Here is a 112,876-nt window from a genome sequence, read left to right on the forward strand (position 1 = left end):
ATATTGTTGACAAAACTTTTATAAATGGGATATTTTTTTTTCCAAAATACATTGTATTTCATTAACTGTCTGGGGAAAAAAGTTAATCGGTATTCTAAAACTAAAAATTAATCTTAAGAAATTTTACAAAATAGAATTGAAAGAAGGCCAAGGTTTTGTCAAAAGGACCTTGCGATTTTATAGCCCATCTGTAACTGAAATTTATGAATAGTCACGCGACTCTGAGTCATGAATGTGCACGTTCAGGGACTTACATAAGCGATTGCTACCAATGTTAGGAATCATAACTGCTCTGATGAAAGTTTCAGGCGCACAGTCCCAAATCACGCTGAGCACAATTGACTGACTTGGTTTCAAGCCGGACTTCGATCGCAACCGACAGCTCTTGGTCCACCTCTGCCGATTGTCATCATGTCTCCTGTTACCGCCTGTCTGCTGGCCCTGCTGACGGTGGGGTTCCTGGTGGTCGAGCACAACGCCCAGCGCATCCAAGAGGTAGAAGCTGACGTCATGGCGGTGGAAGAAGCCGAACGTGGCACGAGTGGTAATGTATCGCTAAACCCAGTAATTTGTAGTCCTGCATCTTAAGTAGAATATCGGGGGGGGGGGGTTCAATAGTATAGAACAAGATTCCACACAATGTCTACAAGCAGCGTCTGAAGAGCCCAATAGAATTGTGGGCCCATTTTAAATCCCTTCTCTTTTCTGGGAGGGGATGGATTTCGAAATGTGGCAATTTCAAAACGTCAGGGGTAGGGTCTTTTTTTTTTACGCCTACCAGGGCACAGGAAAAACACTTTGGAATCAGACAAATGTGATTAATATCCTATTTGCATTTAGATGTGTGGGTGTAATTCTCACTCAGCTCAGGATGTTTTTTAGTAAAACATGCTTAACTTCTGATAGCATGGATCAATTTGAATAATTCCCTTTTTTCAGATATAAATGAAGACATACTTCATTTCTGTATTAAATTAAATTGCTTTTCAGAAAACCAAAATTATTAATCCAGGTTACTTCCTTTTAGACTCCCCCTGTAATTATATATAAATCAGCGTGTGATACCAATGTAGGGTGAGGAGTCATAAGTGTTTGTTCAAAGTAGTGGGAACAAAATGTTGTATAATGGTGTCCAATCCATAATTTGTTTTCAACATCAGCTTTCATATCCTGGTGATTAATTTTGAGGTCCCATTTTGGGGGACTCTGTCTCATTATTGGCCCATGCGTTCTCTTCGTGCCGAACGTGGCACGAGTGGTAATGTATCGCTAAACCCAGTAATTTGTAGTCCTGCATCTTAAGTAGAATATCGGGGGGGGGGGGTTCAATAGTATAGAACAAGATTCCACACAATGTCTACAAGCAGCGTCTGAAGAGCCCAATAGAATCGTGGGCCCATTTTAAATCCTTTCTCTTTTCTGGGAGGGGATGGATTTCGAAATGTGGCAATTTCAAAACGTCAGGGGTAGGGTCTTTTTTTTTTTTACGCCTACCAGGGCACAGGAAAAACACTTTGGAATCAGACAAATGTGATTAATATCCTATTTGCATTTAGATGTGTGGGTGTAATTCTCACTCAGCTCAGGATGTTTTTTAGTAAAACATGCTTAACTTCTGATAGCATGGATCAATTTGAATAATTCCCTTTTTTCAGATATAAATGAAGACATACTTCATTTCTGTATTAAATTAAATTGCTTTTCAGAAAACCAAAATTATTAATCCAGGTTACTTCCTTTTAGACTCCCCCTGTAATTATATATAAATCAGCGTGTGATACCAATGTAGGGTGAGGAGTCATAAGTGTTTGTTCAAAGTAGTGGGAACAAAATGTTGTATAATGGTGTCCAATCCATAATTTGTTTTCAACATCAGCTTTCATATCCTGGTGATTAATTTTGAGGTCCCATTTTGGGGGACTCTGTCTCATTATTGGCCCATGCGTTCTCTTCGAAATGTAGGGCCTACATTAAATCCTATAATATGTAAAACCCAGGTTTAATAGGGTATCATCTTTGGGTTGAAAATTAAAGGCTCTCAAAATAATTCTGGAGCCGTGGTCATATGAAATTTGGACTCGTGTGAAATCTGAGCTCTTTTACTTAAACATTTAGTCCGAGAGCCCAGTGAGGTTTAATTAGAATATCGCGCACAAAAGGTTTGATGGTGGCAGCGAGTCGGTGGGGGTGTCCAACCTTCAAACCGTCATTCTTAAGTGTCACACCCCGTGCGTTTGGGAGGGGGCACCACCTAAAGACCCCCCAATATTGACTTTTAATTAGAATATCACGCACAAGCACGATTCCAACGCAAAAAGATAGTATTCGATTAACTTATCAATGACCAATAACTTAAGAATGAGAAATCCCGTGCATTCCATGCTTAAGAATGACCTCATTAGTGCTAATTATTCACCTTTAATTAGAATTTTGAGCACAAGAGCGAAACCTTCACTAAAAGCTAATTAACGTGACCAAAATGCAAGATCCGCAACTTCAAAATGGATTTTCCAGTGCATTTTGTGCTTAAGTTAAAGTTAAACAATTAGCCACCCGCTAATAGTCTGAGTATCACCCGTTCTACGGAGCGAGCCGTGTGCTTCAACGAGCGTCTATTACATTGACTACCCGCTAAGGCAAAAAAAAAAACAGTCTCCGGTTTCTGGTGTGCGCGCGCGTCGCCGTAGCCATGCGCGTCGGCAAAATGCGTTGGAATCGTGCTTGTGCGCGATATTCTAATTAAAAGTCAATTTTGGGGGGTCTTTAGGCGGTGCCCCCTCCCAAACGCACGGGGTGTGACACTTAAGAATGGCGGTTTTGAAGGTTGGACACCCCCACCTACTCGCTGCCACCATCAAACCTTTTGTGCACGATATTCTAAATAAACCTCACTGGGCTTAAATGGTTAAGTAAAAGAGCTCAGATTTGGGACTAATAAGTCCATGGGCCAAGACCCCAAATTCACTACCCGAGATGGCAAAATCTAGTTGCTAATTTGTTTTTTGGGGGGCTGTACATCTTTAGTTTATAACTGATATGATTATAGCCTTTTCAACGGTAGCGTATTATTTTATAAATTTTTATTTAGATTGTATTCATTTTGTTTAAGATCTATTTAATTTTTGTGTAGACATTTGGAGCATGGGTAAGCAGGCCTTAGGGCTACAGTGTTTAAGTACACTTTTGCTTACCCTGGCCGGTTTTGAATGTTATATTGTCCTTGTTTTCTGTCCCTCTTTCTCCTCTCCCCTGTCAAACTGTCCACTCTCCCTTCACTCCCCCTCGACCCATTCCTTCTCGCATCCTTTAGTCTTGTCTGGTCATACCTTTTCAATTTCCAATTTTGTTTACTTTTTGATATATCTTTGCTTTGTCATTGAACTTTTGTTCATTTGTTGGCCGAATAAATAATAAATAATAATAATAATAATAATCACCCCTTGAATGTCCAGACCCTTATAACGTAAACCCTATGGGTACCAATGGACTACATGTATACAAATATGTAATGCGTCAATAGACCAAAGATTGCTTTACCTTGAAAGACTAATCAATATGATAATTAATTTAAGTTGTTATGGCATTTTTCATAGTTGCCAATTTGATATATATTCATGAACTTCATAAAATGCACATTCATTACATTTGGAATATGTATTGCAGGGTCGTGATTTCATTAATATTCAAATGCTTTCGAATACGGCACAGAAGAGTGTAGTGACGTGCATTCATTATTTTGTGTAACTATGTATTTGTTTTCCTTGATTACTGTCCTTCATGCTTTAAGTCCACAATTTCGGCATTGAATTTGCTTTGTTTTTGTTTTGTTTTTGTTTATGTTCAAGTTTTGATATATTTTTGCTGATAGGGTTCGAAATTAGCGGTAGCCCGCTAGCCAAATGCTAGTCAAAACAGCGGCGGCCTAGTCAAACTATTCCTTAAATAGCCGGCTGGCGAGTCAAAAATTACTGGGATAGGGCAAAGATGAAATCAAACCTGTATCAATGTGTGGATACAGGGTTAAATGATAAGATCTGTTAATTGGAAACACTGACAAAATAACCTCAGAATAGGTGAGAAATCGGTTAAAAATGTGCACAAACACACGACCTCTCTTACGACCTATTTTCGTACCTAGGTCTCTATCACGACTGTTCTTTTCACATCGCGTACTTGCATGAGAACAAAAATGATGCGAAGACCTACCTATCTAGGCTCGATTGGATCACGTAAATACACAGTTAGTTTTATCAACGGTCATTTTGATATGTTTGTAAATGAAAATATATCCTTCAAGTTTGTTTACAAAAAAATTGTCCGCCAAAATATTTCATAACTTTTCATGCTTGAACGAGTGATCGAGTTCCACTAGTCCACACGGAAGTTTTCGGAAGTGAGAGGTCAATTTTTGACGCGATATTTCTCTTCACGTCATGAGATTTTTCAATTTCCATTTAATTCCGAGGCCAAGGGTCATTTTCTTAAGAACTCAATGTCACAAAACTAATTTCAAAAACTCCGACTTCGTTTGTAATAAACGGAGTCTCAGAACTCCACTGCGAAAAAAATGAATAAATACATGAATAAATACATAAATAAATAATAGCGTTCGAGGGCGCAAGACGTACATGCACATCGCTCTGGATTTTCGCTATTTTCTTTCTTTTGCAATTTGTTTATTTTGTTTTGTTAATGTTCAGGTTTTCATTGTTATTTTGCTGTATTTGTTGCGGATATTTTTTTTATGGTGACGTTTTATAAAGAAAATGATGTTTGAAATAAAAGGAGTCTCTGAACCTCCTTTCAATCAATCAGTCAATCAATCAATCAGTCGGGCAGTCAGTCAGTCAGTCAGTCAGTCAATCAATCAATCACATTTCAAATTAACCATGACAAGGCCTCAGTTTACTATGCCCAAAGGGCCTTGATGGTCAAAACGTTGTGTGAAACAGGTAGGGTACAAGACACGACAGGTAAATTTAGAGAACACCTTCCGGAGGTACGGCAGCCTATTAACGCTCGGACAGTGCACTGACAAGTTGTAAAATACGGACAAGATGAAAGTACCTGAACAGGACAGTGCAAATGTAAACCTTATCTATACATTCAGTTTCAAGTTCAATAAGTGTTATTCCATAATTCTCTTATTCTGTTTATTGCCTTCATGGCCCAGAGGCCCATTGTTGCCATTGTGTTGATAGCAAAAGGCCTATTCTGAACATTGTGTTGGTAGTGTTTTGGGGCAGACACAAAGAAAGGCCTGTATACTTTTCATGCATAGCTGAAAACCAGTGATTTATTTTAGACTGTGGTCAATACCAAGACCGAATGTTGGCCGAAAGAAGCATTTGGTCACCTTTCCCGTTTTTTGTGGGAGTCAAGAACGTATGCTAAGGGAATTTCAACTCGCCCTTTAGTGCATCATAATGATGTACTTCCTTAGTAAATGGCAAAAGAATTGTGTGCGTCTGTATATAAGAAAGTAAAGTTCTATAGCCAGATATCGGATATACCATAAATTCACTCTCACCTGTTAAGAGGTGTGGTTCTGAAGAGAACCGCAGGTGTGAAACGTCGGGAGAATTCTGTCAGCCTTTTAATATTATTATTTCTGTAAAATAAATATCGTTGTTGTGTTAACTTTGTTTGAAATGTGCAGTGTCAGACAAGATAACGCAATTGACCCAGGACATGGAGACGTGTGTAGACAACGAAGACCGGGACTGCTTTATGGCGTTTTTCGACGATAATATCCGAATTATGCGGGAGCATCAACCAGTTCAGATAGGAAAAACTGGTAAGTTTTTCGTCACTTTTACGGCAATATAGCCTTGGTCAACGCGTTCTTCGGTAAAGTGTCCGTGATAGTATCTAGCCGCTAAGTAGCCGCGCTAGGACAAGTGTTATTTAAATTTAGTGGCAAAGTGCAAGTATGTATATCATACATATCACAGAGGAACAAAGAGCTGTCCTCGACGAGGGCGCTCTATGCAAGGGGTAATTGCCGAAAACCAGGACTCACTGTCTCCTCGGTATAAAAGACGACAGCTAGTGACCTTTTGTCAAGAAATCTGAGATGTAGTCAGAGCCCATTGCAAGTCCATCGCAAGTCCATCGCAAGTCTATCGCAAGTCTATCGCAAATCGATCACAAGTCCATCGCAAGTCCATCACAAGTCCATCAGTCCGAATTCAAATCACAAGCTATACAAATCAGCTTGGACGATAATTATGCATTCCTTTCTTATACTGTTCATACACTGTGACTGGACCTGAGATCTACTTGTGAAGTGGACCGTACATGGACGCGTCTAAACTCAGTAAGAAATGTCTGTACAAGATTTTATGTTTGGTTTTTGCCCATCGCAGACGTATTTTATAAACACTGTATATTCTCAGTGTTATACGAGGACTTGCGAGAAAAAAAGTCACAAGCTTACTCAGATGGGACTCAAACCCACGACCTCCTGCTGACTAGTGCAGACGTCTTACCACTCGACCACCGAGCTTGCCGGGGTCGGCTTACGGCAAAACCCAATATGAAATCTACACCTCCTCGATGCTAATTCCATCTTATAAAACAGAAACATATGTGAAATGGGCCTGCCTCTGTATAATTATTTCAACAGAGGCCCGAAAACACACGAAGTGGATATTGCATGATTTCGACGCGACCTTGGAAATAAAGGAGATCACACCTAGTACAGACGGATCCATCGTTGTGGAGCGGCTTGAGTTGACCATGCAATTCCCCAACGGAACTTTTATCTTTAACGGGAAGTGAGTGGGCTTTGACAATGTTGAATTCATATATTAAGTAATAAGTTAATAAATTCCTTATTTTAAGTTATACTGTCTTGAGCTAATACTAAGGTCGGAGTTTTTTTAGGAAGGGGGAGGGGCGATATTAACACCTGATTCAAAGGTTATCGAAGTGCCCTTCAAAAACTGCAAAACCGTTGCTCTGTAGTAAAACCCAGCGCAACTTTTGAACACCTTTTGAACAGAACCGGTCCCGAGGAGTTTACATTGTCGGAAAGGTTTTTTTCTCCTTAATGTCAAAGTTCAGTGATAAGCAGATGCAAAACTTCAACCGACTGTCTGAGTTTTTGAGGGGGGATGCATACATAGTGAATCGGACTCAAAATGAACCAAGCGAGCCTAGTATATATATAATGTCGTATTTTTGACCTTTGCATTTTATTTTGCTAAAGAAGGAATTTTTTTGCCATTTTTGGATAGAATTTACCTTCCTCAGCCAGAAATCCATTGGTAACATCTACCATGTGGCGGCCATCTTGGATTTCAAAATGGCGTCCATTTCGGACCTAATTTGTATCAACTTCGGACCTGACTGTCACATGAAGTCCATTTTGGTGGCAAACCCCATGTTTTTGATACCAAGGAACCCACGTAAATCATTGTTGATGGGGTACTCCCAATGGATGGCAGCCATCTTGGATATTCAAAATGGCCCGCCATTTAGTATCTAATTTGTATCATAACTTCGGACCTGATTGTCATATTAAGTCCATTTTGGTGGCAAACCCTATGTTTTTGATACCAAGGAATCCAAGTAAATCATTTTTGACGGGGTACTCCAAATGGATGGCAGCCATCTTGGATATTTCAAAATGGCCGCCATTTAGTACCTAATTTGTATCATAACTTCGGACCTGATTGTCATATGAAGTCCATTTTGGCGGCAAACCCTATGTTTTTGATACCAAGGAATCCAAGTAAATCACTGTTGACGGGGTACTCCCAATGGATGGCAGCCATCTCGGATATTTCAAAATGGCCGCCATTTCGGACATAATTTGTATCATAACTTCGGACCTGATTGTCATATGAAGTCCATTCGTGGCAAACCCTATGTTTTCGATAACAAGGAACCCAAGTAAATCAAATTTGACGGAGTAGTCCCAATGGATGGCAGCCATCTTGGATACTTAAAAATAACCGCCATCTTGGATTTCATTTTAATAATAACTTATAGGCCGTGTCCGAAACGGGCTTCCAGAGCTACGGCTACGTCTATTGTCAGCGCGTCCCCGCGTATTTTCAATGGGCGCGGACCTAGACCTAGCTCTAGACAGTTGATTCGGATGCAGCCTTACGTTGCACCTGAACCTTCGTATGAAGTCCATTTTGGTGGTAAACCCCATTAATTTGATACCATGGAATCTAAAAACTACATTATTGATGAGGTATCCCCGATGGATGGCAGCCATCTTAGATATTTCAGAATGAGCGCCATTTTGCAGTTCAGTTTTTAAGGGTGCAGACCAGTAAATCGGTCCGAAATTGCCTGCGCCGGCCAAATCACGATTTGCATGCCCTCAAAATCTTCGGTATTTGGGCATGCTGTGGGCCATGAACTTGAGGGTTTGTAAAAAATATGGGTGGAAGCCGTGCACAGGACTGGGAGCTTGCAGTTCTGTGTAATTTTGATGTAATTTGGACCCTAAAAGCGCTCTATTTTGCAATGGAGTGTAGGCATCGTTTTTCAAAATGGCGATGGGCTTGAAGACTATTTTCAGGGGTGATCATCTTCAGATGGAAATTTCTTCTAAAAGTCATCAGTTGACCCCCCGAAAATTGAAAAGAAAATGAAAGATGATGAAATATGCTTTAATTTGATGTGCGTCTCGAACACCTTGGAGAGTTGTGAGTATTTTTCCCGAATTTTTGAAGTGGGAGCATTTACCATTGGGGTCTATGGAAGTTTATTTACTGGTCTGCTACCGGTAGTTTCAAAATGGCGCCTTCCATCGTTTGTTGTCAAATGTTTGCGGAGTGTTTTTTTTCAGGGGGGCGGAACCTGGGGGGGGGGGGCAGCGTTTCAAAAGGGGTCACCAATGGCGGTTCCGCAACAAATGCGCCCAAAATCTGAATAGGGCCGATGGACTGTCGTCCGATCACAGCAATTTCGAGCGAACAAGGGGGGGGGGGGTAATTTGGGGTCGGAAGGAGCAAAAACTCAATTAACGCCCGTTGGGGGCGCCCTACAGTAAGGTAGCCGCAAACAGAGGGCTTGTTTTCAGGCCAGAAATCGCAGTCAGAGATTTTTTTTCCTGCAATTTTTTGATGAAATATGAGTCATCCATCCTTCCTTGTGCCATACAAGTGGTTTGGGGAAATTTTTCAAAACCTCGCTTCTCTGTAGTTTCAAAATGGCGCCTTCCATCGTTTGTTGTCAAATGTTTGCGGAGTGTTTTTTTTTCAGGGGGGCGGAACCTGGGGGGGGGGGCAGCATTTCAAAAGGGGTCACCAATGGCGGTTCCGCAACAAATGCGCCCAAAATCTGAATAGGGCCGATGGACTGTCGTCCGATCACAGCAATTTCGAGCGAACAAGGGGGGGGGGGGCGGGGTAATTTGGGGTCGGAAGGAGCAAAAACTCAATTAACGCCCGTTGGGGGCGCCCTATAGTAAGGTAGCCGCAAACAGAGGGCTTGTTTTCAGGCCAGAAATCGCAGTCAGAGATTTTTTTTCTTGCAATTTTTTGATGAAATATGAGTCATCCATCCTTCCTCGTGCCATACAAGTGGTTTGGGGAATTTTTTCAAAACCTCGCTTCTCTATAGGGTGCAGACCAGTAAATCGGTCCGAAATTTTCTGCGCCGGCCAAATCACGATTTGCATGCCCTCAAAATCTTCGGTATTTGGGCATGCTGTGGGCCATGAACTTGAGGGTTTGTAAAAAATATGGGTGGAAGCCGTGCACAGGACTGGGAGCTTGCAGTTCTGTGTAATTTTGATGTAATTTGGACCCTAAAAGCGCTCTATTTTGCAATGGAGTGTAGGCATCGTTTTTCAAAATGGCGATGGGCTTCAGGGGTGATCATCTTCAGATGGAAATTTCTCCTAAAAGTCATCAGTTGACCCCCCGAAAATTGAAAAGAAAATGAAAGATGATGAAATATGCTTTAATTTGATGTGCGTCTCGAACACCTTGGAGAGTTGTGAGTATTTTTCCCGAATTTTTGAAGTGGGAGCATTTACCATTGGGGTCTATGGAAGTTTATTTACTGGTCTGCTACCTGTAAGGGTCTCTATAGCACGGTGACAAGTGTTGACCATTCCTGGACTGGATTGTTAATTATTGACAATAGTAGAGAGGCATAGTGACAGAATTGTGCACTTTGTGGTTAAACTTGGCATATCACGTCTTCATGCCTTGACGAGAATTTTTGAGAAATGGAGGCATTTCATATCTGACCCATGGTGACCTTTGTGAAGGGTCAATGAAGGGGAAGAATGTAAGATCCACATGCCACTTCAGCGGTTGTGTACAAAGTCTATGGAGAGTCAAGAACGTTTTTAAAGTATTTTCTTAACAAAATTGGAAATGATATATTATGAAAACAATTGATGTCAAGATGCAACATCTTCTCCCAATGAACTTTGTCTACCCTAATTGCCGCTATTTATATAATCTTCCAAATGCCACTTTTCATTACCTAAGTCTAAATAGTGAAAAAGAAGTGTTTTTTTAACAATTGTTCTATAGTGTGTAATGATTCAGACCCAAAGACAATTTTGTCATGACTTCTGATCTCCATCTCCCTGCTTTAAGAATATAAGAGGTACATTGGACAAGCATCACACTCTGTAAAAAAAGTTTAAAATGTGGTTACTCAAGTCCATCTGGATATAACAGAGTGTAATAAGAACACAATAATGAATACTGCGTGACATTTGTATATATATTCCATTGCATTCCAATTGGGGCATGTTGAGTCTGCAATTAATTAAAAAAGAAAAGAAAATTGAGTTCAGAGGTCACCTCAAAATTGTTTGTGCATGGGGTCTGAATTCAATACATGACTATGGAATAAATATGATAGATATCGACAAATAAGGTATACAAAGTTCGTTGACCTCTCCAAGGTATCAGACGTCAGATATGATGCCCTCACATCATGAAAAAAGTGGCATTTACCCGAGATATTCTTATAAATATCTAAAGATAGGTCATGACCTCTCGAAAGGTAACCAGAGGTTAAATATGAATGGTCTTACATGTATATATGAATTTTTTCTTTTCATAGCATAACATTTAGACTTAGATCGTGAACAAGTTGGGGTTTAAATAGTAAACCTTACAAATGGCTATAAATAAGGTTTACGAAGGTTATTGGACTTTCAAAGGTCACTGAAGTTCAGACATGTATTGTTCCCAAATCTGATCATTAATTGCATTGCAGGAAGACCTATGACGTAGACTTGGGACATAGGAAAGTGAAGCTTTGAAGAATAATTGTTAAAGGTTATTGACTCTCAAAGGTCACCAGAAGTCAAATACGAAATGCCTATTATGAAAATGTTATTCAAGGCATGAAAAACCAACATGCGTAGTTTAATTCATAATTGTATCACATATTGCACAATTCTTGGTATTATTGGGGCTATGCCGCTCCACTACAAGTACGTGTGAATGCTGTCTATAGTTAGCAATTAGTAAGTCCACTTCAGGTTGTTTGTATGCCTGGGTTTCTTTTTGTTCGTAAGTGGCTCTCTGCATCAACTGCATCACATGCCCAGACAACCCTGGTCCTGTCGTGGCTAGGCTAGATATGAAAGCAGAGTCACAACTTTTGGTGACTCGACTCGACTCAAGTCCCTAAGGGTAAATGACTGGACTCGAGTCACGGCGAGCAAATGAATCGACTCGACTCGAGTCCTCATCAGAAGACTCGACTTGACTAAAACGAAGGATAATTAGGCTCGAGTCTCAAAAATATAAGCAAAAGATTGCGAAAAATAATTGCAATGACGTACAGTGCAACATTTATGTTCATGCCGCTTTGCGAATACAGTTACAGCGGCCGCTTGTAATGTCCACGTGTCACAGACTCCCATACCACATCAAATCATCATTATGGAACGCACAAAATACTATCCACCGAGGAGACGGATTTTAAACACATTTTCCAATTTTTTGTTTCATCATTGGCTTTGGGCGGTTTCTTATGAAGTTCTTGGATTCAAACGCCGGCTAAATTGATGCCCTCCTTTTAAAAATTAAACAGAAACATACCGACTTTTTAAATAATCAGAAACAGTTTTGTATAATGCAATTTGGTTTTGATGTCAGCGTATCAGCGAAATAAAATCAAGACCCGAAGCCAAACCAGCTAGCCTTGATAAGATCGAAGTTTCTGTTAAGGAGAATACACGAGAAAGTGTGGATTCGTAATTTAAGAATTCACGAGGCGCGAAGCGCCGAGTGAATTCGTTAATTAAGAATCCACACTTGCGACTGTATTCTTCGACTTAAACCACTGCGTCAAAAGAAGTATTGGCATTAACAGTAAGTGGAGATGAAAAGACTTGGGATAAATGTTGCAACCTGACGCCACTTCCGCGATTGTGTACAAAGTATATGGAGAGTCAAGAATTGTTTTCAAGTAATTTTTAACAAAATTGGAAATATTTCTCAGTCCCAGATTTATGTCTTATCATCATTTTTGCAACGAATGCCCTTCATTGAGATGATATATGGAGAAAAAAAAGTGGCGTCAGGTTGCAACATTTGTCCCGGCTCCTTCCGTCGACAAATTGATAGTTCAGACGATGATTTCTTTCTAACTCAAAGTAGGTTTTGTAGTGCCGGCGGAGAATCTGACAGTGAAGATGCATTGGTAATTTCGGAAGGTAATTTTCACGCATACGGCCCTATTAATGCTCATTATAGAGAACAATTGTCTGACGTGTTCAAAGTGTGGATTCGTAATTCCGAATCCACACTTTACTAAAGATTCTTCGTTCCGAATCCACACTTTGTGACCAGCGTAACAGATTCGTAGTTCCCAATCCACACTTTTAACAATAGTGTGACGTCATAGCAATGGTTTAACTTCTTGTTAACTGTTAGTGATACTAATGACTTTCCCTCTTGTCTTTGTTATGTGGTTTTCAAATATTCGTAACTCGAATTGACTCTAGGTAAATATTTGACTCAACCCGACTCGACTCAAATTTCATAGACTGATGACTCGACTGGGCTCAACTCACTTCTTTAAAATGACTTGACTCGACTCGAGTCACAAAAATTAGTGGCTCTTTACAACTCTGATTCACACCAATTTCAGTGCTATCAGGTGCCTGAAACAAACGGTTGAACACAGTGGTTTAGACCAAGTCTGCATGGGTTGCTTCTGATCTGTGCAGTCAGGTTACAGTCAGTCCAATCATATCCTGCAGTCATTATTATCGTGCTGTTGATCATAATGAGGTAATAACACTCCAAGTATTGTTCCAAGTGGTTTGAAACATTCTTCCCAGAGAAACCTGCCTTCCATCGGGGTAACAGTGTGTAGATTCCTTGGTATCAAATTTATGGGGTTTGCCAACACAATATCCAAGATGGCTGCCATCCATTGGGAGTACTCCGTCAACAATGATTTACTTGGTATCAAAAATATGACGTTTTTCCCTTTGTTTCTTTGTTCTCTCATCCACCCTCCCCTGCATCTTTCTACACCTTTCCCACCTAATCCTCCTTTTGTGTTTCTTCTTTCAGCCCTGCATGTTTGTGTGCACCCCCATGTTAATGTATGTACCTCTGTCATTTCTGTTTTAGCCTCTGAAGAAGAACTTGCTAAGTTCGCAACGTCAGGCCACATTAATTTTTAGATTTATATATTTCAGGTCCATCCAGTCAGTAAGCAGTTTGCAGCAGTCTTACTTTTTTTCAATAACTAAAAGTTGCGGAAAAGCCTTTGTTTTTGTTCTGATTTTTTTGGCTTTTCCGAAAAGGGCGGAAAAGCCTTTCTTTTTTTCTCATTTTTGGCTTTTCCGCATAGTAGCGGAAAAACCTTTCTTTTTTCTCATTTTTGGCTTTTCCGCATAGTAGCGGAAAAGCCTTTCTTTTTGTTCTCATTTTTTCTTACTTCTTCTTCTTTTTATTCCCTGACAAATCCCTTAGACAATGTACACGTCTTTTCCTCCCCTCACTTTTGCCATTCATCTTTGTCATACATTATTCAAAGTCAGCAAAGGCTTAGTCCTTATAGCAAGGATGTGTCCCGAAGAGTGACCTCATCATGACGTCATCATGGGTCACGTGAAGTCATCATTCATGTGCATATTACTAAGTCCTATTTCTACAGAACTGTCGGTCCGATTGGGTTGAACTTGGTATGTAGGTAGACCGGGATGTGTTATAGAGGAACATTGAGGTGACGTCATGATGACGTCATCATGGTCACGTGACGTCATCCTAAAAGTGCATATTGTAAAGTTATATATCTAGAGAACTCAAAGTCCGATTGGGTTGAAACTTGGTATGTGAGCAGACTGGGATGTGTTATAGGCAACAATTTAGGTGACGTCATCATGACGTCATCGTGAGATTTTATATGATTTTTGGAAATTTGGACCTTTAAGCCATATCTCACGAACGCAACATGCAAAATTCGAAATTCTTTTGGTATTATGTTTGTTAGGTAAATAGGTATATTCTAAAAATAGTGAACACTGTGTGACGTCATTATGAGTCATCAAAAATGTGATTTTTTAAAACACATATAAGAGAATGTCTGATCGTCATGAAACTTGGTGGGTGGGTAGATAATAGTACTAGTACTCAAAATATGTGTTATAGGTAAAACTTGAAGTGACGTCATGATGACGTCATCGTGCGATTTTATATGATTTTAAAAAAGTTTTGGACCTTTCTCACCAACGCAACATGCAAAATTAAAAAATCCTTTTTGTATTATGTTTGTTAGGTAAAAGGTATATGTACACAATTTTGAAAAATGTGTGACGTCATCTTGACATCATCAAAATGAGTTTTTTTAAAACGCATATGAGGGAAAGTCCGATCGTCATGAAACTTGGTGCATAGCTAGATAATGGTACTCGTATGCAAAATCCGAAATGACGTCACCATGACGTCATCGCATGATTTTTAATGTTTTTTTTTTTTTTTAAATATTTACAATTTCATTCCGCTTCCAAAATTTAACACTTCCTTCATTGGATTGACTTAAAGCTTGGTACAAACCAAAACCACAATGCAAAAATGTGCATTGACAAGCGTTATAGAGATGACGTCATCGCAGGGCATGTAGCGCTATCATAAAGATGCATTTTTTAAAGTCTCATATTGAGAAAACTATCAGTCTGAATTGGTCAAAATTGCGTACGAAGGTAGTCCGACACGTCTGATTATGCATGTATTTCTTTTGGATATGCCTTTATTTCTTTTCGATAATTTATCTCACAGACGCTACATGCTAAATTAATAAAATATTGTACACTTTGAAACGTGGTACATGCATAGTCTGGGACGTGATATTGATTTAAAAAAAACATGATGCGGAAAAGCCCTATGTTCTGTTGCAAACAGACATAGATCTCTGGGTTTTTTTTTTTTTTTTTTTAGAGTTTGTGGGTGCACATCACAAAAACGCTGTAAATTACTGCGCGCGAGCTCATTAATATTTTGTGGTCCCACGGGTACTTTTGAATAAGAGGTCCTTGCGGCCTTGAATTGGGATTGATTGAAGACAATTTATAAACAGCAAGTATGTGTAACTTGTGGCTTCAATATCGGGCGATTTTATTCGCAAGAAAAACCCAACTTGTGGGTCTATGTCGCTTACCTGGGCCCAGGGATTGGCAACCGTTTCAGGGGTGGTTTTTGGTAAAATTGAACTGAAAATTGTCCTACAAGTCGTAATCTTTAATTTCCAGAGAAAACAAATTGACACCTTGCTCCTGAGCGTCACAAGGCGGCGCTCTTTGTGTCCAATTTTGCGTTGTTTCCTATGAGCACGTATTTTGTGAGTAGGAACCTTGTATCTAGAAAATGTTCGATACAGCCCCCACATTTGGACAAAATTAAAACACATATTTGGACAATTAAAACACATATTTTTGTTTTTCAAACACGCAAAAAGTCCCGCTGCTGCAATGATGGCGTTTTTACCATCAAAATACACCCTTTGCATCCTGAATTCAACTTTGAGGTGTTTTGTTTTCAATCTTTTTTTTTCGACAGGCTACTGTTTGTTTGGAAGAAAGTCATCAACGACTACAAGGTCTACATCGACATATCCAATGACAACTAACACGCGTACGCTGTAAATGATGGCTCTAAACATGACGGCACGGAAAGACACGGATTGAACAAAAATTCAAATTACCGGATAATTTATGAATTACTAAATTTGAACACTGAAGGTGTATTAATACAATCAAGTAATACTGTCGAAATTCGAGTTTTAAATTGGGGGTGAGGGGTCAAACATATTAAAAGTAAACCGTAAAGGGGTAAATGTTGTAATAGTCTTTTTGAACTTGAAGAGACCAAGCCATTAAAGTCCCTGTCACACTTTTGCGTATCCTAATTCCCTATGAGTTCCTTATCAAAATTTGTCAATACGCAGCCGTACGCTCAAAACGTCGAAATTTTTTGATTACTTTGACTTATGAGCGACGCAAATATAGCGTACAAGTAACGAATTCAGCGCATCCATTGCGTATGAGATGCGTATGAGTTGCGTATGCAGTGCACAACAATATTTTTCGGGCTGCGAATAGGTCAGTATGCAGTGCGCATGCCGAGCGTATTCCGGACGCACCCGACTTGTGCCGACCGCATGCTTGATGCACTTCTGAGCGTATTCCCGCTGTATTTCCGCCGCTCGCCGTCCATCGTGCGTTGCATCTGCGCTACAAGTACGCTATGTATACGTCCAATACAGGCGGCTCATATGCTGACGGGGTGCGTCACAAACACATAGCGTACTCGTAACGCACTCGACCGATGCGGGACCGATGCGCTGCGTGTTTATAACTTATGACCTGCGTAACAGCGTACGCAGCGTAGTTTTGTGCATGCCCAAAACTATCCTGCGTACTGGGCCGTACCATGCGTATATCTGCGTACATAAAACCTACACAAAACGAAAGAGATGCATATGAGGTGCGTATTGTGCGTACGACTGCGTATGAAAAAAGGTCAATGCGCAACTCATAAGGAATTAGGATACGCAGAAGTGTGACAGGGCCCTAAGCTCCGCCCACTGCGCACGTGGGTGACAACCATTGATCTCCATTACTAACAATCCGGCAGCTGGTTCGTAATGACTGCGTTGTACACGCACGCGCACGCGCGCACCACTGATTATTACCGCCCATTGGCTCGCAATCATATGGTTCCATCGCTACTCCTTGTGCAGTGGGCGTGATTTAAGTTGAAATGACGTTACACATTGAAGGCCCAATTTCATTGCTCTGCTTGTTGTTAGCGAAAAAGACCTGCTTACTGAGCGGTGAATTTCATGATTACGAAAGCATATTGCACGGTAAGCATTATTTCACGGGTTACCGAGGAATATTGGCGTCTGCGCATGCGTACATTATTTAAAACACTATGACGATCATTCGAAGCCACAGGACGTTTGCGCATCGCGTAACATATCGTTACAAGGCTGCGTGATGCAGCCTATTTTGCTAACACAAATCACAACGTAAATGCATAATAGATGTTAGTCTAAGTTTTATTAGATAATATAGACAACGGGTTAAACATGCTTCGCAAAACTAGTCATTTGTTAATTTAAATTTGAAGTTATATCATAGTTATCATAGAGGAAGGAAAATTGGGATGTTTATCAATTTTATTTCTAACTTAATTACTGCAGCTTGATTTGTTGGTGCGCCTCAATAATGCATTTGGTCTGAGTTCACTGAAGCATAACTTTAAAAACAAATCTGCGTTCATATGGGCTTGTTGTTAGATATTTTTAAACAGGCCCCAGAAACGGATAGAGGCTTTTTCAATCATTTACACATCGCATCCATTTTCGTCTTCAGCTTTTAGGTCACCCAATACTTCTTTGTATAAACGAGGTGCCACGGACCCACTTACCTAGTTTTTGCAAAAAGAACTAGCTCAGAACAAGTCCAAAACGTGATTTTTGGCTTGTTTGACAGTTCCATAATATTGTTACAGGGTGGCCCCCAAAAAACCGGAACGGCGTACTTCCGCTATATACCACGAGACTCAAACAATTAACGTATACCAATGCATATAGAATTCTGCTAAAAGAAAATGAAATAATACTATTAAAGATCGCGCGATTCCAGTCCGGTATTTTTGTTCTAGAGCCGATTTTGTGCAACAAGGAGTCATTTTGTCCCGATGAATACGAAACCGTGCCAATCAGAATTGGCATAGAGCCGTTTTTGTTGTGTAATAAACTCACATCTGTGCATCATATTTCTTCTAAAAAAGATTCTCTATCCATTGATACAGGTGGTTTGAATCGCAAGGTAGTGGTATGCCGTCCTTTGTGGGGGGGGGGGGGGGGCGGGGGGTTGAACGGGCCCTTCCTGTATATGCCCACACGTGACCAGAGGTAGCCAATCAAAAGAGTCAATTTTGTTTCTTAAACTTCGAACTCAGCCAACAGTATACAATTAATTTTGGTGAAAGGGTTAAAGTTTTGGTGAAGGGGTTAAAGTTTGGGTGAAGGGGTTAAAGTTTTGGTGAAGGGGTTAAAGTTTAATTATTAGAAGTTTATGTAATTTTATCTTTAATTTATGGTTGAAGGATTTCAAAAATGGCTTTTAAACTGTGTTGGAACAATGTCATTAGAATAAATAAATTACCTGCATGCAAAATGACGCCTTGCTGCTTCATTGCACTGTTATCATGATTGTATTTAATAACTGAAAGAGTTCAAGACTCGCCTCTGATAAATAACAACTGTTTCCTGAATTCATGCTCACGCAATTCTTTTTTCCAAAAACAATCACTCTGTTGTCAAAGAATGGATATTGACAATTAAAAAATTCAAACATGAATATCCTTTTTTCAGAAAGTGGGCATATACTTACACATACATTATTCACCTTATTAGGGTGACAGATGCCGGCCCCAATTTGATGAATACGAATCACAATTCAATAATAAAAAAAAATGCCGGGAAAACATCTTTGGGTTTCTCCTTTATTGTTAATAGGCCTACCACCTCATCGCCAAAAGAAACTTGCGATTTTAAAGGCCCAGCTGATCTGTATTTAATATGCATGACTTATTATTCACGCGACTTGGTTCATCTTCGGGGTCTAATGTTAGCGATTGCTATCTTGGTACATACCTGTAAATAGGCCTCAACCCATCCGCCGAGCTCATGAATAAATTTTTTACCCTCAAACTATTCTATATCAGAGAGTTCTGAGAGCCGTAAAATTGGGGAATTGAAGAGATATGGCAATGAACGTTCCACTGGTCTGGACTTGGGGCTTCCAATTCTGAGCATTTTGGATGCAATTGGGCTCGAAAGTGGCGCTACTTGCCATGTTGTGAACGGATCGTTTTTCAAGATAACTGGTTTCCGCTTTTGGAAAAAAGGGTCGTCTTCTTTGGTTGAGAATTTCTCGAAAATTTAATGGTAAACCTGCCAAAAGTTGACAAGAAAATGAAAGATGACATGTTGATCATCATTTTTCTGAGCAGCATAAATAACTGTGAGAGTTCTGAGTATTTCAAGAAGAATGTTAAAGTATGGGCATATGGCACTGGTGTCTATGGGAATTCTAATACAGGGGTGCATCCATCTAGGCCATGAATCATAACTGCTCTGACGAAAGTTTCAAGCGCACAGCCCAAAATCACGCTGAGCATAATAGACTGACTAATTGGTTTTTTGGTTACAGCCCGATAGTCCAAAGGCTCGAAAGTCCGAAGGTTCTTTAGTCCGAAGGGTCATTAGTCCAAAGGGTCATTAGTCCGAAGGCTCGTTAGTCCGAAGGTTCGTTAGTTCGAAGGTTCAATAGTCCGAAGGTTCGATAATCCGAAAGCTCGATAATCCGAAGGGCCAATTAGTCCGAAAAAAGAATAAGGTTAATTAATCCGAAGGTTCGATAGTCCGAATAGACGATAGGGTTTGATAGTCCGAAGTGAGAATAAGGTTCGGTAGTCCGAATTGGGCAATACGGTTCGTCAGTATGACACTTCGGACTATCGGACCTTACTGTTGATTCGGACTATCAGACCTTATTGTCGATTCGAACTATCGGACCTTATTGTTGATTCGGACCATCGGACCTTATAGTCTTTTCGAACTATCGAACCTTATTGTCAATTCGAAATAATGATCCTTCGGACAATTAGACCTTATTTTCGTGTCGGACTATTGAACCTTTGGACTGACAAAAATCAATGATTTTGTTTTACAGTTTTACACAAATAACTTAAAAAAACAGTAATAACTAAAAAAAACACCCAGTCATGCCGTGCACGAAGTAATGCGTGGTGTGATTCCTGGCGTGACCCTGAGCCCATCCACTGCGATTCAGTTGATGGGGCTTAAAGAGTTACAAGCAAAAATGGCGCTGGGAAATGTCAAGGAGGAAGTTTCACAAGGGATACGGGATGGTATCAACGTATGAAGAAGTTGCAGATTATGTTAAGGAAATTAGAGTTCGGCGCGGCTCTTCAAAGTTCAATAGCCAATATTCGCAAATTCTGTCTTGCGAACTACATAAATGTAAAGAGGGCAATTTACCAGGCAGTGACTCGATCCCAAGGACACAATAACATTCCAAGGTGCATTGCTTAATTGCCAAACGTTGCGACAATACTATTGACCATTTTGTCATCGTCATGTTTTTGTAAAACAACACTCGAAAAGTAAAGCAACTAACCGTTTATCGCTTTTTACAATAAAAAACGGTAGGCCTAATTGGTTCTCTGTGTGTGACTTTATACCGTTTGACCGTTTTAAAAAAACATGTAAACCGAGAAAACAGTCAATGGTTCATTTACTCTTTTTGTTTTTGAGGAAATCCAAAACAGTAAAACGAAATAACGGTATGTACCGGGATTATGAAGTCACCTACAACATAGTACTGAACTTTTAATTTTCTTTTTGTGATATAGTCAAAATTATCTAGTCTAGAGCAGTAGATCTGGGTACAACGCCTGACATGAATGGTCCTATTCGACAAAAATGGGTCTGATCACCCCACTCTGTAACCGTGACTTCAAGGCCGTTTGCAACAGCGTTCTTCTTATTTTGAGCACCGCAGCCATAATATTGCCCCCTTGTTCATCGATTGTTTGGCAGCAATTACCCCAACTCTGTCATCATTGATCACTACTTGGAACGTCCGCTTTTGTTCATTTTCAATGCCGGTCTATCCGGTTTCATTGGTCATTCATAAATAACCTGAGACAGTTTGCCCATTCCTATTGGTCAAGAGCCCGTCACGTGGGTGGTTTAAGCCAATGACAAGGCAGGAATTAGGCTCGGGCCCTTATCGGCGACCAGGCCCCTACCCGGTTTAGACCAGACGTAACCCATCTCGAGGCTGACTTTACTGAATGCCACGGAAAGGCTGCAGGCTGTCTTCACAAGACGCAGTTGTGCATAAACATGTTTTGGTAACGCTTCTATTGTGGGTACTTACAATTGTCAGTGCTTGTCTTTATGAGGGGGAGGGGGAGTACTAGAAGGTTTCCACAATGAAACATTTTAAACAACTCCAGAAAGGAACAACAGACGATACAAATGAAACTGAAATCCAAATTAACTGAGCCTGTTTTATTGGTCAAAATCTACGGTTAACTCAGTCTTTCACTGATCACTATTACATTTACATGTAGTAGATTTCGCGAACAATGAATTTCAAACGGTCATGGCCAAAAACCTATTTGTGTTGCTCAGTCGAGCAACAGGCAATATCAAATATCTCGGTTAATTAAAGTTCTCGCAATTATTAAAACTGCTTCGTAATACTCAATGAAGCATGCCCATTTGTTTTTCCTTCTTTATTTTTCTTTAAAGGACGCTGAAAAAAATGTGACCATGGCAACAGAATCCATTGTCAGCCGTTCATTCTATATCTATGCTGGCGTCTTATAATAACAACCATTTGCGTGGCAGAAAAACTCGCGTATTTCTGCCGCAACAACCACTTTTCATTCTATTTGACGTCAATGCTGAGACACTAGCAAAATGTACATGTACGGGGAACACATCTGATCCTCTTAAAACTCTGCCACCGATGCACTAACGAATCATCATGTACTTGTTCAAAGTATTTGGTATTGTGGCAATCACTTCGGCGATCAATGCTCAATTTAGGTCAGGTTCCTGCCACTCTCGGCTCACTGTCCAATGCTCTTGCCCGCCAGAGTGGCAATTGAGGGGAAATGAGTGTTATCGCCTCACTCCTTCTCCGCATACTTGGGATGACGCCAAGACAGCTTGCCAAGACATGGGAAGCAAGATGGCCGCTCCTCGCTCGCTCGAGGAAATGACCTTCATGGTGGAATTGGCTCAAAATGTGGACAGCAACTACTCCGCCTGGATTGCTTGCAATGACATAGAAGTTGAAGGAACCTGGGAGTGTGATGGTCAGGAAGGAGGCGAGCCCTTCTTGGTATGGGATGAGGATCAGCCAGATAATCTTGGAGGTATTCAAGATTGTGCTACATTGGCTTCAAAATATAATGACAGAATGGATGACGATTTTTGCAGTGCCCCTTACTTGGCTTTCTGTGTTCGCCAAGCTGCCTGCACTCACGGCCTGACCCAACTCCGTCACTAATGCCTCTCTACCGACACACGCGGCCGCGTTCTCAGATTGACTTGCCTCCTCGACCACAACCGGGATTTTATCACCAAGGGCGTGGCCGCCTGTGGCTCAACCTGCGTCAAGGAGCCCGGATAGCGCTCCTTCAACATCAATAAATAAAAAGAAAGGAAGCAGCTGAATCCAGAACACACCTTCAAGGCAAGGATACATATAAACACAATGGCTATTTCTGCATCAACTCTGAAGAGGACATTGCGAAGACATGAACATTGGAACAATCCCAAAAATGAAGTCTACAAATTTGATTTGAACACTAACATATACGTTTCGGTACATACTTTTGTTTTCGGGAAATGTGTGATGATTAATTCGCTTTTCCGACATTAATATAAAAAAAGTGGCGACCGAGATTTTTTTCAGTTATTAAGGTGACCCACAATCGTTTTAATTAACAACTAGACAAAAATGAATTTTAATGTAAATATTAAACTAAATGACTTTAGTCTAAAGTTTTGATATTTCAAATTCTAAGTTCCTCTGTCATTTAATACCGAATATCAAAACCAGTTGTTAAGAGATCGAAACCGCCTAATCTCAACCTTTCTAACATAAATTCACTTAAATTTTCTTGATTTCAAAAATGTAAATTAATTTCTTTCGTATATGTGACCGTGAACAAGTTGTACTTGTATTTCCGCGTCTGCTTGTGAATTCGCCTGATTTTACTCAAGGGCTTGTATTAATTGTATGTGTTACAATTTAAAGTGATAGATTCAGTCTTAACAACAAAATATCAAAACTAATACTTAGTTGTCAGATCGGTGCAGTGTTACATGAAGTGCATTGTAACACTTGCGAGGACTTTTTATATAACGTTACTTAAAAAAAAAATCAAAAATGAGCCAACAGCCGGATTTTTCTTAAACATTTAATATAAATAAAAAACATGTATGAGTATTTTTTTTTATTTCCAAGTCTGTTTTAATCTAAGTCGTGAAATATTTATGCTTGTAAACATATTTCGTGGTAGTTGAAAATTAGTATTGAAGCTAATTGTATCTTTGTTTTAGCGGCAGTGCCTTGTACATTTGCAACGCTTGTGCTTTAGTGCATACTTGAAATGCTCAAACAAGTCAAAAGTAGCAAATTTGAAGTGTTTACATATTTTAAATTTTGTGAATTCCTTAAATTCTATTTCGTGTGTTTCAATTTAATCAGTGTTATAATTCACTTTTATCGTCAATTGTGAATCACGTTTGTTAAAGATTGCATTCTTTTAAGACCCCGCACCATTAACTGTACTTGTTTTCCATCTTCTAGATTTTGTTTTAAAGGAAAGGGAAATATTCAGTGTATAATTTTTTGCTCGCACTGATTTTTAAATCACATACTCAGTAAAAAAAAAATGTCAAGGTTTATATTGATAAAAACCTTTCAACCTTACATCTTTACCCAACTGTAATCTAGGGCATTGCCGTTACACATTTTAGTCATCGCAATATTGTGAATTGTTTAACTGCCCCTTAATAATGAAAATTGTACATTTGAAGCAAACTGGGTTGTGCCAACGTATTGGACAAATTCGAACAATATTTGTAAAATGTAAAATAATGACATATCAATGCGTTTACAATGTTAAATATACGTTTTGCCCAACCACTGACTCACTTTGTTGCAATATTTTCGAATGAAATAATATTTTGTGTTAGAATTACATCGCAAAAGGTTAACACATTTTCGCATTTTCTTTGTTCTGATTATTGTAACTAGGCCTATATAGCAATATAGGGAACACAAGTCGATCTATGCAAATGGGAGATGGCGTGGTCAGGTGACCTGTCATGTGACTATTATGATAGGATGTACCGTCATAAACGGAGTTGGAATATAGACGAAAGATGGAAGCACTTATTAGAAAAAATACATTAATCCAGGGGCTTGGTGAACTGGGGGGGGGGGGCGGAGTCGTGACACATCTAAAAACATTTTTTCAGTAAACATAAGAGCTTCAGTTGGCCAACGATCCGGTGGAGATTTCCTTTCTTGGGGTAATTTGCTGTCATAAATAGCGCCACCCTGTTGTGCAATGTTGCCCAGTATTATGGCATTGAAGAGCGCCCCACACGGCACATAATGTCCAGTTGCCCTACCCCGGCGACCCGAGTGAACGTAGCAAGCAGGCACACCTTGGCGCTTCAACGATTAAGAACGAACACTAAAATATTCTTTAAATTCTGCTCCCGCCCATTACAACTGTGATTAATTAAAACTGTGATAGTAGTGCATCTATCACTTTTTTATATAAAAGATGCTTTTAACACAATACACGATAAATATAAGGCCTAAAGTCTCACCTAATTCTCATTATTTTTCATTTTCTGAAATAAATAAATGCTTTATAATTAAAGGTAAATATTTACCCATAAAGGTATCTGTGGACAGAGGGCGGTCGACGACGTCACCACAATCGCGTAATGTGAAACGATTCACCCGAAATAGTCATTTCTGTCACTGAAAGAGGGCGTAAGACATCGTACCTAAATTCATCTTGAAAAGAACACAAAAACAACTACTTCCAGCAATTTCAGCTGTCAGTTGTTCCTTCGGTAACACATTTGGCCTGCAATCTTATCTTTTTCATATCGGGGGAGATGCTAAAGATTCCAATTACAAATGGACCTTTTTATATGAGCAGGATAGGAACAATAGGCGATGATATTTGACACGAATTTCACATCAATTGTGCTTCACGGAAAGGCTGCTGTCTTCGCAAGATGAGTTGTGAATAAAAACGTTTGGGTATTTACGCTCATATTGTGGCCTACAATTAACGTTTGGATATTTACGCTCATATTTTGGCCTACAATTAACGTTTGGGTATTTACGCTCATATTGTGGCCTAAAATTAACGTTTGAGTATTTACGCTCATATAGGCGATGATATTCGACACGAATTTCACATCAATTGTGCTTCACTAAGTAGTGGTATACAACGGATTAAGTCTGCTGTCTTCGCAAGAAGCTGTCAGTTGTGGAAAAAAAAAAACATTTGGGTATTTACGATCATATTGTGGCCTACAATTAACGTTTGGGTATTTACGCTCATAGTGTGGCCTACAATTAACGTTTGGGTATTTACGCTCATAGTGTGGCCTACAATTAACGTTTGGGTATTTACGCTCATAGTGTGGCCTACAATTAACGTTTGGGTATACTTACGCTCATATTGTGGCCTACAATTAACGTTGGGGTATTTACGCACATAGTGTGGCCTACAATTAACGTTTGGGTATACTTGCGCTTATATTGTGGCCTACAATTTTCATTTCTTATTCTTTGCCATCCGGGATGGGGTGTATGGGGGTTTTAAAGGTCCAAACAAGGGTCTTTTTACAAGCAAGAAAGGGACTACAGGCGGCGATATTCAAAAGGAATAGCAAATTAATAGTGTATGTTTATAAGTTCATTATGTTATAGAGAATAGACACGGAACTGTAGATTCGTGCTAAGAATGGACGAGGCAAAGCCGAGTCCATTCTAGCACGAATCTACAGTTCCGTGTCTATTCTTTGACTTAACCTATTTCTTAAAACAACAATAGTTTATGCGAATAACATCCCTGGTTTACCACATTTGTGAATAAGTGTAGATTCGTACAATCTAGTCAACTTTGCCTGGCCCTGCGCTTGCATCTTAACAAAATCCTATTGTTAACCCTTCGGATGGGTGCACATCTTTTGTTCCATTCATCAATTACAGTACATTTTTTGTCTGCATGGTAAGTCACACACACATTCACGATCAGAAGTGTTTAGTGCGAACACACTGTCTTTCCTTACTCCCAAAGCCAAATGGAGTTCGCGCTTGTATGTTACAGCTAGGGGATAATACCGGAAAATACTTTGATGCTGTCTTTACGGGATTGATGGGAGGTGTTTAAACACCAAGCACAAGAAAAAGTTGGCAAGCAACTCATTTGTGCATAGAGCTTTTTAATTGTGGAACCACATGTCATTGGCCATCCAATCGAGAACCACATTTCTTTACCTTAATATAATGATATTTATGGAGTAGGCTACACATTGGAATATGCCCATCTCACTCACCACAGGAAATAATTTTTCTTGGAAAATACATGACATTGGATTGTATTCTGAGACGTTTATGATTGGGGAAGTTTCATTTGATTTCGTTAATTTGTCCATTCTATTTGACAGATGAGTACATATTCTTTAACCGAGGGGTATCCACTGATTGTTTTTTATAATGCAAATTTAAAGACAAAAAACCCTAAATTTAGCACTAGGAAAATTTCAGCATTAACATATAGATAATAATATAAAAATATAAAATAAGACTTAAAATAAAACAAAGGGAACTGCAAATAACATAAAGCGCAATATTTTACACTGCGCTTTAGGTTAAAATTTATAATCGCCACCGTTTATTATATCAAAAATATTAGCATGGCAAATTAAAAATCAAACGAGAACATTTTGTGTAAAAATTGAAAAAACTAAAGCAGTAGGGTATCTATTAAAATCAGGTACACGTCAAATTCTTTCGGAAAAAAACAACAAAATTCGTACAATTTTTAAAAACCATTAACATTTCTTTTCCTTTTCATTATAATGGACTGAAACTAAAAAAAAGAAGAAATTTTTAGTGCCGGAATTATACATAGAATTATACAGTGCCGGAATATACATGGAATTGTTCACAGCAAAAACTGTGGATTCTTAAAATAATCTACAGTTAGGTGTAGATTCTCAAAATAATCTACAGTAAAGTGTAGATTCGTGAAAATAATCTACACTTTTAACAATTGTGTGACGTCACCGAAATAGGTTAAGTACGGTTAACTCGATCTCTTAAAGTTTGGAACGTAAAGGTTTGATTAACAATTTATTAAGGTTATCTCGCTACGTAGCAGTAAAATGTCGCTAACACTTTAATAATGTCACAAGGTCGTGGCCAAACCCATATTTTGCTCAATCAGCAACAGGTAATGTCAAATACCTGATTAATTTCACTGGAGACTGTTATGAATTTGCAGAGAAAAACGTCTCTCTCGTGTCTCTATCGTTTGTTTTCCTCAGGCGCAAAACAGTGCTATTAAAAGACGGCAATGGATTTTGTTGCCATGGTCACACTAGTAGAGTGTCCTTCAAAAATATTTGTTTAATGAGTACGTGACTAGCCTTTAAAATGGCAGACGTCGTTATGGCGTTCTGAGTTGAATTATGGATTTTCTACGCTCTCACTACACGACAATAGAGCACTGTTACTATGGTAACCTGCTGTATGTGCTGTTGACAACACTCTGAACAATTGCTCTGATTACTTTGCCACGGCTCATCAGAGTCATCATTTCGAGAGTTTGGTTGACCCTATGCATAGCATATTATAATAGCCCTGCTTTCAAAGATACAGAAACCTTCAATAGTTCTTAGCAACTTCTTCGGTTCCTCATTCATCATGGCGTTCTGGTCCGAATTTATCGTCATCGTTGCTATCATTTCATCTATCAAGGCTGTATTTGGCTCAGGGCTCTGCCCATCTCGGCTCTCTGTCAAATGCCACTCTCGGCTTATTGTCGAGTGCTTTTGCCCGCCAGAGTGGCAATTATGGGAGAAAGCGTGCTATCGCCTCACTGAAACACCAGCTACTTGGGACGACAGCCATTTGGATTGCCGAGCCATGGGGGAAAAGATGACCGCTCCTCGCTCGCAGGAGGAATTGAATTTCATGGCGGACTTGGCGCGAAAAGTGGACAAAAGTGACTACTATGCCTTCATTGCTTGCAATGACGCAGAAGTTGAAGGAACTTGGGAGTGTGATGGTCAGGAAAAAAGCGAGCCCTTCTTGGCATGGAATGGTGGAGAACTAATGAGTGAAAACGATGAAGATTGCGCTCTTATTAGCTCAGCCAATGGCGGGATGATTGACGGTCAGTGCAGTGATCCAGACAGGGCCTTTTGCGTTCATCAGGCGGTTTGCACTCACGGCCTAGTCCAACTCCCTCACTAGTGCCTCTCTACCGACACCCACGGCCTCAGTCTCACCCAACCTGTCTCCTCGACCATAACATCCCTGATTTTCTCATCGAGGGCGTGGCCGATCGTGGCTTGACCTGCGCCAAGAGCCGAATCTCGCTCCTTCAGCATTGAAAAACTAACAAGGCAAACATTCAAGACAAGGATACATGTAAAAACACTGGTTATTTCTGTCTCCGCTCTGCAGATAGCATCGGCTAGTCATCAAAATCGTAACCATCTCAAAAATTTAGTCTACACACTTGATCTACCGATACATGGCTTTTGTATTCTGGAATTGTGTGATGATTAATTCGCTTTTCCTGCAAATAAGAAAAAAAGGCGACCGATATTTTGTTCATGTAAGAGGTAAGCCACATCGATTTAATTACCAATAAGACAAGATTTCAAATGAAATTGGAAAAAAAAGTACGAAATGACTCTTTTTTTGAAAATTAGTCTAATGTTTTTTCTTATTTAGAAATGTGGTGTTTAAAATGCTAAGCGTCTGTGTCATAACATCAATAGCAGTTCTGAGGCTATTGGAACCGCGTATTCTCAACTTTTAGAACATGGATTCATTTTCCCCCATTATTTCGTGATATAAATACGTAGATGTGTCTTTGAATAAAGTGTACTTGTGTTTCCTGTCTGCTTGTACATTCGCATGAAATTTTATTAAGAGTTTGTTTTGGTTCTATTCGTTAAATTTTAAAATACTCGTTTCAATTTTAGCAACAAAATATGAAAAACAATGCTTAAGAGTCATATCGGTGAAGTGCTACACGAAGTGCATTGTAACTCTTCGGAGGCCAATCCAACATGTTTGGTTATTTATGACAAACTTTTCATAAACAAAATGTCCATTTGATGACCGATTTTTATTGAAAATATAATTATTTAAAAGTTTCTGAACAACCAATTTTGGAACCAAGTCGGTTTCAATTTAAATTGTGAAATACATGTACTTGTGATTGTAATTATAATTCGTGATAGTTAAAAATAGGTATTGAAGCTAAGGCCAAAAAAAAATAGTCGGTCTCTGGTCAGACCGAAGTTCCGGAATTGATGCGGCGACGCGGTTTTTTTTTTAAGCTTGAATTGACAGACACGTGGGTACTATTTTGCTTTTGGTGTCCTCATTACACAGTGGTGTCCTCCATAATTTGCCTTGGTGCCCTTTATCATTTGCCTTGGTGCAATTTCCCCATTCCTTGGTGCTCCTCGGTACAAAAATTTGCGGCAATAGAGGGCGCTGTTGTAGCTTCTGTGTTAATTTGAAGGGAAAAAAAGATCGACGCGCTTGATCAAAATCGAGCACGCGCTGACCAGAGACCGAGTATTTTTATTTTGGGCCTAATTGTGTCTTTTTAAGCGGAAGTGCCTTGTAATTATTTGTAATGCTCATGTTTTAGTGCATGCTTAAAATGCTAAAACAAGTCAAATTAGTTGGGAAAAAGCGCGTCTGCATTACCATCGATGTAATCACAAATGTAAAACGGTGTTAATTCTGTCAATAAATCAATGTCATCATTCGCTTTTATCGTCAATTTGAGTCACGTTTGTTACAGATTGCATTTGCTTTTAGAAATCCGCTCCCTCTGCTACTTGGTTTGCAATGCTAGATTTGAAATTACAGGACAGGGAACATTTCGGTGTATTTTGGGCAGCACAATAAACGATTCCAAAATCGCCTTTTCAGTAAAATATTATGGATTATGCTGACAAATGGTATCAACCTTACAGCAATAGTCCACTACACATTGTAGTCATCTCAGTACTATTACATTTGTTACTGAAGATTCGAAGTCTGTTTCAATTTATATTTGTGATTGTAAATATAGTTCGTGATAATTGCAAATAATTTTTGAAGCTTATTGTTTCTGTTTTTGTAGCGGCCGTGCCTTGTACATTTGCAATGCCCAAGTTTTAGTGAACTACTTAAAATGCTGAAACAAGTCAAAATAGTAAGGAAAAGTGCCTTAACATCTATGTTCGTGTGTGATCATGCATTTTAAATATTATGTATTTAATGTCTTTTGTCAGGTTTGACTGCTTGAAAGAAATTAGTGTTATAATGCTGTTTTATCTTAAATTTAGAATCACGTTTGTTAAAGATTGGATTCGCTTTTAATGACCCGCACTCTTTGCTACTTGGTTACCATCTGTTAGAAAAATGGAAATTTCAAAGCATTTTTGGCAGCACGATCAACGAGTTCATGATATTATGCCGAAACAAATTTTAATCTTACATAAATTACCGGGGCGTTTTCTTGGTCAATGCCGCTACATGTTTCAGTCAGGTCTATGTTATTTTGTATACCCCTGCGTTTTAAAAACAAAATGTAATTTAGAAGCCATTTAGAATATTCTCAACATATTGAAGAAGTTCGAACTAAATTTGTAAAATTTAAAATCATGACACAATACGACCACATTATTGAGCAATATTATTTTTCCCAATAAAATCATGATTTGTGTCAGTTAAAGGAAACAACTCACACATGTTTTTTTTCCATTAGGATTATTGTAACTTTATAGCAATTCTAGTGTCTTATGTCAGGTGATATGTCAGGTGACAGTGATTGGATGTACCGTCTTGCAAGGTGATGGAACTAAGAAAGATGGAAGCCCTTAATAAAAAAAAAATCTTCCAGGGGCGTGGCAAACAGGAGGGGGGGGCGATGACACACCCATTTTTTCCTCAGTCAACATTTTTGAGCTTCACTCAGCAACAAGGGCGGATCCAGAACACAATTTTTTTTTGGGGGGGGGCCAAAAAAAATTTGTGTCTCTGAAATAGTGGGTCAAAAAATTACGGCGTGGGGTTCGGGGCCCGCTTAAGGGGCCCGAAATTTTTTTGGATTCTCGATGCTCTGTGGTGCGATCTGAGGCAATTTCTGACCACTTTAGCCAATGTTTTTTGAGGAAAAGATGGTGGTGTACTCATTGCTTGCCTTTATTGCGACGTCACATAAAGAAACAACAATTGGTTTCGGTTTTTTCGGGGGGGGGGCATGGCCCCCTTTGGCCCCCCCCCCCCCCGGATCCGCCCTTGCTCAGCAAACGATCAGCCGGCAAACGAGTAATATCGCATTGAAGAGCGCCCCATACGTCACATGATGTCCAGCCCTCCCAACCCGCCCTCTTGACTCGAGTCAACATCAACTTTTAAGAACGGGTAGTAATTTTTACGTCCCCACAACAATGGCCTTAAGCTCTAGTCCACAACCGCGATTTAAATATAGAAGTTGATTTTAACACAATAACTTTTGAAAGATATTTCTCATATTTATTTAACCTGACTGAACACCACCGAAAGCCTTTATTACAGCTGTCAGGATTGACTTCTGCACTTTCCAGTAATAGGTATGACTTTCTTGTCAACTGAAAGTTTTGTCTTTATCTATCTCGAGCCTTTCCCCAATAAGGTGTAGAGATTTAAGGATTTCACTGCAAGATTTGTTTTGCTAGACCCTTTGTGGGAAAGGAACAACAGGCCGCTAATTATGTCTGGATATTACGCAACCACGCCACATCATTCCCTCCTTCTATACTTCTTGATCCTTTCCAATCAACTCATTTGTTCCCTTATCTGTTTGATCTTCACCCACACTGGTCCGCTCTCACTAATCCCTCTGTTGCGTTTCGCCTTCCAACCCTGCATGCCTGTGTGCCCCCTACATGTTTGTGTCTTGTCCCTCTGTCGTTTGCCTCTGAAGAAAGCCTTGCTAATAAAGTCTGACACATCAGGCCATTTCTCAACGAATTAACTCAATCTTTAATATTAAATGAAGAGTGATGGTCCAGTATCAAATTTTAATGAAACTGTCGCCAAGCGAAGAGGCAAATATCCGTTCGCCAAGATTATATAGACTTAACTATATGTCATAATAGGTCATAGCCAAGCCCCTATTTGTGTTGTCAATCACTCAGCAGGCAATACCACATGCCTCGTAAAAGGCCTATCACACACTCATTAAAACTGTCAACATAATTCCGGATGAATTGTCAAGTGACGTTTCTAGATTATTCCAAAGATGGATGGGAACTGGGATGATGAAGCCCGACGTATAAAAGGGGGTAGCCAAGGCGTTGCAGTCAACGCTTTAAAGCAGGAAAGGCCGGAGTCAGAGAATCAAGATTTGCATTACTGAGTGATGCAGGGAAATTTAATCCCGCTATATTAACATCAAATTGTAGGGGGAAGGAGTAAAGCGACCCCTCCCATCCCCTTGAATGTACCCTCTCGTAAAGACCAGTTCCCCCTTTCCCTTAATTTGTTTGTAGAATGTGACCATAGCAACTAAATACTATCTACACATGTTTTTTTGTCAGAGAAAACTCGCATATTTTCGGCCTAGCCAGCCAGTTTTCACTCCATTCGACTTCAGTGATAAGAAAGCGAAAGGTTGTCTAAATCAGAACACATCTGATCATCTTCAAACTCTGCTACCGTAGTACCAACGAAACATCATGTACTTGATCCGAGTTTTCGGCATTGTGGCAATCACCACAGCGATCAATGCTGAATTTCGGTCAGGTTCCTGCCACTCTCGCCTCAGTATCCTGTGCTCCTGTCCACCAGAGTGGCAATTACATGTATGGGGAAAGGAGTGCTATCGCCTCACTCCATCATCGCATTCTTGGGATGACGCCAAGACAACTTGCCAAGACATGGGAGGCAAGATGGCCGCTCCTCGCTCGCTCGAGGAAATGAACTTCATGGTGGAATTGGCAAAAAAGGCGAACACTTTATACAGGGCCTGGATTGCTTGCAATGACAAAGACGTTGAAGGAACCTGGGAGTGTGACGGTCAAGAAGGAAGCGAGCCATTCTTGGTATGGGATAATGGAGAACCAAATAGTTTCGGTAATGTCGAGCAAGATTGTGTTAGAATGGCAGCAAGCTCTAATGACAGAATGGACGATGAATTGTGTGATAACGATCAACTGGCCTTTTGTGTTCGTGAAGCTGCCTGCACTTACAGCTTAACACAACTCGGTCACTAATGCCTCTCTACCGACACCCATGGCCACTTTCTCAACTCAACCTGCCTTATTGACCATAACACCCGGGAGTTAATCACCGAAGGCGCGGCCGCTCGTGGCTCCACCTGCGTCAATATCGAGAAAACTGAAGAAGGGAATATCAGCTGAAAGATATATCAGCTGAATAAAAAGAAAAACTTTCTGATACAGAAACAAACATTTATTTCTCTCTTCTCCGAAGAGTGCATCAGCTAGTCACGAACAATGAGACGATCTCGGAGATCAATGGTCTCTAAACTGAAACTTGGCTGACAATTTCAGCCATTCGGAAATTTAGCCAAGATGACAAACTTTCAGGACAAGGTTTCAAGCTTTAGAGCACTGATTATTTGTCTTTTATTATGAGTGCACCGGATTGTCATGAATACTGGAACAATCTCGGAAATTTAGTCAACAAACTTGACCAATTTATATGTATAACAATTAAAGTTGTTCGGAAATATGGGTAATTAACCACCAAGTTGTTTTTTCCACTCTTTAGCAACATTGGCCAATCAAGCAAGGTAAGCAATGATCATTCCTATCAAAATTGTGAAGGGTTGAACTAAAAAGGAGCAATACTGATTCCAATTTGAAGCACAATTAACACATGGAGTTTCTGTGTTCATATGTACCACTAATGAATACCATTTTGCGAAATCGTGGAACCTGCGCAATCGCTTATTTAGGAGCAATTTTTACTTTAAATTGACTTGATTTCGTAAGTGTATAAAACTTGTATTGGTTGGATGTGACTGTGAATGGATTGCGTTATTTTTCCGCGTCAGCTTGTCAATTCGCATGAAATTCATCAGCAGTTTGTAAAGGTTTGCTACAACTTAGAAAGCGTAAAAAATCATCAACAATAATTGTTTGTTATTACAAGCTAAAATGGTAAAATTGATTAATTACATCAGAAAAGACTGATAAACTTTTTGGTTATTGAATTATATACGTTACTTATCACATTATTTTCCTCAATGACCAATATTAATCGAATTATTTCATTATTTGCAAGCGTAACACTTCAAAAGTGTTCAAAAAGAAGTTAGTTTTACTTTGTTGCAATTTGATAAATATTTATGATTGTATGTACAACTTTTTTGATTATTGAGAACAAATATCGAAACTAAGTGTATCGTTTTTCAGCGGCAGTGCATTGCAATTTCGCAATTTAATGCCCAAGTTTTTGTGAATAATTAATGCAATGTAAAAATAATTTGTCAAAATTGTGACGAAACGTGTTTTAAGATATCGTCGGTTTGAAATATTGTAAACAAGTTATTCGATTTCCTGTAGTACTCAGTTAAATGTTTTAAATTCATGAGTGTTTGATATATTTTGGCGTCAATTTTGAATCACTTAATGATATTCATTCGCTGTTATTACTTTTAAAACAAAACAAATTCAGGTGGTGAAAAAGAAACCCAAAGCGCACTCTTTTCATACAACTGTTAAAAACAATTCACCGAGAATATTGATACATATTTGACAAGTGCGTGCATATCATTAGCTTTTTAACAACGGCAACGTCATTCCAATGGAAAAAAAATATATGTAATGAAATGTAGCCAATTCAAAGCGTGCTGCTTTTTTCATTGAGGACACTGATGTTTAAATGTCGCATTGAGAACAGGGACCGAAACTTGCATCCGTGAATATTTACAACCAAATGGACGGCGAAAGAGAACTGTAAACATCTACGAAGTTAAAGAAAAACAGTCGATTTCAGGACTACCATTTCTTCTGAAAAGAGAAATGACATTTCTGTTGCAAAAATATAATAATAAAAAGGTCAGATCACCTGAAATAACTATCTTGCAAATTCATTATTATTCCAAAAAAGTAACGATTCAGACCGTGAACAAAATGAAATATCGGCCCTGTATAATTGACCAAAACTTGGAATCCACTCTTTTTTTACTCCATTCCATTCGGGTCCCTAAGTAACACCCAAATGGACTTGAGTGCGCACTACGCGCGGATTTTTTTTTTTTTTTTTTACAGAAAGGAGTAATTTTTGTTTTCACGAAGTAACACTCGTGTACACCATGTCATGCCTAGTGTGGACATTCCTTTGTTTTCGTGTAGTTAAGAAAAACCAGTGATTTTTTTTCATTTTTCTCATATTGTGAAAACTCTTTCAACCCAATTTTTTTCTATGATTCCCTTAAGTGTTTCTCTTTATTTTGCCACAAATAAACTTAACCCAAAAATGCCTTTTAACCTGTTTTCCAAAGAGGGGAAAACCCTGTGTGGACGTGGGCAAGTCCACACAGCGTATCTGAAAACTGGTTTATGTGGACATCCTTTGCTCGGACTTCGGAAGTCCACACAGTGAATGTAATGACTGTCCACTCATTGTGCGCTGACTCGGTTATTTTCGTTTTCACGAAGTAACACTCATCTTTATTTCACCAGTTTGAAGGCTTTTTATTAACATGTTCTGTAATCCTACAAGAATACGGATTGATTACATTTCTGTCAAACGTTTTTATCCAAATAGTAATTCCGTAACAGTATTGTAACTTTGTGATTACGAAAATCGTTCGCACCAGTGTCCGACGAGCGCGCGCACACTTGCGTGTTTAATACTTCGTGAAACCAAAATTGGTCGTTAAGCTGTTTTCACGAAGTAACACTGAAGTAAACGTGGGTGTTACTTCGTGGTGTCGGTGACGATGTATATATTTATGAATATACGTTCTGCACCTTTAGCCTTCTCTATGTTTCGTGTGTAAATTATCACCAAGCATACGATTTAGGTTGTCTGAATTGTAAATATTTCAATATTGACCTTTCAATTTTTTTGAAATTTTGAATAGTTAAATTTTGTTTTCTTTATCACTGATTTCTTTAATTGATTTTAACTTGTATTATTTTCCCACTTAAAAACATAATTAATAGAAATTGATGAGGTAATTTAACAGCTTATTGCACACTCAGTTGTAGATTGAATGAATATCGTTGCTGTATAACTAATATTCGGAATTGTAAATAAATTATCGTTCGCCCTCACACCTCCCTGAACAGTTGTTATTATTTTCGCCTACAACAATCTTATCCTAAACGTCTCCCTCTTAAAAAAAAGGTAAACAAAAGAAAGTTTTAGCCCAGAAACAGGCATTTCAAAGCTTTTCACATTATCCCCTCTCTCCCCCCCCCCCACCCCCAACCCCATCCCCAAGCAAGCCAAACTTACTCCTTCCTACAATATAGGAAGGAGTATAGGCTCTGGGTCCGCCAAGTTCATGCAAAGGCAAAGTAGTAAACGTTCTTTAGGTTGTGTCTGACATTACTGTTCTCGTATGACGACGGCATCAACACCATTGAAGATTACTTCCCCTGACAGCCCCGTCTTGGAACAAGCCTCACTCCCCAAGAACCGAAGCACATCATCTCGATACTCAGCCGGGGCGCTCTGGGCAAAGTTGACCGTATGAGTCAGGAAATCAAGAAGGATGTTGCCGTCTTGAGAGAGTTGCTTAAGGGCAAAATATCGCAATGGATGCTGATAGTCTAAATCACCACTGTTGGTATGCTTATCAAGTGTTATTTCGTTTAAATTAGAATTTCGAACTAGTATGATCATCAGTATGACGTAAAGTTAAAACAAGTTTGTGGATCCACTCGGATGCTACCTTTCAAATAATAAATTGAGGTGTTTTTTTTTTAAAGCCATCCTTTTTTTAGCATTTCCATACAAAAAGAAGTACAATGTATTGGTTTATTAATATCGCCACCAATTTTCCTCTTCTGTAATCTTTTTAAAAAGCGTATGAAAAAAGCTCTGTGCATCTCGTGCGTTGCACTGTTTCCTATCATTTCTCTTCTCTTGGGTGTTTTAATACTGTGGGCTCGGGCAAATAGCGGTAGATTCTTAGCACGAATTAGTTTCGCTCTGGATGCTTCTTTCCTGATATGACTTTTTGCATATGATTTGAAAATTTCTCGTCGCATGTCTGCTGCTCGTTTCTCCTTGTAATATGCCTCGTGCTTTTCATTATTAAAGAAAATTTTTCTCCAAGACAATATGAAACAAACTAACAAACTCTGCAGTTATTGCGAATTATTGCCGGATGGTAAATTTGGCAAATTGTCAGCGTTATTGCATACTGTTCTCTTTTTGGTGCCTGACAATCATTTCGTGATTTACATTGAAGCTCTGTGATAATGATACACGGAACGGTGCACAGGTTGCACTACGCCAGTACTGATTGCCTTAGAGATATAGACCAGATATCACTCCTTGTCTGACAGTCGATGGAGAAACGTTAAAACAATTTTCTCTCTGAGATTTAAAAGAATTCGCGCCTTATCAGCTTGAAAGCCCTTGCCAACATCCAAAATGGCCACCGTTATGCGTGAATTGTTACGGTATTCGATTTCCATCATTGTTCCCATTGCATTCATGGGGATGTTGGCGTATGCTCACCCAAGTTTCGGTAGTCAACAGATGTGTGGGTTTGTCGATTATGCTTTGGCTACTCCAAGTTTGAATCAATCCATCGCAAAGACGCAGAAACTATGCTTCAATCTGTGTGTTGATCAACCCAACTGCACGTCTACTAACTACTTCTTGAAGACACGCTTGTGTGCTCTCAACAATGTCTCACACCTCGACTTGGACGGCACTCAGGGACTGAAGATGGCATCTGGCAGTTTCTTCGCTTTCCCTGAACCAACTGTAAGTACCTTTATCAATTGTTTCAACTCAAAGAATTATGATGTTGAATGGAAATGATTTCTGTGGTCGCATAAATTGACTTTAAAGGAAATTGCAGGGGAAATTCCGCTCATCTGGTTTTCATGCACCTTACTATGTTTTGCAAAACAAAATACATATGATTATGGAAATTTTTATTAGCATAAGACTGAAATATTGAATGTTCTCCCTTTTGCTACTACAAAGGAAGTGGAAAGTCATAGTAACATGGCAAAAAAGGTGTTTAAATATATTGAAGTCATATCGCATGTTTCCTTTAACACTGTCTTTTGGAACTCATGCAGGCCCTACAAATATGCAGTAACGGTGTTTTTGCAATTTATACGGCGGAGTTGTTTCTCAGTCTGGAGCAAGATTATTTTTGAGGGGACAAAATACCAGCACGTGCGAATAATGTTTGTTTCTACTCCATTTAGGTGGACTGCAGCATTATGCCTACTACATCAGCAACACAAACAAACCTGGACGTCGGCAGTGCACTGAACAAGCCGAGGTAGGCATGTTATTTTTGTATGTTCACGTTGTGATGTGGGAGAAATATCTAAAGATTTCAGTATCATCTGATTGCTTTCTAAATTTTACAATTTGTGGAATTTCTTCATTTCATCACATTGATAACGGTTACACAATTTTTTAAGAGAAATTCTGCTTGATGTTATCTTACAACTGTAAAACCTTTTTACGGGTATGTATAAAGCCTTACAAAGACTATTTTCCCAAATATTATGTTTTTGCAGTCTTTCAAATCAGCATAATTAAAAAACAACAACAGGCTTACACAGTTTCCTCGATTTTGTTTCATCACAACAGTTGCAAGGAGTTACTGGAGGCAGGCCATGTTGTGAGTGGTATCTACATAATCTCTCCTGCTGGATTCGGCCATGGTCTCCGGGTCTACTGCGATATGGAGACTGACGGCGGAGGATGGATCGTCATTCAGAGGCGTCAAGATGGCAGCGTTGACTTCTACCGCGACTGGGCTGACTACCAGGTAGGCTTCGGCAACTTGTCTGGCGAGTTCTGGATCGGGAATGACATCTTGCGCAATCTAACTGAGAAGGGAACTTGGCAACTACGGGTCAATTTAGAGGACTGGAACAATGAGAGAGTCTACGCAGAATATGGAGAATTTCAAATCTCTGGAGACAACTATCAGCTGACGGTCGGCTCATACAACGACAGCAGCACGGCAGGAGACTCACTGACGAGCAAGCACAATGGCAAGTTGTTCTCAACCAAAGACAGGGACAATGACAATTCACCGATCGGTAGCTGTGCCAAAGACGACCATGGGGCATGGTGGTATGACTGGTGTTACCAGTCGAATCTTAATGGCAAATACTATGCCCTTGCTCTAGTAGATTATCAAAGCATAAGGTGGGACACTTGGAAGGAACCTCATAAGGTCAAGATATGCAGCATGAAAATACGATCACCAAGCTAAATAATATATGTAAGAACGATCTTATATCAAATTAATATAAAAAGCTATCAATATAATGTCTCTAATCGCGATTTGCATCGCACTCAAGTTTGGAATTTTGCAAAATTTGACAAACCACACATTTAAATTAACATGGGGCATGTGAATAGATGACGGTTGCATGTACATGTATATGTTTATGGGAATCAAATCTTAAATGTTCTGCACCTTCAGCCTCTTGGTGTATATAATCCGTGTGAATTATTACCAAGAATTTAAATTGTCATTTGTGCACATTTATGTTTCAATATTCTCCTTTCAATTTTTGAAATTTTTAATTTCGATAATTATTTTTTTTACCTTTATTATGGTATCATCTATAGTTGCTTTGAACTTTTATTAATATTTTCCACTTGAAAAAGTAATGCCATTCATTTAATGGAAGATGGTGATGCAATTTAACAGCTTATTACACACTCAGTTGTTGATTAAATGGATCTTGTTGCACTGTAACCGAGATTCGGAATTGTAAATAAAAATTATCGTTCATCCTCACTTCTCCCTGACATGGTTGTTATCATTCTCACCTCAAAACAATCTTATCTTAACTTCTTCCTCTTGAAAAAAAGTAAATAGAAGAAAGTTACAGCCAGAGCACCGACGTGTCTTCAATGCGTTTCACAGCTATTAACCCCACCCATCCGCCTCCCCCTCCCCCCCCCCCAAAAAAAAAGCAAGCAAAAAGAAGTAACTCCTTCCTAAAATGCAGGAAGGAGTATAGGCTCTGGATCCGCTTCAGGCACTCATGCAGGGGCAAAGTAGTAATATTCTTTAGGTTGTGTCTATCTGGCATCACTGTTTTCGTATGATAACAGCGGCATCAAAACCATTAAAGAGTACTTCCCCTGCCGGTCCCGTCTTTGAACAAGCCTCACTCCCCAAGAACCGAAGCACATCATCTCGATTCTCGGCCGGGGCGTTCTGGGCAAAGTTGACCGTATGAGTCAGGAAATCAAGAAGGATGTTGCCGTCTTGAGTGAGTTGCTGAGGAGGATGGAAGCAGGACGAGATATCGCACTGGATGCTGATGGTCTGTATCTCCGCTATGGGTATGTTCTGGTTCCTACAGGCATGCTCGACGTCGGTGGACGTGAAGAAGTCTATTGTCATGCCTAAGGTTTGGCGGAGGTGCTGCCATAATCTTCCAAAGCCCCCTTCACCTGGATGAAATGTTCATGAAAAGAGCAAAGTTAACTGTCTTTACAATAAGCAACTTGTTAAAAAGATTTAGAATGCAATGGTTCCGAAATGAGGTATCAAGGTTGGGGTCACGTTCTCAAACAAATGTTCGAAACGTAGCTCTTCGGTGGGCTCATGCAAACGTTTTACAAAATAAAGAAAAAAGAGCTTCGTTGTGGCATTGAACCAACGATGGGATGTAGAGGATGATGTAAGAAAGTAAAAACATCGAAACCCGCATGTGTATAGACACTAATCATTGACAGGGTGTCTTTGAGAGTTTAAGTTCAACCTCAACCATAAATCCAACAATAATAGGACACCTTCCCATTTGTTTTTATCAATTCCAACGTTACGAAAGAAAGTGTAATGATATCTTATTAATGATTCAGAGAAAATGATCAAAAACTCATAGTCTGTAATCTCCTAGACCATTACTAGATGATAGTTTTGTAAAAGACATTTTCAGGTTTATTCACTGAGTTCGTAAAAGCGCTGTCACGGCTATACTACATGTATAAGGCTGAAATTTACCCATTACAGACGAGATTCCGTATATAGTGTGCACCGTAAAGGAGAAAATCCTTCCACTGCTGTCATTACCTGCCATCAACGATACGACTAGAATTCCCCCGCAGTGCAGTTTCTCGTAGAAATTTAGCGTGTGAACGGGATTATTATGAGGCGATCACCTTCTACCGAAGCCTACCGGTATAACGTGGTCTGTCAATCATAATCGTCATGCATCTCTGTGTCGAGTAAACAGCAGTGGCGTGGCCGGGGGAGGGGTGGCGGCGGGGGCACGTCCCCCCGCTTCTCCCCACTACATATTCCCAGTGCCCAAACACCCCCCCCCCCCCCCAAGAAAAAGAAATTGCCGCCTGCTAAGGAATTTTTAAAGTATCGTTTTTAGCTTATGAAACAAAAGCGGAGTGAAGTTGACTATTTTTTACTCGATTGTACTCCCCTTATTTCCCTTGACCCTACGGCTTTATTATGAAATGTGAATAAACTGGTAAGTAAACAGAGAGCACTCTACCGTCTTAAGAGATCAAGGTCCCCCCCCCCCCCGCCCGCCGCGCCGAACATCCCCCCCCCCCCCCCCCCCCCCCCGCTTTTTGAGTTTGCAGCTCCTGGACATTTGGGGAAAATTTGGTTTCAGGTCCGCCCTAGGTGCCACCCCATATTATGCTGATGCCCCCCTCCCCACTTGACAAAATCCTGGCTGCGCCACTTTTAACAGATTTGAATCATGTTATTTTGAGTACTTAATAATTAGGACGTCATTCCATGTAGAGTATCACTTCACAGTTGAAGTGAACGACGATTGGGTTATGTATTTTGAGCTGGTAGCCTATGGGCTGAGGAAACCAAGGACCTATAGCCATATACCAATGGCCCATGGGAGCCTATGGGCTAAGGAAAGCAAGTACCTACAGCCATATACCAATGGCCCATGGGAGCCTATGGGCTAAGGAAACCAAGGACCTACAGCCATATACCAATGGCCCATGGGAGCCTATGGGCTGAGGAAAGCAAGTACCTATAGCCATATACCAATGGCCCATGGGAGCCTATGGGCTAAGGAAAGCAAGGACCTATAGCCATATACCAATGGCCCATGGGAGCCTATGGGCTGAGGAAAGCAAGGACCTATAGCCATATACCAATGGCCCATGGGAGCCTATGGGCTGAGGACAGCAAGTACCTATAGCCATATACCAATGGCCCATGGGAGCCTATGGGCTAAGGAAAGCAAGTACCTATAGCCGTATACCAATGGCCCATGGGAGCCTATGGGCTAAAGAAACCAAGGACCTACAGCCATATACCAATGGCCCATGGGAGCATATGGGCTGAGGAAAGCAAGTACCTATAGCCATATACCAATGACCCATGGGAGCCTATGGGCTAAGGAAAGCAAGGACCTATAGCCATATACCAATGGCCCATGGCAGCCTATGGGCTGAGGAAACCAAGGACCTATAGCCATATACCAATGGCCCATGGGAGCCTATGGGCTGAGGAAAGTAAGGACCTATAGCCATATACCAATGGCCCATGGGTACACAATTCTTTGATAACTGGCGGGACTTCCCTGGTTTAAGACGAAATAAATGAATTAATATTATTTGAACGGCTTTTGGCCGAAGTGTTCGTCTGATGGCACTCCATCACTTTTTCTATCACGTACGGCCTCTTCAATGGCGAAAGCTTTGTTCAGGGTAACTGTCGTAGACTAAGTCTGTACAATAGCCAGCCACAATGCTTTCGCCATTGAAGGAGGCCTCAATAAGTGTACATTGATCACGTGATCGGATTCATCTGAACGTTGCTGATCCTACCTTCTCCGGGTCCCACACTAAGCACCGTCAACTCTTCATCCTCTCGTAAACCAGAACTGATTGACTCAGCCAGCGCAGGTAGATTCTCATCCACCCATTCACTTAACCTCTGAATTCTTCTACTCCCGCGATCATACAGATCAAGAGCCGTATTATAGTAGTCACCACTCTCTGACAGGGCCTGCAAATCCACAGCAGCTTGACGTGCAGTCATATTGTACAATATGGGGGAAATTTCCTAAATGGTTGAAATCGGGCTGAGCTCTATGTGCCTTTCCAGTGAACTGCAATGCTTATACAGTGTTTTCGCGAGAAAGCCTCCAGCTAGTTCCTTATAAAGTTCGCAACATACGAGCACCTACAGAGTACGGACAGAACATACTGTTTGAAAGGTCGAACCACTTCTTTTCAGAACCTCACAAAGTCACACAACAGATTTGATTTCATGCATGTGCTACTGAAAATCTAGCAACTATAGGCTAACCTTCCACCATGCAAACTTTGCAGTCACTGAATGGAGGTGTTGCACAAATTGTTCGATAACAAAGAGATAAAAGGGCAAAGTCTGGCAATTATGTGCACATTTGCCAACCCACTGAACAACCAACAGAGCTAGAAAAGCAACCAAAGCCTTGAAAGTCTGAGGTGTCTGGTCATTAGCGCTGATTAGTCTTGGTTCAAGGCGCTAGTAGACCAGAATAGATCGCGGAGCTATTCGATGTTTCTTGTGGCTTTACGCGGAATTGTCACGAGTCTTGTCGGGGGAAAGTAGCCGCATCCCTCGCTTGCGGCGGGCGAGGCGAGCCTCGTCCATCTCATATCAGAAAGGATTTCATGGACAGATAATCAAATCGAACAAACGTGTTCACTCAAATGACGCCATGTGCTTTTTTTAACATGTTCGTATCGCTCAGTTTATTCAACTTCATCGGTCGTTGGAACATATTTTTGTAGTGCTTGATTTTTCGATTAAAGGAAATCCATTTTTAAACTTCTAGCTACAAAACTTGGTAATAGACTCAAGGAAAAGTATTCACGCATGTTACAAGTGCAGTCAAGTTTGGTTCAGGTAAAAATCTTGCACTCAACTAAACAGCCTACACAAACACCCATTAATATTTAAAATACACATTCAACCTGCTTAGCTTTATATTTCATTTTAATTTGTTGATGAATTTCCAAAACACTTGATACAAGTGACATATGGAGATGTTTACTATTAACACAAGTAATAATATTTTAACAACAAAAATGGTTAGATTCTTTTTACACTTGATTATAATTAGTTTGCTTCAAATTCCAATTGTTCACAGGCCTATCGAGTCGGCGTGAAAGCCTTAGTTTTGACACTTTTCGCAACAAATATTATTAGTTAAAACTATTATACAAGCAATATGCAAATGTTCAAGGAATGTCTAAAACTAATTTTCATTAATTTTTTTTTCAGGCGTAAAATCTAAATTTTAACAGCAATATGAAAATGGATGATACCACTTTTTAAGTTCCTTTTGGGATATTAAATAACAAAAAAACCTGAATTTAAATGCGACATTCTGTGTGACATCCGGACTGGTATAACCATAATTATTCTAATTAATGCAGGAGTTTGATCGCCTTTTATTACTGGAATCAGCCTAGACTTGATTTATCACTTTATATTGGGTGCGTGCAATCGTTTTTTTCCCAAGAACAAAGAAATCCAATATGGAGTGCAATAGACTTTTTTAGACGGCCTAAGTATGTGCTAAGGGAATGTGAAACAATTTTCTTGAATACGTTCGGGAGATGTGTCCCCTCTGAATTTTAATTAAGTTAAACTCCAAACCACTTCGGCGCGAAATTTGGTAAAATTTCCTGACTGTTGTCGTAGGTTCGATGGGAAATCCATGCCCTATCCCCATAATGTTTCAACCTATAGGTCCTGAGAAGACACAGAATACCCCAATACCGATTGGTTCAGTGCATTTACAAAAATCCCCCAATAAAATGTCATCAGTCCTTGTTGCACTCATAAAAAAGTCAATTTTATGCGATGTTTTACAACGAGGTATTAACGTTATGGAACAATTGTTGTTTTACACATAAAACATGAAATTGACCAAAGTGAACAAAAACATTTTTAAGAGTGTGACGAGTCAAGGCATTTGTACATTGCACACATACAACCACATCTAATGTCAAACTAAACAAACGCAGGATGATCATGTAATAAGGCCACAAAAGAGAAGCCAAAAAGTAGCCATATTAATCACTTCTTATATTTTTCTCTTGAACAATAAAAAGAGAAATCAGATGTTACTCCCTTAGGCTCCCTGAAATGAAGCATGTTTGAGATAATTCATAAAAAGAATTGAGAAAAATGTTGGAGATAATAAGAAAACCCATCAGATCGCAATTTAAAACAAAAGATAAAAAGGCAAAAAGGTACAAAATTAAGGACATGTAAATACGACTTCTAAAAGAGTAAAATAGTAGTTCGTACACTACAAAAACTGGAGTGTTAAATTTACACCATTGGTATCTATATAGGACCATCTGGTGTTCAATTTTACTGGTGTTGTCCTATATAGATACCGAATGGTGTTAAATTAACACTACAGTTTTTGCAGTGTATAAGCGATACAATTTCGTCGCAGTTTTTTTTTTCATACTGGCGAACATGTTTACAATTGTGCATATGCCTAACTGTTCGCCAGTATGGAAAAGGCGCGGTGCAACCTGTTCGCCAGTATTTAAAAAACGCGACGAATTTTGTGACATATTAAATTAGAACTTGTCACATACTGTTTTTCCTTTTTTGTTTTGATTTTGCTTGTTTATTTGGCTTGGCTACTTGTATTGCACTACTTTGTGTTTATTCACTGAAGAATAAATAAAACCACGGTGCTCGGGCGGTTTCGGTCACTACAGTGAGTAAAAGGCAGGGCGGTTTCGGGCGCTACATTGACTATTAAAAGGTTGAAAATGTCATCTCTGTATCATGCAGGTTGGTGCACATATTGATGGAATTTTTTATTTGTTGATAAAAGCATGGAATTTGGCACACAGTCAGAGTATGTCATGGGAAAGATATTTGGCTATAGGGCCATCGCAGATTTATACTTAAAAAAAGATATAGGAAGAATAACAAGCATTTTTTTAAATTTTCGAAATGGCTGCCATTGCTTGTTATTCTACCTATATTTTGACAGAAAACGGTTTATAAACGCGCTAAACGGGTTTCGCGTATATTCAGTCCCACTCCAACATGTGCGACGATGCGTGTAGCACGGATTTCCTACGTCCAACAGAAAGAAGTTAGACGCAAGGTGCAAAGAACTGCCATTCGACCGCCACATCTAAACGTGTGCGATCTAGTTCAATTTTCATTATTTCGTTAGATGTGGTCTCATCTTGATAGTTGATGAAAGGCTCTGTAATTCCATCTTGTCCCATCTGTATGTGTCCAGTGTCGTACGTCAGCCAGAATCGGCCAGACAGATCAGCGCCACCAAACGTCTCTTTGTTCCCTGTCATGATGTTCCTTACGAATGAGCTATCTGCCAATACCTCTGTATAGAAAACCAATGCAACGGAGAAGAAATCCAAGTTTCTTCCTTTTCGATTGACTTGTTATATTTCGTTCATTTAATGACCCGAGAAATCTATTTTTTGAAATTGTACTTAACGTTTGTTTTAATTACAGTTAAACAATTAAAAATGTGTCCAATTCATCAACTTACAATGAAGTTCAGAAAATAAGATTCGTAACACATAATTATTATTATAATATTGTTTTAAAGACACCTTAATTGCTTACCAATTTGCCACAAGGGTAGAGCCATAGAGTCCAAGAGGGTAAACCTTACATCGCCCGTAGGACTAAGCATGAATTCCAGCCGTTTCAATGGTGAGTTGAAATATGTGTATGGATCTTTTGGGTATTCAGTGTTCAACGACGGAGTAACCGTGGAGAAGCCGCACGGCGTTGGTCCGTTAACGAGTGTGGTTCCGCTAACGAGTGTGGTTAAACCAGCGGGTGTGGCTCCGCCAACGGGTGTGGTTCCGCTGATCATGACGGGCGTAGTTCCGCTCACTGGTGTGGTTCCGCCAACGGGTGTGGTCCCGCTTACAGGTGTGTGTCTGACAGCAGGTGTGGTTCCGCTGGCGGGTGCTCTTTCTATTATGGAATAATGACAAAGAAAACCTTTCTTCTAAATTACTGTATCAAAATAGGCTGAACCGATTATACCCAATACTCGAAATTATTTCAATATTTGAGCATCAACCGAAGATCCGAATTGCGGTTTTTTTATTCCAAAAATGACCTTAATCGGATAAGTGGCGTGGTTTTGTTTGTCAAATACACTATTGTCGGAAGCTATAGAGAAGTTTCATGACGAACATTAATTTTAATTAGCTCAAGTTTCCTTTTTTATAGGGACACTAGGTCCTGAAATCCCCGAAAATTTCATGTTTTTGGATTGTTTACTTATCATATTTCAAACATGTGGTCGAAAGGAAACCAACCTTTGTCTTACCGTTCCCGAGAAAAGACGAAAAAAAAAAACCCGGATGTTTACATCGGACACGACGGAGTACGAATACGTTTTACGTGTCGTTCTCAGTGTACGATATACACGTTGTGTGTCTCGGAAACAGCGGTGACCAATCACCAATGCACAAAATAAATTTTCTTCGACGTCCGCAAAAGGCGAACATTGTACGGATGAAATCACAACCAGCACCCAGACAGCTCGACTTTTTTGGGTCGCAAAAGTGGACCCCGAAAATCGTTCTCGCAAGCATAATACATGAATAGCACAAATATGCTCAGTTTTTAAAGGATAGTCGTGTGAATGTTTATATCCTACTTTTAAATGTTCTTTCCTATTAACATCATTTCGTTCAAAGTGCGTTTTGTAGCCCAATTGGGCTGTTCCAGGACCCAGTGTACCTTTAATCAGTTATTATCATCCATCCCACTATCCGTTCTTTTTTATAGGTTTGCCCCTTTTATTTTAAGATTTGTCATTCAAATTCACCAACTGTAACATTCAATTTCGTCCACGAAAAATTTCACACGCTTTTACCAAAACCAATTGAGTCATTTACCATTCAATTTTAATGTTTAGTCACCCTCTGTGCCTATTGTTTGAATTTGCTTGAAATGAATTTAAAATTGTCTAACAACTGATGACGAAATTAAAGATTAAAGGTGCACTAAATAGATGCTGATGCATGAATTTGAATATTAGAAATAAATTCGAATGATAAACTTTTAAAATAGCCGGGAAAACCTATTTTAATACGCTCTTTGTCAATTTTTCCAGACTCAAATTTCTTTCGGGGGCACATTTAGGCTGAATTTCATCAAGTTAGAATTATCAAATGCTATATTATTCGTTAATGCACACCTAGTATCGTATGGCCCCTATGTTCTGTTCGTAACTGAAAGTATACAAATATTGATGATAGCGTCTCTAATAGACATAGAAAAAATTGACTAATTAATTGCGCTGGATCCAAGAATTTTCAAAGAGGTTGGCTGAGTTATTGAAATCAACAAATACTCTGACTAAAGGTCTTTTTAAGACGTCTGCAAACCTCTGAAATATGTTTTTGTTTTGTTTTGGGCACAAACAAATCCGCTTTGCGAGCAGACTGACTCGCAGTCCGTACACTATCAATACTGATTGTGGGGCAGAAACCTGCCTATTAAACCTGCCTAGTTTGCTAGCAAAATAGCAATTTAGAAAAGGAATGTGTTTTTTTTCGGGATGTAACTCGAAAATAGCAGGGGAATCCATATTTAAGAAATAAAACCAGATTCTCAATATTGTAAGACTTCTTAATTCTTTCATCGGTGACTTATATTCAATTTACCCTTGCCCAACTCCAGCCAGCTAAACCCTTATTAACTTCGAATATGTATGAATATCTTTATAATAATGATTTTTTTCTTTTTGTTGAATTGGATCTCGGTAAATTGCGCGAAGCCTGCATGGATTTTGACTATAATCATTTGATCCACAAGTACTTGCGGTACAAGTTCTTGTCAGAACTGGTAATGGGGTTGGACCAGCATCTTGGAAAATTCGGAAGGGGGGGGGGGTGGAAAAAAGCCACCTGACTCTAAGTGATGCCGTACAATCCCCGTTTGATTATCGAGTTTTATGCAGTTTGCACTGTTTAATTGACGTAAACGTTGGTGATTGAAGATGAAAATCTTAGCAAGATATTACACCAAATTAGGTTTTGCCCTGCACCGACGTTTTTTAAACACTGTATACTCAGTGTGTTACCTCCCGAGTGAAAGTTGGAAAAAATCACTCGGGTGGGACTCGAACCCACGACCTCCTGCTTTCTAGTGCAGATGTCTTACCACTCGACCACCGAGCTAACGGGATCAGTTGGCCGGTTCAAATCTGATGTACATATCAGCGGGTACCGCATAAACTATTATAAGATGGAATTTTGCGTCGGGGTGATATAAATCAAATTAGGTTTTGCCCTTCACCGACGTTTTTTAACAATTCCATCTTATAAGATATTACACGCTAGGGATAATGATATTTGTTGGAGAGACACGCCCTATTGGCGACAGTGTTTTGTTTCACTTTTGTTCTTCTCCTTGGCAGCCCAGCCCTGCACTGTCCACGTTCTGTCTTTCGTGTGTAGTGTTTACTTGGTTTCTTATTGTTTGTATTCTTTTGTTTTAATATAGAATTTTATGTATTTATTGTAATTGTGTGTATATATATGTCAATTGCCGAATAAATATTATATTTCGAAGATTTAGGTAACTTTGGTAAAAGTGTACATTGGCATGAGGTATTTCCTTTTTTAAGGGGGGGGGATTGCCACTGGCTTGTCACCGCCACACACACTCAAAATTGGGGGAAGGAAACATGTCACTCTAATCTCCAACACGGATCGCCGCCGACGATTTCTGTGATATCCTTAATTTAACCTACCATGAGGTTTCATACCTTCCTTTGTACATGTAAGTCTTGTAAGACCAATCACGAGGTTAAACAGATGAGCGGTCATCAACAGTGAAGCTAGACTGGCTCTCAGAGGCTCTTAAAATGTTCCTTTACCTTTCTGGTCGTCAGTCCCCGTGCATCGATCCTCTCTGCTTGGCATGGCTGACGTCAACCACAGACGTTTGTCGAATTCCTCCCCAGGAGCTGGCGGCGGCACGGGGCCGAAGTGAAGCGTCCTCATCTTGCTCTCGACGTAACCCAAGTTTACTTTTAAGGAAATATCAAGAAACAAAAACCCTTTGAATTAGCCTTTTTTGGCGGCCAAAAAAAATCAATAATGAAAACATTGTATGTCCTTTTCCACGCAACAATATAAAAAGGCACACATTGTGCGCCGGCATTGAGCTTTCGTTGTGGATGGACAGAATTCCCCTTCCACCTTGCGGCCCACGCACCATTATACTTCCTCTTTTCTCTAGCGTAAAAGCCAAAGTGTGCAGACCAGTAAATCGGTACGAAATTGTCTACGCCGGCCAAATCACGATTTCATGCCCTCATATTCTTCAGTATTACAGCATTTTGAAGGCCGTGAACTTGATGATTTGTAAAATAAGAAGGTTGGAAGCTCGTATTTCTGTAAAATGTGGATGATGATTAGGCCCTAAAATGGCTCTATTTTGCAATGGAGCGCAGGCGTCCATTTTTAAAATGGCGATAGGCTTCATGACTGCTTTTAGGGGTGATCATCTTTGGATGGAATTTTTTCCCAAAAGTCATTAGTTAATCCCAAGAAATTGAACAGAAAATGAAAGATGATGAAATAAGCTTTCATTTGATGTACGCCTTGAACACCTCAGAGAGTTGTGAGTATTTTTCCCGAAATTCTGAAGTGGGGGCATTTATCATTGGGGTCTATATGGAAGTTTATTTACAGGTCTGCAACCTTAAAGTGCACAGGTACGTGAAGAGGGGAAGCGGGTGAGCGCTCTACAGGTAAGTACTTGCTATAATCGGCCCACACTTCTGTTGGTGGATTCTGCGCTCATCTTAATCCGATTTAAGAGTCTTTGTGCCAAAAAAAGTACACTGGGCAAAAAAAAGACCTAAAGTATAGAGGAAAAAAGTGGATGTCTGCTTTCTGCTGGCAGAATACACTGTGCGGCCCGTAAATTTACGGACTCCGTAAAGTGAAATATTCCTTAATTTTTGCGTAATTTTACGGACTTTCCGTAAATGCAAATATTAATTATGCTAATTAGCGTGATTTCAATCAACCACATCGGCCCAAACACCTACACATAATATAGTACATTTATGTACATATTGTTATTTCACCCACAACCGTGTACACATGTCCAAACTCATGTTAAGGGTCTGTTTATTTTACGGAATGAAAAAACTTTTCCGGAAATTTTGCTGCCAGCAAAAAAAATAGCGTTCCGTTTTTCTGCAGCAAATTATCCGAAAAGTTTTTTTCATTCCGTAGAATAAACAGACCCTTAACATTAGTTTGGACATGTGTACACGGTTGTGGGTGAAATAGCAATATGTACTTAGATGTACTATATTATGTGTAGGTGTTTGGGCCGATGTGGTTGATTGTAATCACGCTAATTAGCATAATTAATATTTGCATTTACGGAAAGTCCGAAAAATAAAGCCATAATTACGGAAAATTTCACTTTACAGAGTCCGTAAATTTACGAGCATTTTTAACAGTGAAGCAGAAAAGCAAATTGAACGTTTTCGAAAATTCCATTTTCAGCTTGTCTGCCTTTTTGCTATCAGGAAAGCAGAATTTACATTTTAATAAAATCTACTTTGCTGTTGTTCTGCATTTCTTATATTTAAAAAAAATAACATTTTTCTTTTCTTCCTTTGCTGTCCGAAGCAAAGTGGACATCTACTTTTTCTAGGTCAAGGAGCCAGGGCAGAAAATCAGATCGAACATTTCGACGTTTCCTAGTTCCTGCATTTTTTCTACCCGAAAAGCAGATTTTACTCAGGCGGCCGAAAAGTGACGATCTGCTTTTCTCCATACAAAAAAGTAGAAAAGTCGATCTCAAGTTTTGAATAAGTTTTCTACTTTTTTGGCTATTATCTATCAGAGAAGCAGGTTTTACTTAGGCAGCCAAAACCAGGGGATTTTTTTCTTCTGCTTTTGAAGACACAGACAGACCCAGTTCGAGCCATTACTCCATGTTATGCGATCGTGTAGTTTCACTCTCAAAAAGATATGTAAAAAAATGATTAGGTAACAATTTTTGTTAAACACAATTTCGGTAAAATTCGCCGAAAAAAAGTACCTCAAAAACATGTAAATTGGAAAATAAATATTGAATAAGTGAAGCAGTCAGTTTACCTTAATTATGTAAAAACGAACTGCAGTAAGGTAAAACGTACTTAACACAAGGTAAAAACGTACACGCGGTGACGCGATGCAGCTAGCACAACACAGCATATATAAGTGAATATTTCATTTTTCATTTCATTTCATTTATTAATTTCACAGGTAAAAATTCAAGTACAGACAATAAGAACAGTAAAGAAAACAAAAACATGCACATACAGTTAGGAGAGAGGACAAGAAAACAAAAAGAAAAAAAAAAAGTAGCACCCCTGATGGAGTACACCGTGACGTCTGTAACAACGAGGGGATATGCCGCAGCTAATTTCGGTCTTTGAAGGTAACATTTTCTAAAGCTCTTGTGATTGTTATACCGTCCCCAAGCCCTAGAAATGCCTGGACACTTGTTACGATAAAAACCTCAGGATATTCTTAATATTTAATAGTAGTGTTTAACTCGGCCACTGCGCGTTTATACAACTCGTACGTGAACCAACTCGTACATGTCGTACAACTCGTACATGTCGTACGCGGGCCAACTCGTACGCCAGCCAACTTGTCTGCCGGCCAAAATTAGCCAATTTAAAGAAATTGAACGATACACCGTTCCCAGTACATAGTCAAGAATCGTCGACCACATATAATTTTGTATACGGGTTTAATTCTGTGTACGAGTTGGACCGCGTACGAATTTGTCCACGTACCCGTTGAGGAAAGAATGTTTCTGGTAGCAGATAGGCGGAAAAGCAGACAAACGAAAGCTTTGAAAATGTTCAATCTGTTATTCCGACAGAAGAAAAGCTCCATATCCCAAGCATAATGCAACTTTTGTCCAACCGGGTCGAAAATCAGCCTAAATGTGCTTGTCTGATTTAAACTGCTATATGCTGTTAAGGCCACAAAAAAAAGTCTCCGGTTTCTGGTATGGAGCTTGCCCAAAAAGTGGTGCGGCGACGCGGCTTTGTTTGTTTTTTTACCTGTTTTTTTTTTGCTTCAAATGTCGGCTGAGGACTGCAATTGGTGCCCGACTAAACTTAGTGAAAATATATGGGAGTCCAGAGAGGCCACATAAAGCTTATTCTCGATCATAACCCAATCTAAAAACACGTTAAAATTGTGCAGCAGCAGGATTCCAGTCAAACCAGTGAGTTTGGCATTTTTGAGACATCATCTTTTATTGAAAAAAAAAAACTGTTTCCTTTTGCCGACGCGCATGGCTACGGCGACGCGCGCGCATACCAGAAACCGGAGACTTATTTTTTTTGGCCTAAAGCTACAAGAACCATGGAATCATTTAAGGCTAGTGTTAGAAATCACTTCCACTGCCAAATAAATCGCCAAAAAGAGTCCGAAGATTTCACGATGGATGTTACTCACCATAGACTGTTGTTGCAAATATCAGTACACCCTAGCGCAGATCCATTGTGATTACCTCTCTCCGTTCTCTTGCTGTGTTCTCTTGCTTGCTTTCCGGTCTTTGTGAGATGCAAACGTGCACCGACGGTCAACAGCGTTTTTTTCTGGCATTTCTTTAACAGACCCCGTGTTATTACTTCGGCCGTTATGATCGATAAATACTCGACCAATACTTCACACTACGCAAGCGCAGTTCAGTTTGCTAAATACTCCTCAAGTTAAAAAAAAATTGCTTAACGAAGTTTGAAGGTGGCGTTTGTTTCATAAACACTGTGCAAGCGCAGTTCATTTTGCTAATTACTTCACATGTAAAAATGAATTGCATAACGAAGTTGGAAGGTGGTGTGTTTGTTAAACAGTTTGTATAGGCTATGCAGCAAATTAAGTTTTATTAGGAAAAAGTTTGGGATAGACACGTGGGAAACGTATACAAAACGTTGCAAGGTTACTACTGGAATAAGTGTGCATTTAAGTGGAGGTGTTTAATGAGTGAAGGTGTTTTTTATGACAATCTTTAAATGCCATGCCTTGTACATTTCAGTCTCACTTTCCACTACGCATGTGCGACTCCTAGGGTTATTTGCACACGTAACGAGGGCTGCCGATTTCACGCCGATGATGAGACACTGGCAAAGATGCCTTGGTATTTTATCGATTAAACATCTAATTAGGAAGCCGTCACAGTATCACATGAATACTTGGTTCTATCACTGTATATTTGTCGAAGAAAATGTTTTAAAATATTTTCTGAGAAACTTACAAGTGGTGATTTCATTAAACAACTTTTCTCAGTCTTTTCTCGGATGTCGTTTACATCAAACCACCGGACTCATCAACATTTTCGAGAAAAAAAATCAGTCTGTGAATTTGACATTGAAGCCATTTATCTAGATCTATATCTCCATTAGCCAGTGTCAAACAAAAGAAGTGGCGTATCATATCGGGGACCCCCCTGTAAGTGACAGGTTGAGTGCGCGCGGGCCATTGATCTCCATATACACAGACTGTGTATATGGAGATCAATGGCGCGGGCTTACCTTTAAGCATGCGCGCGCGGGCTTACCTCCAAATAAATTATGCGCGCAGGTTGTTTTACGATGCGCACACTGAACATTCTATATGATGCGCGTTCGTGTATACGTTACTTTCACTTTCACTTTCACTTCATGATCCTACAGAGTGTTACATAATCGCTAGCTACTTATTTCTTCATCTAATCGATAGCTTTAGGTAAGAAAATGCTCCTTTCTGTTATGTTATACTCTGTAAATGACGAAGACATAAAATAGTACACGTCTTGAGCGGACCGGTCTTCGTCAAACAACAGTAACGGTGAATTAAGTGCGCCGTGCATAATTTAAATTTGGCATCATATTCAATTGAACATAAACGAAGCCTCTCTCCACCCGGGTGCAGGTAAAGACCAGAAATGCACTGATCTCGAGCTGCTGCAGAAACTGGTCTTATTGGCCTGATGAACAGGGGTAATAAATGTGAAGCGCTTTGAGACCTTTGGTATAAAGCGATATAAGCACCAAATCATGGCGTAGAATTATGCAGTTTGGGGGGGAAATGAATTCGCGGCCGGGAGTTCCCCGCCACACTATTCTATCACGAAGACTTCTTCAGTTAATGTGAAAGCATTGTATAGTTTCTAAACCATTATGATTGTTAAGACTAATCCGTCGGGGCAGTGCTTTGTTTCTCCAATGAAGGGGCCTCGTGACGTGAGTGTATGGGTGATTACGTGCCCGGATTCGTCATTTACCAGTACGTGATTATGAAGTGGTATGCCGCCCTCTCGCGACAAATGAAATAACACCTAGGCCATTTCCTAGACGTCTCCCATGAGAAATCTCAAAATGGACAAAACGAGCACCCGACGATTTACATTTTTTCTGCAGTCTTGACAACATGACAACAGCATTGAGTTGATCGCAGAATCGGACCGTTAAATCTTACGAAAATGCCAGGTAATTTCCGTATTAAATTGACTACCCTTTGGAAAGAGTAAGGAATGAGACAGTAGGACAAATTACAAATGTAATTTTCCTGTCGGGGAATGAGAAATTCTTGTGGAAAGAATGCTGCATCATGACCCCGACGCCACTTTTTCATCATAAATCGGCAGTGTAGGCTATTTACTCAATAGCCGGCGCCGGCTAAATTGAAGTAGGCCTAAACGATATTTTGCCGGCTAAGCAATGAACATGCGCAGTGACTTTTTGAGGACTTAGAATTTTTTACCGTGACAAATCTTAGTGTGGTTCCACACAACATTAAATGTTGGCGCGGAACCAGATGATCAAATCATATTAAGAAATTGGAAGTGTTTCTACAGCCAGTACAACTCCTATACATGGCGTAGGCTAGCCCCATAAATGTGGCCTATTTTACTGGACTGCCTCCGTAAACATAGGCCACACATCCACATGTACAAAAACGTGTCGATTTTGCCAAATTTTGATTTTCACATTTAGGCTTACTTTGTAGGTTTGTTTTGCTTTAGTTAGAAGCATTCTCACCCTCTATATAGGCTAATCAGAAAGTGCTGCCTTTTTCAGATGTCTAATTTTTGTGAAATTTCATGTTGAAATTTTGATACGCAAACGTGTGAAAATGTATCTGGAAATTTCACGAAAAATGGACATCTGAAAAAGGCAGCACTTTCTGATTAGCCTATATAGAGGGTGAGAATGCTTCTAAAGCAAAAAAAAACCTACAAAGTAAGCCTTAATGTGAAATCAAAATTTGGCAAAGTCGACACGATTTTTGTACATGTGGATGTGCAGATGTGTGGCCTATGTTTACGGAGGCAGTCCAGTAAATAGGCCACATTTATGGGGCTAGGCGTAGGCCTACAATAAATTATTGGAATAGAAAGGTTAATGTGTGGCAGTAGGCCTACTTGATTTTTACTTTCATATTAAGTCTAAGAACATTGTATTATTTTGTTGTGCCATTATTTAAACATTGAAATGAAATAAAGTCCACTAAATTTTAAGATTGCTTCAAAAGTGATTTGTATGGTTAGACGTAGCCCGACTGCGTCTGGCCGTACAGTACTATCGCAAGCTCTGTAGTACGGCCAGACGCCCGATGCTTCCACAGAGACTGAATTTTGTTGGCCGCCGATGTAGCGATTTTGCTACATCTTTCGATCGCGATTATCTTTTCATCCAGGACACACATTTCCAAAGTTAAGGTTCGTAGTGGTAGAGCAACTCATACCTTTTCGAAAAAACGTTGTTTGGTCTCAATATTTTCATCCATCTGGCCACAAGACGAATTTCAGTCATCAGATTCCACAAATATCATCCCCCATGCGATCCCCCATGCGATTTCAAAATGGCGGCCGCGCTGTAATGTATGCAATATGCAGGCGCGCCCGCGCAAACTCATGAATATGCATAAACAGTCTGTGACGTATGACCTCGTGTTTTTGGACGTGCGTGCCCCGCCGCACGCACGTCCAAAAACACGAGGTCATACGTCACAGACTGTTTATGCATATTCATGAGTTTGTGCGGGCGCGCCTGCATATTGCATACATTACAGCACGGCCGCCATTTTGAAATCGCATGGGGGATCGCATGGGGGACGATATTTGTGGAATCTGATGACTGAAATTCGTCTTGTGGCCAGATGGATGAAAATATTGAGACCAAACAACGTTTTTTCGAAAAGGTATGAGTTGCTCTACGACTACAAACCTTAACTTTGGAAATTTGTGTCCTGGATGAAAAGATAATCGCGATCGAAAGATGTAGCAAAATCGCTACATCGGCGGCCAACAAAATTCAGTCTCTGTGGAAGCATCGGGCGTCTGGCCGTACTACAGAGCTTGCGATAGTACTGTACGGCCAGACGCAGTCGGGCTAGGTTAGACGATGACTTGTAAACCTTGAATCAATTCAATACAAATTTGCATAGTCCCTGAACTTCTCTGTAGACTGGATGTCATATTGAATGCCAGTTGTTGATAAACACATCTCAACCCTAAATCTATGTCAAGTTTTTTTGATGACTTATTTGTTGACAGGCCAGAGGTTAATGAATATTCATGATGCGGTGCGCAATGGCGACACCTTGGAGTTGGAGTCTATGGTGAAGCGGGGCGCCAGTATCAACGAAGTCGACTCCAAGAACAAATTTACTGCCTTGCACTGGGCATGTCACTGCGGTGCGCTTGAGGTAATTTTAAGTAGATTTAGTTTAGCCACTGGTCACAAAAGAATGGAACTTGAATGCCTTTTTTTCATAATTTTTTTCCGTCCTTTTCCCCTCATACTTTCCCCCTCAAAATTTGGCCGGTTTTTGAGGTGGGAGGAAACCCTTGGCAAAAGTCTTGGGTAAAATTTCAAGAAATCAAATCAGGTTTGGACTTAAAACCCAATACAGGACCAGGACTTGTGACTGGACTTGTGAATTACTTGTGAGTTGGCTTGTGATGGACTCTCCTACATGTACATCTTGTATCTCTAGGTAACTCTGTGGCCTGACCCTCATGGAGTTATTTGCTAGGTGTAAACTCTTTGTGATTTCTTGTGTCTGGTATACCTGCAGTGTTTGCACTGGTTGCTGTGGCACGGTGCCGACCTCAATGTGAAGACTCCACAGGGATGGACCCCGATACACATCGCTGCCATCCGAGGACAAGACCAATGCATCCAGGTGGCGTGAATATTGAAATTATTATTTAAATACGATAATTGAAAGAAGATACAAATATCTGAAGGTATTTGGCCACAGCATCTGCATGTTCAGTGGACTTGTCTCTCTGACACAACAAAGCCTCGCATTGTGATTGTGGTTTTTTGTTTTGTTTGGCTGGTGTACAGGCATTGGGTACCAGTGGAGCAAGCATGAATTGCCGCGACCAACGCGGTAATACGCCCGCTCATCTGGCAGCTGCTCACGGCAATTCCTACACCCTCAGCTCTATACTCCGGGCAGGAACGGTATGTAAGCCTTTCCTTTGTCACTACATGTAAATCACACAAAATGAGACTTACAGACTTTTCTTTTCTATTCATTTTCCATATATGGCTAAGAAAGAGGACTCTTTCCTCTTCACTTTTAAACATTGCACAAGTAAACTTTGCTATAGCCAGTCTGTTGCTCTTTGAGACATTTGTTCAGTTACACCTCATTGCTCATATAGGCCTACAGAGTACTTCTTTTGCAGGACCACCTCTGATTAAGATCTGACTTCTGTAACCTAGATAAAGCTTTGTACGCCCAAATTTCAACGGCAGTTCAGATATTTGCTACAGGGCTGTACATGTACAAGGAGTTTGCTTGCTTAAGAATCAGAAAAGCCACTTTTCTATTTTAATTAGAATTCCAATTTTCTTTTCAAATTTCCTTTCATAAGTCTGATTTTTCTAACGATTTTTCCCCGCAAAATATGCTTTTTTAAAATAAATGTCAACACATCTCATCTATTGTGAGTGCAATTGTAATCTGCTTTACTAGTCATTAAAACATAGTTCCTATGGTGGAAAGACATCAGCAAGCTTTGATTGGAGCATTTTATCTGCTTATGGCTGGAAATGGGTTTAGGCATTAAGGTACATGTTGCATCTGTGCTTCTAGGTTGTTGCATGTGGAGTTGGAGGAGGGTAGGCTTTTCCAGACCCCTGGCCTATTTTCAGATTTTTTTTCCAAAAGCCAGTTGAATCTCCCACTAACACAATCATATTTTTGTATAGGATATTGAAGCTAAGAATATGACCGGCTGGACGCCTGTCCATGTCGCTTCATACCACGGCAGACTGGGTTGTCTACAGCTACTGGTCAAATGGGGCGCTAGAACTGACGATACCGACAGCACTGGCAACATACCTGGTAGGAAACGCACATTTCTGTGTTGAGAACATTTCTATGACAAGCAGCTCAACGAAATAATGGCTTCTGAGCATCTGCTACCACACAAAAGAGAAAGTTAACCCATTGGTCAACCATATCTTATGGTTTTGTTTCATCAGCTCACCTTGCCGCCTGTGAGGGTCATCTCCCGTGCCTCAAGTTTCTGGTCAGTCACGGAGCGAGTATGTCGGAGACTCTAGGAGCGAGGAATGATAACGGAGAGACGCCCAAGACACTGGCCTCGCAGTTCTACAAACAGAACTGTGTGGACTACATCAACGCAGTGGGTACGCAACGCTTATTAAACTAAAAAAAATAAAAAATTCACTTCCAAATTACTTTTTTTGTTAAAAGCTTTAACATATCAGAAAATGACAGCTGGTCTGTTGTTCTGTGAATTTGTATAATTCAACTGTTTGTAATTGACAGCATGTGTTGCAAATCACATATCTTGTCTTTTGTATTAATCATTGAAGCTGTAAAAGTCACGAATGCAAATGTATCTTCCTATTGTGAAGTATAAGTTGAATCAATTTTCTAAATTGAAGTTTAATCAATTTTATGTTTATTCTTTTGTCTAGAATGGGAGCGAGATCATCCTGAAGATGAAGAGAGTAAGTCCGATTTAATATAATATGGGGCTTTTGCCCTTTACTAACGTATTTATATAAACACTGCATAGTCATTGTTGTCCCGAGTTGTTGTGAGAAAAAAACTACAAACTACTCAGGTTGGATTCAAACCCATGACCACCTGCTGCACACATCTGACCACACATCTTACATAGTTTTATAGGTGGGAGGACAACTCCAGATAAATACTCTTTAACCCTTACTCTCTGAGGGTAGTTTACTGCATGTCAGTTGGTTATGCCAATGCCCTCCAGCTGCAGTTTATTGGAGGATACTTTGATGTAGCAGTGAAGGCTCCAATTGGCAGGAGTTGGAGGCCCTGGAGGGTGCCTGATACTGACCAGCTGGGGGCACTCACTTTGTTATCAGAGGACTCTCATTGTTCTCTGTGGCATGTATTGGAGTGCCTGTCCAGTTACCCTTGAAATGACATGGCAGATATTGGAGGGCCATGCAAAAAACATAGGAGATTTTCTTGAGGCACAATTGGCATGCGTTGGAGGGTCAAGTAGGGTAAGGGTTAATCCACGGAATAGGGTAAGGTCTGAAAACCCAATCCACCTGTTTGGCCCTTGTGTGATTTGAATGGGGGTCACAGGTGGAAAGAAACGAAAACACTGAATCAACAAGACGTGTCTACTTTCAGAAGTATTAAGGATCACCCAAGAGCAAACAACAGTTTATGTTTTGTCACGGAACGAGTGAATAAAAAGCCGACTTGCATACCCTTCAGAAGCTCTTAACATCTCAAACCTTGTAATGTCGTTGGATTTAGACTTGGCCTTCCCAGCACACATCGCAGCGTATACCGGCGACTTGAGCCATCTCAAGATGCTGATTGAGCAAGGAGTTGTCAACATCAATGAACGAGATGAGAAAGGCTCTACTCCAGCTCATAAAGGTGAGTTTTGTAAAAAAAAAAAAAAAGAGAAAAAAAAAAGCCCTTGCTCCCGCCCCCCAAAAAACCTATTTTCCTTTGGGTTGCATATTCAACTTCATCACCTTTTTAAAAGTTCAACCTGTTGTTATTTTAAGAAAATACTGATACAACTAATAGATGATTGGACTGCACTGATGAATGTGTAGTGTTTATAAAGTATTATGTCAGGAATCTAATGCTAGTTTTGACATTTTTTCCATGTGTGTTTTCTCTCAGCTGCCGGAAACGGTCACCTGGAATGCCTGCAGTGGCTGGTTGAAATGGGAGCTAATAGTAAGTGTCTTTTTTGACTCGGTCTCAATCCTAATCCGTTCCTAATCTGCATCTTGATCCTAATCCCACTACTAATCACAGTACCAATCCTAAAACCAAATCCCAATCCCATTCACCATGCAAACATTAAACCCAGCCTTAGTCTACATTCAAATTCCAATCCCACAATCTACACCCGTAAAACCTGTCAATTCAAAGCAATAATCCAAATCACAACTCCTAAACAAAACAATTCCCTAAACGAATTGAAAACCCACCAATAATGCCAATCCCAAATTCATTCCCAAAAAAATTGCAAACCCCATCCCATTGCCAATCTGAATCCCAATTCGATTCTAAAAAGCAAATCTTATATCAAACCCAAATCCAATCCAAATAGTTATCTCAGTCCCACTTGCTCTCAAGAAATTATAATTCCAATAATGCCAATCCCAAATTCATTCCGAAAAAAGTTGCAAACCCCGTCCCATTGCCAATCTGAATCCCGATTCGATTCTAAAAGGCAAATCTTATATCAAACCCAAATCCAATCCAAATAGTTATCTCAGTCCCACTTGCTCTCAAGAAATGTCTGACTTAATCTGACTGTCTGACTTAATCCTATTCTTACAAACATTTCTGACAGTTCACATCCAGAACTCGGCAGGAGAAACACCTCTGGAAGTAGCTACTCGCTTTGCTCAGCTAGCCTGCGTCAAACTTCTCAAGGGCGATGAGTCAGGTATGAAACTTATTGAAGTTATTTTAAGTTTTTTAATATTTGTGTACTCTTTGCATTGAAATATCACTCAACATGTTCTTTCATTGGCAGAGACTTTTCAAGGAATTTCACGTTTCATAAGGTAGCGTCACCTTCCCCCTTTCCAAAAAACCCCCAAAACTTCAGTGTTTGGAAAGAAAACACAAAGACAGGATAGGATATACTTTCCGAGGACTAATATTCAAATAGTAGATCTTCTCAATAACTCTTGTTCTCCATCAGCGCGAAGCAGATATCATGACATCAACAATTAGTCTTAATCTATCAAAACTGATTTGAAGTATGTACTTGCCCATAGCCCAGTTTCAAGTTAGCAACTCGTGCAATTGTAATTTTCCTTTCCTTTTTATCCCTGTGTAGATTCAGATGAGGGGCCTGCAGATTATGCTGTCACTGATGAGGATAATGAAGATAAGATTGCTAGATTATCCGCTGACCATGGGACAGGGGAAGGCGAGTCTATCCCACTGACTGGCAAACAGAAAGAAGAGGCTAGAGGTATGAACGCAATCTAAATTTTGAAGTGAATAGGATTAGGAGGGGGATGAGATTAGGAAGGGATTAGGAGGGGATAATTGGGATTCAGGGTGATAGTCTATCTGCTGATCAAGGGACTGGGAAGGGGAAACCATCCCACTGACTGGAACCAATCTGACAATTTTTGCCGTGACATGACTTCAAAACAAAATGTGGTCAGGGAGTATTACTCTTGTGTCAGACATGAAGCAGTTTTAGAAATGCGTCTGAACATTTGCTTTAAACTTGTCACAGGGCGTGCCTTGAAACGTGTTGAAGAGCTGGAAAGGTTGCTGGGGATCTCCAAGCAGAATTATCACCAGCTGGGAGGACGATTGGATGAAGACAGAGAGAGGAGACAAAGGGATAGGGAGAGCGATCGGTAAGCTAGGAAGTAGCACAAGACTGAGTGAGAAATACTGGGTGTGGTTGACTCAACTACTGTGTGTGTGTATTTGATGGGGTCCGTAAAAGATTTATTATAGTGGTTGTTCGTTATAGTGATTGTGCTTTATAACAGAATTTACTATTTCGGAAGCCAATGGGGATGTTGGTTATAGCCAAATATTCGTTATAGCGCATTACTGGACCAAGCCCAGTCTAATGTGGCTTTCGCGAACCCGTGAATCCCGGGTTCGTATTCATGAGCCCCCTACTAAGATAATGGCTATTTAATCAGTTGATGACCATAAATATGTTCTTGATAAGCACTCAGGCTATCCCCAATGTATATGCGTCTGTTGTTTAGAGCCAGCCTGCCTCCCATCAGAATTTGAGTGACGAGTGACGAGCCAGTTAAGTGCTGGAAAGAAACCTACAGCTAAGAAAGCCACTTTAGACTGGGCTTGGTCCAGTAATGGGTGTTCGTTATAGCGGCGTTTCACTGTACTGGGTGTGGTCAATGAAATACCTGGTGTAACTGAACAAAATATGTTGTTCAATTTTGGGTGTGGTTGACCCAATTATTGGGTGTGGTTGACCCAAATGTTGGGTGTGGTCGACCCAAATACTGGGTATGGCTGACCCATACTGTGTATTTTGACCCAAATTTTGTGTGTGGCTAAACAAATATAAAGGCTAAACAAAAATTGTTAATCACTCAATTTGGGTGTGGTTGATCCAACGCATAAAACATTGGGTTTTGCTTATATTTTAGATGTTGTTGACTCAAACTTTGAATGTGGTTGCATGACCAAACTTTTGGGTGTGGTGGACTCAAAAACGGGGTGTGGTTAACCCAAATACATGATAAGTTATCCAAAAACGAGTTGTGGATATGCAAATCCTAGTTATACATGAGAAACCTAAATATTGGGTGTTTTACCTTTGCTACATCAAGAAGAAAATAGTCCAAGCTTTTCGTTGTGTGTATTTTTGTCCTCAGTGTCATCGGTGAGTTGGAATCCCAGCTTGAGTATGAACGTCTACGACGTGAGAAACTGGAGTCTCAGCTGGACCAGTGCCGGTCTGAGATACAGCATCTCAACGCTCAGTTGGAGAGAGCCTCCACAGTGGGAGTGGTGAGTAGTCATGAATATTCATAAGCTGGCATATTAATTGCCTCATTGATAAAAATTCAGTCTGGAAAGTAGAAGCACTGCATTAGTGTCAAAAGGTTGTATCTCGCTTAAAATAACCCGGATATGTACACACAAAGTCAATGGACGTCGCGATATGCGAGATACGACCTTGTTGCGTGGAGCGTATTCACGCGAGATATGACTTTGTTGCAGAATCGAGTTACAATCTTGTTGCACTGACGCGACAATGTTAAACCTTCTTTGAAAAGAAAATCGCATCCTCTGCATCACTCTCTCTTCACATTTCCCCCCCCCCCTTTTTTTTTAATCTTCACCCACCACCGCACTCCTTTGGTTCTTCCCCTGCTTAATCCGTCTTTGGTGTGTCTCCTTCCACCCTGCATGCTTGTGTGTCTCCTACTTGTTTGTTTCTGTACCAGTACTGTCATTTTGCCTAAAGGACCGAAACATTATGCCCTCTCTAATTTTGTTCATCTGATGGTATGTTTGCCTCAATGAAATGAATTTTAGCTCACATTTAGTTCCATGTGAGAATATTGCCCATAAACCCTTGTTTGTGGAAGTCAAATTTCGGCCTTAATACCATCACTGTTATACATGCAACTGAAATTTAAGACTGAGCCCAAGGTGTTGTTTGATTCATGTCTTGATCTAGAGTGAAGAAGAGAGCAAGCCAAAGAAGAAAATCAAGAAGAAGACCCGACAGTCGGACGGCGGTGTGTTTGTCAAGAGAACTGTCAGCAAACCTGCTGCCAACAAGACTACAGACTTCTTCTGAGCTAGCCTATCATGGCAGGAAGGGGGAGGGGAAGGGAGAGACCACCAGTACTGAGAAGGGGAGGGGGCCACTGATCTCTATATAAAGACTGGATAGCTAATAAAGAGCCGCACAATGTACGAATTTGACGCCATATTGGTGAGACCGGCTGGTGATCTACAAAGGACAAGTTGCCGTCTTTATAGACAGCATGATTTCTTTTGTAACGTCGCGGTTCACTCACTTGACTTATATTTTGGCCACCACCACTGACCAAGTCACCAACTGACCAAGGTTTACTACAATTTTTCTAACGTCGTGATTACTTTTATAATGCCGCAAATCACTTTTTCGGCGTTTTTGAAATAATAACCACCACGGAAATGTGTCCTTTTTAGAACATCATAATATGTGTACGTGACCAAAATGCGCGTCAACTGTTGATACAACGCGCGCGTATTTACGCGTAGAACGTTCGTATTATACGCGGCCATCTTCGTGAGACCGGGGGCGAATTGGTCAATGTGCGAAGTCTACTGTGTGAATGTTGTATGCATATCCGCTATCCAGTCTTTATATAGAGATCAGTGGAGGGGGCACTGCATGCCTTCTGACCCTAGGGGGTACCATTAAAACATGTTTGTGTACATTTTTATCCAATGATAGTGCGAGTGGCACACACAAAATGTGCCTCTGTGTGCCATATAACACAAGGTCGAAGGCCAAGTCATGTTGATCACAAACGCATCATATTTTTCTTGTTTAACAAATACCAATGGGATTATAAATTAATATTCATGTAAACTTGATGCACAGAAAGATGCCATGCGTAGAAATTTCCGCAGCAGGAAAAACATGCATCTAATACAGGTTATACAATAATAAATCCCATCACCTGATTGGTGGGTCGTTGATCACGTGTCATTGAATTATTCGTCCCAACCCACGACCCGGACGCGATTTTTTTTTTTACACAACTATCTGGGGTACTTTGTGCGCTTTCCTATGGGGCTTGGTTGTAATAACCAGGCTTGAGTGGAGGCTACTATTTTTCAACTAAGTACGGATTTCGGTCTTTATTTCCCTTTTTTTTAAAAATCCTCCAGAGCCTCAGATCAGGAAAAGAAAAAGGAATTTGCTGCTATACAAGTAGTATCCGACTGAAAAATAACGTTTTTAAGATACAATCCTATAACCTTGATTCAAGTCGCCTGAAAAATGGGTACCCCAGATAGTTGTGTAAAAAAAAATATCGCGACCCGGACGCACCGCAAAAATTAAAGTTCCATTCCATGGTAAATAGAAGTTCCACGGTAGGGTCACGCTAGCTGCCAATCAGATGACGATGTTCAGGCATGGTATAAAACAAATGATTGTTTCCCATTCGTGCAACGGTAAGAGTAATTTCATTCTGCGACCTGTCACCTCATGAAATTATTACCATGTTTTTGCCATGGATTGACCATCTAATCAAAGATTCAAGTTTGCTCAAAGAGAAGAGAAGTGTACCGATCTTTATGGCATTCTTTGCAAAATGTACTTACTTTTTGTTCAAATGTGTGGTTGACAACCAAAATTGTAGCGGTATTATGTAAATATTGTGAAGATATGCGATACTTGGAATATTTGCTTTTGCTTGTGCATATATGCAGCCAGTACTAACAGTTCTGTGCAGAATTTCTGTGGTAGTGCCGTTTGCAAAAAAATAGTCGCTTTTGTCAGTCAAAATATGATTCAGTACTTTGTATGTGTAGCAATCAGTGACATTAAATTTTGATGTGAATCTAAAAAATAAAGCCATTATCTCAGTGAAAGGCAAAATCCCTAAAAAAAAACCACTTAAAATATAAGCTCCTTACACATTTAATAGTTGTACAGTGAAAAAGTTTAGTCTGTGCATTGTCTGTGCATTTTTTTAGCAGCCTGTTATGTGTCATTGTGTAATTACCATTATCGGTGGGCTTGTGTGCAGGCAGGTGCAGGCAACTGCAAGCCGCCTCCGGCATCTCTCACTAAGTAAATAATCTGGTGTAGGGTAATCAGGCCATTTGGTCACCCAGCAGCTGCTGAACATAACATACGACGTTTACTGAGGTCCTGGCCTGCGTCTACCGGGGTCCGCTCACAAGTCCGACGCCTCATACATGTAGGTCCGACGCCTCATAAGTCCGAAATTTCGGACTTCTGTGGGATGCGTCGGACTTACGAGGCATAACAATTATTTATTCAGCCTCATATAGGTCCAAAGCCGCATAAGTGCCACGCCTCGTAAGTCCGAAACAGCGTTTGTTCATTGTCGGACTTGTGAGGCGTCGGACCTATGAGGCGGAATTTATGCCTCATAAGTCCGACGCTTCATAAGTAAATAAAATCAGACTTATGAGGCGTCGGACCTTAATATGATACTGCCTCTGTTTACCATGGGGGTCGTTTGTGTTGTCTGAACAAGCCTATAGACATGTTATACAGGCATGCAACTCTTCCTCATATCCACTGATTTCCTCGTTTTTTACTTCTCATGAATGCCATTTCAAGATGAAAAACACTGCACAAAATCTTGTGTGGTTTGGATTTCCTAGTTTTTTTCTAAATTCCCAGTTGCACGCCTGGTTATAGGCAAAGCAGATTTGGAAATATCCTTATTCATTAAGGAAATGTCATGTACAATAATAAGCAGTTTTTCATAGATGAATGTCTCTAAAATGTATATAAACTTTATTATCATGTTGGATGTGTGGAGAACCCTTTGGGTAGAGTACCAGCTTTGTGAATTATCAATAGATATTTGAGCAGAGAATTAGGAAAAACTTATGATTGGTTTATTGCATGAATGATTAGTTGGCTGGCTGGTAAATTGGTCAGTCAGTCGTTTGTTAATGAACTATTGTCTTGTCAGTATTATTTTATTTCGTGCATTTGCATGGATAATCATGATTAAATGTAACTCTTCACTGTATCATGCATTTTAGAAAGGTTAATAGAAGACGTCATTTTCCTCAATATCTATAACTGTAAGCCAGTGGAACTTGATATTTTTGGCAGTGTTACAACTACTGCTTTTGTAACCGACTGTAGCTGTACATTTCAATAAATTTCTTGATACATGTACATGACAAGTGAATATGTTATGCATATAGTGATGCTATTTGTAAATTAAAAAAAAGTCTAGTGAATATGAACACTCCTGATTTGAAGTTGTTTTTCTTTTCTTTTTTTAGAAATGCTGATGATTTATTGAAAACAAAACGCTGATAACTCAATATCCATTGGTGAAATGTAGGGGATCCCCGCCTTTAAAAACCTGGAAAAGAGTGTTTAATGGGAAACGGACAAAATTGTGATTATCAAAAATTCTGGATTTCAATTCTGTAATGCTTTAATTGACTGTAGGGTTTATGTATAAAGCAATTTTGCCTCGCAACTTTTTGATAATGATGAAACTCCCTGTTGTACAGTGTTCCAAAAGTTTGTAGTAATCAGCAAAAAAATAAACACCTTGAAATCTGCACCATTTAGCCTTCCATACTTGTTAAGCAGATCTTAATGCAAGTATGACAAAAACATGAGATATGACGAAGTACATGTAGATAGGCCATCAGCCTGGGGGTTTGGCCAGTATCAAATCAGGGCATGAATAATTATAGTGCGCATGCGCAAGGTATACCGCCCCTAGAGTGTTAACAAGCATTTTGATGGACATTTTGAGAAAATGGGGTGATAACACCCAAAAAGCTGCCACCCCTGCAATGCTATCACATATTTTCCATTTTTGGAGGTGTGTACCTTGCCAAAAAACGCTGTGATGATTATTTCCCTCATTTGATACCGGTGGCCAAAATTTTGGACCGAGGCTGATGGCCTAAGATCCTTCTTTAAACTATGTCTGCTTTCCTCATTGGGTCACTCACATCATCCATTTTTCACAAGTCACAAAGACCAGTAAACCTTTCTACTTTCTAAGCTTTAGATGGCTCTCTTTGGTAATAATTCAGATCAGTACTACTACTGATAGACAATTACATGTACGTGTCATCTGCTTCATGTTCCCATGCTTTGGTGTTTCTCTCCGGATGTCAGTACAATTTGCGCACATCCACTTAAAAGTTATTCCTGCCAATCACGTACACAAGCCAGTGTGCATCCATTACATACATGTCCTTTAGCTCTTGCGAACAGGCAACATTGCCATTTACAATTACTGCACGATGGCCATTAACCCCTTATTGCCGGCCGATGATGATGATGCGGTCCGGTAATCCTTCCGGTATGTTGTAAGCCTCGCTATGCTGTGGAAAGCGGTCTGTGAGCCGTGCAGCTGCCACTGGACAAAGGCCGGTAAAGTTAGGCATGATAATACCGGCGTCAAGGGGTTAACAGTTACTGCACGAGATATAAATAACAAACATGATCAATTCAGCATGGTACAGTTGGAAGGTTCCAAGTTCTTGTGGAGTTTCATTTTCAAACTGCATATGAATGCAAAGTTTTTAGTTGTAAGCTGTGTTCCTGCCTATATACACAAGACTTCAATGCTGTAGCTACCGCTCTGCTGCTTGACGGGAACGGAGACAGAATCCTTGAAGCTCTGTAGGATTGTCTTGACTGCTTCCAATTCAGTGTAGAAGGACTCCTATGAAGAGAGGGAAAAAACAGGGAATAATGATTGCAAGTACTCGTATGTTAGCTCCCATACTGCCCCAAAATACTTGACCTTTCACTCCCTATAGTCTATCATGAGCCAATATGGCCCATCAGGCAGGCAACTGGTTTCCTTGGCACAAAATGACTGAGAATCTGTCCATTGCAGGTTACTCCCCAACTAATGCCAGTACGCATTTAAACTCTCCGCTGGAGAGAGGCAAGGGGGGACGAAGTGGCTTGCCCAAGGACACAACATATGGCCAGCAGCTGGATTGGAACCCCTGACTCTTAGATTGTGAGTCACGAACCCAAACCACTAGGCTACACACATCAGGAGTACACATAATGTAATACAATGTACAAAAATGTAATACAAGTGCTAAGGATCAACAAAGAATAGAAAACAGAAGAGTCATGACAATCTCGTCCCTTGTAAATACTGGCAAAAGGAAAATTAAGCAAATCAATGTTTAAAACCTGGTAATAAAACAAATATGTGATCTATTATGATTTTTTTCAAAGAACTTCCAAACTTTGGCAGTTGATGATGCTTTGGGAAATTTGATCCTATGGACAGATAAACAATTCAAAACTCCTCCCAGGAAATGTCGCAAACATGCAGAGAACTACGTCACCACAGAAATATAATATTCATGACGTTTAAATGAAGCCATAATGACACAGCCGTTTAAGAAAACAAGTACTTGTGGCCACAGACTGGTGAACAAGTCACAAGATTAAATTATTACAGCATCCATGACTATGATGACTACGTGAAAATGTTCATTTTTGGACAGCCCACAAGACAATGACTATTTGAATGAGAACATTTGTTTTGTTCATCTCACCTGCACTTGTACAGACTGCGCTAGTTCCGCTAGCAGTTCCCTTGCTTCATGAGACAGTAATAGCTGAGTGAAGTGAGCATCTAATAAAGCGCTTATCCAATCAGCAACCTGGAAATTAGGCAAACAACCAATCAAATTAAAGATATTTCTCGCGGTCATCTGATGCAAATAACACAGATATAAACATACCAATTTACTATCACATCATTGAATCACAATGCAACTTGCTTACGTCATTCATACATTATTATCTCGCTATGTGAACAATTGGGAAACTCAAATGCAACCATTATAATTCTTACTCCTATTTTTAAAGGATTTTAAAGAAGTGTAACATACTTGTATGCCACTTTCTTATAAAAATATGACTCGGCAATAAAATTGTGAGCAAAAGAAATATTTTACAGAATCCCATTAAAATAGATAAGTTTTCCAAGAACTGGCTTGACATGCTTAAACTGTAACAATGCAGACGTCCAATTAAAAATGTAAGATGTAAAGATGTAAAACGTGACTATATACCCATGTTGGGCTCAAGATCGTTCCAGCCCCACATACAAGTGGCAGTGCCGACAGAGCTTGATGTCCGTTGTTTTTTCCCCCAATTCTTACACCCACGTGATCAAGCCCACGTGCATGTAATTGGTGATGGGGGATTCCTGACTAATGCCCAATTAGGAACCTCTATCCCCAATTAGGAATTGGGTCAAATGGAATCCAGCATGTTACAACTACATTGATAATTGTTCACTTATGTACAGTAGTTAAAGGGAATGTACAACATTTGCTTTTGCTTCAATTTTCAGAAATAAATGGATTTGGGGGATTAGTATGTTATAGAAAATATTGTTAAACTGATTTGTTTCACGTTTTGGGCTTGTAGATGCTGGAAAAAGCAAGAAAACCTATCATGTTCTTGTAGTCTGGTTCCCTGACCCCACTAAGATGAAACAGAGCAATTAATACACTTTGAGGAATTGTAAGGTCAGAGAATCAGTCTAGCAGGCTTGTACCCCTTCAGGGGTGTGTAATCTATTGCAAAGAAAATTCAGAATAACTAAATATGAAAAATTAAGAACAGTTTTTGAAAAAAAGCCAGTTTTCTCCAACGCTGGTCGGCCGACCAGCGTTGGAAAAATACAGTTTTTCTTGAAAATGTCAGCACACCAGGAGCCACGATTTTACAGGATGCTTTAGACTGTCATTCCTAACAATCCAGTAGGTATTTCGTGATAATTTGATCATTTCATTTTTTGATGTTTGCAAATGTTGTATTTTCCCTTTAAAGGCATATATAGGATCATTTGCATTTATCTCAAAAGAAACCAACTGAATTATTATTAAAAACCCGACCCGGATTTTAGATCGTACTGGTATTAAACACTCTGTGAAATTATCTGACTTATACAAAATTAAGAAATGTAGGTGATTTCCAACGATCAGTCAATTGACTGTTTTTTGGAAATAAAGAGTGCTATGGGCAAAACCGTATTGTGTGATCAAAAGGTTGTGCATGGTTTTTCACTGTTTTCTCGAAAAGACACTTCTCTAAACTTTCCAATTTGCTTACTATATTAAGTGTTGGTATACAGTCATCCTGGTCACTGGCTGACGTGATGGAAAGGAGAAAGTGAAGATATCTCAGTAACACCTGAAAATGATCGACAAAAAATCACACAAATTGAGTTGTGATTTGTGGAAATTCATTCAATTAGTGAAAATGTCAGATTTTTGAGAACATATAAGTCCTCCTCCATTGCAACTATGGCCATGCCCAAATTATTGGCTACGGCTTGAAATTACACACAAGGCTATGGAAAGTGGCTGCAGCCGCTACCATAAACATTTGAACTGGCTTAGACCGTAACAACACAAACATCTAACAAATAAAATGTGACCATATCCATGTTGGACTCGAGATCTTTCCAGCCCCACATACAAGCGGCAGCGCTGATTGAGAGCTTGATGTCCGTTATTCTTTCGCCCAATTCTTACACCCACGTGATCAAGCACAAGTGCATGTAATTGGTGATGGGGGATTCTTGACAACTGCCCAATTAGGAATATGGGCAAAGTCCCAATTAGGAATTGGGTCAAATGTAAGCTTAACAACAGGAGCAAAGTTAAATAGGCTGGTCCCCTCACACACTATTCTATTCTGAAGGCTTTGATGCGATGAGGCGTGAACCAGTCTAAAAATGGTAAAATGCTCTCATATTTACCATTGCTTCGTCAAAGCTGAACTGTCTTAAATTATCGATGATAAAAGTATCGTTGAACGGACAACACAAGACCTTGTTACTGAGGCAACATGTTGAGGTATACAATTGTATTGAGACATTTAAACGTCATCGAAAACCATAGTTGAAATGTTGAGGAAGTATTCTCATACATGTATGTGATGCGATCAAGCTAAATGAGTCGATTGTCAGGAATTTTTATCTGGAGATACAGGCCAAAATAGAGCCACTTCATCACATCACTTCATCACATCTGTTGGTGTTCCGACTTCCATAACCTTTTTAACTAAAAATGGTACCAGCAGGCAGTTTTCACAGTAGTAATGCTGAGATTGTGCTCTTTTCAAATCTGTAATAAAAAAAATTACGACCAGGGTCGACAAACAACTCATTTGGGGCAAGTTCGCGCAAGGACTATAGTTAACCATTGGTCGACTAACGCTTGCCCGAACTCTGTCTAGTCAACGATGGTTAACTACGCTAGTCGACTATTTGGAACCAACCTACTGGGGTTGGTTGCTTCGCTGGTAACCATAGCCGCGCGCGTTCATAACGTACAGCAGGGAGTCAGGATCCAGACGTTTTGCAATGTCATTTTGACCAGCGTTCGACTAGAGACGTTCGCACTTTGCTATTAGTGCGCATGCGTAAGGTACGTCACAAATCAACCACTAGTCGACTAATGGTCCTTGCCCGAACTTGGCCTTAGCTTGATCGCATCACATATTTTGATTTCCACCTCATATAGAGTATCGAAGCGAATACATCACGCGCACAAAATGTGTGTGAAAGACATTAGTGCGTGATTCAGCCTGTGAACCAACACGGGCGCACACTCCATTCGTTTGCACTACACTTTCTGGTTCTACGTCACACTTCGGTACTCTATACACCAACTTATCATTTGTCAAGAAATTGAAGACAAGACTAAGCTTGCCTATTTAAGACATTATTTGTACTCGGCAATTCAGAAGGCAAAAATATTATAAAAATAGTGCTGTTTTAGTGAACATTTTTGTAGGTGTTTTCAAAGGATACACACATTGCGCACACACTGACGACACAGGACACGATGCAGGATGCAATGATGGAATTGATTCTGTCGATTCTGGATTCTCATTTGACGATATACCCTGAAAGTGCCTGCAAAATCCAAATGTAATTACCTCAGTACATCAGTGAATATCAGTTGGAGTAGTCTAGCCCTGTTTTGACCTGGACAATCCAGAATGCCATTATTTTTCACAATGTTGATTGTAAATGTGGGGGAAAAGGGAAGTTCGGGGGGGGGGAGGGTTGGCAGTGACTGTCCTGTTTTCATAAAGAGCAACGCCTTGTTTTGAATTTTGAGTTTTTCAAAATATGTGTATTTGTCAACATAAAAAAATACTTATATGTGACCTGTTCTGTCTAAAGCAGACGCTGGGCAGAGGTTGAAATGAAGATAGGGAAAAACAACACTATGGGGGTGATTCTTTTCGATTGTCTAATTTTTGCATATTTGTAATCTTGAACATGTCTAATATAATTTTGAAACCCTAATTTGAACTCTAAATATAGTATTTTTGATGATTTGTTAAGGTATATCAGTTAAAGAAATGTCACTTGAAACAGGTCTTAAAATAGACCCCAAACTTTAACAGCCATTTTCTCCGTTTCCTAGTTTTCGACACGATGAACTTCAAAATAGCATAACTCTGCCCAGGAATGACCGGTTTCAAAAATTAAACCACCTATTCAAAGGAAAATGTACATAATTTAACAATATGCAAAAATCTCATTTTTGACCTGATGCCCAGAAAAGTCTGATTTTGACAGAACAGGTCACATATGTCATGTGAGCTATTTACAATTTGACTTGTGACCTAACTTGTGATTTGTCTTGTGACCCAACTAATGATTATCTTGTGAACCGACTTGTGATTTGTCTTGTGATCGAACTTTTGATTTGTCTTTTGTACTGACTTATGATTTGTCTTGTGACCCAACTTGTGACATGACTTATGATTTGACTTGTGACTGGTTTGACGACACCTCTGGTTGATGATGAAGGAAACCACACCGTACCTGATGTAGAACAGCAAGACTTTAGTCAGTAGATAGTCTGGGATATCCTGCATGTGATCAACACAGCACCTGACGACGTCTATGTCTTTCATCCCAATGGCTGACTGCACAAATGACGAACATGAGCTGAAGAAAAAAAATTGTAACAAGGCGTGGTCAGACTATACGGCCTCCTAAAACTCAAAATTCATCACAAACAATGTTGAGAGACTGTTTGAGGCATGATGATGGTCTAAATCTCTACATTTCTGGTGTTACAACTAAAAAGCTTGGAATTTGGAAAGTAAAAATACAAACAATGAAGAATTTCTCAACCATGTTTACGGTAGAGATGAGTTGAGAGGTAGGTTGCAGTGCTATCGGGTTTTAAAAGTAACATCAGTTTTGCCCTTCACTGAGCACTATATTTTCACTGTTGTCCAAAGGCTTGCGAAAAAAATTAACAAGCTTACTCGAGGGGAACTCGCACCCACGACCTGCTACATTGTACGTAGTGCTGACAACTAAATCACTCCACCACTGAGCTTGCCGGGGAACCTGGACAGTTCAAATTTGATTTAGCATGGGCCGCTGCAATTACTTCTTTTTATTTTATTTATTCATTTGGCTATTCAGCAAAAGTCATTTTACTCCTTTCCAGTGGGGTTTATTGGTAGATGAGGTAGGTAACTACAGTTTTAGAGGTGGGAGGAAAACCCTGGAATGACATCAAAAGGAAACCCATAGAAACAATTACACATGAACAGACTGAAAACCTAATCAACAAGCTGGTTGAGGGCAGATTCAAACTCTGGTCATGGAGGGGGAAAGCAAGGAAATCACCGCTATACCAATACACTGAACCTCCTAAAATGGTCTATCAAATTCAGAGTTTAAGATTTTAATGGATCTCAGGTCCATCTGGATCTAGGTTGCACCTACCTGGCAGCCACATTGCACTCTTCGATGATCTTAAGCAGCGACTTCTTGGGCCAGAGCTGCTTCTGTGTTTTGTCGTTGCTTCGTTCAGCGACACTGTTCAGAATGAGACTGCCCAGTGATGTCCTCGATGATGGATCTAAAGCAGTTGGGGATTTCTCTAAGAAAACCTTGCACGCTTTGTTGAACTGCAGAACTGTTTTTACCTGAAATATACACAATGAAAAAAAAAAAGAATTCTGGAACAATTGCTAGAGTTGAAATGTGTTCAACTTCTGCAAATTCATTGCGTTAAAGGTACAGTCCATCATTTGTAATTTGTGCATTTTGTTCGTTTGAAGCAACAAAAGTCCTCAAAATCTGAAGAAGGGTGCTGAACAACTAACCTGATGAAGTTTCAGCTCAGCTTCAGCTGTATATTCCGAGGAAACAGCATTCTATGATCTTGATTTAAAATCAAAAGTTGCTGAATCATATTTTGAATTGGGCCTGAATTCAGCGTCCGAGACAGGTTCTCACTGAGCCGATTGCAGCTACGCGATGTCGCGCACTGATCCGACGAATTATAGCAACCAGGCGCGCGTGTGCGTCGTGTCAACGCTTGCGCGCACTTTGCCGAAAAAAAACAACAACTAATAACGGAAAGTTCCAACGCTGGGTCTTAAGACGCACCGTTGGAAAGGCCTTCTTTCGTTGATTTCTTCAAAATGACAGCTTGCAAGAAGAATAATTTCACCGGGAGTTTAGTCCCCTTACTATCTTTCAACCAAGCATGTTTTTCAACAATAATTATGTCAGTTACTTTTTGGATAGCTGTAAATGATGGACTGTAGCTTTAATACTAGCTGTGACTTGACAAATTTGCAATGGTGTTTTATCTTCCACGACAAATAAGAACTGGCCCTATAGTGGAAACCTTGTTCTGAGCATTACTTGTTTAGGTTCAGTAAATTATTGGGCCGACTTTTGGGCCGACGTTTTAGTAAATAAAGTGATAATTGTACCTTGGCAGGGTTCAGTATTTCTTCTACTATCTTTTCCACGTCATCTGTTTGCAAGGCTGACCCATCCTGTCAATAAACACAATGAATCGCATCAAACGCTAACAAAATCTGTCAAACATTGGTAAAGTACACCTGAATGTAGCTTACCTGTATGAACCCATGAAAACTATCAAAAACATGAAAACTGGGTGTTACCATTTTTTTCAGAGTGAGGGTACAAACATGTATACAGTAAGTTTCAAATTTGGCAGTCATATTTTTAATATAGACATCATGTGGAAAGGGGTAAAGTTGATATTTTTGGGGTTATTGTTTACGTCAACATGACACACACAACACACAAAATTTGAGTTTTTATGATGTTTATGTGACGTCCCAACTAGACAAGTCCCAACTAAAGATGGGTCCAACCAAACTAAAAATGGGCCCATCCCAACTAGAGTTGGGCCCGTCCCAACTAAAGATGTGCCCGTCCCAACTACAGATGGGCCCGTCCCAACTACAGATGGGCCCGTCCCAACTCAAGTGTTCCAAATGGAACACATAAGTATGGACGGTCCCAGCTTAAGTTGGGACCCAGGTCTAGTTGGGGCACAGCATTTAGACGCACCTTTGTTTTGGACTTTGCGGCCCAGTCAACCATGACTGGAATTCCTGATGGTTTACTGAGGCATGCTGAACTCTCTCTGCCTAACAATGCTGCAAGACTGGTTGCTTCATCAGCTGGTGTGGACATGTTGGGCCTGAAATTAATGATAAAACATGTAAAAAGGGACAAAAAATGGAAAATAAATACAGTGTAATCTGCATTCCTCCTGTCCTCAACTATTCCTTCCAGCATTTTTGAAAGGAGAAAAATAAAAACAGAAAAGAAAAAGAAATGTACATGAACACGTGTGGCAAACTGTTAACATGATTAATACCATACTAAATTGTTGAATCTGGTGTGCGCACAAGCAGTTAAAAATAAATGAAATATCAAAAACGCTTGATGGCCGATCGACTGTCATGACCGTTCACGCAATATTCTTAAGTAAAAGGGTGTTCGTTAAAAAAGGGCGTTCATGAACAAGGGCATTTGTAATGTTACAAATACAATGAAAAAGGGCACTTGATCGTTAAAATAAATACAAAATACATTGTATTGGGGGGGGGGGGGGAGAAATACCCCCTTAACTCCCGCTTGAGCACGGACATGACGGATGGATAGCTGTGTTTTTATTTCGCGGACTGTGCATGGAGGTCATGGAGGTCATGGAGGTAGAATTTAAATAATACTAGGAATAGGATGTGTCGGCAAATTTATTGTCACAATCCCCCCCCCCCCACACCACAGGCACAGGCATGACTAGCTGGAGTTACCCAGATTTTATCATTGGGTTGTCTCCTAGAGATGACAACCCAATGATAAAATTCAGGGCTGGGTAACTCCAGCTAAGGCCGTGTCCGAAACGGGCTTCTTCCAGAGCTACGGCTACGTCTATTGTCAGCGCGTCTCCGCGTATTTATAATGGAGCGAAGACCTATAGTACCTAGCCCCATAAATGTGGCCTGTTTACTGGACTGCCTCCGTAAACATAGGCCACACATCCACATGTACAAAAACGTGTCGACTTTGCCAAATTTTGATTTTCACATTTAGGCTTAGTTTGTAAGGGTTTTTTTGCTTTAGAAGCATACTCACCCTCTTTATAGGCTAATCAGAAAGTGCTGCCTTTTTCAGATGTATATTTTTCGTGAAATTTCCAGATTCATTTTTACACGTTTGCGTATCAAAATTTCAACATGAAATTTCACAAAAATTAGACATCTGAAAAAGGCAGCACTTTCTGATTAGCCTATAAAGAGGGTGAGTGTGCTTCTAAAGCAAAAAATCCTACAAACTAAGCCTAAATGTGAAAATCAAAATTTGGCAAAGTCGACACGTTTTTGTACATGTGGATGTGTGGCCTATGTTTACGGAGGCAGTCCAGTAAATAGGCCACATTAGTACCTAGCTCTAGACAACAGATTCGGATGCAGCCTTAGGCAAGACAGGATTTATGCATGGCCTATAATGAAATATGATGGTATTCACGACAACCCCTCCTACATTCCAGCAAACTTTCAATCTTCGTATTTACCTGAATTGAAATGTACTCATCGTAGTATTCGTAGCTGTCTCGTCGATCTCCATGATCTTCTTACCGTCGTACACATATATCGCGTATCGGCCTACGTGCCAATTTACACAAACACCACGTGCACGATCGTGCACGACGTGACCGAATAGCGCCCTCTATTGTATAAAACAGTCTTATTTACTTTATGTTTTTTGGTTAATAAACAGAAGGCAGAGGCCTAGGTCGACGTGGCTCGTAGTTTTTGGCTCTCCGGAAAGCGATATTTCTTCTGCAAAGATCTCCTGTTTGTTATTGAGTGATACGTTACCTCACATTACTGGAGAAGGGTAAGCATTTTGGCGTGAATGAGGTCTGGAGGGTTTGCAATGATGGGAAAAAATTGCGACTGTCTCTGCAGACTAGTCTCGAAAATGCGGGACTCTCATTGCATGCATTGTGCATAATGTTGTGCATGTTGTACGTGGCTGTGCTGTGTTCAATGTGTTTGTTGTTGACTTCTTGACCCCAACTAGTGAGTGGTTCGATGGGGGGGGGGGGGGGAGGAATATGTGTGGAGGTATATAAAGAAATTTGGCGATCGTGTAGTGTAGGGCCCCTGTTTTGGTTCGATTAAGTGAGAGTCAAGAGTGATTTTTATTTATTATTCAAAAATGACATTTTCAACCTAGCTAAAGCAGACTTCTCTCAATATTATAAGGCGAAGTAAAAAAAAAAACATGTTTAGCGTCCCCGCCCACTTCCTTTTTAGAGGCCGCCTCCTTTTTTTTTTTTTTTTTTTTTTTTTTTTAAACGCAGTGGCTATTGTTACGGCAGCCGTAACGCATTTCCCATTTTCTATCGTTACGGTAGACTGCAACCTGGCAACTTTTATAAAAAACATGACAAGAAAATATAAAATTAGAAGGAAAAAAGTGAATTTGAACTTTATGAAATTCGGACTTTATTTCCCTTTAAAAAAAAATCCTCCAAAGCCTCAGGTTAGAAAAGGAAAAAAATTCGAGTGCAAAACTGAGATTCGAACTCGCAACCTCGCGGTGCAAAATCCTACTCTCTATCGGCTGAGCTGGCGCACTGCTCGACAAAACGTGTGGAAACAAATAATTATATACCTGCGTGCGTATCAAAAAAATATCGTAGAGGGCGCTAAACAACGAGTGCCGTAACGATAGCCACTTCGTTTTTTAAAAGACAAAAATTGATAAATTTTAACGATCTCTGACGAAAGAAATCGTATTTTTAGACTTTTATACCGTGTTTAAAGCTGTGGAAATAGTCAATGAGTCCAAGTGGCGGCCATTTTGAAAAAAAGCTGGTAACCATCTTGAAAAATAGCCCGGCCGCGTTGTCTTGAAAAATGTGTCGGGCGGCCATTTTGAAAAGAAAAGAAAAAAAAAAGGGCCTCCTCCTTCCTTTTTGTCAAAGAGGCAGGACGCTAAACATGTTTTTTTTTTTATTTTGCCTAATGACATCATTTTTGTAAATTTTGAACAGTTTTGGGGGTAGAAATTACGATTTTCCTACCCGGTTTACAGTCGGTGCCGTGCGATTCAGCACGCCTTGCGCGCTCACGGTACATCTCGCAGTGTAACCATTTTTATTTTCGTGTTGCGTTTTGTCGTCATCGTCATTTTACCCCGAATTTCCCTCACAAAATCAAAACCCTACCCTTTATCTATGACGTACCTGTATGTTCTTAGTGTCGCCAAATAGTTTGGTAGGTCAAATAATTTAAAAGTGGAATTTGTTCCCTTATAGGAACTGGGCCCGTATATAGGCCTATACACGATGTGACGAGATGCCAGAAATATATAGCTATGAAAAAATAAGAAATTTAGATTTTGGTTGTTCTTACATATAGTTTTCAATTACAGGCATAAACTATAGCCTCATAAATGTGGCCAATTTACTGGACTATATACATACTGTACCTCCATAAGTAAAGGCCACTTGGAACATGTACCCAAAAATGTAGAATTTTGTCAAGTTTTGACTTTAATATTTAGACTTTAGTTTGTACTTTATTAATAAATGCTTTATGAGCACAATCACTCTCTTAAAGTCTTATACTTATTATAGACATGATAGAGATAGAAAAGAAGTTCAGCATTTTTCAGACGTCTTTTTTTTTTGGTGTTATTTCATGTTGGAATTGAGATACGCAGACGTGTGCAAACAAACGTTGGAATTACAAGGCGCACGTGGTAACCCGAACACGAAAAAAGACTACACGAGTGTTTTTTTTTTCCTTCGTGTCCGGGTTTACCACGCGCACCTTGAATCAAGTCTACGTGCCTGACAGCAGAAATGATCCAGCACGCACGTGATCTTTTTGATGTTGGAATTTAGATACGCAAACGTTAGCGATATTGCTGCGCTGTAGCTCAGAGATACAGTGCAGCAATTTATCGCAGCCACACTAGTGGGGCTACGCAAACGTCTGCGCAATCAAACTTGGAAATTACACAAAAAATAAACGTTTGAGAAAGGCGGGACTTCTTATCTATTGCTATAAAGAGGGTGAGTGTACTTCTAAGTTCTAAAGTGTAAATAAACTACAAACAGAGTCTAAAAAGTAAATGTGAAGAAATGTGTGCATACAATACACCCATGGTATGCCTTTATTTGACCCCTGTATAGTGCATACACTTACATACACGTAGCACAATGTAGGTATGATGTGTGCATGGCACCTGCATATGTACAGGTGTAGTATGTAAAAATTGGCTCCTTCCATAAAAACTACTGATCCGAAAAGCCAACTAAAAGATGCTTTTCAACAAACGTTTTCTTTTCAAGCTCACAGTGCTCAGAAGCTGAGAAAAATTAAATTTGAGCCTGAATGGAATTTTACCACTGTTGTTTGTTAACTAATAATTTATTTTACATGGCTTTAAACTAGCATGAAATATATGATAATTAATGAGCAAGTGGCTATTGTGACACGTTCTTTCTGTGATTGTATGTCTGACATTTTTGTTGTCTCTCTCCCCCCCCCCCCCCCCCCCCCCGCCCCCTGCAAACACTAACTCACCATGAATAAAGTACATTCAAGTATGGGCTTTCACAAAGCCAGGCATTGTGGGTACAAATTGCCATTCATATGAGCACCATGTCCCTGTCCATGAACATGCCTTGGAAATGCGGACCTCCCAGCCAGACGGAATTGTGGGGTGATAGCATTGTGTTCCTTTTATCCCTTTTTCTAAAGATCCTCTTCTGGGGTGATGTTTTTCTATTGTTAAAATTGTGGGGTGATGTGTTCCTAGAGGAACATCACCCCACAAGTAGGGTATGGTCAGAGCAGAAGAATTGACCTGGGGTTACTGGGTAGACAAAATGTTTTCAATGAAAACTGGGGGGACATCACCATACATGTACATTGTGTACAACGTGTACAGCATTTTGGTCTCTGAGCTTTATACCTACATGTATGGCCCTGACCATGCTGACTGACTGCAAACTGTTGAATGGGATGGTACCAGACTATGGGTTCCAAGCCTCACCTTCAATTCCTTTTAACATGTTTAATGTGTCTTAAAACATTAGGGTATTATACATGTACATGTATGTTTAATCACAAATTTCAAATTATTCATCAGAGCAGACTGGTATTAATTTGTAATTAACTTTCTGTGTTGTTGCTTTCATTTCTAATCTAGCAACATTTGACAAGACATCATCTTGAGTGAATACAACCTGTTTTGCTGGTTCTCCGTGCAAGTCTGATTGAAATAACACCCATGGACAATTTGTGGCCGAGTACACACAGTATTCACTCAAATCGTGTGCCTGATATGGACATATTTGGAGTCAGCTCACCTCAGAATCTAAAAGACGGTCTGATACCCATACTGGTTGCTGAGGTTTTCTGAGTGCTGTAGTTGGGTTACCAGACGCTAGTCAGGATGCCGTATACTGAGATCCACCATGATATTCATGAGTTGCACACCCATCGTGCAGGACGGTGGTATTTTGGTGGGCTGGCCTCGGCTACAGCTTGCTGCTTCACTCATCCTCTAGATCTTATCAAGGTCAGTTTGTATTTTTCTTGTAATCGACTTTTCAGCATCGTTTAGACTAAAGAGATAACAATTTAAAGCGTTCCCCTATACATTGTATTTCTTAATTTTTTTAAAATACCTCAGAATATTGCTTGAAGGAGAACAAAAGATTGTTCGTGTTTGCCAAGCCCCTAACAGCCTAATCCTAAAAAAAAGACAAACCCATGAGACTTTACTAGTTTACACGGGGTCAGGCATACCACCATAGTCAGAGCTCAGCAGTTTGGGTATGGTGAACATTGGATTTTGCAAGAGTGAGGAAGGTTCCTAGTAAATCACTCAAGGGGGTTTGTGTTAAATGCGAATCAACTTAGCCATCCAAAGTCACTCCATGTTTTATGTACAGATTTATGACCCAAAAAAATGGTAAGTCATCCGACTTCCTCTTTCCTGTATGCATTTCCTGATTTGTAAACTGTGAATAATCAAGTCTTACATTTATGTTATTTGTGCCTTTAGGAAGAAAACATAAAAAATGCACATTACATGTACATTCCTTTCACATTTTATTAATTCTTGTCTTTTATTCATTGATCGACAAGAATAGACCAAAAAACCTCAAACGTCTTCAACATGAAAATGAATCACGAGAGACAACCTAAAGTTTAATAATAATATCATCCGCACATTTTAAGGAGTGAAATGTTATGCATTATGCTCAAGTTCATCTGCACATTTTAAGGAGTCAAATAATCAGGGCATACATTTGGAGCATAACATGTTAGGGTTAAAATACTGACCTTAACCCCAACTCTTAATCCTCCAGGTAGTTTTGGGGGATTTTGGAGAATTTGAGGCTGAATGGTAAAAAACTGTTGGTTGATTTTGGGGGATGCTTTGTGTCAAGTTCGTAGGCTGTACCCAGCATTGTGTACATGTATGTTCAGTCGTGCATAATTGAGCCCTGCATTATGCTCAATATCATCCGCACTACTTCTGAATGTCATCGGTACTGCCTCAACCCATTCCATGATTGTTGGAGGATTTTTAAGGATTGAGGCAATGCATGGTCACCCCTCCACTGAACAAAGTCAAGAGATAACGGATGATTTTGGAGGATTGAGACTGCATCCAATGTTTACATGGTGGCAGGATTGCAGGATTGAGGATGGTTCCTAGCCAAAAGGGCCGAGGGGGTTGGGGCTAATTAGTCGACGAGTTAATCGTTATTTCTGATCACTTTTGTTCTGTGTGTAGGTTCACTTGCAGACTCAGCAGAGAGTGAAGTACAAGGCCAGTGGAATGGCAGTGCACATTTACCGCACCCAGGGAGGCTTAGCTCTGTACAATGGGCTCAGTGCATCCATTTGCAGACAGGTACATTGTATGGTCTCACTCCCTATGTATTTATTTATTGACTTATTTTGTTTTGAAAAACTCCAATCCCAACCTAGTCCATGGAATATCCCCTTGCACAGCAACAGACTGCATCTTGACCTTGAGATTCTGACCACATAGCTTGTGCCTTGTATCGGGTTTTCCATAACCATGATAACCGTAGTTGTATTACAAAAACATAGCAGCCCAATTGACCAATCAACAGCTTACTCCACCATGTCCACATTTCTGATTGTCACAATTTTTAAAGTTGACTCCTTTTTTTTATGGGTTTTTTTTTTTTTTTATTAATATAATAAACAAATTTAAAATTTGATTGGAGACAAAATAAAAATTTTGTTGACGAGTACGGGAGAGCAGCTTGGAATTTCAATTAAGATGAGCTACTCATTGACGAGATTTTGTTAATGTTATGAGACGGTTGATTTCTGAGTTTTGTTGTTTCTTGTTCTTACCCCAGATGAGCTACTCCTTGACGAGGTTTGGTTTATATGAGACAATCAAAGGCTGGATGACAGCTGATGATCCCTCCACACCTCTGCCGTTCTATCAGAAGGTCATGATTGCAGCTGGGGCAGGCAAGTGCAAGACTCCTGCTGGGCAATTCCACGGTTACTCACGTAACATTTTTGATGTACTTTTGAGTTTCCTTGGGCTGTAATTACCTTAGATAGAGTAGACCTAGACCTACCTAAGCACCAAAGATGACATCCAGAAAAATGTGTTATATATGATAAACAAGACGCACAAAATCGGTTACTCACGTTACGAAAATGTAACGTGAGTATCCCATTTTATGCGTCTTGTTTATCATACATAACACATTTTTCTTGATGTCATCTTTGGTGCTTAGGTAGGTCTAGGTCTACATGTACTCTATCTACCATGGGGATAACAGTTATTAAACATTTTCAGTAAGGTAATAACAGCCCAAGGAAACTCAAAAGTACATCAAAAATGTAACGTGAGTAACCGTGGAATTGCCCTGCTAATCTATTCCAATTGATTTACCTGAAAATGTATACCTGCCAATTAAATGAGTACCAAATACCCTATGAAATTATTCCGCCTGAAATGGTATGGTTCAGAAGCAAACACTAATTGAAGGGGGCTTAGAAAATATGCCAGTGGGCACAGTTTTTTTTAACATGTGTTAGCAACGGAATTCAGTTACGAAACCCAAAAATTGTGCATACATTTTCTTTGTTTTCTCCAAACATGCCAAATGTATAGAATGCACTGAGCTTGATATTCAACGAGTTTGTTATTATGCACTCTCTTAAGATTCTGAGCAATTTTGTTAGCTTCAGAAGAAAAATAATGCACTAATGTTTCCAAGGCCAAACAATTCTACCTCATCCAACAGCTGGTTAGACCTGTTAGAAGGAACAGAATTCAACTTTTTCAACAAACAAAAAGTTTGGAGCTTTATATTGACATGTGCACCCCATTGTAAAACAACATTTCTTAGTGAATTATCACAGCTCATTCATTGGAAACCTGCATGCTTCCATGATGCAAATTTAAAAAAAAACACTAAAATTTTAATTATTTCTCACTTATGGAAATATTAGGCCTACATGTAGTTGGTGTGCAACTTTTAGTGTCAAAACTTCAGTCTTCACAAACTATAGGGCCTAGTAGTATTTTATTTTTAAAAATTACTACAATACCTGTTATGAGCTAGATCATGGCCATTGTTAGTACATTGAGACATCACACCATTTATAAAGTGTATTAAAATAGCATTAATGATATTCCATTGTTCATGGCTATCATGGCCATTTTTTTAGTACATTGAGACATCACACCATTTATACATTGTACAGTGTATTAAAAATAGCATTACAACAGCTTTAAATAACAAACTACATGTACCATCTAATTGAATTATGTCTATAAGTGGAAAACATATTTGAACAAAAACTTGGTCTCAAAGTACAATTTAAAAGTTAATAAATGTCACACGATAAACTATAAATAATTATAAACATTGAGATAGCGTTATCAGACCGAGATAAAATTGTCTGTTTGAGAAAATCGCACCATTTGTTGGTGGCCTCAGGTGTTTACTTCAGTAAAGTAAACTAGTCACCCCATCAAAATCTACATGCATAAGTTCAGGGGGTTTTTTTTGGGGGGGGGGGGGGGGGTTTCAGCTTCCAAAAATCTGTAGAGGGAAAGGGGATAAGTACATGTAGCATCGATTTTTGTAAGCAGATGCTTCACTGCCTTTCTGGTTTAATTACCAACAAAGAATTTAAAACAAATGGACAGTTGTTGCGGGGTGGGGGGGGGGGGCATATTCCATTACTTTCCGTCTGGCTTGATACTCATCTAAAAGTTTTTAAGTACAAGGCCATGAAGGAATGTGGAGGAGTTTTGGGATGATGCAGGAAGATTCCTGGGGAAAAAACAAGGAAGTTAGGTTAAGAGAAATGGACGTTGTGTTCATGCCGAGTGTTGGACTTTGTACTGGTACATTTATAAAGGTTTTCTTCTTTCAGCCCTGCATGTTTGTGTGCACCCCCATGTTAATGTATGTACCTCTGTCATTTCTGTTTTAGCCTCTGAAGAAGAACTTGCTAAGTTCGCAACGTCAGGCCACATTAATTTTAAGATTTATAAAGGTTTTAGCAAATTAGGCAGTTAGGCTGAAAAAAAAGTGCCAACACATATTATAGTGTCAATTTATCAAGGAACTCGGCACAGGCCCTGGTGGCGAAAAATGCACACACAAAAAAGGAAGTGGGTGATTTGTTTTCTTTTTTCTCAGATTTATTGATATAGGTAATCTTTGATATGTCTACTACACAACTTTTAAATCATTAGTATAAAATTCGTGGCATAAAAGTGTTTATCAAGAAAATTGATTGGTATCTTTCATTTTTCTCGGCTTCAAAACAGTTGAAACCTAAAGGCCCTTTTCTCAATATTTAACTTTTTTGTCAACGGAATGTCCGATTGAATTGCCATCAATACTATTGTGAGGAGGATTTTATTCTCTTTTCTAATACCCTGCAAACCCTCATTTCAAGTTCTGCCCAGTTCTGTCTCATTTTGCCAGAACGCCTCACAATTATAAAATTGCTAATAATACAACACATTCTTTATCTGATATTATTTTCCAAAACAGGAGCGTGCGGTGGTCTTGTCGGTGCGCCAGCAGACATGATCAACGTTAGAATGCAGAACGACATCAAGCTAGCAGCAGACAAACGAAGGAAGTAAAGTATCAAGCAGACGCATTTTTGACTGGACAAAGAAAAGAGACTTCAGTTGGATTAGAGCCCCCGTCCTTCTAAATACTGTACTGGTGCTCAACTAACTGAGCTGTCCAGCCCTTTGGATTCTGACTTTTGGATAAAAAAAAGGGGAAAAAAGAGGCATGTTCCAATCATTAGACATGCAAGACAGGGTTGGATAGCTTAGTTGGTAGAGCACCAGTATATTGTTACAGAGGTAGCAGGTTCTATTCCTGCCTAAGCGAATTTTCTTTGTTCAACCAAAAATGGAGGAAGTAACGACAGACCTTCTGTAAAATAACCTTTGGGGTTTCGTCACTCTTAATGGACCATGAGGGGTAGGGATGTTATAAAGGGGTCATCGTGGGAGTGGCCTCTTGATGGAACATAAGGGGCGTGGCCAGGGTTAATGAATTATGAGGCATGTTGCTACTAATGCCACTAATTATGAGGGGTGTGGCCACTGTTGGTACGGTAGATTATAAGGGGTTTGGCCTCAGTTGATGGACCATAAGGACTGAATGGACAGTGCAGCCTCTGTGGTGGACCATAAGGGGTGTAGCCTGTGGATCATAGGGGTGTGGCCTCTGTTGATGACTTCCAAAACTCGTCTTATCTTGCGACTTATCTTTGGACTTAAGACGAGTGCCCTCTCTAAGATCAAACTTGGCTAAGATGTTTCCTAAGGCTGATTTAAGGACGAGTCAGGAGTTAAGACGAGTTACCCTATCGTTTCATGAAATAAGAACTTAGGCCTCTGTTGATAGATCATATGGGGTGTGGCCTCTTTTGATGGACCGTAATGGACATGTCCTCTGTTGATTAACAATAAGGGGTTTGGCCTCTGTTGATAGATCATAAGGGGCGTGGCCGATGTTGATGGACTATACAGGGCGTGGCCACTCTTGATAGATCGTAAGGGGTGTGGCCTCTATTGATAGACCGTAAAGGGCATGGCCAATGTTGGTTGATCATAAGGGGCATGGCATCTGTCGATGGACCATATGGGGCGTGGCCACTGTTGATGGACCATACGGGGCGCGGCCACTGTTGGTAGATCATAAGGGGTGTGGCCTCTATTGATGGACCGTAAAGGGCATGGCCACTGTTGGTTGATCATAAGGGGCATGGCATGGATCGATGGACCATATGGGGCATGGCCACTGTTGATAGATCATAAGGGGCGTGGCCTCTGTTGGTAGATCATTAGGGATGTGGCCCAATTTGATGGACCATATTGGGTGTGACTTCTCCTGTTGACCTTTTGATGAACCATGAGGCAACACTATCTAAATAAATAGTAGCCGTGCATGCAACAATTGTAGTTTTCTGTTCATGTGTTGCCTGTATATTCAGCTGTGCTATATGTACATGTACATAATACAAAATGCCGTTTGTTTGTCTGTAGCTACAAGCATGCATTTGATGGGCTGTGGAAAGTCTATCGATATGGTGAGTATCCGGCCCCCTCTGGGTTTTTTTTTTAGCCAAGTGTGAAATTGACCTTAATAGAAAGATTTGATTTTGTTCAAATTTCAATAATTCCTCTCATTCACTATTTTCAGTCAAATCATTGTAGATAGCAGCTGTACACATTTGACATTTAGTTTGACTAGTAGAGCAAATTTTGGCAGTGGTAAATGAAGTCGTTGGAGTTTTTTTGATGCAGAAAATGTTAATTTTCAACTTTGACGGCTCACTGTGAGTGAGTCGGCCATCTGGCAAAAAGCAGCAAATGACTCAGGAACTTTGTTTGGCTTTGTCGCGAATTTTTGTGAATTGTCAGTGGCAAACAGTCAGTCACGATTGTGTGAACGTTGAATATTGGCAAACATTTGCATTGCTTACGTAAGTAGAATTCACCCCTGCGAAAATATCTTACTTTGATTCACCTCAGCTTATTTACATATATGTTGCATCTGTGTGTTTTAACTACATGTATAGACCTTTTCAAAAAAAAATCAAACAGATCATAGGCCGGAATGGAAGCACATTAACATGTATTGATTCAGCCCCATCTATATGTGTATAGTGGTCTACATAATTGGAGCAGATGTTAAATTAAAGGTCGGTATACAGTACATGCATAATCCTGTGTGTGCGGTTAAAGCGAATGCTGTACTCACAGTACAGCATTTGTCTCCTTTGTGTATGTACACATTGTACATGCACAGGGTTAGAAAACACAAATGTTCCTTTGGATACGTTCTTGTCTCCCACAAAAACGGGAAAGGTTACTAAATTTTTCTCCTTTTCACTAACGTTAAAGAAAGCCCTGTATCCTTTTCATGCATAGCTGAATATCAGTGAAACCTTCACAGACTCTGGTCAATACCCAAACCGAATGTTAGCCGAAGAGAAACAGTTTATAACCTTTTTCAAATGTGTTGGAGACAATCGTATCCAAAGGGACATTTTTTTTACTCGCCCTGTATATCGACATAACAGTTAGGAATAACTTTACCAGTCAACTACATGTACATTCACAATGTCGTCATATCACATGATATTGACTCTGTGTAGGAACTATTGGTGGCGCTGTTTGACCTCCAAGAGGAATTGTTTTCCATACCGGTACCTTCTGTGGACACTCCTTTATTCTTGTGCAGTTAAAGGGAATATACATCATTTGCTTTTGTTGTAATTTTCAGAAATGGATGGAATTGAGAGGTTGGAAATATATAGCAAATATAGTTACACTGACTTTTTTGAGGTTTTGGGTTCGAAAATGCTATAAAAACCAAGAAAAACAATCATTTTCCTGTAGTCTGGTTCCCTGACTCCATATAAGAAGAAACAGAGCAGTTTACATACATTGGGGAATTGTAAGGTCAGGGAACCAGTCTAGCTGGCTCGTACCCGTTCATAGGTTTGTAATCGATTGAAAACAAGTGCGATGGTCAATTGGGGCCAGTATTTGAAAAAAAGCCAGTTTTTTCCCAACGCTGATCGGCCGATCAGCGTTGGAAATTGATACAAAAATACCACTTTTCTTGAAAATGACAGTATACCAGGTGCTTTACACTGTCATTCACTAACAGTCCAGCAAGGTATTTCAAAATGATTTGGTAGTTTTATTTTTTGATGTTTGCAAATGTTGTATTTTCCCTTTAAGAGAAAACAGGTCTCAGAACATTGCCGCATGCACTGTAAACACTCTTTGAAACTGAATTCTTGAAAGTGATTTCCTTGGATCTTCTACTTCATTGTGCGATGATAACCTTAACCTCAAAATGCCTCGAACATTGTTTTTGTTTCAGAAAGTGGAATGTAACGTGGACCTGAACGAGTCCACAGAATGTCCTAATCTTCATCACTGTGTGGACACCATTGTTCCCAGGTCCACACAATGACTGCAGTACTATGTACAGATATAAACTTTTTTTATTGAATATGACAAACCCATTACCTACCTGGACGTTGCTATTCGCATGAAGTTTGGCTCACAAGAAAATAGTGCAAATGCCTTTCTGTATCCTGAATAATAGGTTTAAACCCATTCCATAATATTCCATTGTGTAAGGCTTGCCCTGAATTATGTGGCAGTGGCATGTTTAGTTTGAAAAACTGACATTTAAGCACGATGACAGAAATTTGAAACCTTCATTAACTTGTGCTTGCATTTCTTATTTCTCAACAATCTGTGGCCAGCTTTACCACGTTGTTTCTCCTTTAATTTTCCGTCCCTAAGAGGGTTTCAGAAACTTGTTCAATGGAGCGTCGATGGCTACAGTAAGAGCCATCCTCATGACGGTGGGCCAGGTATATCTTTTCACGATATTTGTTTTCTATTTTGTATTGCAAGGTTGAATTATAAATAGCATGTAAATGTGGACTTTGTCCAATTTATTGTCCAGGTGTATTTACATGGACCAATTCTGTGTACACTTTAAGTACCAAACACACAAATACAGTCGAGTCTCGTTGTAACAAACTTGTTCGGACCTAGCCAAATTGTTTGTTATATCAGAATTTTTTATTAAGAGGACATCAGTCCCATTCATTGTGCACATAAATGCACAGTCGGGACCAAGGCTTTATGTTTGTTATAATCAGAATTTTGTATTAACAGAGTTTGTACTAACGAGAGTCGACCGTACAAATAAGCTTAGCACAGAAATATCTCCAAAGCAAAACAGTCATCTTGCAGTCATGCTGTTTGGGATGGCTGCTCAGTTCTTTTATTGATAAGCAAGATTTTCAGCTTTAGTGCTTCTTTAAATACAGCCTTTGGTTTTCTAAATGATATAACTTGGCCTAAAGCTCCTTATATTTAGTGTCCATGAAAGTTTACTAGTTTATTTCGCTGGTGACAGAGTCAGGAGTTTCCCTTAATACACTGGATTCCCACCAGTCATCAATGTATTGAGAATTTATTTGTTGATCAGCTGTCAGTTCTCCTAATCACACCTGTCGTCAGTGTATTGAGAATTTATTTACTGGTGCGTTCTTTTCAGCTGTCCCTGTATGACCAGTTCAAGCAAACTCTCCTAACTACCTCCTTCTTCAACGATAACATCATCACGCATTTCACAGCAAGCATTATGGCTGTGAGTACAGATTTTCTCTGCCTTTTTCCCTCTTCATTGTTGCCTTTTGTAACTTGGGATCTTCAAAGCCCTTCTACATATAGGATCGAAGGGTTTACGATTGCTTGTGGACTCGGGATCAAATCGATAATATTAATAATCGTGCTTATATAGCGCTTTCTATCGTATCAACAATCTCAAAGCGCTTTACAATTATTACCCCATTCATCAGTCCATGGGACCACGCGGCAGCCGATATCAGTGCTCAATCGGTCTTCGACCCTCACAGGTACCCATTTATACTCCTGGGTGGAGCGAGGCAATTGTAGTTAAGTGTCTTGCCCAAGGGCACAAACACCATGTTCCTGGCAGGGTTCGAACCCACGCACCTTCGTACATGAGTCAAGCGCCGTAACCACTGGACCATGGCGTTGGACCCCTGTTGGCAGCCAGTTCCAAATCCCCAAGAATATTATGCCAGAAACTTCAACACCAGATTTTATGTGGTAAATGATGTCTTAAACAGAAATTTAATCTCCTAATGATCTTGTATTGATTCAATACAGTGCTTCACCAGTGATATTATATGAGGCTTGTCGTACTGCTCTTTGTGGGGTAAATTTGAAGTTGATTCTGAATGAAATTATGATACCAGAGGAAGTTTGATTCTGAAAATGTTTTGAGTCGCCGACGCAAGCATTTATATCTGAAAAATGGAAAATTGGAAAATTGATTGAAAAGTCAACATTGGTGAGTGGTGTTCGCCACCTCTTCCAGTGATGTGGGGAAAGAAGATTTTCAAATTAATTTGTTCACAACAGTCTTCCTTGACTTCATCCACAGGGCTTCTGTGCAACTCTGTTGACACAGCCTACAGATGTAATGAAGACCAGACTAATGAATGCCCCACCAGGCCAGTACAAGGTAAGGGTCAAGTCACTAGACTTCAACCATTACATTCCCGGCCTGAGTAATAGTTTTATAAATTCAAGAACAGAAAAAATGGAATAAGTTTATACTTAATTTCATAATAATAAGTTCAAAATGTGTTTTTCTATAAAGTGCACGTATCCACCAGTATGAAAATTTGGTGCTCACGGCGCTACATCATTATTACCCTGCTCATTGGGCCAATGAAACATTCCAAATGCCATCTCAGCTCCCTGGGGAGTAACAGCTGGATGCTGCCATTTCGGTGCAAAGCAGCCAAAATCAACCACAAGAACCATCTCTGCCCTCGCAGGTACCCATTTACTCTTGGGTGGAGAGAAGCAATGAGTGACAAAGTGCATTCTCAAGGGCACGCTCAACGTAACCCCAGTTACGTCTAGTTATTTCAATTCAAACCTCAAATGTTGTAAACATTCAAATCTTTGGAATAATTTTGTGTGGTGTAACTCGTGAATGTGAGCCTGAAACAGGGTTATTTTATCCCTAACTCAAAATGTTTTCACACAATTGGCCTACATGTACTTCTCTTAGCACACAGTTGGTGGGATAAAATATGGAATTTGCTTTATTTTGGTAACGTAACTTCATGCTCTATTGTTTATTTTGCTAACAGAACATGATGGATTGTTTCGTGACGACAGCCAAAGTCGGCCCGTTAGGATTCTACAAAGGTTTCGTCCCAGCGTTTGTTCGCCTGGCGCCCCACACGATACTCACCTTCATCTTCTTTGAGCAACTCAGACTCCACTTTGGTATTGTCATCTACATCAACAATAACCACAAAAGCTAGAGCATCAGGGGTAACGCTAACTAAAGGGTCTTGAAAAATGCTCGTCCATTCCCTGTGCTGTTGAATATACGCTATGTCTATATGCTTCGAACAATGCGCCAAATGTTTCAACTTCTTGCACACAAAAGTAGCATAAGGTATGCTTGCATCTTGTTAGTGTACAAAGATAAATTTGCCAAATGGTTTGGGTAGGCCTACTAGCTGTTCAAAAATATTGAACTTCTTTTTTCTTCAACTTGTTTTTTTTTTTTTCAACTCTAGAAAATCCAGGATTTATGACGTTCCTTGAAGGACACTGATAAAGAATCTAGACAAAGTAGTGTGCAAGAGTTCAAACTAAATTCCATATTCCATGAGCCTATACTTGAACATACAGAGGTTATTATGTCGGGACTAAAAAAAACTTATTTTTAGGAGACTGGGAGATTTTGGGACTCGGACTCAATTTCACTGCCAGTGAATACTGAATGACCACAATTTGATTCCTAAGAATATACAGGGTTCACCATTGGCAATACAGTCAACTTTTTGTATTGAAGAATATGAATATTTGTATACAAATATAAGAATATCGATGAACTGAAAAAAATTTAGTGGCAGAAGCGAACTGAGATATTTTCCATTTGTAAGATCTTTGGTCCTACTGTTATTGCTCTGAGAGTGAGTGCTTTTATAAAGTGCCAAAGTCTTAGTGCTTTGACATTTGACAGGTCAAATGTCAATAAGATGAAGAAAATTGATTCACAAATTCTAGGTTAACATCTAGTAGCACTTTATATCGAGGTGATAAAGGGACTCTATCAATTAAAACAAAACAAGTTAAAATAAGTGGTGGGATCAAAATCCAGATTTTTTATAAAAAATTTGGTTTGAATTCCACTATTCAGAAAGGATATTGGAAAACTGGTATTGGAAAGCAACCTTAGAAAAAAATTAAGCCTTCCATTTTTTTTGTGACACGAGCTAAAGTAAACAACTGAAACATCCTCAATGTGCTCCATGGTCTGTGATTGTAACCGAATTCACATGCTAGCAGTTATTTTGGTTCAGCATGAGAACTCTGGAGTGATTTTGTAAAAGCTCAGTGGTCGTTGAATTCCGCAAACAATACCCAATCATCATTGAGGGCATTGCATGTGGCACCTCACTCGTCACTTTTTGTTGGCATGACTGTAAGGTGAATGAGAATTTCTGATGAAATCGGATATTCGTTTTCGGTTTGGAAAAAGTTAGGATAACCAGATTTTGAAATCTCTGATCTCTTCCACCACTGATTAAAAAAAAACCTCTTTATTGTTATTATCATTATCACTTGCAAAAGTTTTGGACTAAAAACAGTCACTGAAGAGTTGCAGTAATAGAGTAAAATAACAATTTGAGTATAGTGTGCTGCTTGTAAAGTGTATGAAGATGGAAGAGATTTAGCATAAAGTTTCTTGTGCTTGCAGAGTATTGACTAGTCTATGTATTAGACCATAGCGAAGAGCCACGGTCTATGCTATGTGAGCAGTTTCTCTGATTAATTACGCAAGACAATCACCTCTTGACCTCTAGATTTTGACAAATCAGTGGGCACTTTCTGTATCCGGTCTTCGGTTATTCACCCATTGTCGCGCTATAAAAAACCTAGCCGCACCAAACAAATGCTGTGGTCATGTGCGATAGGCGATACATGCCAAGCTTGGTTTTATAGATCTATGCCCGGCCATTGTTGTATTACAAAGCACTGCATTATAATTGAGCAATAAAACATTTAGTCCCATGAATGTAATGGCGTCACGATTTAGTAAAGCCGACTCCGATTGGCTGAGGCGTGGGGTCACATAAATATGCATGCTTAGATATATCAGACGTTAGACAGGAGACTGGGCTCCGAAAAATTGAGCTCCGAAAATGTTCCCCCACCCCCTCCACTACCCAAAAATGTAATAATGGCAAGATGTCTTACATGTACCTTGATAGAAACAATGCAAACACATTAGAATGATAAGTGTTTTGTAATCCTTAAAGAAATGTACAATAATGGGTTGAAAGTAACATGCATGTCTGTAGGGTTTTCTGGAGTGAAAATAAAAGATTTTCTGAGTTGTTGGTAGAGGACCTGTGTGGTTGTATTAAAGTTCAGGTCCAAGTTCTCTCCAGCAATTTATTTCGTTTATTCCCGGAGGAAAATTTTGAAAAGTCAAGACGAGGTTTAAATTTTAAAACATGATTTTGAAATTAAATGGTGCTAGACTTACTTGTTTGATTGACCAAGATCATGATACTAACAGGCTGTTTCTTGCAACCAAAACAGTCAATTTTGGGGGGAATTATTTTCACATTTGTCACATGAATGTAATTACGGTACGTTGACCGAATTCGTTTGTATATTTTGGTGAAATGGATTTTTGGTAACATTGACAAAGAATAAGGATCCTACAGGGCTTATTGTCTGTGAAGTCAATCATTGTCAATGTAATTCTGTCACATTTAAGATACACTGAAAAGTTCAGTGGATACTTGATTTCTTATGAAATGTGAAATTTTATATTAACAAGGTAGTTTTGCATTGTCTAGGAAGAATTCATCCGAATTTCCATTTTTTTATTTTTGAATTACCAATGGTACATATGTACAATGGTTCACTACTAAGGGTACATATTATTGGATACAATTTCCGGGACATCTTTGAATTTCTGTGAGAAAAGACCCAAAATATTATTGGGAAAATTACACCTTTACACCTTGTTTTAATCATAACTTTTGCCATTCTCTTAACTGCTAAAAACAACTCGAGTATGAAATGTAAACCAACAAAATCTGGCAGGTTTAGACAATATAGATTCAATCCAATATACCCTTGTTTGATCTTGCAGGATTTGTTCAGTTAGATCATGCTCAGTATTGCTCGAAGCCAGTCATAGTGTAACCAAGGCAATTGTTTCCGCTGAATTGGTAATAATTTTTGACTTCACACCAGAATTCTGGATTGTACTTCTATGTTTAATAAAATGCTGCCTTAAAATTGTATGATTAATCATGCCAAATAGTTTCTTAAGTTTTATTTAGTATTATGTTTTCATTTTTACTTGCACATTTAGCGAATGAATTTCCTTGTGACTCTTGTCAGTTCCCTTTTTGGGGGGGATAGTCTTCTTTTTTTTCATTATGAACCAAATTTATTAGAAACCAAAATATATATAATATAAATATATTGTCAGTAATCTCTAGTTACAGTTCCAGATAACAAAATTGAAAGAATGATTAAATATGACATCTTAGACAATTCTAGATTGGTTCTGTTTCATCGACGGTAGATAACTTTCTGGTCCTTTTAAACATCTTGGCGACGATATTATTTTTCTTCACAAATTAACTCCATGTAGTCCGAAGGAAATCACAAAAACATGGCCAGTTTCTGAGAGCCGTCAGGGTCCAACTTTGATGAGCACAATTAATTTCTGTAGTTAACTATTACAATATTGTTAAAGATTTTCTAAATACAAACGTGCTATAAAACAATTATTATGTATGAATGAAACAGTGTTTTCCTCTTCTGTGAATATTAAATCGTAATTTTAAAACCGCAGCTGGTGCATTCACATTGCTTATTTCTATTATGTTTTGGAGAAAAAGTCAATGTATATTTAGGTGTAGAATAGTCTTTCCAAATTAGATCCCCATGTTCAATTTCTATACTTTATTTACCAGCTGAAATTTATTTCAAGTAGAGCATGTTATGAGCCGAAAATTTTAATATCTTTAAGTGTATTTTCCTGGTACTGATATGCTTCTTTAGCCTTATGAAACGGTGCTTTTTAAGCTCTGACAGGAGTTTCTACATCTCACTTGGTGGTCGGTCGGCGTCGCATTTTTTGGTGTCGCATTTTTAAGCTCTGGCAGGGATCATTTTGATCGATTCCGTGCAAAAATTTCATGCAAGACTTTCATGCAAGACTTTTTGCTGCAACGTCAGCTTCAATAACGTCGCCATCTTCAATGCAAAACAGCCAGAGCTTAAGCTCTGGCACAACGAGGTATGTGCTACAATCCCGGCCAAAATAGTTGGGACACTTCCTGAGCCTGCCACGGTCTCCCACTCCCCCTGACCCCCCCCCCCCCCCCCCTCCCCCTCCCCGGTCAATGTTGTTCTCTCCAGCTGATGGAGCACACACCGCGCAATGAGAGACAACATTAAACGGGGGCCGGGGTTGGGGGCCCAGCGAGATTTGGCCAGGATTGTAGTTTGAGTTGAACCGAAATGTGTTTTGCATAAAATATTGCTAGGACTTAAAACAAGATTTCCAGTCACAATATAAGCTCTGATTTAAGACATATGAATGAAAACAAATATTTGTTAATTTTTTTCCCGTTTCAATTAGTTGAATTTTCGTTTTCTTTTTCAATTAGTTGAATTTAGAAGACAGGAGTGCATTCTTCCTACTTTGGCTTTTTCTTGTGTTTTGCTTAGATGCAAGGGTTGAATCCAAATAGTTTTGTTTCTCTTTATGTTAAATTATATCTCAATTCTTGATATGTTTTCATGTAAAATAATACTGATTTTTTTTTAAACGAACACTAACAAGAGTGTGTGCATCAAATTAATGTTCACCTGAGAATTAGCTGAAGTAATGATGGCATTACTGAAATGAACATTAATTGTTAGTCATTTGGATGTTGTAATGTTCAGCACACATTGCTGGCCAAGTTAAAGTTAATTTGCCAAAAATGCTTTGCAGATATTGTACTTTATTAATTGATTCGGTCGTTTTACTACCAATTTTTTTGTGTGAATATTTTAATGGAATTTAAAATTGACAATCTGTATTGACGCTATTGAATGAAAATAAACCATTATATATCCGATGTATTAGTTATGTTTTTTGAGTTGAGCGTTCCACTGAAAACTTGAAAGTAAGCCTAGGCTGGGCTACAGTGCGTCTAAATTTCAATTTGTAAATAGGTATAGTTTGTAAAGTTTGTTTCAAAAAATATTGACATAAACCAAAATCACATGGCAGGCATTGCCGATCTAGTCTGAAGAAAGTGACTCAATCATTTTTGGGTAGAAGTGAGTAAGGGTAGGCCTCGGTATACGTGCAGTTTTCAAAAACGATATGGAAGGATTGGCGCGGCCGCGCGGGTGTGTGGACCACATAGAGCTAAAGTGGCGCGGGTATTCTGTAAATTTTAATGTATCGATGCACAAGTGTTTGAAAACTATTTTTTTTTCAAAATACAAGTCTTCCAGCACGGTACGTATACGATCGAGTCAAGATTCGTACAGTACAGTACATACAGCAGCAATGTGATGAACCAACCCGGCCAGTCAATGAAAGAAAACGCGCCCTCTATTGTGTTTTGGCTTTTATGTGTATCAGTATCAGTGACGTCTAGTCTGCAGCAAGACAGTTTCCTCGACGACAGTTTTCTCATATTTTGTGATTTTGATTTTACTGAGTGACAAGAAGTCATCATGTATGGGCATGGATGCGGTGGAGCGGCGCAAAGACATGCTAGGGTAAGGGCTAATCCTGTACCTTGCTCTATGTCTGCACAAACATGGAGGATAAACGGACCAAAATACAATTTGTGGTGTGCCTGCCTATGGCACATAATGCATGCATTGGCATTGCCTTTGGGTATTGCACTCGTACTTGCTCATTGTCAATGGCGTAAATCCGGGGGGGGGGGGGGGGGGGGGGAGGGGGATGGTTGGTCTGGTGAGAATATAGGATAGATTCCCATATCTGGCCATCACTTGTCACCCTGTGCACAAACCCTATGAGACTGGTCTGAAAGTGAAAATGTTTTCTCAGTAATAGCCCCATAATGTGGCCAGTTTACTGGACTGCCTCCGTAAACATAGGCCACACAGCCACCATCTTGGAAACTGACTCGACGAAATTTAAAAAAAAAAATTCGGTGATTTCCACATTGCGACTTCAAACCCAGTTCATTTATGCTTTAAAAATACACTTACCCTCTTAATAACAAAATTAGAACCTGCTGCCAGTGTCAGTTGCCCAGCTGCTGCGTAATTTACGACATTTTCTGGACCATTCTTGGCAACTTGGTCCAACCGTGGAGCTATCTCCATGGTCCAACTGAACAATGCCCTCGCGCAGATCGTTCACCTGTCAATCACGCGTGCAGGACGCACGCCGCAGGCCCAGTGGTAGTCCGGTTCCAAGACCAAAAGATTCTGACTATTCCTAGGATGGAATAGTCAGAATCTTTTGGTCTGGGAACCGGACTACCACTGGGCCTGCGGCGTGCGTCCTGCACGCGTGATTGACAGGTGAACGATCTGCGCGAGGGCATTGTTCAGTTGGACCATGGAGATAGCTCCACGGTTGGACCAAGTTGCCAAGAATGGTCCAGAAAATGTCGTAAATTACGCAGCAGCTGGGCAACTGACACTGGCAGCAGGTTCTAATTTTGTTATTAAGAGGGTAAGTGTATTTTTAAAGCATAAATGAACTGGGTTTGAAGTCGCAATGTGGAAATCACCGAATTTTTTTTTTTAAATTTCGTCGAGTCAGTTTCCAAGATGGTGGCTGTGTGGCCTATGTTTACGGAGGCAGTCCAGTAAACTGGCCACATTATGGGGCTATCTCAGTAAATACTTCAATATTTTAGTAAAATATTGAAGTATTTACTGAATACTGAGAAAACATTTTCACTTTCAGACCAGTCTCATAGGGTTTGTGCACAGGGTGACAAGTGATGGCCAGATATTAAAATTAAAATTTGTGGTGGTAGGCCTATAGATTACACGAAAGGATGACCTTGGAGGAAGGAATGGGATGACCCACCATTGGATTAATGACACACCATTCCCGAGGGTCATCATACAATAGGCCCATAACACCCCTGAATGTCAAGTTAATTAATTCCCAAATGAATTACTTTTTTTCTGTAGTTCAGAATCAAAGCTGTCTCTTAATAAGGACTTATTTACTAACTTTGAAAAAGTGAAAATTTATTTGAATTTTATTTCTGCTTTTTATATGTTTTGTTATTCTAGCGCGAAGCCCATGCTGAAATGCGTGAAGCCCACCTACAGACTAAAGCTGTACATGCTGCCATGCACGGAAACGTCGCCCGTGCCAGTGTGCTCCAGGTAAACAAAAAACAAAATGTCAAAGTTTTTGAGGTGATTGTGCAATTATATCCCCGATCCTAGAAAAGAACAAAACTCCACTTTCAGGGTAGTGGACTCACCCAACTAGTAATGGGCCTATCAAATGTCCCACCACCCGCGTTTTTTTTATTACATCATATGATTCTCAAATTGTAACTTTGAAGTTTGAGCAACAGACATATAAACATAGAATCCTTAGCATATACCCTGTACAGGAACCCAGTATCTAAACTGTCAAGGTAGTCTAAAGCCCAGAGTGACTCGGCTGTACCAACTTCATTCATGTTATTTACTGAAAACTCTCTAAAAATGATTGAGGGTGAAGTGTCTGCCCATGTATCTGGGTCAGTGACGAGACTGCATCTCTGTTCATTTTTGCTTTTCCGCTTGAAAGCGGAAAAGCATTGCTTTTGTTCCGATTTTTTTTTTCTCTCAAAAATACACAAAGTACATTTTAAAAGTTTTACGTACGTACATGTACATGTGCATCTTTGTAATAGCCCGACAATTACAAAATTAGCAGTTGTAGAAAATAAATCAAAACATCTACTTTTGACCAAAATATTGGGTTGATTTCATCCATTTTTGTTATGATTGTTTTCTTTCTGTTTGATTTCTTCCATTGAATGAGAAGGTCTATTTTATAGTTTTTATAACTGACCTCTAATCATTTCAAACTGGTTATGTATAGTGCCAATTTTTTTTATCACTGACTTATAATCACTTCAAACTGGTAGGGATATTGCCAATTTGGACCAGTTTGTAAAAATGTTCTTCAGCCACGAACAGAATCATCGCTTTTGTTTAATAATTACAAGAGTTTTGTTTTATTTCGTTGTCATCCACTTAGATGAAAGCTAACATGGCCCATCAAACTGCCGAGCGTGAACACCATATGGCCAACACCTTCGGTCATCATCATCATCATCATCATCGTCACAGCCCTGTTCCTTCCTGTAGCCCTTGCGTTCCCTCACCTTTCTTGCCAGGCCTAGGTTCTACAGTGGTGGTCCATGTAAGTCACTAACCCACTGGTCCCCACCAAACAAAGAGGTCGGTGACAGCCTAACGCTTTCTGTTGTTCACTGATGAAAAATACAAAAAGTCGAATTGTCGAACTTTACAACAGCAAGTGCTGTCGTAGACGGGCTTCACCCTAGACAAGTTCTGTCTAGTGTTTTTCAACTGAGTCAACCATGTGTCTAGACACTCAAAATTTAGAAGTTGAAGAACTCAATCAGTACACCAATAATGCTTGGATGGTATTTTTCTGTTGTGAAACCATTCATGTACAACTGTATTTATCACAAATTTTTTGATATTCAGAAATGGACTGAACTGCTACGCCAGTTTTTCATTGTCTACATTTTAATTATTAAATGGCATGGAGTTTCTGTTTTTGACAGGTTTTGTCAAATGAGGGAAGGGGGGGGGGGGTTAGGAGGGGGTGGGGAGCTTTGCTGTTCACAGATGCCCAAAGCTCTAGCATGTTGTTCAAAAGGCGTTCTTCTATTCAGGGTATTCAATGTATGAAGTGTGCACTCGAAAAAATTTGTCACCTACTCTTGTCTGTTTTATGTATTTTTTTCGACTTGAACAGCACGTGAATCCCACTCCTCCTGTGAACTACCCGCTTGGCACTGTTGCCCCACCGCCAGCTCAGCCACCACCAGCTTATCAACGTGAGTACCTCTATTCACTCAGCTCTATCCACTTTTTGCCAGGAGTGAATTTGGAGTCAAGTCCATGTTCTCGGAATCAATTCTGAAGATTAAAGGTTAAGATTAAAGGGTTAATTAACATGTACCTTGCTAAATATTCACAACAGGGATATAAGTAAAAAGCCATCATTGATTATTTAGCCTGCAGGTTCAGTTTATTTTATTTGTTGTTGTTTTTTTTCCAGCTGCTGGCAACCCATACACAGCTGCTCCTACCTACCCAGCTGCTCCTGCATACCCAGCTACTCCTGCATACCCAGCAGCACCCAGTTACCCAGCAGCACCCAGTTACCCAGCAGCACCCACCGGGTACGCAGCTCCACCCAGTTACCCAGCACAGCCAGCATACCCAGCTCAGCCAGCATACCCAGCTCAGCCAGCTTACCCAGCTACGCCGGCTGCCCCTGCTTACCCAGGACCCGCTGCATACCCAAACCCCTACCAGTAAAGTTAGTAGCCCAGTACCAGTGAGTAGATTACACAGGGTATCCAGCTCCACCCAGTAACACAACTCGGCCTGTATACCCTGCTGTGCCGGCTGCCTGCATACCCAGGACCCACTGTGTACCCAAACCCCTACATAGTAGCCCAGTGCCAGCGATGAAATGTCATTTACCCACTCATGCAGTGGCACCCACTTGGTACCCAGATTCACCCAGTAACACAGCTCAGCCCTTGTTACCTTGCTGTGCCGGCTGCCTGTATACCCAAGCCTGTTCATGAAGTAGCCCAATGCATTCAGTTACATTCACCCACTTTATACCCAGTGGCACCCATCAGGTACCTAGTAATCCAGTAACCCAGCACAGCCACCATACTCGGCTGTGTTGGGTTACCCAGCAGCACCCACTACATACCTAAACTTGTACATGTAAGCACCAACAAGATCCTATACCACCTTTAAAGACTGGCATTCCAGAGTCACTTGGAAAGAAACTGTTCTGAAGAATTGGATTAAGTACTTGAATAATTTGACTTGGAAAAAGTTCGCAGAGACCAGGTTGAAAGATCAATTGTTGCAGTCAATTTTGGATGACCATTTTGGTCACTAACTGAGAATGATCCCAATTCTGCTCCCATTTTGATTTTCTTTCCGTTAAGAAAAAAAATGCTGAAATACTTGTTCCAATCCCCACCCCACCCCTTGCATTTCAAGGAAATGGATTATATGTGTAGCTTGGTACATTTTGCATGGTTTTTGTAAATGTGGTTTTATTTCGTTATTATTCTACTTATTCACTTATATTATTCACTTATATGTGAATCTTTTGTAGGTAAAAAATTCAATTCTTCTTTTCTTGTAATAAACTGTCGTGAAAAACCGAAATGTATTTAATTGAAGCTTTTTTCCTTTTTTTGAAAGTTCAAGTGACTTGCGAAGTCGTGTACTTAACAATTATACAGAAGCCATAGAAAGTGCATTGCAACAATCTGCCTCAATGTTTGGACACAAAAGATACAAGCATTGAAGCATGCACCATCTTGTCCTGTGTTGCATTGAAAGATCAGACACCATCTTGTGTGCATACCCCCCCCCCCCCCCCCTTCGCTTGTCACAACTTTACAAGAGTGACTTGGGTGCAGGAATATTTTGAGATAGTTTCAAGGAAATGTTTCATATGGGTAGCTCGGTAAATTTTTGTGAAAAAAAAAAATCAGTGAATCAATCCCTAATGACTTTATGTCCTAAAATTAAATAATTAAAAGCAAATAAAATAATTAGTAGAGTACATCATGTTATCAGTATTTTGCTTATATGTTTAAATAACCACTAGTACAAGTATTCTTTATTTTATGTTATATTGGCAAAGTGAAAAATTAACTGAAATAAAGATCCAATATTACTTCAAACAGTTTCGTGAGAGAAATTTCATGATAGAAATTTAATCTATATTAGTTGTCGGAAATCTCTGTTATTGTAAAATATATTTGCTATTTTTGTAAATGAAATGATTGTACTATACACAGATATGAACTAAATTAGCCTTAATACAGATAGTCTTTAACCTTGCGTTTTCAGTACCAAGTTTGTTTTTCATTTTTCTTATAAATATGCACATCTGTTTTCACCAAAAAAAAAACACAAAAAAAAACAAAACAGTTAAATCGGTTTGTTTTTCAAAAAGAGGATGAGGGGCAATTTAGTTATTTTTATTGAAAAATAGGCTTTCCTGACATTTGGGTTTCCTTTTTTTTTTACTCGTCCTGTATGCAAAATTGCCTCGCACTCGCAAGCGATTTTTCCCCGTAAATGGGTGAATCAATTTTCACAAATAATTCACTTGAAAAAAATCTGTCACTACCCACAGAACCATTGGTAACATCACTTGTAACACCTCTAATGTCATATATCTCATTTCTTGCAGGGTCTGTGGAGTGCAGTATGTAGGTGAGACTAAGAATACGCTCAAGAAGCGTTTCTATGCCCACCGGTCAACGGTCAACACCAAGAAACTAGACACCCCTGTTGGTCATCACTTCAACCTGCCTAACCACTCCATTTCTGATATGATTTTGCAGGGCATTGAATCTCTTGGCCATCGCAAGGACTCAGTTCGCCTCAGCAGAGAGAAAGTGTGGATGAATCGTCTTCGAACTATTCAACCACATGGTCTCAACATCCAACTTGGAAATGATTAATCCTTTTCTTCCTCCATTGTCTTCTGTTACAGATAATCCATCTGGTCTTCCTTGTTTGTGTTTACCCATCTTCCCCCATCTTTCATCCCTTTCCACCTCAATACTGTTCCCCCCCCCCCACATCATCCCTTCACTCTCACACTCTTTTGTCCGTTCCCACTCCCTGTGACCTTTGATCCTTCCCCTTTCTGGTCCCTCCCCTTGTGGTTTGCCATCTCCCTTTGTTTCTTTGTTCTCTCATCCACCCTCCCCTGCATCTTTCCACACCTTTCACACCTAATCCTCCTTTTGTGTTTCTTCTTTCAGCCCTGCATGTTTGTGTGCACCCCCATGTTAATGTATGTACCTCTGTCATTTCTGTTTTAGCCTCTGAAGAAGAACTTGCTAAGTTCGCAACGTCAGGCCACATTAATTTTAAGATTTAAATAATTCACTTGTTTAGAATCACGGAAAAACACTCCAGGTTCACGGACTCTCAAATTATCCAAACGAAAAACTTGGAGAAGTAAAAGTGTCCTTGAGTAGGAGAAGGCAAGGCCTGAAAACGCCTCTCGTCGTGTATCGTGCGATTCGAAAGGAGGGGGAGGGACCAGTGTTCCGGACCCCCATTCAAAATATTAATTTCCTTATTCCGAGAGCCAAATTTCCTTGTCCCCCCCCCCTCGATTTCCTATTTTTTTAAACCACCAAAAAAAACCTAATAATTATACATTGTACTACTTATATTAACTTATTGGTAAAACATTTGACCACAGACCAACTTGTGCGCACGCCAATCAAGTTTAATCTACTCGTCTGGTTTCAAGTCATTCTGAAACTGACAGGATATTTAAATTTTTACGAGAATATTGTAGAATTTGCTACTAATTTTATAAAATATTGTATAGAATTTGCTCAAAATGTAATCAGTTCCTTAGACTTTCTTTAAATGTGGGGGATTTCCTCAAAATGTCCATAGTTTTTTACCATTTCCTTAGAAGTTTCAAATCGAATTTCGCGCGGGTTGGGTAGACCACGTGCAGCGATTGGAATATGTGGCGGGTTTGCCTGTGCATGACTGTGCCGATCATGCCAAGCAACTGAAGAAACCCCCTCTAGCTTTTGTTTGGCTCAGTGACATGTTTAATTTACCGATACTCTAATGTTTTAAAGTTTCTTTTTCAAAATCGAGCCAAGCATGACACAGAACCAGTCAATCAAACAAAACGCGCCCTCTATTATTGCGTCTTTGCGTGACAACCGACAGTGTTTTTTTTATCGATCATCAGCGCTCAGAAAGACGGTATAAACCAGGACTGTTTGTTCCTATTTTGAGATTTCACGAAATAAGAAGTCATCATGTTTGGTCATTTTCATGGATGCAGTGAAGTGGCAGACATACACACTGAGGTAAGAGCTTATCCAGTACTGAAGTCAGTACGAACCAACGGAAAGAAAAAGGCCGGTGGCCTAATGCAGAATTGACAACGTTTGTGGTGTGTGCAGAACTCTCACACACTCGCATGATTTAGCAAGGAAACGTACTAAAAGCGTTGTGTTTGCAAGCCACGCCCATATAGGGGGCAATTCCATGGTAACTTTTGTTAGTTTTAGGCACTTTGACACATACAAAAGAGTCTCACAACTTAATGCGTTGTGTTCAACTCTAACTAACAGTAAGACATTTTTATATGAACATATGACAAGTTTATACCTCTGGTTCTTTTCAGAACCATTTTCTTAGTTGAGAAATTATTCGCACATGGTGTTTCCGCAAACCTTTCATTATTTAGTGTCTCCACCATAGCATGCAAAGCCTCATATATTACTTGTTAACTTTCGCTACGTGAAAAGGACATTTTGTGGAGGTCTTGATTCAAAAGTCTCCTCATACTGGACATGCATTGATAAAAGTAATATACCATTTATTTCCTGGTAAACTTAACAAATATTGGTAAAGGGAAATAAAAGAAATCTCATTTCCAATTTTGGCCACGTACCCTAAAATGGTGGTAACTTTTGTTACGGTAACTTACGTTACAGTTTGTCCGCCCAGAATTGGTACAAGTTTTAAACGTTCACTAACTTATAATCAATCAAAAAATCTCTTGGCATGAAATTGGAACCTTTCTCTCTGACTTGCAAAGAAAAACTCATAATGAATGGATTTAAGTTCATTGGTAGAATGCATGTGATCACTTTTTCCATCATACAATGAAACTTCAGAGAAAAATTGAGTGGAGCCATGGAGAAAGATGATGGGATCGGGAACCCCCACCCTCAAACACATTTCGAAAGCTGTAACAACTAGTTTTTAATGAAAGCTCTGGGAAAACCAATATTGAAGCAGTTCTGAACTTAAATGTGTCCTGTACAAAACACAAAATCGAGCTTTTAGTTAACTTCAATGGTGTTTTTGTTGCTCTAGCGTGAAGTCAAAGCTGAAATGCGTGAAGCTCATCTGCAGACTAATGCTATGCATGCTGCCATGCTCGGAAACACCGCCGAGGCCAGGAGGCTCCAGGTAAAAAATAAAATCAAGTTATTTTTATGAAGGCATATAGTTATACGGGCCCCTATTATAAGAGAACACTCCACTTTAAGGGTAGTTGTCTTACCTAACTTATAGGGCCTATACTGTACACAGCGATGTCTAAAACCAAGGAATGCTATGACTGCTAAGGTTTTGCTTTTTGGATGGAAATATTGGGTTAATGATGATGAAGACGACAAGCACATCAAGAAAACTAGAAAGCACTCAGAGAGCGCAAACCTGATCCTCCAAGGCTAAACAATTCGCCACCATACGCCCAAAAGATCCAGACCCACTGAGATCCGGATCACTTCCAAAATCTAATCGATTTGTACCAAGGACCACCCCTAAAAATGTTTTCATGCAAATCCGTCCATATAACTTTTGGAGTTATCTTGTTAACAGACAAACCAACCAACCAACCAACCAACAAACAAACTAACTAACCATCGCCGATGGAAACATATACCTCCTTGGCGGAAGAAATAAAATCATGACGATCACCGCATGCATGATGCACCGTGAAAGTAACCCAGTGATTCTGGTAAAGTTAGCGAGACAAATTGCTCCATGTTTTTATATTGCATGTATCGTTCTCAAGTTTGCAGTATGCTAATTTGGTTTTGTCTACCAAAAGATATTATTGCAAGTTACAGAAAATAGGGTCACTGAATATTTTATTATAGACTCATTTTGAAATGATAAAAACACTCCAGAACCAAAACGAAAGAACCGGGCCTAACAACTACACGCTCAAACTTTTTAACTCACTCAATTAACACCAGTGATTCTGGTAAAGTTAGCGAGACAAAATGTTTTTATATTGCATGTAGGCCTATATCGCTCTCAAGTTTGCAGTACGCCTTTTTTTTCTTGATGATGCATGAACCCTACAGATATCTTTCCTTCCCATTCGTTTGAAGTTTGAGCAGCAGACATAAACATATCCCGAGTACCCTGTTCACACATCCCATTATTACCCATTATCTAAACTGTCAAGGTAATCTGAAACCAAGAGTGAATCGGCTGTGGCAACTTTATTCTGAAAAAAAACCCTCTAAAAATATATGGATTTTGAAGAATCTGCCTATCATCTTCTTCAGTGAAGAAACAAGTTCTGGATAAACTGGATGTCTCTATTCATTAATAAAAATATACATCAAAACTGACATTTCTAGGCTGGGTTGACTGGTGTACATAATAAAGGGCTTTAAAATCAATTCCTGATTTCGACTTTTGAATTACCAAAATTGCCAGTGTACTGCTGACACCGCGTGCAATGAAAGCTTGCAGTGAAAGTGGCATACATGTTGCATCAGTGGTATTTGGCTATCAGCGTTACAGTATGGAGTGACGCAGAAGTAAAACCAGATATACAATATCCGATTTTTTGTTAACAAAAGAATGCACTCCGTGCAGAACCGTTGACCGTACAATGCTTGCTTAAAAATTATGCCAGGGCACAAATTTCCCATCAGCACAATTGAAAAATATCACCTTTGGCGTTTGTTCAGTGAACTGGGTTAGCTTCTGTGAAAAGAGATATTGATCTGCAAGTCACGAGTAAAGGCCAATGGCTGCATTGAAACCCAATTTCTGAAGCCTGTGAAGTACTCAATCTTTCAAAATAATACGTGTATACTGGGAGGTTGGATACCTATGTTCCCCGGTCCCTATATATGTTCCAGTCCATATGTTCCCCAGTCCTTATAGTGTTAGGGTTAGGGCTGGGGACCGGGGAACATATAGGAACTGGGGAACATATACACCCACCCGTCCCTATGTTCCCCATATGTTCCCCAACCCTAACCTATAACCCTATATAAGGACTGAGGAACATAGAGACTGGGGAATATAGGGACTTTACTTTTTCTGGTGTTCAAATCAACATGCGTTTCCTTATTGAATATGGACGTGCGTCTGCATCTTTGCATATATTAAACGAATAGCCTGACAAATATAATTAGCAATTATTGTAGACAAGAAAATCAAAGCATCTTCTTCTGACCAAAGTATATTGGGTTAGATGTATCCTTATTTTTGTTGTTACATTTCTTTTTCTTTTGATATCTTCCATTGTTTCCATTGTAGGCGTATATATATGATTCAAGTTCGAATATAACAGACAATATATTGGAATTTGAATGGTTAGGTGTATTTGATAAGTTATTATTATGTTTTATTACATGACCTCTAATCACATCAAACTTCTATGAATAGTGCCGCCAACTTTGTGTATAAAATGTCTTCAGTCAAAAGCAGAATCATTAATGTTGTTTTAAGTACCAACGTTTCGTTTTCTTTCTTTGTCATCTGATTTACATAGAGGGAAGCTGAATGGGCCCATAAAGACGCTGAATGGGCCCATAGAGACGCCGAATGGGCCCGTAAAGATGCTGCGCATGAACACCGTATGGCCAACACATTCAGTCATGATCATCATCATGCTATACCTTCATGTAGCCCGTGCGCCCCCTCTATCATTGCCTCAACTATGATGGCAGGCATGGCTTCCATGGTGGCCCATGTAAGTCATCTAATCCACTGGTCCCCACCACCCTATTCAAATAAAGAGGCCCGTGCATATCGAGATCTGTTGTACACTGCTGAAAAATACAAAGAGTCTGGTTGTCAAACTTTACAACAGCAAGTATACTGTCGCATGTCAGGCTTTCGACCCTAGACAAGTTCTGCCAAGCGTTTTTCAACTGAGTCAACCCGACAATCAAAATCTTCAGGGTGTTTCTCGAAAAACGCACCAATTGCAAAAAGAAATCCGGGATTGTTGAAAACTGTAATATATCGTCTTCATACAAATTTGGTATTATAAGATAAGCTTCAATAATGATACCAGTTGATGCATCGATCCTTTTCAAGATTCGTTAAGTATTCCGCAATGCCCACCGCCACCGGCTGTGGTTAAAGAACAACATAACAACTGGATTTTACATTAAACGTTGACATAATTACTTAATTACGAAAACAATAATCTTCACGTGGCTTTTGTCTTTTTTTTATGTAAAAACGGAGAAAGTCTCCATGCAGTGTGTCATATATCCACAGTTTGAATTGGCCTGTTCACCGAGATCCCTCCACATGTCCACCGCCTCTCTTGATGCATTTCTTGGTGCCACAGCCAGAAAACATTTTACCCTTCCTCAGTCAATCAATGATTGCTCAGCCAATGACTTTCATTTGGTAGCAAGTTTAGTGCATTTTACACGCTACCATATGTATGGGCCTATAACTGTTGAGTTTTTTCGAGGGACACTCTGCACTAAATTGAAGTACTCGGTCACATTCCTATACGTTGATTATACCTTTTTACTGTCGTGAAACCATATAAGTATATCAGTTTTTATATGCAAAAATAGACGTACATGGAGTTTCCGACACAGGTTTTGTGAAAATGGGGGCCCGATGGATGAGGTTGGGCGCGTTGCTGTTTACAGATACCAAAAGATCTAGCATGTTATTCAGAAAGCATATCTACTCAGCTTAGGGTCTTCAATGCATCGAGGTGTGCCCTGGTAAAATTCAGTCACTTAGTTTTGTCGGTTTTGTTTATTTTTTGCAACTTGAATACAGACCGTGCCTCCAATTACTCCTACTGTGAACTACCAGATTGGCACTGTTGTCCCGCCGCCAATTCAGCCAGCACCAATTTATCAACGTGAGTACCACTCAGCTCAATCCAATGTTTACCAGCAGTGAACTTGGAGTCAAGTCCGTGCTCTGAAGATTAAAGGGTTTATTGACATGTACTTTGCTTATTTTTTTCACACAGAGGTATTGGTAAAAAGCGAATGGTTCTTTTCAGAACCATTCTCTTAGTTGAGAAATTATTCGCACATGGTGTTTCCGCAAACCTTTCATCATTTAGTATCTCCACCATGCAAAGCCTCAAATCTTACCCATCATTGATTGGTTATAGCCAAATGGATCAGTTTTTTTTAATGTTTTTTTTATTTCCAGCTGCTGCCAACCCATACCCAGCTGTTCCCACTGTCTACCCAGCTGCACCTAGCTACCCAGCAGCACCCAGCTACCCAGCTGCACCCAGTTACCCAGCAGCACCCATCGGGTACCCAGCTCAGCCAGCATACCCAGCTGCGCCGGCTGCCCCTGCTTACCCAGGACCTGCTGCATACCCAAACCCCTACCAGTAAGTGCCAGTGAGTATTTTACGAAACCCATTTAACCAGGGGCACCCAGGAACCCAGTCCACCCAGTTAGCAAGCACCAACAAGATACTCTATACCAAAAGATTCTCTATATCGCCTTTAAAAACGGGCATGAAATCCAGAGTCACACTTGGAAAGAAATTGTCCTGAAGAACTGGATTAGGTATACAATTCACAAATTCAAAGGCAACATTTATTTACATACTTTCCACAAGTAAGTCAAACTAAGTTTTCAAATAATAAGAAGGTAATTGTATAAATTAAATAAATAATAAAACAACAATGAAGTGCAACGACTAAATATATTAAATGAAGGTGAAGTGTATCGGGCTGTTCATATAAACCAAAGCTTGTCAGCAAAACGAAAACAAATCACATAGGGAAGTGTGTGAATTGTTTTCGTTTTGTGGACAGAACCTTGAAACGTGGTTGTGTTTAAAATTCCGTAACTTGAAAAGTACATAAGTAATTTGAATGATTCTGGTACTGAAAGAAGGCTTATGAATTGGGCTTTTATATCTTTGATGTTGAAAGTGCTACATGCA

At 39.7% G+C, this 112,876-nt stretch overlaps 9 protein-coding genes across 12 annotated transcripts; 7 read left to right on the forward strand and 2 right to left on the reverse strand.

Annotated features, from left to right (window-relative positions):
* The first annotated feature begins 233 nt into the window (after positions 1-233).
* On the forward strand, positions 234-16,409 carry LOC119737178. Its single transcript, XM_038211352.1, has 4 exons — positions 234-544; positions 5,660-5,797; positions 6,629-6,779; positions 16,017-16,409. The coding sequence occupies exons 1-4, from the start codon at positions 412-414 to the stop codon at positions 16,084-16,086; spliced, it is 492 nt and encodes a 163-aa protein (XP_038067280.1). The 5' UTR covers positions 234-411; the 3' UTR covers positions 16,087-16,409.
* Positions 16,410-28,048: 11,639 nt separating this feature from the next.
* LOC119736846 (C-type lectin domain family 4 member M-like) lies at positions 28,049-28,600 on the forward strand. The gene has a single exon (XM_038210856.1). It carries the CDS (start codon positions 28,049-28,051, stop codon positions 28,598-28,600), a length of 552 nt encoding a protein of 183 aa, XP_038066784.1.
* Positions 28,601-33,081: 4,481 nt separating this feature from the next.
* Positions 33,082-33,618, forward strand: LOC119736848 (C-type lectin domain family 4 member M-like). Its single transcript, XM_038210857.1, has one exon. The coding sequence runs from the start codon at positions 33,082-33,084 to the stop codon at positions 33,616-33,618; it is 537 nt and encodes a 178-aa protein (XP_038066785.1).
* A 4,429-nt stretch (positions 33,619-38,047) lies between these two features.
* LOC119736849 (ficolin-3-like) lies at positions 38,048-40,068 on the forward strand. The gene is made up of 3 exons (XM_038210858.1): positions 38,048-38,323; positions 38,779-38,855; positions 39,113-40,068. The coding sequence occupies exons 1-3, from the start codon at positions 38,048-38,050 to the stop codon at positions 39,804-39,806; spliced, it is 1,047 nt and encodes a 348-aa protein (XP_038066786.1). The 3' UTR covers positions 39,807-40,068.
* A 95-nt stretch (positions 40,069-40,163) lies between these two features.
* On the reverse strand, positions 40,164-41,675 carry LOC119738779 (histamine N-methyltransferase A-like). The gene is made up of 2 exons (XM_038213739.1): positions 41,628-41,675; positions 40,164-41,005 (listed from the first exon to the last, which is right to left on the reverse strand). Exons 1-2 carry the CDS (start codon positions 41,632-41,634, stop codon positions 40,638-40,640), a joined length of 375 nt encoding a protein of 124 aa, XP_038069667.1. The 5' UTR covers positions 41,635-41,675; the 3' UTR covers positions 40,164-40,637.
* Positions 41,676-55,971: 14,296 nt separating this feature from the next.
* On the forward strand, positions 55,972-66,156 carry LOC119738625 (ankyrin repeat domain-containing protein 42-like). The gene is made up of 15 exons (XM_038213530.1): positions 55,972-56,073; positions 58,143-58,294; positions 58,667-58,774; positions 58,942-59,061; positions 59,815-59,950; positions 60,091-60,258; positions 60,553-60,585; positions 61,379-61,504; positions 61,760-61,816; positions 62,442-62,537; positions 62,937-63,074; positions 63,348-63,474; positions 64,477-64,612; positions 65,289-65,474; positions 65,984-66,156. The coding sequence occupies exons 1-14, from the start codon at positions 56,067-56,069 to the stop codon at positions 65,409-65,411; spliced, it is 1,527 nt and encodes a 508-aa protein (XP_038069458.1). The 5' UTR covers positions 55,972-56,066; the 3' UTR covers positions 65,412-65,474; positions 65,984-66,156.
* Positions 66,157-69,895: 3,739 nt separating this feature from the next.
* On the reverse strand, positions 69,896-79,377 carry LOC119738626 (nucleolar protein 11-like). Its single transcript, XM_038213532.1, has 10 exons — positions 79,232-79,377; positions 77,719-77,851; positions 77,109-77,174; positions 76,108-76,310; positions 75,187-75,312; positions 74,158-74,262; positions 73,102-73,180; positions 72,450-72,530; positions 70,880-70,987; positions 69,896-70,020 (listed from the first exon to the last, which is right to left on the reverse strand). The coding sequence occupies exons 1-10, from the start codon at positions 79,282-79,284 to the stop codon at positions 69,901-69,903; spliced, it is 1,074 nt and encodes a 357-aa protein (XP_038069460.1). The 5' UTR covers positions 79,285-79,377; the 3' UTR covers positions 69,896-69,900.
* Positions 79,378-79,421: 44 nt separating this feature from the next.
* On the forward strand, positions 79,422-97,716 carry LOC119738627 (mitochondrial dicarboxylate carrier-like). Its single transcript, XM_038213533.1, has 10 exons — positions 79,422-79,557; positions 82,891-83,262; positions 84,490-84,609; positions 85,091-85,208; positions 87,767-87,857; positions 89,284-89,327; positions 91,567-91,637; positions 92,333-92,425; positions 93,248-93,328; positions 93,969-97,716. Exons 2-10 carry the CDS (start codon positions 83,137-83,139, stop codon positions 94,143-94,145), a joined length of 921 nt encoding a protein of 306 aa, XP_038069461.1. The 5' UTR covers positions 79,422-79,557; positions 82,891-83,136; the 3' UTR covers positions 94,146-97,716.
* Positions 97,717-99,476: 1,760 nt separating this feature from the next.
* LOC119738100 (extensin-like) lies at positions 99,477-112,331 on the forward strand. Of its 4 annotated transcripts, XM_038212834.1 has the most exons (6): positions 99,478-99,648; positions 101,158-101,253; positions 102,125-102,289; positions 102,875-102,956; positions 103,181-103,229; positions 112,193-112,331. In XM_038212834.1, the coding sequence occupies exons 1-6, from the start codon at positions 99,604-99,606 to the stop codon at positions 112,314-112,316; spliced, it is 561 nt and encodes a 186-aa protein (XP_038068762.1). In that variant the 5' UTR covers positions 99,478-99,603; the 3' UTR covers positions 112,317-112,331. The 4 variants fall into 4 exon arrangements, with proteins under 4 accessions (XP_038068761.1, XP_038068764.1, XP_038068762.1 ...); XM_038212833.1 differs by lacking the exon at positions 103,181-103,229 and having other exon boundaries at positions 99,477-99,648; positions 112,123-112,331; XM_038212832.1 differs by lacking the exon at positions 112,193-112,331 and having other exon boundaries at positions 99,479-99,648; positions 103,181-104,848.
* Positions 112,332-112,876: the final 545 nt, after the last annotated feature.

Source organism: Patiria miniata, unplaced genomic scaffold (genome assembly GCF_015706575.1).
Source record: "Patiria miniata isolate m_02_andy unplaced genomic scaffold, ASM1570657v1 HiC_scaffold_3, whole genome shotgun sequence".
Classification (NCBI taxonomy): Eukaryota; Metazoa; Echinodermata; class Asteroidea; order Valvatida; family Asterinidae; genus Patiria; species Patiria miniata.

What these genes read in the sequence shown, in the direction of transcription:
- LOC119737178 (XM_038211352.1), top strand. Translation starts at nt 412, where the DNA reads ATGTCTCCTGTTACCGCCTGTCTGCTGGCCCTGCTGACGGTGGGGTTC. An exon ending in AGCCGAACGTGGCACGAGTG is followed by an intron (nt 545 to 5,659) that starts GTAATGTATCGC and finishes TGAAATGTGCAG; the next exon opens with TGTCAGACAAGATAACGCAA. An exon ending in ACTTTTATCTTTAACGGGAA is followed by an intron (nt 6,780 to 16,016) that starts GTGAGTGGGCTT and finishes TTTTTTCGACAG; the next exon opens with GCTACTGTTTGTTTGGAAGA.
- LOC119736846 (XM_038210856.1), top strand. Translation starts at nt 28,049, where the DNA reads ATGGCGTTCTGGTCCGAATTTATCGTCATCGTTGCTATCATTTCATCT.
- LOC119736848 (XM_038210857.1), top strand. Translation starts at nt 33,082, where the DNA reads ATGTACTTGATCCGAGTTTTCGGCATTGTGGCAATCACCACAGCGATC.
- LOC119736849 (XM_038210858.1), top strand. Translation starts at nt 38,048, where the DNA reads ATGGGGATGTTGGCGTATGCTCACCCAAGTTTCGGTAGTCAACAGATG. An exon ending in TCGCTTTCCCTGAACCAACT is followed by an intron (nt 38,324 to 38,778) that starts GTAAGTACCTTT and finishes TACTCCATTTAG; the next exon opens with GTGGACTGCAGCATTATGCC. An exon ending in AGTGCACTGAACAAGCCGAG is followed by an intron (nt 38,856 to 39,112) that starts GTAGGCATGTTA and finishes CTTTCAAATCAG; the next exon opens with CATAATTAAAAAACAACAAC.
- LOC119738625 (XM_038213530.1), top strand. An exon ending in TCTCAAGGGCGATGAGTCAG is followed by an intron (nt 62,538 to 62,936) that starts GTATGAAACTTA and finishes ATCCCTGTGTAG; the next exon opens with ATTCAGATGAGGGGCCTGCA. An exon ending in ACAGAAAGAAGAGGCTAGAG is followed by an intron (nt 63,075 to 63,347) that starts GTATGAACGCAA and finishes AACTTGTCACAG; the next exon opens with GGCGTGCCTTGAAACGTGTT.
- LOC119738626 (XM_038213532.1), bottom strand. Translation starts at nt 79,284, where the DNA reads ATGGAGATCGACGAGACAGCTACGAATACTACGATGAGTACATTTCAA. An exon ending in GTCTTGCTGTTCTACATCAG is followed by an intron (nt 74,263 to 75,186) that starts GTACGGTGTGGT and finishes TGGATTTTGCAG; the next exon opens with GCACTTTCAGGGTATATCGT. An exon ending in TCAGCTTTGACGAAGCAATG is followed by an intron (nt 72,531 to 73,101) that starts GTAAATATGAGA and finishes GATCATTTTCAG; the next exon opens with GTGTTACTGAGATATCTTCA.
- LOC119738627 (XM_038213533.1), top strand. Translation starts at nt 83,137, where the DNA reads ATGCCGTATACTGAGATCCACCATGATATTCATGAGTTGCACACCCAT. An exon ending in CATGATTGCAGCTGGGGCAG is followed by an intron (nt 85,209 to 87,766) that starts GCAAGTGCAAGA and finishes TTTCCAAAACAG; the next exon opens with GAGCGTGCGGTGGTCTTGTC. An exon ending in GTGGAAAGTCTATCGATATG is followed by an intron (nt 89,328 to 91,566) that starts GTGAGTATCCGG and finishes TCCGTCCCTAAG; the next exon opens with AGGGTTTCAGAAACTTGTTC.
- LOC119738100 (XM_038212832.1), top strand. Translation starts at nt 99,604, where the DNA reads ATGTATGGGCATGGATGCGGTGGAGCGGCGCAAAGACATGCTAGG. An exon ending in CCCGTGCCAGTGTGCTCCAG is followed by an intron (nt 101,254 to 102,124) that starts GTAAACAAAAAA and finishes TCATCCACTTAG; the next exon opens with ATGAAAGCTAACATGGCCCA. An exon ending in GTTCTACAGTGGTGGTCCAT is followed by an intron (nt 102,290 to 102,874) that starts GTAAGTCACTAA and finishes CGACTTGAACAG; the next exon opens with CACGTGAATCCCACTCCTCC.